Source organism: Prinia subflava, chromosome 11 (genome assembly GCF_021018805.1).
Source record: "Prinia subflava isolate CZ2003 ecotype Zambia chromosome 11, Cam_Psub_1.2, whole genome shotgun sequence".
NCBI classification, from domain to species: domain Eukaryota; kingdom Metazoa; phylum Chordata; class Aves; order Passeriformes; family Cisticolidae; genus Prinia; species Prinia subflava.
In genome coordinates, this window is record NC_086257.1 from 1,409,941 (window position 1) to 1,531,836 (window position 121,896).

The following is a 121,896-nucleotide window of genomic DNA, read 5'->3' on the forward strand; positions in this document are numbered from 1 at the left end:
GCCTGAGAGGTGGAGCTTCCAGCCCTTCTCACACCCGTGCCATCCTCACCTGGCACGCACAATGTTGGTGTTGTCCAGACTTGGCTCCAGAGCAGTCTGGGAAATCTGAAAGGCAGAGTGCATTCTGTGCAATGAAGGTTAAATTGCACATACTCAAAAGCTGGAGGATTGTGAGAGGTTTTGCAACAAGATGAAAGCAAGCCAGGCAAGGCCTGCACTGCCTGGATAGTTATGGTCTGCCCTCCAGGCAGTGGTGGAAGACTCAGGATCTCGTTGGCAAGTGCTTGGATCCCCTTGTCTCCCAGAGGCTGCCGAACCCAGCAGAAATACCTGTGCATCACTGCTGCCTCCTCACTGCTTCATTCTTCTCTTACCTCTTCTCGGTATGGGTGGCTGAGCTTGCCCAGGTGGGTCATGAATGTAGTGGACACTCTTTCTACTAAATCAGCCTGAAAGCTCCAGATGGGAAAAGCAAAAGACAGTGAATAAACAGAACAGTAAAAAACAGTTTTCCAGTTGGGGATCTTGAGGAGGTTTCTCGGTCCTTGTGCCCCAAATTTCAGTCCCGGCACTCTTGAATCCCTGACTGCCCTGCCTGAATGGTGAAGAACAGAAATTTCAGAGGCTCTGCTGTGGGGTTTCTGTGGGGAGGAAGCTTGGCTGCCTCAGGCCAGGCATTCATGGTGTGTCTGGGCGAATGGCTGCTGGAGGAAGGGGCGTTACTAGAACTTAGGGGGTTAGCAGAGTGTGATCGGAAATGCTTTGTTTACCGGCTGCTTTGCATCTCCCCCACCCTTTTATTAGCGGTTAGTGGAGTAGAAGTGTATTTTTTCTTGCCCATCTTAAACAGCAGTTTGGTTTGTGCAGAGCTTTCACCTCTGAGGAGCTCGCATCCATGCTGGCAAGACTGGAGGTAATAGAAAAAACACACTGGCAATCAGGTAACCCCTCCAATCACTGTGCTCTCAGCCACAGACCCTGCACTGGGGAGAGAATGTTACAGATCTCTTGAGCTTTACCAGGAACAATCCATCAGGTCACAGAGGTGCAGATGTTATTCAGGAGAGCCAGCAACAGAAGGGCTGGGGAAGCAGGGTGTGACCCTTAGGCTGAGCCCGCAGCGGATAATCCATCTCTGCCTGCACAGCACCCTTCATCGCTGCTTTCAAAGAAAATGCAAGTGCAGAGAAGGGGAGATGAACCAACCTCCTTAAGAGGTCTTTGCAGCCAGAGCCTCTCCTCCTGTCCCTCCCCATTGTGTAGTAGGCAAAGGAAAGACCCTGGTTTCAAATTTTGGTGGTTACAGAGCAGATGACCCCATTTCCATCTGAGTCTCTGCAAGCATGCTGAGAAGCCTGCATCCCCTCGGGAAGCTGGCAGGGTTTTGCTGCTGTCCTGTGCAGCAGAACAGCAAATGATCAGGTGGATGGAGGGCTCTGCTCAACCATTGTCTGCAGCAAGGGGTTCTTTTTTTTTGGCATTGCCTTGAAAAGTAAGAAACACAAAGACAGGGCTGGGTGTGGGACCGGCAAGGATGTTTTTGTGGCAGCAGGGTCGGGCCTAGCACGTGCAGGTGGCTGGCAGCTGTCCTAGAGTGGCTGTGTGATGCTTTTATCCCCAATCATCTGTTCTGTTTATGCTGGATATTAAATCCCTCACCTTTAAGGCTGGTTCCAAAAGTGAAATGGAATTTAAAAAGCGTGCAGTTTGTTTGCAGAAACTACACTTGGCCCCCTGCATTCCACCTCACAGGCTGTGTTGCCTGCAGCACAGAGAGCAAGAAAGAACTCTCCTTTGCTTTTTAGTTAGTTTTTTTTTAGCTAACCAAAGCAGAGAGGTTCCCCAGACTGTGACTTCTCTTTTTCTTGAAACAGATCAGCCTTGCTCTGGACTGAAAACCCAAAAAAAACACCAGGAGCTCACCCCTGTGGCCCACCAGGGCCCGGGACGTGGCATTTTCCAGCCCAAGAGAGACATAAAAGACTAAGCTAGCCAAGCTACACCCCACAAAGAAGACTTTCTGAATTTACCATCTCTTCAAAACAGTGAGAAATTTTATTGTTTAATATTATTCATTTTTTTTCATACTTGTGAATACTTTTCTTGTTAAATAAACAGGTTTTTTCCACTTTACTCCAAAGAAATCTTTTCCTGAACCAACTGGGAAAAGGGTCACTTAAATCTGCTTTCTAGAAAAACCCCTTCGGAAGTTTCCTCCCAAATTTGCCCTAAACCAAAACAAATACAGCAGCGCAGCCTGGGGCTGGGAGGTGTGAGAGGAGGTGTGAGCGCAGGTGTGTGTGGTACAGCCCAGCTCAGGCCGTGTGGTCTGAAGCTGCTGAGTGGTTTTACCTTCTTAGGTGTTTGCAGTAAAATCACCGGGGTGGGACGCTCTGCTGTGCCTTAGAAAATCCCAGTCCCAGCTGGAGCTCATACCCAGTGCCCCTGGCTTGCACAACGGGGAGCTGTCCCTCCTGGACACACAGCACAGCAGGCCCTCTCTCACACCATCTCCCAGCTTTTCCATTTAACTCATTTAGAAACTGAATTCTATGCTAGTGACACAACTTTATTTAGATTGATTTCTTTGGAACAGCTTTGCTACCACTTTCTTTAGACAATCCTTTTTATTATAAGGTTGAATAGAGTCCTAATACAAAATCCTTGTTCCCACTACCCTGCACCAACTCTTTTATTTAATTTTAATGCCATTTGACTCAAACTTTTTTGATGTAAAGTTTTTCCCCAGCACCAGCAATTGCAATTTCTTCTGACCTTGTATTGTAATGGTGACCATTCTGTAGCTGTTACTTTGGTGTAAAGTTCTTTAAAGCAAGCTAAATATGCCTGTTATGGGATTGTGCATTATTAGCAACTAAAAACCAGTATGTTTGTGACTTATAGAAACACCACCTTTTCTTTCTCTGCATGGTTTCACTCTGATATTTTTTTAAATTTGTTGATATTTGGAATAGTCTATTTCTTTGTCACAGCTGCACAAACACTGATCCAAGGTGGGGATGAGAGACAAAACCCAATCCTTTACCACTGCCTGTGCTTCTTTTGGTTTTCATGGGAAAATGAAAAACAGGGGATTTTTGGCAGGGGAAATCGATCGTTTTATGCAAATTTGTGTTAACGCAGAAAATTGCCACTGGCAATCTAGATCACTAGATCAGGATCTGGGGTGCTGTGGTTATCTGATTCAGAGCTGAATCATGTATCTGAATGTTTCCATTAGTAGAATGTCCCTCCATCCCACTACTTACAAAAGGCAAGTGGGAACCCCTGCCAGTGTGTCCCAGTTGAACACAGCAAACATAAAATGTGTGCTGTGTGTGTTTGGCATTAATGGGTTACTTGTGGGAGCTGAATTTCAGCTTCTTCGCTGCCCTCAGATTTGGGCTTTGCTAGCTTGGGAGATGCTTCCTTAAATTCCTTGTTGACAAAGTAGTAACAAATGGCATCCAGGCAGCAGTTTGTGTTGGCGAGGATGGAGGCGAAGTGAACGAAGTTGTTAATGCTCTGTATGGCCGAGCAGTCAGCGCTGAGGGAGTCCACGATGAAGCGGAGGAGATGCCCGAGGTAAAGAGGTAAAAAGCATATGATGAACACAGCCATGTTTGCAGACACAATGTAGACAGCTTTCCTGGTCAGCTTTTCACTGTGACAATTCTCGTTCCTCTTTCTCCTGAGCTCTGCAATGGTTTGTATGGAGCAGTAACTCAAGATGAGCAGCGGTGTGAAAAACCCTGTAACTATGGCACACAGCGTGATCACCGAGGGTGTCGCGGAAGACTTTTCAAAGCAAAAATCATCTTCTTTTCGGTCCTCAAATCTTTTAATGAGGGAAGTTTCACAGATGATGAGCATCCAAAGGAATCCAGAGGCAAAAGCTGCCTTCAGTGGCGACCTAAGTGCCTTGGATCTCAAGGGGTACTTGATTGCAAGGTACCTGTCAGCGGCGATGATGGTGATGATACCAATGCTCATGAAGCGGTTTATGAAATAGCCACCTTCCAGAACCAGGCACCAGCCATCCACCTTCAGGTGCTGGAACTGGGACAGAGTTTTAAATGGCAAGGTGAAGAGCAGCAAGCAGTCAGCCACAGCCAGGTTGACCATGTATACTCTGGTTTCTGTCCATTGGCCGAGTTTGCAACAGAACACCCACAGCGCCAACACGTTCAGCACAATGCCCAAAACCAAAACTGGGATGTAAACACACAGCTGGACAAGTGAAAATGGTTCATAGGCTGTGATATTGCAGCTACTGCTGTTCATTTTGGTACTATCAAAATGTACAGTTCCTGCAAAAGCAAATTAAGCCTTTTACAAGGGAGGTTCTGGACTGAATCGGTGATTAATTGTAATTGAGAGAGTTGAGGGCTTTACCAGCCATGAAAACCTGATGCAGGGTACCTATTGGGAAGGAGAGGGACAGGGACACAAGCCTGATCAGTTGCGAAGGAGAGAAAAACTTAGATTCTCCCTGGGTCCTGCGTGGGAAAGACTGCTCCTGGAGGGTGGCAGGGAAAAGGGCTTGGGCCCCTATTTTGGCTCAGACTTGTATCAGGCAGCAGCAGATATCCTGCAGCAAGCAGTTATGTGAGCCATTGCAAACCTTAGATAATGGGAAGAGGATGCCTAAACCCAGCTCTCATCCCTTCCCCTATAGCAGGGCTCAGTGGAAGCCAGCTGGTGTCCTCAAAGCTTAAAATGTTCCAGATGTGCAGAGGAAAACCAGCTGTCCTTTCCCTCAGTCCTGAGATGTCTCTGCATCACTTCTCATTAGTGATACAAGCAATTATTACTGTATCTCTTATTAGCATGTCTCTCACTAGTTTCAGCTGCCATCAAATTCTGTACTCAGAGGGCTGCACTGAGAATCAGAGTTCTGGGTCTGCTCGCTGCCTTTCAATGATTGTCAAAGCTGGTCTTTATCTCAGAAGTGTTACAGCAAACTGCCACAATCCCAGGACAAAAGAAACTCACCGGTGCCGTGGCTGAAATGTGATCAGCAGCCATGTGGAAGAGGTGAGCTGTGTTTCGTCTACCGGGTGGTTTTATCACCTTGGATCTAAGGGCAAAATTGTTGTTTGCCCTCCAGCTTTGGAGGAGTTCATGCAGAAGCGCATTCCTGGTGCAACTGTTCATGCACAGAAAAGACCCAGGATGTCTGACATGTCTTTGGGTTTTCCCTGCACGGGGAACGTGGCTCCATGGGGGAAGGTTCATGGGTCTCAAAAGCATCCCCAGTGAGCAAACCATCCCCAGCGAGCTGCAGCATTTATGTGCATCTGTGGGTCTTGGTAGCTTTGAAAATCATGCAGCAGAGGAATCATGCCAGGAGACCTGAAGGGGTGAGGGAATGTGGTACAGCAGATACCTGCAGCAGTTCTGTCCTCTGGACATGAGAAATGCATTGTGATAAAATAAGATAAAAGGGAAGATCATAACAGGGAGACCTAGAAAAGGTCTAGCAAAGGCTGAGACAGCGCTTAAGCATCCCAAAACATGTCAGATGTGGTCAGTATCAAAATGAACCTTTGAAAATACATTGGCTCCAGCCCCCTCTTTCTCCCTCCCTATTCTGGGGTCCCACTATGGCTGGGGAAAGGCAATGCCTTGCGGAATTCTAGTAACAGTGCCAGTAAACAGCCAGGAGAAATTACCTGTCCTCTTGCTGTCCTTGGAGAGAGTGAGTTCCCCCTGCCCGGCCGTGGAGCGCTGTGCAGGCACGACGAGCAGTGCTCCTTGCACATGACCAGTGAGGTGTCCTCTGATAACCACTTTCTGGTGGCTGAGAGAGCAGCAACGCCGGCCAACAAAGCAGCCGCACTCCTCCTGAACACAGGGCACAGCTTCCTCTGTCATCACCATTGCTGTGGCTTCTACCACCTCCTGTTGACTGAGGAGCCTGCAATAGTCCTGCAGGGAGGTGAAAGCCTTGTCTGCCATGCATCCCTGCAGCAGCTCCTGTGGCGGTGGATTTGGGGTTTTTCCTTTGCTTCACCTTCCATTGCCTGGTGTCTCACTGCGCAATGCCTGCTGACCCCCCTCGCCCAACAGGCTGTGCTTGAAGGGACCTTCCATTGCCCTGGAAGGTCCTGAGGTCTTCTCTGTGCCTTCCAGAGTGCCATCCCTGCTGGGATTAGAGCAGGAGTGGCTTCTGCTGTCAGAAGCCTGAGCCCTGGGACAGAACAGACCTAACAGTCCTGCAGCTGTTGGAGAGGTGAGGGCAGTGGTTTGCAGGCAGCTTTGTGATTATTATAGAGCGTTTCACTCTGAATCACAGTAGTTCTCTTGCCTTCCATAGTTCTTCTCAGCCAGCAATTCCGAGAAAACGTGGCACTGTGACCCTGTGACCTGCTGCCTTTGTGACTGCTCTGTGGTTGCAGGTGCCTGTGTCCCAGGGGCTGCTCTTGGGCTCCCCATGGCAGCCCATTTACCAGAAAAGCTCAGACAAGTTGATCAATGACTTTAAACGTCCTGATATTACTACCTTGAATTGCTGGCTTGGGCAAATGTTTTTCCCCTTTCCACTTCCCAGGTCATCTTAGAGCAGCTTCCAGAGTATTGTCTGTCTGCAGACAGACACAAGCCAGCCCTTCAGAAATACTCCATGCCACTGTAGTCAGAATATATTACATACTTCTGACTTTCCAGGGACTGCCTTTTCTTTCTTGGGACTGCTCCTTGGTGGATGCTTACAAGTAGTTACTCACATATTAGTGTGCCCAGCTCATTGATCCCCAGCCAACACCACTTTTGGTCCTTGTTGGTACTTTAGTTTTCAAAGTCATCCAGCTTCTGGGTTGTGATAGTTTCACCACAGTATAGAAAACTTTGCATCATCCTCAAGCATTGTTCACACCCTCCTCTTGTCTACGTCCAGGCAATCACTAGTGGTATAAACCATGAGCAGTCAGAATTGTGCCGGGGGGGGCTCAGCTCATTGCACCTCTCCAGTCTGATGCTTCCCATCCACAGCTTGGTGCTGTGGTTGCCACATGAGGGTCTCATCAGCCCAGTGAGGTCTCAAGAGGGGGAGAAGCCATGTCACCAGGCACAAAGCAGCTGGCTGTGAGCAGCAGGTTCACCAGGATGTGTCAAAGCAAACTCAACACCAGCTACCAGCAGGCAAAGCTAGGATAAAGTGCTGTCTGTGGAGAACTTAATGTCTCCTGCTGAGGCTCTTGGGTCTGTGCCAATTCCTGGCCACCACAGGAACCCCATCCTTCTCCCCACCTCATCTCCCTGATGCCTTAAGTTTTAGCTTTCATGTTTTCAGATTCTGTGCTGCTTAGGTGCAGTTCTGAGCCTCACATTAAATGCCAGTAAGCTCTCTTCACAGATCAGGGAGACAAAACAAATCCTTCCCTGCTGAGGACCAAGGACAACTTTCAGGCCCAAAAGCACAAACAAGGGTGGGCTGAAGGGAGGAACAAGAAGGATGGGACCTAACAACTGAAGCTGTAATTGGACCATTAAACTCCAATATGCCAAAACTTATAAAAATATAAGGCCTCATGACCAGTCGACCATTTTGTGACCATTCTTAGTCCACCCTGGGTGCAGCCCTGGTCAGGTTCCTGTCCTGCCCAAGGTGGATCCTGGAGGCCTTTCAATAAATACCTGCTTTATTCCCTAGCTCTGTCCAGTCTCTGTTTCAGGTCAGCCTTCCAAGGCATCATCTCCATCAGTCACCCTTGTCTGCAGGTGCCCACAGTCCCCTCCCTCCAGGCAGTCACAGGTTTTATCACTCCTGCCACAGACCAATGACTTGGTATTTCCCCTGCCTCTACAGGTCTCAGCCTGTCTGTCCTGCAAGTGCTGTCACCGTGTGGCACAGTGGAGGTGACACCTGTGCTGCCTTCTCACTTCCCTGCTGGCAGCTCTCGGCAGGGCATTGCAGGGCCCAGCAGCGCTGCAGAGCACTGGTGCCTGTACAGCCTGCAGCCAGCTCCAAGGACCTTGCACTGACAGCAGCATCCACCACATTGTGCCTGGAAAAGTGATTTTCTTAATGAAAGTAGCCAGTGGGACAAAATATTTCTGTAAGGTAAAGAACCACTGGTATGGCCTGCTGACAGACAGATTGATGGGCTCCTGCCTCCTTTCCCTGCCAGGGAAAATCTTCATCTCCCCTGCATCCCTGTGTCCTGCTGGCTGCAGCTGCTGGCACGTCAGAGTGGGGCAGAGCCTCTGGCAAGGTGGGAGGGGTATTGGTACCATCTGCACACAGGGGAGAGGGACACAGGGCAGCACCCAGCCTGCAGTGCCCCTGCCCCAGGGGGTTTGTTTCCTGCCTTTCTCACGGCAAGAAAGGATGAGGCAAGGATGGTGCAACAGCAGATCTTGACCAAAAGAGAACTGTGGGGTTGAGAGCAAAACATGTTTGTTATTTCTAGCATGTCAAATGGCAGTTTGAGGCCAAGTGCAGCAACCCCACACAATGACCGGCCCTGGCTGTTGTTTCCCCTTTCCCCTTCCCCAGCACTGTGGGAATTGCGCGTGACTGAAAACCCTGTCAGGCTCTCTGTGCTGCAGCCCTCCCCAAGCTCCTGCCTTCTGACTGATGCCTTTTGAGGCTACCTAAAAACAGAGGCCAGACAAAATTAAGAGAATTAAAAGCAGTTATATTTATTGAAGGGCCTTCAGGTACATTTAGGGCAGACAAAGCCCACCAGGCCAGGGGCTGCACCCAAAAATGGACTATGGGTCACGCGTTTTCACTTTTTTTTTAATAAGATTGATCCATTTGCATATTGGGGTTAATCTTCCAATTACAGCTTCAGGGAATGAAGTAATTTACCTCAAGTTTGCTCCCCCCAACTCACTTTTGTTTACCCTCCTTGAGGCCTGAGGCAGTGAGATGTCCTTGATTCCCAAGCCTGGAGAGGAACTGCTGTGTCTGACCAAAATGGGGAAGCAGCAGCTAACACACTATATGGAGTTTAGAGTTACACAGTAAAGAATTGCAGGATTACAAATATATGAAAAACATAAAAGCTAAAATCCTAAGGCATCAGCAGCACCAGCTGATGTACACACCCTGGGCAGGGCATGGAAAAGCCATGACTCCCAGCACTGATGCTGCTTCAGTGCCTGTGCAGTTCCCTGGAGGCTGCTGGACAGTGCTCACCACTGGAACAGCTGGGCTGCACCAAGGAAACAAAATCAGAGATGCCTCCAACACCTGAGAGCAGCACCCAGCCCACAGCTCCCCAGTACGTGTCCTTCAGCCCCCTGGAGCTCAAACCTCTGGTAAGAACTCAGGTTTCAGGCCTGCCCAAATGCCACCAAACAGCAAAATACTGTTATGGCAGCCCCTGCCGTCCATGCATAGGAGGGCCAAAAATGCTATATCCAATGGCCACTCACTCACTCACATAAAAGCAAGATTCTGAATTACTTTGAAGGCTTTTCCTTGTGTTTTTTTCTGGTTTTTTTCTTTTCTTTTTTTTTTTTCTCTCTCAAGCCTGAAGTGGAAACCATTATTAGCATTTTTTTCTTTCAAGGGACAGGAAAGTTATATCTTGCAGAAATGTTAGTAAAATGCAGTGGTTCGGCCTTGCTGTTTGGGGCAGCTGATGGACTTTGGCAGCTGTGTCTGGTCCCCACTACCATTTCTCAGACTCTTGCATTAGGAAATGGAAAAGATTTGGGGATAAGCGTGTCGCCATCCTCCTGGATTGTTATTGCAGTGCTAGATGGTGGCCAGTAGTTTGTTGTGGCCCAGGGTCTGATAACTCATCTGTTCCATTTACTGGGAGCACTCAAAAAGCTGAGGCTTTGTTCAGACTGAAGGAGCATGCCAGAAACCCATCCTGAACTTGACATATAAACCAGATAATAGTTTTTCTCCAAGGCAGAACATATATCTTCAGATAATCAGAAAGTTCCTTGCTCATCTTTTGGTTTCACTGTTAAATACCCTGCTGTAAGGCAGATCTTATATCTTGGTAGCAAAGTCTTTTCTCCCAATCTCCAGTATAGGTTTGGCATTAAGAGTAGAGGACTCTGATGTATAATGGTAATAAATGAATATTTATTAATAGATATATTACTATGACACTTTTATTTTCACTTGCAAAAGTATGGATTTGTTTTGTTTTCATAGCATTCAGTGCTATGAAAAATCTTAATGATGACAGGGATTGTGAAATCAACTAATTTCCTCTATACAATGAGAAAAAGGAACGCTTATGAGCCCTATATGTGAGGTCACACATATAAAAGCATTGCTGTTCTATATTCCAGAGCAGATGGCCTATTTGGAGCTCATTGGAAACTGAACAAGTTCTCCATGTTAACTGGGAGAAAACATGAGCATGACTGAGCCTGCAAAAACAAGCAAGTTGTTTGCTTTCTAGGTTAACAGTAGGTTAACAGGTTGATATGAATCTTCACCTCTTTTTTCAAAATTAAAACAAAATCATAATCTTTTTGGAACAGGCTTTCATTATAAGCAATGAGGTGCAAAGTCTCAGAAGGGAATCCTAGGCTCAAAAATGTTTTTGAAGGCCCTCTGTGCTGTTCCTGAAGTAGAAGTGTTTTTCCTTGCTGAACACCACTTGCCCTGGATTGTCAGAGATGTCTGTCAAGAGGTCTCTTGCTTTCTAAGGGTAGCAGCATATTAATTGCAGCATATTTGTCAATGGCTACAGGGGTGACAACACTCACACGTCTCCTAAAGCAATAGATGGATGTTAAGATTGGGCACTATTTGTCTCCCATATCTTTTCCTGTCTTTGAAAAGAGAATTTAGAAGGCAGAACAAGGGCTAAACAGTGTGCAATGGTTAAACTGGTCACATACACACACAGGCTACTTGTTCTGTTTGCAGTGAAATACCAGTAATGCCAGAACATTAGAAAATGCACCAGTGAAGAAAACATGAATTACCAGCTGAAGGACCTGAGTTTCATCTCTTTTTATGTCAGTTGCTCACTGCAGCTTCCACCGTGTTGTCTGCCAAAGAGCTGACACAAAGCAGGTGGATCTAATGTTTGGATATGTGACACTTTCCGTGCTGGGAACAGTCCCTTGCGTGCACATTTGACCCAGGTCTAGTCAGTGGTTTCAGACTGTGGTCTGAGCGCGTGTCACTGCACGGTGACAGACCCGTAGGGGAACCAGATGTCAGTTGTCCTAAGGAAGTTAATTGTCTCTAAATTTACATGAGCAGAATATGAGCTTGCAGTCCCAGGAGGAAATTTTTCAGAGGTTTACAGGTCAGAAGACACTGAAAGTGAAGGGCCGTGAAGCCAAGCAAGACAAGCTGTCACCAGGAGGCGCCTGGAGCTGCGATGCAACCATACAAGACCATAGTCAGAGCTGGAGTCAAGTCACTGAGGACAGCAGGACAGAATTCAAGTTAACATCACACCCTTTGGAGGGGTTTGCCCCTTTTTGTACATATGCCTGTACCTACAATGATTGCAAACACTGTAGGTGGTTCCATTCCCTGTGCCTTAAATCTTGAGCAGCATTGTGGCACTCAACACCTGCCATGCACTGCCCCTTGTTTATGCCATCACTTGATCCGTGGGTGTCTGTGACTCCTCACTTTGGTTCATCTTGGACCTCATGAATAAACACTTGGGGAACATAGAAGAAAACTCTGGAAATTCCTTGGCTGCAAAATAATAGCAAAATGCATCCAGACAGCAGTTACAATTTGCTATGCATGCAGAGATCTTAATACAGGCTGTAACTCCCGGCAGCAGAGAATGAGCTCCAGCAACTTCCACTGCAAACCGCAAGAGCAGTGAGAAGTGGAAAGGTGAGAAACAGACAGCAAACACACACAGATTCACAGAAACAATGTGCACGGCCTTCTGGAATAGTTTTGTCTCATGAGGGCTTGTGGCCATCTTCTTTTTTAGACACTTGATGACTTCTACTGAGCAAAAAGTCACAGTCCCTAAGGGAACAAAATACACACAGATACTGTAGAATAAAGAGAAATACCTAGGTTGAACAGACTGTCTTCGAAAACAACAGCCTTCCCAGCTACTCTCAAGTGTGGGATATATATTGGAATAAATTATCAGTGCTAGCCAAAGAAAGCCACAGGTAGAAGCTGATTTCAGCGGGGATCGAAGAATCTTTGCTTTTAGAGGGAACTTGATTGCAATGTATCGATCAATCGCAATCTGGGTGATGATAAAGATGCTCATAGGCATGTTTATAAAATAGATGTTTTGTATGGCTGAACACAGCTGGTCTATGGGATGCTTGTACTTAGTAAAATATATCAGGAAAGGCAGGGTGAAGAGTAGGAAAGTGTCTGCCACGATGAGGTTGATCATGTACACCTTGGTCTCAGTCCACCTCTTGAGTTTGCAGCAGAAGACCCAGAAGGCAATTGCATTCAGTGGGATCCCCAGAGCGACCACCGGCATGTAGAGAAGCACCTGAAACAGCACAATGCCCTCCTGTGCATCAGTCTCAGTGCAGTTGTCCATGCTGGGCTGTCTCTGCAAGGAAAGAGTGCAGGCATGAGACTGAGCTCAGCGACAGGGTCCTGCGGCTGTGCCCCCCTCTCACAGCCCTGCAGCTCCTCGTGTCCCTGCACTGCTCATGCGGGCAGCCTCTGGAGGGGTTCAGTGGCTCACCAGCACCAGCAGTCCCTCAGCCATCAAAGTTACACTGTCACTCACTGCCACCTACAACAAAACCACCAAGACAGCCCTCTCTTGCTGCTGTTGCAGGGCTAAGCCTGCCTCATCGTCCCTCCAGCCCTGGTATGAACAGTTTGTGTCATAGCAAAGCAGAATGATCATTTCTGTTGTTACTTTTGCCTCTGCTGTAGTTGTCAGAGCCACTGGCTTCAGGGCAGCCCACACCGGAGCTGGGCAGCATTCCCCATTTGCCCTGGGCAGCATTCCCCATTTGTCCTGGACAGCATTCCCTATTTTCCCTCCACAGCCCTTGCTTTGCTACTGAAGCCACCCCATGGGTTTGCTCTGAGTCTTGCCAGACCTGAGAACATCCTCAGGGCTTGAGCCCTTCCAGCCCAGTGGCATTGCTCCCAGGGCAATGGGAATGCTGCCGCAGGCTGCTGGGTGCCTGCTGTGGGCAGAATTTGTGCCCCTAGACACAAATCCATTCCTCTGCTGGGGAGGAACAGCTCCGCAGGGGTACCAGCAGCCCCGGCAGATAACAGGCCTCCAGAGAAAGAAGGCAAAGTGAGTACATGTGTCTGATCTCAGTCTTCAAAGGTGGGAAGCCAAAATTTTGCTGGGACAGAAAACATATCTGAGAACTTAAGACTATCTCCTGCTCTTCCTTTAAATATTTCAGGGCATGTGCCACCAGCAAGGAGGATGAACCAGACTTTGCAGAACCTAACAGAAGTGCTTACAATGAGCCATGGAAAGTGCCCAGATTCCTGCAATCTCTAACCAATACATTGCCTTATAAGTCAGCGGCTTCTAAACATCAACATGGAAATTGTAGTACGAATACACGATTGCATGAACTAAGTGAACTGTTTGTAGTGTTCAAGACTGGGAGACAGATCTGGCAACCCCAGAGGAAAGCACAACAACTGTTCTAGCTCCAGAACTGGCCCGGCAATACTGAACCGCAGGCATATAGTCATTTTTAGGGTGGAATTCATGGAGGAACTAACATGCAGCCTGCATCCCAGTGCTCTCGGGCTTTCAGTCTCGTCGGTTTTGGCCGCTCTGTGGTTTCAGCCCATGCTGCAGCCTGCTGTGGTCACCTTGCAGTGACAAAGGGGCTCTGCCTGCGCATCGCTGGCCCGAGGAGCAGCTGAGCCCACCGCGCTGGGCACCCCGGCCCCCGAGCCCCCCGTGCCGGCAGAGCTGCTGGCACCGCCCAGGCCGTGTGCCCCACACAGGTGTCCCCACACAGGTGTCCCCACACAGGTGTCCCCACAGCTGAGGCAGCGCTGAGGGAACTGCAGCGAGGGGCGAAGACCCCTCATGGAATGGAACTGCAAGAGGGAGGCAGAAGAGCTGCGGAAGCAGGAGGGAGCCAGGGCCCCGAGCGAGCCACGTGTGGGCAAGCAGGGGGTGTGAGAGCACACCGTGAAGGGCCGAGCAGAGCACACCGCCGCGGGACAGTGGCCAGGCTTTACCTGCTCCGTGTGAGGCGGCGGGCGGGCGGGCTCCTCGGAAAGGCTGCAGGGAGCGCAGGGTCCTGGCAGGGCCGGGGATCCGCGGGTGTCAGCGCAGGGCCCGGCCGTGCCCGGCTGTCACAGCCCGGCTGTCACAGCCCGGCCGTGCCCAGCAGTGAACTCCTGCGCCCCGCCAGGCTCCGTTTATTCCCTCATTTCCTTCAGCTGGAGCCTCTGGTGCCCTCTGTTGTCCCACTCCCGGCAGCTCAAAGATGCACCGTCAGATTTTCCACCCTGAGTGCGCTCCCCGCCCTCGCCTCACACAACCCGGCAATTAAAATTTCATCTTTTCAGTCGCGGGAAAACAGTTTCTGCAATGAAACCCGTAATGGTCGCAAATTGCCCTTCTGGCAGCAGCAGGCTCCCCGGGGAGCGGGCAGGGCGCAGCCTGGGGCGGTGCAGAGGGTGCCGGCGGGACAGGCGGTGGGTGCTGTGCACCCGGTGACACCGAGCCCAGGGACCCGGGCGCTGCTGCCATCTGCGAGGGGACAGGCGCCAGGGGCTGGCTCACCCTCTGCACAGCGGCCAGGAGTGTAATTGCTGGTCAGCATCGCTGCGAGGCCAGCTAATGACAGTCACTGTCCACCGGCATGGCAGTGAGGTGCTGGGACCTTTAGGAGCATGGTCAGGAGCGTGCCCCGCTGGTATTTCACAGACATTTGGATGGGGTTTGCTCTCCTCTGGCTACAGCAGTCGCAATCCCATCTCTGTGAGCCAGCTGACAGGAGCCAGACCGACTCCCTCAGGATTTGACCCATTAGTTCTTGTCTTTGGAGCTGTCATGGTTTGACAGTGGCCAAATGCCAGGCACCCACGAGATGCTCACTGGCCCTCTCCCCTGCCACAGCAGGGCAGGGGAGAGGGAAGTTCAACAAAGGGTTCCTAGGTTGAGATAAGGACTGGGAGAAAGCACTCCAAGAGCAAAATGGGATCAAACAGCAAAATGAGTTTGTTACTAGCAAAATCAGATGAGGATAATAAGAAGGAAAGTAAGCCCTTAAAGCACCTATTCTTCTCCCAACCCCTCCCTCCTTCCCACTGACAGTGCAGGCAGACAGGGCATGGAGGTTTGGGTCAGTTCATCACCCAGATTTTCTTCCACTGCCCAGGGAGAGAAGTCCTTCCCCTGTGAGGCCATGGGGTCCCTCCCACAGGACACAGTTCCCTGTGAACTTCTCCAGAGTGAGTCCACTCTCACGAGCAGCAGTCCTCCCAAAATTCCTGCAACGTGAGTGCCTCACACGGGCTCACACTCCTCACAAAACTGCTGCAGAGTGGGTCTCTCTTTCCATAGGTGCAGTCCTGCAAGGACAGGCTGCTCCAGCCTGGGAGCAGGGCCCTTCTCACCACAGGCCTCCCATGGGGTCACAGTCTCCTCCAGGTATCACGTGCTCTGGCATGGGCACCTCTGCCACATGGGCTGTGAGTGGATCTCTGCATCCCCCCTGGATCCCCAGGGGCTGTGAGTGGATCTCTGCATCCCCCCTGGATCCCTAGGGGCTGTGGGTGGATCTCTGCATACCCTGTGGATCCCCAGGGGCTGTGAGTGGATCTCTGCATACCCTGTGGATCCCCAGGGGCTGTGAGTGGATCTCTGCATCCCCCCTGGATCCCCAGGGGCTGTGGGTGGATCTCTGCATACCCCGTGGATCCCCAGGGGCTGTGAGTGGATCTCTGCATCCCCCGTGGATCCCCAGGGGCTGTGGGTGGATCTCTGCATACCCTGTGGATCCCCAGGGGCTGTGAATGGATCTCTGCATCCCCCCTGGATCCCTAGGGGCTGTGGGTGGATCTCTGCATACCCCATGGACCCCCAGGGGCAGTAGGGGCACAGCTGCTTCACCATTGTTGTCACCATGCCTCCAAGGAATCTCGGCTCTGGCACCTGGAGCACCTCCTTCCCTCCTTCTCCACTGATCCTGGTGTCTCCATGTTTTTTCCCTCACATGTTCTCACCTCCTCCTCTTCTCTAGCTAGAAAAAGCTGTGTCCTCCTTTGTTTTGATTTTCTTCTTAAATCTGTTGTCACAGAGGCATTACCAACCTGTCTCATTGTTCCAGCCTTGGCCAGCAGCATGTCCATCCTCAGAGCCATCAGGGATTGGCTCTGCCATACATGGTGGAAGCTTCTGGCAGCTTCTCACAGCAGCCACCTCTGTGGCTCCCTCACCACCAAAACCCAGGCCATGCAAAACCAGCACAGGAGCTCCTGTTGTCAAAGGTGACAGCAGCAGATTGGGCTCACCAAGGACTGGTGCAGATCACAGGGGAAGAGGTGTTTGTGGGCAGGAAAGACTCCCCCACACTGTCTGGGGGAACACTGAGCATTGCTGGGGCAGACTCTGGGCCATTTGGGGGGTTTCTTAGCATTCAGAAAGAGAAAAAGCCCAGTTCTAAGCAGCATTTATCCACTTCCTGTCTCCCCTGACTTTTCTAGGCTGCTGACTCACGGAAAAATACACTTCCCTAATGGAAATGTTAGGGGTGTCAATGTGGGCAGGCTGTGGAAAGCCAGCCCCAGCTGGGTTCAGCTTGGGGGGATACTCTGAGCTTGAGCTGTGCTGACCCTGTGGGTCAGCCTGTGCCACAACACAAACCAGGGCAGAGCAATGTGAGGGTGGCAAATGCTGAGGCAGCAGTGAAATGGCTTTCCTGTGCATGGGAGGTGTTATGTGGGCTCCTTGGCTGGAGACAGAGATGACAAGAACCCACTGAGCATCCTCAGCAGTCAGCAATGAGTTTATTATGGCTGCCCTTTTATAGAAGGTTTGAGTTTCCTGGGTTTAGGTAGCCAGTTGTTGGGATCTCTCTCTGCCCAGACCTCTGGCCAGTGGTGTGTCTGCATCTAGGCTTGAACAGCCTGAGGGTCCCTGTGAGTTCACATCTGTCCTATCATTGTTCACCTAGGGACTTGTTTATCAGACTAGGAGAGCCAAATTGGTTTTTCTATTGTAGCCAGATTTATCTGTCCAGCTACAGGCGAGCAGTACTGTGACTGCAGTGCTGCAGGGAGGAGCAGCCCTGCAGGGATGGCTGCTCTCAGGAGGTGTCTCTGTGCCTGGGCTCAGTAGGGCAGCTGGACTCAGCTCTGAAAGCTGGACTTTGTGCCTTTATGGCATTGGAAAAGTGTTGCATTCATCCCAAAAGTGTTCCTTCACACCTGTCTGACCTGTTGAGTTGAAGGGGAAGGAGGTCAGGACAGCCTAGGCTGTTTTGTAGGGACATGTACTTAATAATAGGCCAGAACCACTGAACAGCCCCCCAACCCAGCCTGCCAAAGGGATGAGATAAATATAAACTGGATTAGTTTAATAATGCAAACAACCTGAAATACACAATAAGGTAAAATGCAATATATACACTTGTACATGTTGGCAAGAAGGATCAATAGATTTTAGCTGCAGAAGGAACTAAAAGAGGTACATGGCTCACCTGTCTTCCTGTAAGAGTAACAAGTAGGTGCTGGAGAGTGGAATGGAGGCACATTAACAAGTTATTACAAACACACTTCTACACATTTCTATGACCTATTTGTTTAATAGAAATATAGAGAATAGATTTCTAAACCTAACAAAAAACTTGCTAGAGAAAAAGAGCAATACTTATCCCAATAGCCCTGAAGCTGTATTTCCTCTTTGTGTTGCAGATGTTGGGGGTGGGATTTGTCCCCCTTTTTCCTTTAGCAAGGCTGTATCTGCAAGGGGTGGGTTGCCTCTGTTTTTTGAGTGCTGGCTTTGGGCTGAAGAAAGGCTTCTTGGAACTCCCTGGTGACAAAATAGTAGCAGACACTGTCGAAGCAGCAGTTGGATGTGGCAATGCACCTCATCACAGAGGAGAGGTTCTTCATGATACAGAGCAGAAAACAGGTAGCTCCAATGCTCTCCATGATGATCCTGACAAGTAGCCCAAGGCAGGCTGGCAGAAAACATACCAGAAATACAATCAGATTTGCATAAATAATGTGTACAGCTTTCTGGATTGATTTATCCTCTGGTGAATTTGTGTTCAGATGTTTCTTGAGGTTCCTGATGACTTCTGTGGAGCAGAAGGTCAAGATTGCTAATGGGAGAGTGAAGACAAAGAAGATGGCCAGCAGGCTGAGAACAGAAGGCATGGGGGTGTGGGTCTGGAGGCAGAGAGGTTTGTGTCTGTGCCAGAGCTGGATGGTGGCACTGGCTATCACCAGGACCCACAGAAGCCCACAGAGGAGGGCAGCCTTTGACGGGGACCTGAAGGTCTTGGCTTTCAAGGGGTGCTTTATGGCAATGTATCGATCAATGGAGATGAATGAAATTATGTAGATGCTCACTAACATGTTGATAAAATACATCATCTCCGTAAATTGGCAGAGCTCCTCTTGGGCTGACTTATTCCAGAGCAAATAAACCATGGAAGGCAAGGTGCAGATGACAGAGAAATCTGCAAAGACTAAATTCATTACATACACCCTGGTTTCTGTCCACTTCTTCATCTTGCAGCAGAACATCCAGAAGGCAAGGATATTAAATAATGCTCCAAAAAAGAAAATGAGGCTGTACAGAGCAAATTCAATGAGGCGAACATGGCGGTGCAGTGCTAGATTTGTGGTGCTGCAGTTGTTGGACACATTCATTGTCCTGAGTTACAGATGTTGTATGATGTCCTGAGACCTGAAATAGGAAAAGACATGGTAAGACCTCTTTGTAGCTGTAAAAAAAGCATATATAAGTACATATGTCCTTTGTTAAAAATGTGAATTTGAGCTTTACAGCGCTGTCTTGCCCAGTCAGCCTGTGTCAAAGTTTGTTTACGTTCCCTCAGTTTATGAGTGTCTCAGGGTACACTTCCAATAGGACATGGCAGACAGCCTTTATTAAATAGGGAGATCTTGAAGTGTGTGAGGGCAGGAGGCAACATGGCACTTAGAAGAGCTCCCATACCTCCTGTGGGCACCTCCTGTGACAATGTGAACACTACTTCCTTAAGCCAGGCTCTGCAGATGATGTAAAATTACCTAGGTTTGGTGTTGAGCTAGGCAGGGACTGTAGCAACTGAAACCAAAGCCTGGCACAACCTATAAGGAAAAGCTCTTCTGTCAGTTCTACTGGTTTTGGATTCAGATCGGGAGTGAGGGGCTGAGAGTGCATAGCAGATGTCACTTGATAGAAATCCTCATGCTCTGGGTCTAACTGAGAAGGTCTCTGAGCCTTTGCACCACCTCGTGAACCTGGAGCTCCTTCTCCAAGCTGAGGAAAACAGCTGAATCTGCATTCCTGCTCCCCAAAGGCATGCTTGAAACCCTAAGGGAGAGAGTGAGGGATGCTGCTCCCCACCTTGCCAGGAGGGGAATGGGGGATGAAAAGATTATGCTCATTTTAAGCCCATTTTTTCCAGGAGAGAGTATGAGTCTGCAGATGCAAAGCAGAAAGCCACACCTGGAAGAGGGAACACCATTGCAGAACAAGGAGCTGGCTGTTAAGGGCTGAATTAGATGGCTCCTGCTCCAGGCAGGCATCCAGCCACCCTCAGAAATCCATGTCATGAGTAGTAGCTGTTGAGCCTCTGCCACACTGGCTGCAAGAGGTTTTGCAGGAGTACTACTTGTGTAAAGAGTGTGAGTTCATGGGTTGATAAGAATCATCTTTCAGCAGAACACATCCTGTACAAAGTGACTTCATGTGACGCACATGGAACAGTTCTCCAAACTGGTGATTCTGAGTATCTGTCACATCTGCTTGCATCTAAATGCACGTCAGAAAAACAAAATAACCTTTCAATATAAAATAAGTGTTTTACCACTCTAACGGGAGAGTGAAGTGGAGAGGGATCTTGTGAAATCCTGTAGCTTTCAGAGACGTGGGAAGGGACACCATGTCTGCCTGGTTAAGCAGTTATTTGTCTCCACAGTAATGCAGACTTTGTGGCCAGTTAGTGAAGGCACTGCCTGCAAAACCAGAATTCAGTTCTGAAGTGACTGAAAAATACAAAAATAACTCCGTTCCTGGGGGGATATGTAAGTGGCACAGACAATAACAGACACTAATGTGTCTGCTGCACAGTTCTTGTGTGCTCAGGACTGGGTTTCCCAACAGAGGCTTGCTGCTCACTGCCAGTACCCAGCGAGGAAGGGGACACTCATCCCCAGAGGAAAACCTCCCTGAACTGTGGAAAGGAGCAGCAGGGAACTGCCACTGGTTATGGGCACTGGCTATGGCACGGGGCAGAAGTCTGACAGCTGCACTGGTGCCCAGTGTTCTTTTCACTGCCCTGCTCTGCACAGCCAGTGGCAATGCTGGACTGCACTGCCTGCGGCAATGCTGGTTGCAGTGCCAGCGGCAATGCTGGTTGCAGTACCTGCAGCAATGCTGGTCTGCACTGCCAGCAGCAATGCTGGTTGCAATGCCAGCAGCAATGCTGGTCTGCACTGCCTGCAGCAATGCTGGTTGCAGTGCCAGCGGCAATGCTGATTGCAGTACCTGCAGCAATGCTGGTCTGTACTGCCAGCAGCAATGCTGGTTGCAATGCCAGCAGCAATGCTGGTTGCAGTGCCAGCGGCAATGCTGGTTGCAGTGCCAGCGGCGATGCTGGACTGCACTGCCAGCGGCGATGCTGGTCTGCACTGCCTGCAGCAATGCTGGTTGCAGTGCCAGCGGCGATGCTGGACTGCACTGCCTGCAGCAATGCTGGATTGCAGTCCCAGCGGCAATGCTGGATTGCAGTGCCAGCGGCAATGCTGGTTGCAGTGCCAGCGGCAATGCTGGTCTGCACTGCCAGCGGCAATGCTGGTCTGCAGTGCCAGCGGCAATGCTGGATTGCAGTGCCAGCGGCAATGCTGGTTGCAGTGCCAGCGGCAATGCTGGTCTGCACTGCCAGCGGCAATGCTGCTCTGCAGTGCCAGCGGCAATGCTGGATTGCAGTGCCAGCGGCAATGCTGGTCTGCAGTGCCAGCGGCAATGCTGGATTGCAGTGCCAGCGGCAATGCTGGTTGCAGTGCCAGCGGCAATGCTGGTCTGCACTGCCAGCGGCAATGCTGGATTGCAGTCCCAGCGGCAATGCTGGTTGCAGTCCCAGCGGCAATGCTGGATTGCAGTGCCAGCGGCAATGCTGGTTGCAGTGCCAGCGGCAATGCTGGATTGCACTGCCTGCAGCAATGCTGGTTGCAGTGCCAGCGGCAATGCTGGTCTGCACTGCCAGCGGCAATGCTGGTCTGCACTGCCAGCGGCAATGCTGGTTGCAGTCTCAGCAGCTCTGCAGAGTTGCAGCACAGGCAAACCACCCTGCTGCGCTCTGCAGCATCAAAGGGCTCTGGCCAATGCTGCCTTTGGAGCTGCAGGCCTGGCCCAGTGCAGTTCCCAGCAGCAGGGCTCACAAGGGCTCCAGGCCACAAGGCAGTCCACAGGCTGGAGGGAGGATGGAGGAAATGAGTAGAGGGTTTAAAGCAGGCCAAAAAGCATTGATAGGGTATGACTGAGAAAAAAAAAAGAAAAAAAAAAGAAAAATCTTTAAAGAGATGCAGCTTGACCAGCTAGCATATCCTGTGGCTGCTGGAAATGCTTCATGTGGGGTACATTAAATGCCTGCAGCATCAGAGGGATAGGCAGCAAGTTACAGCTGTGGCAAAAGGATGGAGACAGCTGTGAAACAGCATCTTGCTGCTGCTCCTGTAAGACCAGGAATGAACTGGGGCTCAACAGACAAGGTCCCCAGTATGTGCAGGGTGTCCTGCTAACCCCACCATAGGCTGGGGAGAACTGTCCAGCAGCTGTCCCCCAGCACAGAAGCTGGTGACCATCTGGGGAGGAAGGCCCAGGCTGGCCTTGTTTCCTCCAGCAGCTCAAGAAGCAGGAGGCTTCTGCCAGACCCTGAACAGAGAGGCTGGAGAAAGATATGCAAGGCAGAGGCTGAGGGCACAGTGGATGTTGCAGCAGCACTGTGGTGACTGCATCCAGTGTTCTTCCAGTGGGAAAGCAGCAGCACTGAAGGGACAGCCTTGCATGGAAAATCCTCCTCCTTCCTTCTGGGGAGAGCTCAAAAGTGAGCAGGCACCAAGGGCTGAAGGGTGAATATGGAGGGTGAAATAAAGGGTGAATATGGAGGGTGAAATGGCTAAGGACAGCATGGGAGCCCTGGTGGGCAAGGGAAGGAACCTGGAACTGAGCAGACGGAGAGCAGGAAGGAAAATGGGGGTGAAGTCAGGTACAGCCCAGCATCTTCTGCATCAGCTGCCCTCAGACCTGCCACCTCCATGGCAACAGCCCTGACTGTCACCAACTCACCTGTAAATGGAATGGGCAACTCTCAGCAAATATTCAATGAAAATGCAGCACAGGTGTGAGAACAGACCTGGGCAGGGCAGTACTTCCCAGAAGTTTTAATGTACCCACAGCACTGCTGGCCTGCCCTGGGTAGGAGCTGGGCTGCGGGGAAGCGTGGCCAGAAAGAGTGAGCAGGCAAACTGTCCCCATGGCAGAGGAGACCCTGGTGAAGGCCCTGCCATGGTAGTGAAGTGAGGAGTTTTTCCTCTCTGTTTCCAAATAGCATAAAGAAATCTGCAAACTGCCTCTCCAACCTTGCTGCTGTTGTTTACACCTCTCTCAAATGCAGGGATCTAAGGTACAGCAGTATTTTCTTTTCTTTTTTGAAACTTGTGTTCTTTGAGCATACCTGGGAGTAAGAACAGAAACAGAAAGGCTCAGAGATCACAACCTACCCCATGGGCTCCTGCCTGGCAGGGGCCTCACTGCCCTGCACAAACCACGCTCAAAGCCTCCTCTGCCTCCCCCCAGGCACTGCAGGACCCTGCTCGGAGCTCCCAGCCAGCAAGAGGGGAGGAAACCAAGCGATGTTACCTGGAATTTACCGTACAAAGTCAGCAGCAGGTGCTCCCCGAGGCAGGGCAGGCAGGGTCTGTGCAGCCTGAGCAGGGAGACCGGGGCTGGAGGACAGGCAGGGGCTGCCTGTGCAGGGCAGTGCCTGGCACCAACAGCTCCCTGCTACTTGAGGGTTTCCATAGCACCTCCTCCTCCTACGTAAGAGCAGACTGCACATCAGTCAGATTTTGAATGCCAACCTTCTGGTCAAATCAATGGTGGCACTACTTTACAGTGAGCTCTGGTGCCTCGCTGCTCTGCAGTTCCTAAAAGCTGTGTTCCATGGCTAACAGAGATGTTCTGCAACTGGGGATTTGAAATGCCGTGCTGAAGTCTAAGCTAAGTAAAGCCCGGAATACCTGGTCTGAATCACCCCACGCAGCTAGAGGTGCCCCTGAGTGTTGAGTTGTGCTTGCACAGCTCTGGGCATGGAGGTGGGCACACGGAGCAGCTTGGCAAGCAGTGTAGGAAAGCCTCCCAGCCCTCCTCAAATGCTCCACTCAGATGGTGCCCTGGGTTGGGTTTGGTGCCTGGGGCATGGATGGAGAGGGTCATGATGGAGCCAGCATTAGGGCTCTGGCCTGCACCCCTGTTTGAGCACAGCTACAGCCAAACCACCAGAGAGCTCCAGATGGCAACTAAAGCAAGGCCTTGGCACCTCACATGGGTGGCAAAGAGCTTCACTGGTCAAACTCTGCATTACAGAAGTGGAGGGGACAGGCAGAGCTGTAGGGCCCAGAGGGCTCAGTAATGGGCTGTTTAATTGGTGTCACTAATCAGCTGCTAGTGGGGCCTTCTTCACTGCACACTGAGCCCTGGTACCTGCCAGCTGTTGCACTGCTTTTTTGCAGTGCTGCATCGGTGGTTGGCTGCTCTTCAGTCAGCACGACGGGTGCCCTCCTGGCCGTGGGAGCTGTGAGAGAACAGAAGAGGCTGCCTGGAGCTCGTGCCCTCAGGCACTGCCGTGGCGAGTGAAGGATGGCAGGATGCCCCATGTCCCTGCCTCAGGAGGCACTGGGTGGCACAGGCAAAGGAAGCGCTGCAGCACAGCTGTCAGACGAGGCTGTGCAGGGGAGAGCACCAGGCACAGGACCCTGGAGATAACATCCACTTGCTCTGCTCCACCACAAGGCTTCTGCAGCTTGCAGCCATCCCATAACCACAGAGATGTGCGTGCTGATCACAGCCCTCAGGAGACAAACAGGCATCCAGAGTCCTGGGCGTGCCTGTCACGGGAGGAACAGCCAGTGTGTAAGGCAGGAGCCAGGGCAGATATCTCTGAACCACAGGCTGATAAGACCCTTGGATAGCATCTGGCATTTGTGAGGTGCTCAGGAGGAAGGGGGCAGGGAAGCATGGTGACATGAAATGCTGCAGTGGCTCTTTGGGTCACAGTGTGAAAGGGGAGGAGGGTCACTGCAGGTGCTCAGGGACAGGAAAGACCTGTGTGAAGAGAGCCACAAAGCAAAGGTGCTGGGAGCTGTTTGTCTGTGGTAGCTGCAGCTGCATTCACCAGAGAGGCTGATGCTGTGAGATATTTTGGAGTTAGAGCCCACGGTGGTGGCCTTGTTCACAATCACTGAGGCTGGAAGGAACCTCCTGAGGCTTTCACCAACCCTTTGCTCAGAGCCATTGTCTGAATCCATGTCCAGTTTGGTTTTGAACAGTTTGAAGGATATTTCCACACATTCTCTGGGCAACCTGTTCCAGTGCTTGATCATTCTGAGATTAAACTTTCTTTATGTTTTAACAGACTTTCCTATATTTCAGTCCATGCCTTTTGCCTCTTGCCCCCTCAGCAGTGTCAGGGAGAGGCCAGGAGGCAAAAGGCACAAACTGAAATATAGGAAAAATCTGTTTAAACATTAAAAAGTTTACTCCCTGCCACTAGGTTTTTATACACATGGATCAGATCCTTGAGAGACTTCTCCAGGCTGAATAGTCCCAGCTGTTTCATACAAGTCTGTCTTGGGTTGAAAAAGGTAACCAAAAATGTGTATTCTATTTTCATCTGTTCAAACAGGTTGGGAGATATTGTTCTTAAGAGGGCGGATGCCTTATGTTAATGGGACACCTGATAACACCAGATAAGGCAGTGCCTTCTTATCTCTTCCTCCACCCATCCTCCTCCGAGGGACATCACCTGTGAATGGGCCATTGAAGGCTCTCACATGACTGATAACATCACCTCATCCCATTGGGAGATGCTCCACCCAGCGGGAGGAGCCAAAGCCTTTCCACTGGGATAAAACAGCAATCCCAAACACCAATTTTAGCCTGTTTTCCACTGAATGCTTGGAGGAAGACCAGATCCATCTTGCCAGCACTGGACCCTTTGTTCTACAGGATCATCTCTACTTCACAGAATAACATCTGTTACTCCAGGAGGATTTATTTGGACTGCTTCCAACACCCAGCGTGTCAGGTCATGTCTGTCAGGGTTTTCAAGGACTTTTGTTTGTTTGCATGTTTGGGTTTGTTTGTACTACTGCATTTGTATTTTTAATATTCCTAGTAAAGAACTGTTATTCCTATTCCCATATTTTTGCCTGAAAGCTCCTAATTGCAAAATTGTAATAACTTGGAGAGAGGGGTTTTTACATTCTCCATTCCAAGGGAATCTCCAGTTTTCCCTGACAGATACCTGTCTTTCCAAACCAAGACAAAGTCCCAGCTCCCTCTCCTCATACAAGAGATATTCCAGTTCCTTAATCATCTTTGTGGCCTTTCCCTAGACCTGCACCAGTAAGTCCAGGTATTTCTTGTACTGGAGGCAGTGGTAGGCTGAGACAGTCTCGCCAGTACTGGGCAGGAGGGCAGGACTCACATCCCCAGAGCTGCTGGTAGTGCTCATCCTCAAGCAGCCCCAGCTGCTGTCACCTCTCTCTTCTGCCGTGGCACACTGCTGGCTCACCATCAGCCTCATTTCCTGCTGGAGCCCAGGTTCTCCTCTGCCAGGCTGCTTTCCTGTGGGCCAGCCCCAGCTCCAGGTGTATGGAGTCATTTTTCAGCTGAAGGAATTGTAGGGACTGTCCTGCAGTTCTCTGGATGCTCTTTCCTGCCTTTCCTGAAGTGTGAGGAGACAGCAGTGTTGAAGGGAGGAGCATACCATGAGTGTCAGCTCAGGTGTAGGCCTGGCTGTAAAAGGTGAGGAGATAGGTGAGCAGCAGTGGAAAATCACCTTGTGCCACCACGATCTGCAGGGGCTGCAGTTGATGGTGGGGACTAAAAAATGCCAGTGTCAGAAGGAGATGGAACTCAGCCTGTGGAGCTCCAGCTGACTTGGAGGTGGTGACCTAGGAAAGGGCCCCAAGAGGGGTGTAAACCAGGGAGGTGAGGTGGCTGGGCAGACAAGACCATGGATGTGGGACAGGGGTGGATACAGGCTGGCCAAACTGTCCAGACTGATGAGCTCCACCTCTGGACCGGGGACACATGGCAGTAGAGGACCTGTGGGATGGTGGCAGCCAAGCAGCACTGGGGGGAGGTCAGGCTGTGACAGTGGCACCTGCCTGCAGCCTGGGCTGCAGAAGGACTCATTCCCCCATGGAAGACAGGAGAAGGCTGCTCATGCTGGCTCTGCCTGAGCACCTGGCATTTTTTACCTGTCTGCTGCCAAATCTCAGTGCTGGGAGATGCTTGACTGGTACAGATTACATCTGTTTGTGTCCTGCTAAAATACAGTATGCTAAGTAAGACTAAACAAAGTGGGCTTGGTTGTGGTGTGGAACAGGGGCAACACCTACAGGGGATGCTGCAAACCTTCACCAGCCAACCTGGGCAACCTTGGAAGGTACCTCCTTTTCCATGATGGCAGGGCAAAAACTCTCTTAAACTTGGTTTGGGTTTTTTTCCCTTTCCCCTCCCTCAATCATGAGCATCTCTTTCCTGTATAATCAGTTTGAAAGGTCACTTTGTGGTCCAATCCTTTGAGTTTGGAAGTTCTTCACCTTCATGAATATTCCAAATTCAAAGCTTAATTTAATTTATACTTCATGTTCATATGTCCAAGAAGGAGGAAAACAAGGATGGGCTAAGGATGGCAGTGTTTGCACAGCCAGCCATGCTTTATTCAGGGTGGGCTGCAGCAATACCCACCTGTACAATGCTGTAAAAATACATCCCACAGGTGCCTCTGTTTTGAATTATTTTATGTATGACTAGTCCCGTACTGGACCAAATCCTCAGTGCTCTTCAGGCTGCACTCCAGCCTATCCAGCCTCATTGTGTTGATGCTGTAGACTCACATCACTGATTTCCCAAGAAGAAAAACTCCCTTTTGCTCTCTCTCTCTCCCTCTCTAAGAATCATTTTGTTTCTGAGTGCCCTGTGTTTGAGTGGAGACATCTAATGCTTCCAGAGCTCCACTAGATATTTTTTCAGCACTCTCCCTCAACCACAATACACTCAGAAAAAATTTGAAAAAAAAAATGGGGTTTGCTAATGGGAATCAACAGAAGAGAGTGGAAGTAGGTCTGGTTAATTGTAACCCACACTCTGACCTTGTCTAGTCCCAGGAGAGCAAATCAATTTATCCTTGGCTTTCCCCATAATTCTGTAATTTGTCTGTAGTTATCCTCCCCATCTCTGCATTTGGACAGGAGCACTTTCAGCCTGGGAGAAGCATCACTCCTGCAATGTAGTACATGAGAGTGTTAGGGGCTTCTGCTGATACTTTTGGTCTTTGCCTATGGAACTGCTCTTTGCTCCCAGTCTTCTAGGCATTACTTGCACAGACTAGGCTGAAATGTGTGTATGCTGAAATAAAAGTGCTCCTAAAACTCACTGGATTCATCACCCTTCTTCCTCCTGCTTATTTTTCCACTTGCCTTCTAAGCCCCATTCCATTTTGTTTTTCATAAATGTGGATGAGAATGAGCAGTTTAGCTCAGAGGTTTTTAAACTGGGAAACTTTTGCTGCAGGAGGCAGGGAAGCCATCAGAGGGTCCACAGAGGTATGGGGAGGGGAAGTGCTCCATAGACACCCACTTTTCAGAAAGAAAATTACCCCAGCATTTAGGACCTAGAAATAACCTAGCAAAGGAGAGGTGATAAATTAGATTCAAGTTGGTCTCACCTCATTTGAAAAGGTGATGATGAGTCTGTACTAAAAATTTGCTCTTACATCAGACCTGTTTCCATTTCCTGAAATGGAAAGCAAATTTAGAAATACAGTTTAATAATAACTTTAATAAATGGAAATTTAGGAATAGTGATTTGAAATCACCCTTTGATTCAGTATTTTCAGAGAGCAAATGAGATAACTGACTAGAAAGGGAGGTTTGGCAGAGAATAATCATGCCAAGGAGTTACGTTTTGATTTCTTCTAATTACTGCATCTCAGAAAGCCACCCTTTTTTTTCTGATGGAGAGATGAGCCATGCAAAGAAAGGCCACAGAACAGCACAAAAGAACGGAAAATTCAGTGTGGTAGCCTGGTTAGTGACACGGTGATGATGGCTGATACAGCATCTGTGTCACAGCATGGCAAGGGGCACACACAGCCACTGCTGCCTGGCAGGGCTGGGGTTGGGCAGCCAAGGGAGGAGGAAACCTGGAGCAGAGCGTTTAGAGGAGGGTCCCTGAAGGACCTGGACACAGGGTTCACCTCTCCTGCATCCTCACCACAGAGCACTGCAAGCACCTGTCCCTGTCCCAGTGAAGATCAGTGTCCCACCAAGGATTAAGTGGCTAAAAACTTGTTCCCTACCAGAGCTACACAGGATCTGTCAATACTTCCAAAAGCACTGGGGACAGAGGGCAACCAGCTAATGATGACAAATGGGTTTTGCCTTCTTTTTTGCCTTCTGCAAGCTACAGAGCATCAGCATAATAACATTGTGCCATTGGAGCAACAGGGCTGAAAGCAATGACACCATCCTGATCCTGCTGGGTGGTGTGATCTGTCTGTGCAGTCGTAGAAAATGTTATATGCCAGTGATGGGATGCAAGGGTAAGCTTTGCAGCGACGCACTGTAGATTTAAACAGTAAGTTGGTCATGTTTGCTTTGCTTTTCAGGCCAGGGAGCAATATAAGCATATCTATAAATGCCTATAAAAAATATCTATTGTAACTTTTCCCCTTTGCAGGGCTGTGCTGACACACTGTGCTCTGAGAAGAAAACAGAAGAGCACAGAACATGAATTTGGCTGAAAAACACATTTGTGACATGTGCATGTTTCTCACTTGCATGGACAGGAAGCAGGGAAAATGTGGTTTGGTTAGGTCAGCTCCAGCCTCTGACACTGGAATTTAATTTTGAGCTTGGAAATCCTGGTTTTCAGCATCTCACAGTTAAAATGTCTGGAGCTGTGTACCCATGGAGAGCCACTTGTTTACACCAAAGCATTTTCACTCTTAGTTTATCACTCTGTTATCCAACCACTCATCAAAGGTAAGAAATCGACTCAGCATGACACTTCCAGCCCCCTGGCCTCCTGGCAGACACACCCTTTAGCCCAGAGCCCTACAACACTGACAGCTCTGCCAGCATACACAGCCTTTCCATGGGCCTCTGACTTCCAGACCTCCCTGTTGTCTAGGAAAATAAAAACCCCACAATTTGGGTGGGAAAATTGTCCCCAAAAGGCCCCCTGTGGTGGTAGTGGTGGCTTCCCCACTGAGCGAGCAGGGGCTGTGCAGAGCAGTGAGCTCAGGGCATCAGGGGCATGGCAGGAGGGGAAAACCAGAACCCCATAAAGTTGTGCTGGGTCCCATTCAGCTGCCAGGTTCACCTGGTGCCAGGGTCTGTGTCTGCTTTGCTCCATGCCTTTTCTCCTTTATCACCACAGCTGCAGCAAGGCAGCAGATTTCCCCACAGCTCCTTTGTGTGAATATCTCAATGCAGGTTCTAGATGCCACTGATACAGCCCCTGAGTCTGCACATAAACAACCCTGCCCCTTCTCGTGCCTATTTAGGGCAGGGCTGCCCTTGGTGCAAGGCAAACCTGCCCAACTTTTGTGGCTGCCATAGTGACAGTAGCCCCTTTACCCTTATTTGGGTCCTTGCCCTTCACCTCAGTGGCTGAAATACTTTCAGTGCTTTAAAATACTCGTTTATCACAGTATTGGTTGTTTTGGAGAAGAAAACACCTCCTGTGGGAGGCTGGTCCTTACGAAGCAGCACAGGTATCTCCTGACCTGCCTGTCCAGCAGAACACTGAAGCAGGGATGTGACCAGCCTGCCCAGTTGCTTCCAGAGCCCTGGGGTGGGTTAAAGCCCTGAGCCTTCCCCAGCACACCAGGGCTCCCCATCTGAGAGAACCCATCTGGGGTTCTGTGCTGGGAGTTTCCATCTGCTGTGCATGTCACCACTGCTGCACACAGAGCAGGCCCTGAGAAAGCCCCCCCTGAAACCTGAGAGAATCTGCTGCTGGTGCTGCCTGAAATGCCCTGCCCCAAGTCACGCTCTAATGCAATACCTACAGAGAGCAGCCCTTGGGGCATGCTGAGCAGGGATCTCTGTTCACACATGTGCTGCTCTAAGCTGCTTATTGTGACTTCAGGCTATTGCTTCATCCAACTGCCCCTAAAATGTGCATTATTTCCTTCACTGCATCTGTATCTTTCTGGCATTTCAGCTGAGGTGTCGGTCATACTCACCTTGAGCACAGGACAGTGTGTCCCTCACACAGATGAAACCTCTCATCTGGTAGTTCTCCTTCCCTCCCTGAGGTAAAAGGTCAGGGAAAAATCAGCCTCTTCTGCTGGTATTACCAGACACAGATGTGATGTTTATTTTTTGCCTCCTAGACCTCTAGGTTTAAAAACTCGCAGGCATAGAAGTAACCTTCCATGACTTGCATTAAATCTCAAAGCAATTTCCCAGTTTGCTACAGAGTGACAGAGTTGTCTATTGGTTTGTTGAAGTCCTGGGTGCCTGAATCTTGGGTTGGTATTCCCAAGATACGTTGGTTAAGAGTCTTTTTTCCTTGAAAGTCCGAGCCAGAAGCAGAAGAACAAGTCTGAGTTCACCAGCTCAGGTTTCTCAAAGTTGTTTATTATTACTTATCCCTCAGTTCTTTCAGCACCCTGCCAAGGTCTTTGCTGCAGCAAGGGCATGAGGCAACTGCCCCCCGGTCGGGAGGGCCCAGACCTTTTGTACCTTTTCTCTGACCCAAACATCGTCCACAACATATTTTTTATTTACAATTAATCACCAATACCTACTACCTATGTTAGACATGTCACTTCTACCCTAAACCAATCCCCTGTGACTCACCACTGTGGAAGATGGGGGACAAGGACAAGAAGAAAGAAGGACAGGGCCACACCCTGATTCCTCCATCCTGCCTTCCCTGAGTCCATTCTAAGAACTCCAAATTCTACATTTGCACCCTGTGACAAACTAACTACTACTTATATCATATCAAACTCTTGTGGCTTGTAATTCTTCGTACAAGGTTGGCAGTTTCTCCCATGGGCTGAGATCAAAGACAGTGTCACTTTGGGCCCTGTGCCAGGGTCCCAGTCCCCCCTGCCAGGGTCTCAGACCATCCAGGGCAGCCAGAGGGATGCCCTGGACTCTGACACCTAAACACCTTTCCCATCAAAGTGCCCCAAATCCTTCCTTGCCCCAGGAAGGAGGATGCTGATCCTGCCTGGCTGTGAGCAAACACCTGCCACCTCAGCCCTGTGTGTGTTCAGGAGCCCCCCAGCAGCCTCACAGGAGGAATTTCCCTCCTGTCCCTGTGCTGAGGGGCTGGAGCAGGGAAGGAACCAGGGTGAGGATAGAGGGGGCTCTGGGCACAGCAGGATGGGGAGCTGGGCCAGGCACCTCCAGCACCCAGCCTGCCCCAAGCCCTCCTGCCCTCTGTGAGCTGCCGCTCCACTGCTGTGTTCTGGTCCCTCTCACACCAACATAAACACACAGTGACAATTTATCAGCCAGACAGATATATATCCTCAAACAGAAATACCCAGGACCAGTGAATCCAAGAAAAACCACATCCTCTCAGGGAAAGAAACAGGGAGCAAGGAAGAAATTATTTGCTCAACTTGCTTATATGTTTAATGAAACCAGTCATGGTTCCTCCTTTCTCTTCCATTCAGTTACATTAATTTCAGTGTAAGCCTTTTATCTCAGGAAGTCTCTGCTTGATTTGCTTTCCTGATTGCAGATCAGTGTTGCTTTTCCTCTAAACACTGATCAATCTCCATTTTGCTCACAGCCAATTTGCAGTGGCTCTGCCAGGATTTAATACTATTTTTCTTATCACCCTCCCAGATGCTATAATACCCGAGGTGACCAGAAGGTTATAGTCAGAGGGAAAGGGTGTCTGAACTAGGTGTCTAAAGGTAATTTTTTAACTTTGTATCATCATTTTCAGATAAGACAGTTGGTAAGTGCAAGAGTTTACACCCCCAAATTCAGATTAGCCCCCCACTGTGTGGGCAGATCTTGTGACAGTGATATTTCCTCTTGACATTTCAGCACTTGCAGCTCCCACAGCCTCAAGCCTCTCTGTGGGGAAAGATCCCATCCCTGGGAGGGAGGCAGGCCCCCTGCTTCGTGCAGGAGCACCTCAAGTCCCAAACATGGTCCAGGCTGCTTTTAGGTGCTCCACCTTCATAGAAAAACTAATTCCCACCTGAAACAACTTGGGGTTTGAAATTGCCAGTTCTGAAGAAACCGGCATCACCCTGGTGAGTCAAAACACAGCCTGGGCAGCCCTCCCTGTGAGCAGTGCTGTGTCTGCTGGGCTGTGTCCCTGCTGAACTCAGCTTTGGTACCTTCAGTTAAAGGGCTTTGCTGACAGTGTTAGATTTGGCTGGGAAAACTGATGCTGAAATTATTTTTAATGCAGCCAAAGAGAGGAAACAGGTTCATCTGTGGCGTTAAGGTCTGTCTGGAAGGTGGCCCCTCAATACCACAAGAATCAGGTGTGAATAACACCAAGCTGTGGGGTAATTCAGGGATTCTATTCTGACTGTTTGAGCTGGTTATTTGTAAGAGCAGCGAGGGTGACATCTCAAATCCAGGTTGCTCTGGTGACAGCAGGACCCACGGCGCAGCAGGGACTTGGGACTGGGACATCGTTTGCACAGAGCTGCTGGAGGACCTTTTAAATGCTTGCAGCAGGACAAGACCAAGTTAAACAGTAGGTCCAGAATTGTTCTTGGGTCTGGCTGTGTGCAGCTGAGTCCCCCAGGACACCCTGGTTGTTCACCCCCTACCCCACAGCCTGTGCTGTGCACCCTTCAGAGGGGACAGGGGCAGCTGGCACAGGCTCAGCTGCTTCACCTGGCTTTTGGAGCCAGGAGTGCAGAGGGGTGAGTGGGTGGTCTGGTAACCTACTAAATGCCCTTGTGGGGCTGGCAGCAGGGAGGGTTTTCAGGAGTCACTGCACAGGCAGTGCCCCCCCGCTCCAAGCCCTCTCCTGCCACACTCTCCAGCTGTGCTGTCTCAGGGCACCAGGGCACCCACAGCTGTGGCAGCAGGGCAGCTTCTGATGGCTCAGAGACTCCCCCTGCATTTGCCCTTGCCCTCTTATGAAAAAAAAAAAAAAAAAAAAAGGAATTCTGGAAATGTCTGTAACGTGCAGAGCACAGGGACCTCTCTGGCTTTTAGCACATCCCAGGAGCCTTAATAGGCCTTGAAAAAAAAGATCAAGAAAAAGTCATTAAGCTTTTTCCTTGTTTCCACAGCTTATTATCTACCTTCTTCTTTGACAGGCTCTTCTGGATTCAGCATAGGGCAAATAGTGCTTATGCCTCCCAGCTCCTCTGTCTTGCCGTGATATGAAAGGGATCCCGAGGATGCCCTGCTGTGAGAAATGTATCCTAGGATACCAGTCACTGACACATCTGTTCAGAAGTGTTGTTGTCTCAAAGGCTGAAAGAGTTAAATCCTATTTTCTCTTGGTTTTTTCTTTTTTTGTGTGTGTGTGTTTTGGGTTGGGGGTTTTTTGTTGTTGTTATTTTTGTTTTCTTTTCTTGTTTTTCTTCTCTGTTGTGAGCAGAGGCTCTGCTTCATACCCCCTCTGTAGCCTTCGAGCTCTGCTCCAGGAACTTTCCCTGCCGTGCACCCACTGCCTGGGCCCCAGGGAGAGGGAAGAGGCCAGGGAGGACTCCAACTAGCCAAAGCCCTTCCCTTATTGCTCTTTTGCACAGGGAACACACATTTTCTGTACCAGACTGTCTTTGACACAGATATTACTGACGTTAACATCCCAAAAAATATATTGATTTTGCTTTTTCTTCACCTTTTTGGCATCTATTTACCCCCAGTGCTAATCTTTTTAATGGTTTGATCTTTTTTATGGTTTAAAATATTTTTTATGGTTTGATGTACATTATATTTAATTTCCAGGTTCTCTGAGACACACATTCCACCCCAGATCCCTTCCCTGGCATGGAGGGCCATGGTACCACTCAGGTCTGCTGTCTCCACAAGGACCACAGTGCTGTGCTCACCTGTTCCACCACACCCCGTCTTCTGGGGAAGCTGAAAGGCTGGAGAGGAGTACAGACCACAGGTCTGCACTAACAGACACCACGAGAACAGTGTTTTGCAGAGATCTGACACCCTGTGTCAGCAGCCTGATCCAGGCTGGAAGGACATCTCTGAGACACTCTGGGGCTTACAGCCCTACAAGGATGTGATGATTTATAAAGATCTTTGTTTTTTAAAAAAAGAGTCTTTAAGAAATAAAAAACACAACCCCAAAACTTGAAACAAGAATTACACTCATTTCTGAGAGCAGCAAGAGGAGCTGGCAGTGGGAAGTAGAGCTGTCACATCCTTTGTGACAGGTAACCCAAGTTTATTTTATGTCAAAACCAACCAGAGTTTTGCTTCTACTGAATTTTCCTGTCTTTGTCCTGCAACATTTAATCCTCTGTGATTCATTACATCCTGATTTACTGAGATCAGAATAGATAGGACCAGAGAGAGCCGTGTACAACATAATAATCATGATTCACATAAGCCTCTTAGTTCATGTAAATTGTAACTTTTCAAATGCTAGCAAAGGGAGTTCTTTTCATTATCACAATTTCTCTGGCTGTAATTAGTCCTGTAGGAGGATTATTACTTCTCTTATCATTAGAAGGAGAGAAAAGATAATTTGCCACAAACCTGTTGACTTCAGCGCTGTTGGTGGCTGTGGCTGGTGGGATTTCCACGTCAGGACAGGGGATTAACAGCACAGCACAACCCATGGAGTGGTGCGAACCAGAGGGAATCACCTGTGTCTCTTTCCTGCCCCTTTCCAGCCATTACCACGGTATTTGCGTGGGAGATGTGTTTGGATGCTGGCTGGACACTCGGTAACCGGCAGAGGGGCACAGCAGCAAAGCTGCGGCACCGGCTCCACCTGCGGACAGCGCGTCCAGCGCTGCCACTCCCGCGGCCAACAACGGGAACGCCACCTCCCCTGGGCATCGTCCCCTGGGCATCCTGCCCTGGGCGTCCTCCCCTGGGCATCGTCCCCTGGGCATCCTGCCCTGGGAGTCCTCCCCTGGGCATCGTCCCCTAGGCATCCTGCCCTGGGCATCCTCCCCTGGGCATCGTCCCCTGGGCGTCCTCCCCTGGGCATCGTCCCCTGGGCATCCTGCCCTCGGATCGTCCCCAGCCCTGCCCTCGGCCCCAGCCCAGCCCCCGGCCCGCGGGCCCGGCCTCCCCGCGCTGCGCTCAGCGCTGCCAGGGCAGCAGGCGCCGGGCAGAGCAGCGGGCGCTGCCACAGCCCGCACACGGGCAGAGCACCGGGCAGGGGACGCACCCAGCCCTGCGGGAGAGGGGCCGCCAGCAGAGAGCCTCCTGCAAGGCGTCCGTGTGGAGATGAGTTCCTCCCAGAGCCCCGGCACAGCGCCGCTCTGGCAGTGCCCAGGGGACACGGGTCGCCCTGTGTCTGGCTGTCCCACACTCAGGCCGCGTCTCACGGGCATCCTGTGCTGATTTCCAGCCACTCGGCCAACCCATTGCTCCAGGCAACCTGGAAAACCCTTTTCCGCAGGGATCCAGTGCCCATCCGACTCGGAGCGGCCCTGTGCCATCTTGTGGCCGTTGCTAAAATTGAGGGAAACGTAACTAAATCGCTTCAGATGCCACATTTGGGTTAGGCAATTCCTATCCTTTTTACAGAGGAGAAACCAGTTTCACCAGCAGCTGTGAATTCCAGCCAAGTTCCCAGATGATCAAGGAGACAGACGTGCTGCACTGTAGCACCTTTTCCCCAAACGAGTTGGCAAGTCCTTTTGCCACAACATATAGTCAGTGATACGATTTTCCCGGTGAAATGAAATAGTCAGATCAAACCCATTTTGCATCATCAAAACGACTTTTTGACCATATTTTCAGTAAATAGTCTGAAACCTCCCACAGCATTTTCTTGGAAAAATGGACAGCCCACAGCTTGGACAGGCACAACCTTCATTGCATTAAAAACAACCTCAAATCCTGCTGCAGTTCTGGACCCCTCACTCCATAAGACTTTGAAGGGCTTGTCCAGAGGAGGGCAGAGTTAGTGAAGGGTCTGCTCCCCATCCTCATTTTTTATCTAAATGCAGAGTTTCAGGTGACTGACCTCTTGTGCTACTTACACAGTTACATTTATGATCTTCAGAAATGCTGATAAATAAAAGCATCACGCTGGACCCTGTCCATCCCCTTAGCAGCCCTGAGGAAAGGTGAGAAGCAGCCAGCTTTCCCAAAACGCAGGGGTCTGGTTTAAAAAAACAACAACTTGAAGGTTATTACAAGTAGAAATACTCTGAACTGCCTTCTCCCTGTAATATACAACCAATTAAAAAGGGGGGAAAAAGAAAAAAAAGAAAAAAAAAAAAAAAAAAAAGAAGAAGAAAAAAAAGAGGAGTTATCAGGCTTCACGTTCTGCTGTTCAGTACTAATTGCTCATAGCAACCAAGCTGCAGGAAATTGGACAAATTCACTTTATATTTGCAAACACAGAGAAAAATTCCATTTTGAGTAGAACAATGGGGGTGTTTTTTTTCCCTCTAGGTCAGCATATCAAAACATTAAAATGTTTGAGAGTGCTCTCCTTACTGAAGGGTAGGATGTGACCAGAACTTAGATTTTACAGAACTTTAACTGATCAGAAATACCTTGCTCTGTAGCAGGTTGGCAGTTCAAGCTTCACCTTTCCTGCCCTCTAGCAAAGTCTGGCTCAGCCCGTGCTCCTCACAGCTTTACTCTGGCAGTTCTGCCGGCCGAGCTGAGACTCACACATCGCTCAGGCGGTGCCTGCACGCAGCCAGCGCTGCGCTTCTGCTTCACCGACACGCTCGGCTTTGCCGCTGCGCCCCTCGCTCCGCAGCCCGGCCCGAGCCCGGGGGGTGTCCAGAGCCCCCCGGGGGTGCCGGGCCCGGCGCTGCCGCTCCCCCGCGCTCAGGTGCGGCGCCGCCGGCCCGGGCGGGGCAGCGGAGCGCGGAGCCCGCTCCTCTCTGCCCGCGCTGGGAGCGTGGGGATGGCGGCCCCCGGCGCTGCCGCCGCCTGCGGGGCTGGCCGGGACGAGGCCGGGCGCTGCCTGAGCCCCGCGGGGAGGCTGGCGGCCACCGTGTGCCTGGGCGCCGTGGGCAGCCTGGGCTTCTGCAGCAACCTGCTGGTGCTGCTGCTCTTCTGGCGCTTTCCGGCGCTGCGCTCCCCCATCAACCTGCTGCTGCTCAACATCGCGCTCAGCGACCTGCTGGGCTGCGCCCTGGGCACCCCGCTCGGGCTGGCCGCGGGCGCCGCCGCCGCCCCGGGACCCGCCTGCGCCTGGCACGGCTTCGCCACCGCCCTCTGCGGTGAGTGGGGCCCGGACACCGCGGGACGCGGGGCCGGCACCCCGGGGAGGGGGCACGGCTGTGCCCGCGGGGAGGGCACGGGACGGGACAGCGCGGGGACGGGAGGGGACAGCCCGGCGAGGGGACGGGTAGGGGACGGGGGGGGACAGCCCGGGGACGGGAGGGGACGGGACAGCGCGGGGAGGGGACGGGACAGCCTCGACAGCTCCGGAGAGGAAATGGGACGGGACACCCTGGGGAGAGGACGGGACAGCCCGGGGAGCTCCCAGAAGAAAGGATGGGATAACACCGGCAGCTCTGGGGATGGGACGGGATAACCCCAGCAGCCCCGGTGAGAGGACAGGATAACCCAGCAGCCGGAGGCGCAGGCGGAGAGCGGCGGGCGCGCCGCAGCTCGGGCCGTGCGTGGGGACACTCGGCCCGCCAAGAGCACAGGGCTGGGGGAACCTTCCCGGCTTCTGTGGTTGCTGTGCTGGAAAAAGCCCAGAAGCCCCCGGGCAGCGTTAAGTGTGAGTCCTCATTCAGGCTCCACAGCGTGTTTCCAGAGGCTGCAGAAGAGCTCTACAAACTTTACCAGCAGAGCATCCCTCTGCCCATCAGTACAGACCTGAACAAGCCCAGGAACAAAGTTCAGCCTGGCATGCAGGCTTCACACAGCCCCTTGGGAGACACTGACACTGCTTATGCACATTCTGAAGAGATATTTGCAGCAGCTGCAGTTTGGATGTTTGCTGCCATCTCTTTCCCTCATGAAGTTATTCAGGGTAACAAGCCAAAATTGTGCATGTAAAACCTTGGCAAGGAAGGTTCAGCAGGAGTGTGTCAGCAGCCAGCAACATCCCCTTGTACCTGCCGGCATTGCTTCCACAGTGCAGCTGGGAGGTGTGTGTGGAGGGAAATTGCAAACTCTGACATCAGCTTTAGAAATTACCTCCCCTCCAGCATTTCTGCATGCAAAAGAAGCCTTTGATTTGCTTCTGGTGGTTTTGTTGCCCCATTGGTGTCTGCTGGCAGTATCCCAGTTGCAGGAGACCCATAACTGTCTCTGCAAAGGCTCAGGAGCTGCCTGCCCCCCGAGGGGGCACAGGGGGCTTCAGGGCATGGGTTTAATCTACAGCTCTTCACTATGCAGAGCATGAAATCTTTATGAAGACCCTGTGGGGCTGCACTTCCCCAAGAAGGGTTCAGAAGGCTGCACTTCGGAGCTGGCAGAGGAGCACCAGATCAGCTCCACACTTTGGGCAAATCCAGATATTAATCTCGAATTTTACATGTGCAGCTAGAACCAAATCTGATGGAGAAGCCAGGATTTTGCTGCAGGTCACACACAAACACACACATATCCATTCAGACAGATGTGCCTAATTACTTATGAACATTTATAACTGACTGGCTTTGGTTGGACACATGTTTAAACACCCCCAGCTTTTGGTGAGTGGGGTCAGGTCTCAGCACCTCTTGCTCTTAGGGGGACACTGCCAGTCCCAGTCCTTGCCCACCTTGTTTCCAAAGTCAGTGCCATCAGTCTCATCCATAGCTTGAAATATTTTTGGGGGAGACACAGCAAAGCCTTAATCCATTAATTTTTTGCTGATCCAAGTGTCTGGTTTGGTGCAGGCATCATCTCGCTCGTCTCCCTGGCTGTGCTTTCGTATGAGCGTTACTGCACCATGAGCAGAACAGCAGAGCCTGACACCACGAGCTACAGGAAAACGTGGACAGGCATCATCCTGTCCTGGACATACTCCTTGCTCTGGACTGCTCCCCCGCTTTTTGGCTGGAGCAGCTACGGGCCAGAAGGACCAGGGATAACCTGCTCTGTGAACTGGCATGCCAAGGATGCCAACAATGCATCCTACATCATCTGCCTTTTCATCTTCTGCCTTGTAATCCCTTTTGCCATCATTGTCTATTCCTATGGCAAACTGCTCTGTGCTGTCAGACAGGTGAGTTGATTCCTCAGCTACTGTTTGATTGTGACCCCAAACCAGGCAGAAGCTGAGGATCCCCATTTCCCACCTTTAGAACTCCTCTGCTGTCAGATGTGCTGCCACCCCTGTGACTGCCCTGGTGACAGGCTCCAGTCTACCAGGGCTTTAGTCATACTCAGATGTGTTTGTACAGCTGGAGGTGATGCCTTGGGGCGGCTCCCTAGAACAGGGGCTGGACAAGATTCAGAGAATAAAGTGGGTGTTTATTAAAGGCCTCCAACAGATGCACCTTGGGCACTCAGAGCCTCCCAGAGGCTGCACCCAAGGTGGACGTTGGTCACGAGTTTTTCAGACAATTCTAAGTTTGGTCCATTTGCATATCAGGGGTTAATGCTCCAATTAAAGATTCGGGTAATGAAGTAATTTACCCCCAGTTTGCTTCCCCTCAAATCACTTTTGTTTATACTTTTGTCTGTACTTTCCAGTGCCTGAGACAGTGAGGAGTCCTTGGATTTCAGGCCCAGAGCGATTATTTTGTCTGAATAAAACAGAAGAGTAGTTGACAGCCTATGGAGCTTTAGAGTAATACCCTAAAGCAGTACAGGATTTGAAAAATATAAAAGTTGAAATCCTAAGGCATCAGAGGTACCTATGACAGCATCACAGATGAGGGAAGTTCGCCAGAGCATTCTAGATACTTTAAATTACCCCTGCTTAAAACCGGGAAAGATGTACCTACCTTGATGAGATTGGTCCTAGGATTTAAATCTGCAGGAATGCAATGGAGAGGTGAGCATCATCAGCAGGTCCAGCTGCTGCATGGTCAGTGGAGAGTGTGGGAGCTGTGATTTCTGACTTCTGAAAGCAGAAAAGTGAACATTGCAAAAAAAGGCTGCTAAGAAAATATTCACATATAACCAAGGTGCTGGTGGGATCAGTCAAAGAAGGAAGATGTAACTTTACAAATACAAACTGTGAGACATACCCTGGACATGAAGCAGATAACCCTGGACACAAAGCAAAGCCAGTCCATAAATGACCATGAGCTTTTTTTTGCCAAGATAAGGAATGTTAGGTTTAAATATTGCTACCCCAGTGGAACATTTGGTACCAAACACCACCAGGGCAGCACTGTCAGGCAGCAGGAAATGTCCGTGCAGAGGTTTTTCCTGCTTTGTGAAGAACACCTGCCCTAAGCCACGAGTCCCAGGGAGTGATGGACCAGCACTGGCTGCTCATGGCACAGAGATACTGGGAGCATGGCAGCCCCTCCTTGGGGACCAGTCTGTGGACAGGCAGGGCCTCTCCCAGCACAAAGGGATCATTCACCCCCTAAACACCTCCACACTGGGTCCCTGCACCCTGGGAGCCCACCCTAGGCTGGGCTCCAGCTCCATCAGCGTTACCAGACCTGGCTTGGGCTCACCTCGAGCAGCGAGCACCTGAAGGGTGAGAGGGAATCAGATACAGATCACTGTGTGAGCCACATTTGCAGATGTAAACGTTTAATTTAAGCTTATTATTGCTTAGGGACTTCAGGCAAAAACAAATTAAATCAGTGGAGATGTTTAAATTAATCCTCATACACCCCCCAGCCCATTGTCTTGTTACAAATACCTTTCATTCCCCAGAAAAGCCAGCTCAGTCCTCTCTGGTCACCCTTTGCTGTGAACAGCTGCTTCTCCTGCACCACCATGGACCAGTCTCCTGAGTGCAGGCAAGAGCTGGATTTCATAGGTCTTCAGTGTTTTCCATCTTTTAAAGCTAAAAATACTGTTTTAGAGGTGCTGCTTATTGCAGGGTACTCACAGCAGCTGGGGCTGGAGCAGAGAGGCTCTTCCTCTCCAAAGTTCCTCAAAGGGGCAAGAAGCAGCAAGCAGACCTGCTTTCCTGTCGAGGGCTGTGCTGCTGTGTCACAGTGATCCCCACAGCTCAGACAGACTCTCCTGGCTCTGCCCTCTCCAGTGCCAGCAGAACATTCATTTCTGCTCGAGCTGCACCCGTGCATTTTACATCAAATGCTCTTCCCACTGATGCAGCCATCACACAAAATGTTACATTTGGGCTCAGGAGAGTCGTCTGTCTTCAGGACAGCTGCAGACATTAACCAGGGTGAGTTACAGCTGCAGAGCTCAGCAGCTTTAGCAGAGCCCTCTGTGAATGCAGTGAGCAATGGGTGAACTGCTCCACCAGGGACCACAGTGATGGCAGGGGCTGTTACCCTCCTTGTCAGATGGATGACAACTCTAAAGGTCAGGAGCTGTCTTTCCTATGCTCTCTGGTCCTGCAGAAACCCCAAAACATGGGAAAATAATATGAAAATTGTTCTGTCTGGCTCTAAGTTATCCTTTCAGGAATGGGGGATTTTCCACAAAGAGGGGAAGTCAGGACTGGATGGTCCTGTGGATGCACCTGGGCTCATTTGGGAAGCCAGGAGAGAGGGGAGGTGCAGAGCAGAAGCCTCAGAGCCTCTCCCATCCCCAGTGCTGTGCCTGTTCCTGACCCAGGCTGCTCCCAGCTGCTTGTGCTGCTGCTCAGGATCTCCCAGGGCAGCAAGGTGCAGAAGCAGCAAAATCCCTGGTGTGTGTAAGAGAGAGAGAAAAAATGAACAAAATAAGCTCCACATGCCAGCTTAATATTTAAGGAATTGAACAACATGCATTTGTGCTTTTAGTGGATCCTAAATTATAGGGAACACTCTGTAAGCCTTTAATGGTGCTCTCAGCTCCTGCCTGTAACTGAGATTATCTGCACCACTTACAGGAGTAAAACTGTGCTGGGAGATCAGGGTGTTTGGTTTCAGCCAGGCATGAAAAATTGTATCCTTTCGCTTGACATTTGTGTTTTCATGCTCTGCTTTCCGACCTGATTGTCATCATGGGAGATACACAGGGGTGCTTAAACTCTTGGAAATCGGTCCAGGCTCCCATTCCCACTGCATTGCTTCAAGGTTACAGTTTCCTTAAACTTGAAGAAAATTTTCACCACTAAGAGCAGATCTGTTTGTCCTCTCATGTCTTGTTTGAGGCTGGCAGGCAGTGGCCAGAGGGCAGGGTTTGCTCTGAGCCATTTAAAATGAGTACCATGGGAGCTGGGGTTGCAGTATTACAGCACACTGTTGACAGTAAATCTGAATTCTGAAAACCACCACTAGAAAATGAGGGCTGTCTAGGACTCCAATCACACTGAGTTTAATTATCTTGTTTCTGAGAAGGCTTTCTGCTTTGGTACAGGTTTCACAGCCCTGAAGGACTGTGCAGGGCCCAGGCAGAAGCAAAAAGAAGGCTGCTGCTGTCCTGGGGAAGCGAGAGCACAATGCAGGTGTGCCCTGGCAGACAGCTGGGTGAGGGTGCATCTCTGCTTCCTTGGCTTCACCACGGTGCCCAGGGCATGGCAGGAGGTGGCTGTGCCCCCACGTCCAGTCCCGTTCCTGAAAGGCAGGAATCTGCCAGCTGGGGCTTGCTGCAGAGCAGGGATGCTTTAGGATGGCCTTGGGTTTGTGTGCAGCCCCCACACTGAGTGTGCAGCCCCAGAGGAGTCACAGGATCCATGCTGCATGCCACAGCAGAGAAGCTGCAATCCCTCAGCTTAATCACTCTGGGAGAATTACAGAATTTGTGAGGGTTTGGAAATGACAGAAATGCAGCAGAGCCTGGGAGGCAGCCGGCAGCCAGGCTGAGCCAGCTGTGAGAGGCAGAACAGCAGAGCTGCTTCTTCCTCTGCAGAGCTCGGTGCCTGGGAGGGCCTGGCAGGCAGGCAGGGCCAGGGGCTGTCGGGGTAACCTGTTCCAGTGCTGCCTGCAGCAGGGCAAAGCCTTGGGACGTGCATCTGGGCAGGGCAGGGAGGCTGGATTCATCCTCATCCAATGCCTGGTTTGAAAAGTCGTGTCTGTAACTTCTGCAAAACCCCTCCAGCCAGCAAAAACAGTGCATGGGGACTCTGAAAGACACCTTTGGCCATGCAAACAATTAATGGGCTGCCAAGAAACAGTAGTTTAGAATTTCGTCTAGTCTAGAATTCTTCTAGTACCTGTACTTGGTGGCCAGCTCTGGGCTTACCCTGAGGTCAGGAATGTCCTGAAGAATGAGGGGCTCTCCCTGGCCCTTCCTGTGTTTCTGCACCTTGCACAGCCCCAGGTGTGGTGTGTAGAGGTGCCCAGTAAAGGCCTGCCTGAGCAATCCACCTGGTCAAACATGATCTGCATGCCAGATTCTGGCTGGAAATAGCCAGCTCTGAAAGCAACGCACAGGCAAAAGTCATGAATCCTGCAGGAGACAACCGTTCTGCTACCAGGTTTTGGAATAGCTGTAGTTAGCACACGCAACCTTAAAAATGCTTGCTGGAAACAGATAAATCATTTTGTGAGCACAGGGGTTAGAAAGTCATTAGTTAGAGTCATTGACAAGCTTGGCTGAGTCCTCTCACATGACTTGTCACAATGCAAATATAATCAATTCCAGCCTTTGTGTCACTGTATTACAGTGTGGTTGGGTTTTTTCCCCTTTAATTCACAGACCACCTACTCTTCCATTGTCTCCTTGACAAATGAATCTGAGGGCCTGCCTTCAAATTACTGACCAGTGTCCATCCAAGCAGATCAGTGCACGGCTCAGTATTCTGCTTTTCTGCACAGCCTCCTGCCCTGGGTTGAGTCACATCAGGGTAAATCTACCTCGAGCAGTAACTACAGGCCAGGCAGGAAAGGCCAGCACCTTGGCATGGTTTCCACCAGCCCTTGCCCCCTCGGGTGTTACAGAAAAGAAAAAGGTGCAGCGAGGAGGCATTTGATGTGTTACACGTTAATTTCATTAGGTCAATTAGCAACTGCAGCAGTTTCTAGTGCTGGGGTAAGCGCTTTGAACCGCATGGGCAGGAGGAGCTGGGGGAGAACAGCGGTGTTTGCCAGCAATTCCCTTCCACTGGCAGGGAGGGGAAGGGTGGTCACACTGCTCCTTCAGCACGGGACAGCGGGAATTGCCACCATGAACTGAAGCTGAGCTGGGCAGGTGACACTGACACATCCCAAGGGCAGGAATCAGGACAGCTCAGGCACGGGAACACCTCAGACACCGGGGAAGAGAAAATCAGCCGGAGACAGCTGAGCCCAGAGGAGCTGCAGGAACGCGCAGGTCAGGAGGGGAGAGGGAAATCACCTTGGATCAATCCACACGCGCAGGATAACCAGGAATTGGCTTTCCTGGCTTCTGTTGAGGTCAGTCCCAGGGAAGGCGCGGCGGGGCTGTTCCTGCATTCCCCCGCTCGGTCGGCAGCAGGAGCTCTGCCATTGCAGACGATCGTGGCTGGCCCTGCTGCGGGAGGGATTCCTTCTGTGGAAGGTCTGACACCTCCGTGCGATGCCTTTTGGGCTGCCTGAAAACAGAGGACTGACACAATCAAGGGAATAAAAAGCAGTGATATTTATTGAAGGGCCTCCAGGTACATTCAGGGCAGACAAAGCTCCCCAGGGGCTACACCCAAAAATGGACCAGGGGTCAGAGGTTTTCACACTTTTATAAGTTTGGTCCATTTGCATATCAGGGGTTAATGCTCCAATTACAGCTTCAGGTAATGAAGTAATTTACCCCAAGTTTGCTCCCCCCAACTCACTTTTGTTTACATCTCTTAGGCCTGAGGCAGTGAGGTGTCCTTGATTCCCAGGCCTGGAGAGGAATTGTCATGTCTGACCAAAATGTGAGGACAGTAGCTCACACTGTGTGTGGCGTTTAGAGTTACACAGTAAAGAATTGCAGGATTACAAATACATGAAAAGCATAAAAGCTAAGATCCTAAGGCCCCACGTGAGTACACAGCACATATGCAAGGAGGGCCAGGGCCCCAGTGCTGGCTCTGGAGCAAGGGGCAGCCCTTGCCCCTCTCTGGGATATGTGATTCCCTGCAGGATTTCCCTCAGGAGGGGCAGTGCCTGAACTCAGCGGCTCCCGGGAGCTCAGGGGAGATGCCCCGTGCTGGGTGTGCCACAGCGTTTGTCCAACAGCAGTCACCTACCTGAGGAACACGTGGAGGATTTCTCCAGGTGAAAACACAGCAGCTCCTGTAGCACAAATATTTTTCCGCAGGTGCTCCCAGACGCCGGCAGTGTCGGAGCACAGGCAGTGAGGGCAGCGAGTCTGGCAGAGTTCTCCCACAGGACAGCAGGGAGCAGCCGAGTCCTGCAGGCCCAGCTCCCCTGCCCTCCTCCCCTGGCTGCTCCTGGCGCTGTCACAGATAACCCTGAGGAGGCTTCCACTCCAGGGGGAAGAGCAGCCTCTCACCACAGCCATGGCTGATCAAAGAGTCAGTGCAAGGTGCAGAAGGAGGGGAACCAAGCCAGAGTGAACATCAGCGGTGCTGAGGTGTTTTATTAACCATTCTCACAGGCTCTGCAGATCCCTGGCTCCAAAGGACACCCCTGCACAGGAAGCCCCAGGCCTGGAGGTGCCCAGGCTGTGTCTCAGGGCGCTGTCCTCAGAGGCTGAGGAGTGAGGCCACCCTTACAGCCCAGCCAGCCCCAGCAGCGCTGCATCGTGCCCAACTCACTGCCCCAACCTTTGCAAACAACCAGGATGGATTATTTGAATATTCTGGTGCTTGAAATTAAAAATCAACCCCCTTCAGTGATTACAGGACCTCTCCTTACAGCCCTCTATGTTTATAACAGCAAGTGAGGGACAGAATTGAGATTTATATTTTGATCTTAAATCAAGTGCTTCACCCTTGAGAGGACAGAGGTGGGTGTGAGAGGATGCTGCGAGCACTTCAAAGGGTATCTGAGCCAGAGAGCTCCTCCCTACACACCACAGGGCCCTCACTGACCCCTCTAGCACCTTCCAAGCCCTCTCAGAAATGAGAAAAATTGCTGCTGCAGAGGTGAAAGCCATCAGCACAGCAGAGGTGAAAGACCTCAGCACAGCAGATGGAAATGGATTTCTTCTCTCTCACCTCCCTATAAGCTTTGGCAGAGGTGTGTGTTAATACTGGAAACAGCAGCTTCCAGGGAGCCATCAGCAGTGGATGGTCCCTGCACGGGCTGTGTGATCCCCTGCCAGCCTGAGACTACCTCCCTTTGCTTATAGCCAGCTTTGAGTACTTTTGGCCAAATTTCCGCAGTACCATTCTTGTTAATTCACTTACCACAGGAGATTTTCCACAGGCTTCATTTACAGGAAAAGAAAAGATGATTTGCAGAAGCAAAATCTTCACCCCACTCTCAGAGCTGGGCAGCACCAGGAGCACAGCCCGAGGGGCAGAAGTTTTGTTTGAACCCACCAAACCAGTGGGTGTCCTCTCTGTATGGACAGGCAAACTTGGGATGTTTTGGTGCAAACCAAACTCATCTAGGTACATGAACATGCCCTGTATTTAGGTTTGAAGCTGAGGCATGAGCATCAGTGGGATTTGGAGCACATTTTGCACTCAGGAATGGTCACATTTGTCATCTGGTTCCCTTTCCCTAGCACAGCCAGGTGAGGGGGAGGTCTCCACAGCGTTCCAAAAGCAAGGAGATGCTCAGGGCAACCCAAACTCTGTGTCAATAACTGAGGCAGAAAAAGGTAGAACAGCACAAGGAAAAGGCAGGGGGAAATAAAATGTTTGACTAGAAAAAATGATAATTTATGTGGACTGTTGTCAAGCTTGAGTGATACAAATGTACTGATGTGGCTGAGGATCTCTCTGCCTTCCCCATGCCCTCAGAAGAGAGGGGGCAGCTCTCAGCAGGTCACAGACATCTCTGCTCTTGTGTCTCTGCTTGGGCAAGGAGTAGGCAGGGGCAGTGCAGGGGAGCCCAGACACCTCCAGCAGGGAGAGCAGAGCACCTCCAGACTCGAGGCTCAGCTCCCTCAGCCCAGCACCTCTTCTGCAAAAGAAGGATGGAATTCTGGTTGAAATTATTCAGCAGTTGGAGGCAAAAGCAATTTTTAACAGATGTTTTATTCCTTCCCATGCATAAGGTGTTCCATTATCCATAAAAATACACATAGTCCCAGGCAAGAAACCAAGAGTCAGGAATGCTGTGGTTGTGGAAGGAAGGTGCAAGGCTCTCCACAGCCCGCAGACAGGCTTGGAAATCCTGAGGAAAGGTTCCCAGCCTTGAGAATAACTGTGGGGGCTTGCCCTTGAAACCAATGCCCACTATTTGAAATCAGTTTCCGTCTCCACTCTCTCCTGCCAGCTCAGCTTTGCTGGGTGTGCAGCTGGGGCTGGCAGAGCCCCCAGCGCCAGCCAAGGCAGAGCAGGAAGCTCTGCTGCCCCTGCAGAAAAGGTGCTGCATTTTCTGTGACTTTCAGAGGACTGAGAAACCCTTTTCATTTCACATCTTCTACAAAACATCACCCCCACCTCACGTTCCCCCATCCCCCCCAAAGCATGCAGAAATATACATAAATACATAAATACATATACATACACATACACATACACATACACATACACAAATAGACACACATATATAAATAGACACACACACACATAAATATATATATATGTATATAAGTCAGAGGGGCTTCTAATTGTCTGCCTTCGTGTAGGAAAAACCTGGGCCCCAACCAGTGGGGACAGGGCTTAGTTGGTGTTGCACAAAGGGCAGCACAAAAGGTTTGTCTTTCACTCAAACAAAGGAATTTAAGATTTTGTCATCACTGATAAAGCTAAGCCTCATGGTATGCCAGTTTACGAGATCTAGTGCAGGTGTTCAGCACGCTGGGAATGTGGGAAGCAGAAATTTCCAAGTGACAAATCAGCAGTGCAGCTGCTTTTTGCCTCATGTCATTTTGAGTCTCCAGCTTTGCTCTTCCCCATCTGCCCCTGTGCTGTCCTGCAGACTGATCTGCTGAGCCCAAGGCTGTTTCATCACTGCTTTGTGGGGTAAAAGCCCCGGGTCTGTCAGGAGCAGAGCTCTCCTCTCACAGACAAGCATTAAAACAGGCATGGAACAGAGCTGGCAGCTTGCTTTCCCACTCTCCTTTTCATGGCAAGGCACTGAATGGATGGGACTTCTGGGAAAGGCAGTGCTTCACTGTGAATGCAGGTAACCAGTTTCTGGCTTTTGTGGTTTTACTTAGAGGCTTTTAAGCATAACTCAAGGATTTGAATGTTAGGAGGGATAGAAAAAACTTCCTTAAAAATAAAATCTAGCTTGTTCTTGCAACAGTTCTGTATTGGGAGCGTCAGCCATTTATTTCCTCTCCAAGAAAAATTGTTTTTAATTAGTATTAGGACAGATCATGAAACTGTTAAACCAGCACTGAATGACTGCCCACTGTTTCAGAACTTCAAGGAAATTCTCAATAATCATGGAATCATAGAATGGATTGTGTTGGGTTTGAAGGGACCTTAATGATCACCTAATTCCAACCCCAAAGGGTTGAGGATTTCCCCTGAAGCTACCTATGTTTATCCATACCTATCCAATTTAGCTACCTATGTTTATCAATTCTTAGAAGCAGGGCATATGCTGATGGGCAGGGACACCAGGAATTCTCACATCCTCTTCAGAAGAAATCAGATTGACCTTCACTGCACAGGCTATGCACTTTAATTGCATCTCCATTAGGGTACAGCCTGGTTCCTCAGTACACATTCAAACAACCCCAGCCATGAATTCTCCAGGACATAGCAGAAGGGAGTATATATGATTTCACAGCTCTGGGCTCGTTCTGATGGCCAGGCAGTGATGCCTGAAGGGGCCCAGCTGCTGCACAGCCCAGGAGTGCCTGTGCTGCCCCTTTTGTCTCTGCTTTGCTCAGAGGGCTCAGCTGGCATGCTCAGGCAGCACACACACAGTTTGGTTGAGGGTTTTTTCACTTTATCTCCCTTATCCCATCGTTTCTCAAGGACCATCCTCTCAGCCCCATGAGTGTTGCTGTCAATTCTCCAAGGTCTAAATAGTGTGGTGGTTTCACAAACAGACAGGAGCAAACACAGTCACTCACTCAGCTGAGATTCTCATAAAACCCTGGAGACTGAGGAGTTCTTCACAGTGGGAGCTTCAAGGCTAAACCTCCCAGGTGGCTCAGCTGTGCTCTGGATGTGACTGAGCATTTTCCACACCCAGTGCTGAAAACATGTGTTTTACTTTCCTAGTAAAGTGATGACCCTGTTCTTTCTGCACAGTGTCAGCAATATCTGCCAGGGATTTGCTGTGTCCACAGTGACCTCTCTTCAGACCTGTCTTTATTGTCTGGTGCATTAGTCACTCATCCACATCCTCCTGCCTGTGCCTTCCTGTGCCACACCACACAAACACTATTTGTGAGCATTGCTGCTCCTGCACTGGGAGGATGGCTGTGTACAATGCCAATTATGGTCAGGAAAATTTTAAACAAGGCAAATTAATCACTTCTGCAGGCTGAATCACCACCTTGAGGTGCTTCTCTGCAGGAGAAATCACCAAGAAACTTAGCCAATAAAAAATCAACACCCATGGGAAGTAAGATAATAAAACATTGTAAGAGCAAGATGGGACCAGGGCTTCCTGTTCCTCAGTCCTGCTAACTCAGTATACTGGGCCACTCATCCAACATATAGAAGGTGTGATACAGAGGCAAAATAAATTCTAGGAAACTGAAAAGGTCATTTTAGAAGAAACAGAGACTCGATTTCCAGTGAAGAAAATACAAAGTTTATAAAAGCACATTTTTTATGGCTGTTTTCTGTACAAAAACCTACAGAAATAGTGAGTTTTTAAAACAAATTTCTTGCACAGCAGAATTGAAGTTTGGGGTTTTGACCAAAGCAGAAGCAAAGGACAGTGTACAGCAGTCAGGGCACAGCCAGGGAACCCCTGTGCCAAACTCTGCAGTGGCACTGCTGCTGTTACCCTGAGCCAGAACAGCCTGAAGTGACTTTCCAGTCTCCATGGGCCAGCAACCAAAGGCATGGGCCAGACTTGTGCTCTTAGCTGGAAGTTATCAAGACAAAACTAAACTAAAAGCCCACAGCTTTCATCAGCATCATTTTTACACAGCTCTTTGCTTTGTCCATCTCCAAAGGGGAATCTGATGCCAGGCACAGCCCACAGTTACATGGCATGGCCAAGCCACCATCTGCTGGTGGGGAGCAGCAACAGTTCAAGGTTGCTGGGTTTGGTGGGTTTTGCAGAAGTTTTCTGCATGTGTGCCAAATATGAATATCTAAGGTTTCCTTACTGACCAGGGGAGCCTTGCGGTTGAAAGCAAAAATACTTCAAGGAGAGGAACAGAAGTGGGAGGATATTCAAACTTTCTTGCCCCATAGGATGAAAATAATAATTTCCTCCTGCTGGCAAGGAAATTGAAACCTTTCTTTGCTTACTTGTGAAGCCATTCCCTGGCATCAGCAGCCTGAAAGCTGCAAGCTTTTCTCATTTTTTTTAGGAAAGGATAAAACACTTCAGAAGTCGAGAGTGATACTGGTAGAGTTTACCTGCGAAGGGAGCATTGCCCAGGTGGAAGATGCAGCAGCAGAAGTCCCTGCTGGCTTTAAGCTGCCCCAGTGGCCAAAAGCAGCTGTTCCTCCCTTGCCGCTCCGTGCCCCACTGCAGCAGGGGGAGCAGAGATGTGCAGAGCAGGTATTACACAGCTCCCTGTGACCCCAGCCCTGCTCAAGGTTACTAAATGGGAAATCCCTCCAGAGTCCTCCTCCCAGGCCTCACACCAGCCTGGTTTCCATCTAGAAGGCATCAGTAAAACTTTTGTCCCCTCTGACCCCACCTGAAGGAAGAGGTTGTTGCATTTCTTTTTCTGAAATGGACAGAAATCAATAGAACCAAAAAGAGCTTTTTGTTTTCCTTGAGGTGCTCCACATGCAAGCCATCAGCCACCACCTGCCCCAGGTGCTCCCTGGCACAAGGGGTTGGACAGCAGGACCTCAGGAAGGCACAAAGAAACAGGGATTTGTGTGGGGATGCAGAACCCTGGCAGCTGGTGCTGATGCCTTTCAGTGCCTCTCATCAGGAGCCCCAGCAACCAAGAGCACGTGATGCAAAATGCAGCCCCTCTCTTGTCTCCATCCCTGTTTCCACCCCAGCCCAGCTGTTTGGATTTCATCACACAGCCTAAGTGAAGTTTTATACCAAGGTGTGCCAGACTAAAAAACTCCACACACAGGGAATGTGCCCCACAAAATCCTTATCAGCTCCCTGAGATACAGTGTAAGAAAGAAGATAAATGTGAGCTTTCTGTTTGAGATGTCTGTGAATAAAGCTGAGCTACTGGTGCCTGTGGGTGGCTCTGAGTGAAATATTCACTTTTCACTAATGGAAATATTTTGATTAACAACTTTATTTTCCTAGTGGCAAATACCATTTTTTTTTCCTTTTAAATCACAGACAAGTGTCATAAAAGACTTCATTTGCACATTAACAAGATACTTAAAAAGTACTTGGTATTTGAGTTCCCTCAGCAGATATGTTCTATTTTTTGAACAGTTTTGGTTAGGGTTTTTAATTAGTCTCAAGGTGACTTCTAACACTCAAACACATCCCAACGGATTCGCCATAAAACTGCTTGTAATCAGTTCCTCGTGCTTCCTGCAGCACTGCTCAGTGCAGGCATTACAAGCAGTCCCTGGAAGGCCTGGCTTTCAAACCCCTGAAAACCAGGAAACAAGGGTGAGGCACAGGCCAGCAGTGGATATATGCAGAGGGATTTACTTTCAAGCATGTTTGAGCCCAAAGTCCAGAGGGGGAGCCTGTTGTAAATCACTTTAATTCAAATGCTGCCTCTTTCCATGGATTCAGGGAAGGAAGTTCTCTCAGCCCCCTGTGGTTATTGCCCCAGTGCCTGTGGGTACAGAGCACTTCATCCCTGCTGGGGGATCTCTCCTGCCAGGGCTGGGATTTGGAGTAAGCTGAAAAAGGCTGTTGTAGATTAAGAGCACTTTTGCTGGTCCTGCTGATGCCTTATGATTTCAACTTTTATGTTTTTCATATATTTGTAATCCTGCAATTCTTTACTGTGTAACTCTAAACTCCATACACAGTGTGAGCTGTTGTCCTCACATTTTGGTCAGACACAGCAATTCCTCTCCAGGCCTGGGAATCAAGGACACCTCACTGCCTCAGGCCCCGAGAGATGTAAAACAAAAGTGAGTTGGGGGAGTAAACTTGGGGTAAATGACTTCATTACCTGAAGCTGTAATTGGAGCATTAACCCCTGATATGCAAATGGACCAAACTTATAAAAGTGTGAAAACCCCTGACCCCTGGTCCATTTTTGGACCTGGAGGTCCAAAAGCCACAGGCCCTGGAGGGCTTTGTCTGCCCTAAAGGTATCTGAGGGCCCTTCAATAACTAGAACTGCTTTTTATTCCCTTCATTGTGTCTGTTCGCTGTTTTTAGGCAGCCCAAAAGCCATCCCTGCCTGGCTGCTCTGAGCAGCGGCCGCCACCCCAGAGCTGCCGGGCTGTCCCCGCTCCGAGCCGTGCTGTGCCTCCCCTGTGCCTCCCCTGTGCCTCACCTGTGCCTCACCTATGCCTCTGTCCCCGCTCTGAGCCGTGCTGTGCCTCCCCTGTGCCTCCCCTGTGCCTCACCTGTGCCTCACCTGTGCCTCTGTCCCCCAGGTGCGCAGCAGCATCCGCAGGGGCCCGGGCCGGGGCCGGGAGCAGCGCGCCCTGGTGATGGTGATGGTGATGGTGCTGTGCTTCCTCCTCTGCTGGCTGCCCTACGCCGCTGTGGCACTCACGGCCACCTTCGGGCAGCCCGGGCTCATCCCCCCCGCGGCCAGCATCGTCCCGGCCATCCTCGCCAAGAGCAGCGCCGTCTACAACCCCATCATCTACGTATTTCTGAACAAACAGGTCAGTGGAATGCTCTCCTTCACACGTTTGGATTCAATGTATGCAAGGAGTGAAAAGGTACCGAGGGAAGATAAAGAGAGCATCACGGACATCACTCAAATCCACGAGAGGGAAGCTCTGGGAAAGGGCTCCAAGGAGCAAATCTATTCAACAAACCTGGGCCTTTGGAAGCCGGATGGCCAACTCCCCACATGTGCACATGGCACATGATAGGTCCTTCCTTTCCATTGCACAGTGTGACAGAAAGAGAAGAAATCTGTGTTCTGGCACGAGTGAGAGCACCAGAAATTTTCTGAGGTGACTCAGATCCGTGAAGCCTTGCAAGGATGTGAGCTGTGGCTGCCCTAGCACAGCACACTGCCCACAGTAACTCCTCCTCTTCACACCACCAGCTCTCCCCTCCCTGATGTATTCTTTTAACCCCCCTCAAATCCTTCAGGCACTCTTCGGTCCTGCTGCCCCCTCCTAAGAGCTGGTGGGAGCCATGAGCAGTGAGGATCTGCCTGAAAGCACTGCCAGAGGAGCTGGAGCAGGGACAGCACACAGCAGGCAGGAGCTGGGGCAGACCATTGCACAGGGACAGAGAGTAAAAGTGAAGATCAGCAGAGATCTACAGAGAAAAACAGAGAGCATCAGAGCTCTTCCAGTCCTCAGCCAGGTCCAGCTCCCCCAGCCCACGTGCTCAGGCACTTTCCATCGATCTTTGCACTGCTGGGACTATAGCAGGTGGATCATTTGTTTCTCCGAGTCCAGCAAATCTTCCACTTGAAATGAGTTTTGGAGGCTGTTAGGAAGCACAGACAGTGAATTTCTCACTCTCTCTTGAAAACAAATGATGATGGTAAAAGATTGATTTAAGTCTGGCTTAAATTAGCTGTGGGTGTTTTTACTGGGACATGAGAAATTCCCAGGGAGTGAAAGTTTCCCTGACACCATCCATCATCTCCACTGCATCCATCAGCTCCACTCACTGCCACAAACAGCTCAGGGCAGTGCAGCCCCTTTCTGCAGAATTCCCTGACATCTTCCCTGGGATAAAGCACTTCTTTCCCTTCTCCTTTATTATTAACTTTTGAATAAACTCTCTCATGAAGCCACCTGGAACACTGGAGAGCTGATGCCTTCCCCTAGCAGGGGAAAAGCCCCAAGCACACCAGCACACAAAGGGTAACTCTGACCCACTTCAAACACATCCAGCCCTGGTTAAATCCAGGGAGGCAATTCAGAAATCACAGGCTGATCTTAACGTCTGCATGGGCTGGAAAGAGCACTCCAGAACAACACAGACTGTGCAGAGGAGTTTTCTACAGACAATTCTAAATTAATCTTTTTACTAAATAGCTTGCTGAGAGGCAGCAGCTAGACACAAATTAAACTGGGTTTGTCCATGTCAGACTCCTGAAGTTCGCCATAAACTTTTACTACTAGTGCTCCATATATGCTTCATTCTGTTTGCAGAGGTCTTTTGTGGTGTTTTTGGTTTGGGATTTTTCTTAAATTCCACTTGGTTTCCATTGCTCAGTTAGTATTCTAGCAGCAGTCGTGCTCAGGGTTCCATTCTCAGTGCAGAGTAAGAGGTCAGTAGTCTGGGTCTCTCTGCACTCAGGAGAGAACCTCAGAGCAGAGGAAGCTGCAGCCCCCAGAAGTGCCCAGCAGGTGAAAGCAGGAGGTGTTGGTCATCAGAAAACCACATTCAACACCAGAGCATTCCTGAGGCTGTGGAAATCCATAGGAGATGCCTTGACAACTCCCACAGCTGACACTGCCCTCGAATTCTGTGCTATTCTGAAAACAATTCCATGTCCAGGCTCCCCCCCTACTTTGGTAAATGCTCAGGAATCTCCAATCAGGCTGGGTAAAATCCAAGAACAGGCCAGACAAAATAAGATTCACAGGGAGGAAATGCATCCAGGCAAGGACTAGGTGAAGGTTGAACAGACTGAAGAGACCCTCAAGCTGTTACAGAAATTTACTGGGGATTAAACAGCTGCAGAAAGGTACCTGGGAAGAGCCATGTGAGCTTGACCAGGAGGGGAGGGCGTAAAGCAAAAACTAGAAAATTTGACAGTACTCCCCAGAGTTTTGAAGCTGCTTAATATTTCAGTGCTCAGTGGTGAGACGCTGATGAAAACTTAATGATTATTACAAAGTAAGTGTTTAATCCTGAGAAAATGCAGTGCCTCACTGAAAAAAATAGAACCTTAGCTGATGAAAAATTCGTGTAAAACTTCTAAAAAGCCATTTTCTACAGCAAGCAAGGCTGCTGATGAAAAACCAGGAAGATTTTTCACTTGGCTGTTGATAACAAGAGTTGTCAGAGCTTGTTGCTAGCAGCTGTGTTGCACAAAGAATTACCAGTGAAGTTGTTTTGGACTGTTTAGTGTAGAGGGATCAGTTATAAGAGTTTGACCCTGCAGCTTTAAGGAGGCCATGGACACAGTCCACACCACCTAAAATACCCACTTTTTCAGCTGCAGGCAGTTTTCTTACCTTCATGCTTAGCACATTCCCTCTGCTCTCACATACACAGAATGTTTTGCAATGCAACTGAAATATCCCTCCATTTACGGATATGGAACCAACCCCTTCTGAGAGCTTAAACCAAGTTTTCACCTTTTCCCTGGTCCAACACAAACCAAAGCAGCCAGCAGCAGTTTCACTGGTACTCAGTTCAATCCACACCACACCTTTAGCAGTGGGACATCTCCATCACCTGATGCAGGCCAGCACCAGGGACTGCCAGCTCACAGAGCCTCGGTGCCACAGCAGAGCTTTCGTCAGCTCAGGAGGTGAAAGGACCCTGCAGACCCTAAAGCAGGCTGCAGAGCATTTAGTCCCTTCTATTCTCTGCATTGCCACAAAGCCAGGCATGTTTGTAATCAATAAAAACAGGACAACTGTTTCAGGTCTGTAACCTGCCCCACAATTTTGCTTATGGCTCTCTCCCCTCTGTACTACTTGTGCTGAGGTCAAAGTCTCTTGGCACAAGGACATATTTTTTTCTACAAAACATTTCAACCTCCAATACAAAATACTATCACACCCATGTTGTTCCAGAGCTATCCCAGGAACTTAATTAATACAAAGATCATGAGATAAAGCCTGTCTTATAAAACCTAAGATGAATGAAGCTCCTGCTAACCTACTGTTCTCTTTGTGTGACAGTTTTACAGGTGCTTTGTGGCTCTCCTGAGATGCAACAAACCCACTGTGAGCTCCTTGCCCAGGTTAAAAAAGCAACAACAAAACCCAGGTTCTGAGGACCTCCTGCCAAAGCCCAGCCAAGCCCACCCACCCCAAAACAGAGATCCAGAGCGTGGTGCTGTAGGACAGCTCCAAGAAACAACCTGCCCGTGAAGAGAGGAGGCAGACAGGCTCTCCAGGAGGGAAGGAGCAGCTTGCAGAGGGTCCTGCTCTCCCTGGTTTGGATTATGCTCCTCCAAAAAGTCTCACATTGCTTTGCCATACCAACCTGAATAGATTATGACAAGCTATGCAGTTACAAAGTAAAGCTCTACTAAAATTTAAGTATTGGTTATGTTTCAAACAAATTGTAGCTGAATTTTAGGAAAATAAGTATTTTAGGGACTTTTCTTTTTCATTATCAGCTTACAAAGTTACTGCACCAAAAAATAACTTCCTCCCCAACACTCAGTGAGGAAGCAACTCTGAATGCACAGCACTCATCTGGGTAAAGTCCTTGTCTCTGGAAATCTGCCAGTCAGTGAGCATCGGGAGAACACAAGAGTGATTCCAGCCCTTCCTAGCACTGTGGGTCTGAGGGCATCCTGGAGCCACAAGGGCCAGGGCAGGCAGTGAAGGGATCAGTGAACCCTGCAGCCCTGTCAGCAGTGGGACAGGGTGGTGTTACCCACAGCTGTCCCCGTGACCCCAGCAGGGAAGCTTGGTGGGGACCTTCCACAGGATCTTTCCCCTGGAGCATCTTGGGGAAGGAAGGGACAGCTGGTGTCTCCTCCAAACAGAAAAGCCTTGGAAAGCCCCAGAAGTGCAGCTGGAGGAAGAATTATGAACAAACAAACAGGGAACAACCTTCTCCCTCATTAACTTGGAGCAAAATCTCAATATTTAGACAACATTTTCATCCTAGATTGGAAGAAAAACATGAAATAGCACCATTTTGTGAAGAATTACTTTTCAAATCCCAAACTACGTGGAAAGGCCTTCTTTCAGAGGAGTTTCACACAGAAGCAAATCCACAGCCCTGCCAGCCCAGCTGTCAAAAACTTGTAGCCAACACAGGGGTCTGTGTGAGTGAACACTCTGTGCATATCACTACCTGTTCCAAAAGGATATTTTTGATTTTTCAGATGATCAAAGCCGTCTTTTTCTTGCAGGGATGTGGGTTTACTTTTTCTTTGCAATATTAACAAAAGCTTCCTTGTAGTCACAACATTATTTCACAACGTTATTTCTTTTTTTTATCCCTAAACCATGATTGTACGAATAACCTAAACAACACCAAATGTTTGAAAATACAGAAGCAGAAGCCATGAATTGAGGCTTTTACTGAGGTTGTATTAGTGGATGAAATCAAAGCAATAGATGCACTTACTGCTAAGCAATAACAATCAATTATTTAGTCCCAAGCACATATTTTTAAAGAGTAGTTTGTTATTTTCAGATCAGAAAGTATGCCAGGAAATTTTCAGTTCATCTTTTCCCTTGGTATTGTCTCTAGGTGGATTGTTAAATTCCAGTATGAATTTCTACATTAATAATAACATTGCAGCTCTGTGACTGGTGGTTTTTGTATATGCAAGGATCTGTTCTGTCTTAGAGCATACAAAATCTGGCGTTGGTAGATGTCTCTGAGGTGTTAAATAGTTCATGGTTTGTGATAAAAATGTATGTTTTCAACACAAATTGTTGGTTTCTGTTCCATTAAACCTGTAACCTGCTGCAAACAGCACCTGAGAGCAGCTTGTAACTGCCCTGCTTGGAAACATGCAGGATGTTGTAGCTGTAAATAAAATTATTCTCCTGTGGTACCTCACCAGCCTTATCTCCTGAACAACTCACTACCCAAGCCCTCACACAATTCTCAAATTTGGCACCAAAGGGACAACAACTGCACTTGACTCGTGGTGCCCAACAGCTCCTTTGGGATACTCTGGCCAATTTGCTGGATAATACGATCTAGGTGATACCAGTTGTGAGAAACATCCAGAAAAGGCCATACACACACACCAGCACAAGCAAAACAACACAAATATCCCCAGATTTCAATTTACACTTCCAAAGGGAGAGCAAAATTCTCCTCCTGTATTTTTTGATGAGTGTACAGCTCTGTACTTTCTGAGATTTGTGAGCAGCTTGTAATTCCATTTCAGCAGGTAGATTTGCTGCCTGCAATGCTGTCATTAAAAGAGATGATCATTTCATAACCATTTACCTGGATTTTTTAAATCAAAGCACTGTAGCTGTGTAACCACCAGTATCAGCTGTTCAACAAGCAGTCATGTCTTTCCTTACCTGTTTTTCAACACCTTCAATATACAAAAAGTTAGCTAAATGACTGAAATTCACCCCTAGCACTACTTTGCATCCTTTTTTTTTGTGATAAGGAAAAGCTGTTTGGCTTTGAATGCAGGCATTTCACTGCATGCAGACTCAGTCCCTAGGATATCCCAAGAAAGACTTTGTAGAGTTTTCAGATGTAAATCCAAGAACTGGGTTTAGACTCAAGCAAAACTGATACCAGGAAGGAAATGAACATTAAACAGTTCCAAGCAGCCCCGTTTCCTTTCGAGCTCTCCCTTCTTAGCACCGCCAGGAGTAACAGAGGATGATTTCAGCACAGCCACCCCTCACAGGGAGGAGGGAGCCTTGCAGTGTCCCTTGGGACACGTCAGATGTCACCTCCCAGAGGCACAGACCCCCTGTACTGATTAGAGAAAAAGCTTTCAGGAACTCTTTCCTTTTATATCTGGATTGTGTTGGCCCTGTCTCAGGAGTAAACAGTGCCCAAGGAAAAGTCTCTTCAGGCAATGGGAGTTTTCTCACCACTGCAAGAGAGCTTCAGGCCCACTGTCTGAAACTTAATTTTATGCAAATCAGTTCTCAGTCACCCCCTTACTCCCCTTGAATGGAACATAAATACCAGCTTAGCCTTAAAAGCAGAACAAGCACAAGTCCTACAGGAGAAGGAGGAACACCTGCTGGAGCTGCAGGGAGCAAAACCCCAAGGAAATTTGGGGTTACTGGCCACCTGCAAGAGGGGACAGCCAGCACTCATTCTGGGATTGCTCTGCGGAGTTTCTGTCAGGTTTTTGGGCAGGACAACACCCAGAAAGGTGGGAAGCTGACACACACATGTTATTTTTACATAGCACAGTACCAGGGGAGAACTAAACTTAGTGTGATTAACATTCACTGCAGTTGCTATAGTGACTGATTTTGTCTTCTGCATGGCTTTTTTCTCCCCCAAGCCTTAGAGAATATTGCCCAAAAAAGTGGTGCTCTTGGGTCACACCGCTGACAACTGGAATAACATCCAGCCCCCAGAAAATGTTCTCATGTTTACTGGGTTTTCCCATCAAACTATGAGCAAGTTCAATAACAGATGAACAAATCACAGCAGAATGACACCACTACTTTAAGCAGCCCATAAAGGATCGTGCAACACTTTCATGATGTTTTGGCAACCCAAGTGGAGAGAACACACCAGGCAGTCCCTTTCCTTTTCCTGATTCCTTGATTTTCTTGTTTTCACTGAACACCAGCAAGTCCTGCTGGTGGGGCCAGCTGAACTTGCAGTCTGTGAACAGCTTTTACAGAGCACCTTTCAACCCTCCCATAGGTTTTCTTGCAGAAGGCCTTTCAGCACCTTTTCTTAGCAGGAGAGAGGAGGCAGCATCAGATTCTCCAGCTCTAGATCATCATACATGTGCTTGCATGTAGTTTTACTTTAAAATGTTCCTGGTTTTCCTTTGCAGGATGCTGGAAGACAGCACTCAGCTACGTGTGAACCCCATCCCTTGCAAAAAGTGTAAGCTATCAGCTGTGATTTAAATACAAAAGGACTGTTTGAGGAGCAGTGTTGGGACTGCCAGTGCAATCTGTCAGATGATAGAGACTGAGAGCTTTTCCAGGCCCTTCCACGAGATTTTCCAACTAAAAGGGGAGCAGAGAGTGTCTTCCAGGCAGCTCTTAATTACAGTGGTGGCATTAATTGTAATGTTACAATGTTTGCTCCTCAGCAGAGGGAGAGGCTGTTCCCAACCAGGGAAAGAGGAATGATGAGGCAATGTTAGGCCGTCAAATTTCTTTACTTAAAAGCTGCTTCTGCCTGGGAGAGAAGAACCACCCTGGAGAGCACCAGGGCCCTGGAGCTGCCTGCACAGGGACACGGGGGGAAATCCACTGGAGTTAACTTAGGGTTGTGGGTTTAAAGTTGACTGGTTGATCTGCATTAAGTTGCTTTGATTCTGAGTTAGTGGTGGTTACTCTACTCTCAGATACAATTAATCTGAAGTACCTGATAGTAAAGCAACACTATTTGAAGTCCAAGTTCACAGAAGGGTTTAACTAATATAAGTGATCTGGTGTTTTTAAAATGTTAATTCAGGTCAACTTTCCACATCCTCACGTAGCCAGAAGTCCTCCAAAGGGCAAACACTGGGTTGTCAGCACAGTCAGTCCCTGCTAATGCCACAACCTGGCCTTGATCATCCACCCGTTAATCTGCAAGATGCACCACAGCTCCAGACATGTGGAAGGCTGTCCAAGGGCACAAAAAGCCCCTGCCAATCTCTGTCCTGTGCTCCCCATGAGGTGAGCACCACTGCAATGACTTGGTGCAGTCACTCAGCAGAGGCAGGGCTGCAGCAGCAGTCTGGAGGCAGGATTGGAAGGATCTGGAAGCAGAAGGAAGGATCTCTGTGAGCACAGAGCTCCTTCCCACAGCTCTGCCCTGGCCTGGCACAGCACATCCCACCCTGACACTTCCTGGGGTGGGAAGGAGCCTCCTGCCACAGGGCTGCCCTGGACACTGGAGACACCCCAGCCCACAGGAGTTTTTATGAGGCACTGATACCTTAGGATTTTAGCTTTTATATTTTTCAAATCCTGTCCTGCATTAGTGCATAACTCTAAACTCCATATAGAGTGTTAGCTACTGTCTTCACATTTTGGTCAGACAAAAAAAATCCCTCTGGGCCTGGAACTCAGGGACACCTCACAGCCTCACCCTACACCCTATACTCCAAAAGTACAAACAAAAAGTGATTTGGGGAGAGCAAACTGGGGGTAAATTACTTCATTACCCGAATCTTTAATTGGAGCATTAACCCCTGATATGCAAATGGACCAAACTCAGAATTGTCTGAAAAACTCGTGACCATCGTCCACCTTGGGTGCAGCCTCTGGGAGACTCTGAGTGCCCAAGGTGCATCTATTGAAGGCCTTTAATAAACACCCACTTTATTCTCTGAATCTTGTCCAGCCCCTGCTCTAGGGAGCAACTCCAGGGCATCAGCACCACCACTCATTTGCTGATGGCCACAAGACAGCGTGATCTGGCTGCACATCTGCAGCACTCTGAGCCACAGCTGTAAGCAAAGATGGAAACAAAGCCAAAGATGGAAACAAAGACCCTAACAAGGCCACAGAAGGCCTTTTGCCACATCCCAGTGGCAGCACGCTCACCATGCCACCTTTGGTGCTGCTTAACAGAACACATTTCTGTGCCTGCACTCCCACAGCCAGCCTCACACACCACAGACATGTTTTCATCAAATAACTCAAAGCTTGCTGCTCACACCTAATGAACCCTTTGCACAGCACCTCCCACAGATGAGATTTAAAAGCCTGGAGTGCTTTTTGAAGGCAAAGATGCTGCAAAAAGCTCCACTGATGAGGGTTCATGCAAGTGTCACCCTTATGATCTAAATGTAGTAAAAATGCATTAAGTGCCAGCCACAAATACTTCCAGCAGAAGTTGCTGTGATCCAAGAAGAAAAACATCCTTTCAGAGGAGACACGGGAGGAATGAACAGAGAGGATCCTATCCCACTTGCTCTAAATTAGACTGACACAGTTACACAGCCCCAACTGATGAACAATGAGAAGGAATTTCAGCATCTATTTAAAGGAAGATGGATAATAGAGGACAATTAAAGTCAAAGTGCACACAACCCTGTTCCATCACAAGAAAACAGATTTATACAAACATTTATGTGGCCAATTACCTGGCTTTGCTTTATTGAACTGCCTGGGTTTAACAATTCATTCCCATCAAATTGGAATTTGAGGAAACCCAGGGAAAAGATGCTGTCTTGTCCATCTATATAACCCAAATGCAGTCAATAATTTGAGGCATTATTGCCCAGTGCCTTCTGTAACAACCTCAGAGAGGACTGTTTGTTTCTTTCTCTTTATTTCTGCCCATTGATCCTCACTACAGAGGGGTTTGCTTTCAGGAAGAAACCCCTACATGTGCACTACTGAGCAGAAAAGGGATTCAGCTCTCCCCTTAAGCTCCAAAACAATGAATCCAGTCAGGCTGTGAGTTTTTCAGCATAACAGAAACCAGGTGGGAAACTACTACACACTGAGTCAGTCAGGTGTGAAAACTGCCTTCTCCAAAATAAAGTGTCCTTGGTGGGGATGTATGTGGTCTTCTCCTAACTTTTTAGGAGCATGGCAGCTGGAGAAGGTCTTTCAGCAGCCTAGTTTTCAAAAGGTACAAATTTTTGGGGTACTGGAATGTCTTTGACCCCAGCCCCACACACATCCATACAGATACAAGCTTTTATTTGAAACCTTCTGAGCAGTTCCCTCAGCGTCAGTGTGGTCAGCCCAAGCTGAGAAGCTGCATTAAGTCTGCAGGTTCCACCCTCTTTAGTGAGCTGTGCATTTGATATAATCAATGAAAGACTTGGGCTCCTGCCGAGTCTCCCTGAGCAAAGTTCTCAGGCTTGCTCTACAGAAAGAGTCCCTCTGGGCCTTTGAGGAGCCAACCAGTCCACAAACAGCCCATGAGAAACATCTCACAAGTTTAAAATTAGCATGAAAAACACCCAGAACTCAAGTATCTGGGCAGAAATAACAAAAGCTCTTTGCATGGAGGCCCTAGAGTGACCTCTGTGCATGAACTCCACGGAGAGCCTTCCCCAGCAGGGCTCAGCTCCCCCAGCAGGGCTCAGGCTCAGCTCCCCCAGCAGGGCTCAGCTCCCCCAGCAGGGCTCAGCTCCCCAGCAGACCCTGTCAGGGCACCACAATCACCAGCACATCCTGCCCAACTCAGGAGGTGCCAAGGACCCCTCGGATCCAGGGAGCAGCGGGCACTCTCCGGGCACAGCAGGGTTTTCCACCCCAACATCAGTGATGATTTTCATCTTGCAACATGGAACCATATCTTCCAACTGAGATACAAATAAGGGAGAGGAAAACAAATGAAAAAAACGAGATGACTGACTTATAAATATGGTAAATAACAAAAATGTTCCCTTCATTCCAAAATGATGATAGGATAAAAATATGTTTATGGATTAAAGGAAGATTGGTTAGCAACAGAAAGAGCTTCATTCAATCTTAATTCTACATGTTGGAGGTTTTAATATAATTTGCCCTACCCCCCCCCCTTTGCATTAAAACCCACACAATGACACAGTGGTAAATCAGTGAGAATAAGATTCATCAGACAGGCTTTTCAGTGCTAAAACATCTTCAGCTGAGCCTGAAACCGCTGATGGAACCAGGAGCCCTGGCCCCTGGCTTGGTCTGATGTGAGCTGTCAGGAAGCAGCTCAGTGACACTGACAACTCCCTGCTCCTGGAGAGGGGCACTTGTTTCACACAGCTGCCCCGTGCTCAGCACTGCACATTTCCAAGGCCCACTCAGCAGGAAATGCCTCCCCCTCCTGAATTTTCCATCTGACACCAAACCGGAGGAGAGCTTCACCCCCACGCTGCGTCGGAAAGTTGCTCAATTAACCTGGGAGGCCAAAGGCATGTCTAACAAACAGGGATCTGCGTTTCCAAGAAAAGATAGGGCATGTTTATTTCAGTTGCACTTCTCTGAATTTGCTTTCAGATAAGAATTAAATAATTAAGACAAGGGGGACAGAGGAAATCCATCTAGACCTGCTGGAAGTGACCAGGCAAGTGAGGGGGTTACAGAAATGAATGTGCTTGGCCAGGCTGTGCTTCTCTTGAGTGCAACCCAAGGCTGGAACCCAAACCCCCAACTCAGAGTTCTGAGCTGCCCCATCTGTCAAGGCAGAGGTTTATTTACAGAATAACTGCCAGATCCAGGCAGATGTCCCTGCAGCTTCCCAAACAGCTGCCTTTTAATGAGCAGGTCTCATTAGTGACTCCCAGGTCAGGGGTCAGTTCTGCCTTTGGGTGATGTGTAGCCATGCAAAGGGGTGACCTCGATGCAGTTCAGGTGACCTAAAAGGGATTTTAGCTCTTGCCTGTTCACTGGTGACCCAAATGCATCACAGCTCCTCATGCTGATGCCCTCCAGATACCGACTGATCATGACAGTTCTCTGTCTTGGCAGACAATTCCAAAGCAAATGCCCTTTCCCACATTTCAGGCAGATGATTTCTCTGCAGGCTTGCTCAGGATAACTGGCTCTGAATCCCCTCTATTCCAAAAGGGATTCTCACCAGTCAGTCCCATGGTCCCATGTTTGGGCTACAGACACTGCAGATTTCATTGTGTTGGAAACATAAAAAAAAAAAAAAAAAAAAAAAAAAAAAAAAAAAAAAAAAAAAAAGGCTAAAAGCTTTTTAGTAATTTTTCACCACCTAAATCTTTTAAGAATCCTTTAAACAGCTTTTTCTATTTTGAATAACAAACAGCCAAGTGTGTGCATTTCTTCCAAAACCAGGGAAGAGTGATCTTAAGCTACCCAGTTAAACACACACTTCTTCTGCAAGTTGCTGTTGGTCTGCAAATTGGAGCACTAGGATGCCTTCAGCAGTCCACCTCCTGTCCTGAACAGTGCAGCAGGGAGAAAGGCAAGGCTATTTAAAAGCTGGTGCCCCAAGGGTCATGGAGGGAAGGTGAGGGGGAGAAGCCCCAGGGAGCTCCCCTGCACTGGGGGCTTTTCCCACTTGCACACTGTAAAACTCCTGGGAGTAAATCAGTCATCACACTCCCCCTACTGCCTTCCCAAACATTCAGCCTGTTTCAATGCACCTCTCCCGAAGCTGAGCCCCAGAGATACACCTCAGATATGTTACTTCTTCCCTTCAGCAAATTTCAGTCTAAGACTGGTGCATGGCTCATTGCTGCTCATCCCAGCAAAGAGCAACACTGGATAAATTAATTTGTAATTGGAAGGGTGACTCAGAGCTGAACAGAGGCATTCAGTCCTGGGAGGATAAATATTAATAACTTTGGCTTCCAGGAAGTATGTCAGAAAATTATAATTAGAAAAAAAACATGCAAGAGGGGAAAAGCCACATGCACATACTTACATGATTGAGACAGAAGGGTATAGATTTTTTCCCAATTTATTGAAGACAGGGACATGAGTCTTCTGACCCTGTACAACAGAGTATCTCCTATGGAGGAGAGAACTCTCCAGCCCTGAGAGCCCCAGCAGCTGCTCTGTCCCCCTGCCCAGGGGCAGCAGAGAAGGGCTGGGGGGGCACGAGGCAGCACATTCCCAGCTGAACTCCCTTCCCCTCTGCAAGCCCCCAAGAGAACAAGGAAGAATCCATCACTTGTTATTTTTCCCCACCTTCCATGGTCCAGGCACACCCACCAGAGCCATCCCATCCCTTGGCTGACTCCATGAACCTCAAGGAATTCAGGGACAGAAGCACTTCAGAATTTGAACAGAAACTAACAAAGTGGGGATAGGAAACTTCCCAAACATGGACAATTGCTGTTCTGAGGTGATGATAAATTACTTCAGATGAGAAAACTGTGAGGCTCCTAGTATTTTTCCTCAAACAATTCAAGTGACTGTTCATTTTAAATACAAAATTCTTTAGCTTTGTCATGAGCCAGTTGCAGTTGTGAGAGTTTTTGTAACACATGCCAAGGGCTGTTTAAGTGTGTACTTTGCTGTGAGTTGGAAGGAGGAGGTTGTGATTTTTATCCCATTTGATATATTCAGGCCTTTTTTTTTTTTTTTCTGAGTTCTTTCCTTCCAGCCAGGTATCTAAAAGAATCAGATTACCAGTCTTGAGAGATAAACTGAGGAATAGCTGTGGCAGCAGACATTAGAAAGCTGTGTTTACTGGCTGTAACCACCTCAAATACTACAAAACTGAACAGCCTAAGAGTGGCAGTGAGGGCACTGACCAACCTGAGACAACCTGAATGGACAGGGAGCATCGACCTTGGGAACTCAGTTAAGGCAGGCAAAATTCATTAAACAGCAGCTGAATGAAAGAAACTCATTTTCATTTATACATGGCCTTTAGCTGAAGTGTGAAGATCCCCACTGGTTACACCTGCTCACATCTTGAAGCAGGTGCAAATGTCTCCACTACCCGCATTCCAAGCTGTGCCCCGTCCCCAAAACTCTTAGGAATCCTGAATACTGGGTTCAGTAGAAAAGCCAGGAAAGCCCCTCGCTGCCATTCTTGCTCCAAACACCCTGGCTTCCCTCTGCAGTTTTGTGCTTCTTCCCAATGCCTGTACACACACAGCCCTCACAGGGCCATAAAAGCCAGCAGAGTCCCAAGATGCACAAAGAAATGACACTGAGCAGCACAGCTCTGCAAAGTGACAGGAACCCAGCACAGAGCCCTCCCTGCAGTCTCCTCACGGAGTTCTGGCTCCTCACATCAGCCACCCCAGTGGAGATGCTCCAGGTTCTGCTCCAGGTTCTGCTCCATGCAAGGACTTGTTCACGTTTGCAATGCAAAGCTGCTGTAGCACTGCAGGATTTCTTAAAGGTGCCTGTGAATTTGCCTCAGTAAAGGAGCTTAAAATATTAATAATGCGGCAGGATCACATTGACTCGGACACTCCTGACTGCCAAGTGTGAAGGTGCATGTCAAGTACTTTGCCCATTAGATATGTGCTGATAAGGTCGGTTTGGGGCTTTTGTTTTGTTTATTAAATAGAATTTCCTGACACTGATTGCACAACTCTTCCCATTCTCACCCAACATGTCATTTCCTGGTTACTTTCCCTGATCATTACTAAGTTTCTGTTATTGTTTAAGTGAACAAGTGCCAAGTGCTGCTCTTGGTAGAATAATCACCTTCTGACTTCAAATGAAGAGCTGTTTTTAAGTGCTGTGTTCTTGGAAATACTCAGTTTTGCCAGATCACTATCTTTATGAAGCAAAGCAAAAGGTACATTAGCAAATAAATAGAGAGCAAATTTTTAACTTGACCAGGTCAGACAGATGTCACTGACTCGATGTGTTTTCATAAGCATTGCAATTCTCAGGCTTGCACTGAGCAGTCACTGGAGGCTCAGCCCTGCTTGAAAGGAAAATGTAAAGTGTTTCTGGCATTTGTTGATCCACAGAAGAGCTTTGAAGTGCAACTTCATCATAACTGAAAACCTCAAGCAGGATACCCAGGTGTTCCCAAGGGCTTTGGGGAGTTTGGAGGGATTAAGCTAAGCTTTGCAGTACAGGGATTTTGTAACAAAACACTTGGCACAAAAGCAGCTGTATCCACCTCCATATGGTTTGTACCAGAGATGCAAAAAATCTGCCCTTCCAGTGTCCTTGTGCTGAAAGCAGCGTGGTGCTCAGCTCCCACACACGCTGTACAACACTGGTATCTCCTCCTTGCTACTGTAAAATTCCTTCATGGTTGCATCCCTCTGCTTGCTGCATTACACCCTCAGCTTCAGCTGCTTCAGCAAACCACAGAGCTGAACATTTCTGTATTTATTGTTTTTCCTCTACAGCTCCCCTGTAAGAACCTCCCCCCCCAACACACACACAGTGACAGCTGGGCACAGAGGGGAATTGAAGTGTGCTGACAAATTTCACTTTGCAATAAACAAAGCGTGACTTCAGGTGATGTGGTAGCTCAGCTGCTTTTAATCTGTGTATCAGCTTTTCCAGAGACGCTTTAGTGCTTACACTGGCAGATCAGTGAATGAAAGCATCCATGTAATGCTGAGGCCATGGAAATACCACATACAGCTCTACAGAAACCATCTGCTCCCAAGAATGGGTGGACAGGGAACAGGGGTGGGATGAGACCACAGGTACACACAGGGCTTTCAGAAAGGAGAAGTACACACCCATCTCTGTCCCTTCCCAGCCCCTTGGGGACATTCTGGGGTGCACTGGGGGGGCACAGCTCCTCCCTGGAGCAGGAATCCCCTGTGGCCACACCTGGGGTGACAGGGCTGACAGAAAGGGGGGGGCAGGGGGCAACACAAGCTTTGTTTTAGTATTAATAGCTAATCAAGAGATCTGAAAATTAACTGAGCTTGAAACTATTTCCTGCACTGTTCATTTTATGGCAAACAGTGATAAAAATAGCTGATTTCTTGACACACCACTTCCTTGTTCACACATACCACCAGGGCTACTCATTTGCTATTTTTTCCATTCTTTGCCATATATGACAATGCTGCATTAGAGCACCATCATTGTATTTCTTTATTAACTACAAGTGTAAAGTTAAACCAGAGTAAGTCAGAATTCCCTCAGGGCACAGGTCAGGGTGTCTACAGGCAGGAAGATGTCAGGAGGCCAGGGCCAGGCGTGCAGGGCTGGATGAAACTTTCACATGAAACCTGGAACAGCACAGCCCCACCAAAGCCCAGCTTCCAGCCCCAGGTGTCCCTACACACCCCAGACCCCCTCACACTCACTCATTCTGCCCCTGTTTGCTTTACACTAATAAAGAACTGAGATCTGGAGAGACCTCCTTCCCGCCTTGTAGGACACAGCCAGGGAGAGATGGTTTTATTGTCACACAGGGAAAGTGTTTGAGTTCCATACTCATGAGAAACACAGAGGCTGGCATTGCTGCAGTGCAGGTTTAACCACAGCACCCCCAGCCATCCCCCATGTCACCTCAGTGTCCCAGCAGTGAAAAGTCAATCCAACAACGACTGTGTGGGCTCAGTTTATGAAAACACACCCATTTTAAGGCTCCTTTTTTGCATCCCTCACCAGTATGGGCAGTCAGATGGTGAAAGGCAAAGCAGCCACTGCCAGCTCCAGCTGTGTCACCTCCATCTGGTGGTAGAATGACCCAGAGCAGGAGGCACTGTGTCCACCCCAGGGCACAGGGACACCTCAGACCTCCACATGAGCTCAGAGGCAACAGCTCAAAGACAGCTCAAGCTCTCTCAGAGAGCTCAACCTTCAAAGCTGATTGAGCAAGGCTGCAATGACTGAAATGATGGAATAACTTCCAGCACTCCCCACACCTGGCACCTCCAGAGCCCAGCTGGGCACAGGGAGCTCAGGCTGCTGCCAGGGTACACAGCTTACCCACACAATTACCTCCTGCCAAAGCCAAATCTCCAGCCCATTGTCCCAGTCACTCACCAATCTCCCTACACAAACAAGGTCTACAACTGGAAGCAGGAAAGAAAAACAAATATCTGAGATAAATATGCAAGAGACTGCATATCTTATTTATGCAAATTAGAACTCTTATTAAAAAAAAGAAAAGAGTTTATCTAACCTATGGGTCACAATTAGCCTGGTCAGACTTAAATTATCTGCCACAACAGTTCAACAAGTTTAAGTTGCTTCTTGTCAAAACTGCTTTGAGCATCTCAGTTCTATCAAAACAGTTTTTCTTTGTTGTTTCCCTTAAATTCTTTGCCTTCAGTCTGGGTTCACACATCTTGTATGAACAGCCTTAAACTGGCACCTGGGACAAGACAGCACCTTCCAAATTCCCTATAAAACTCTTCTCCTAGCAAGAAACTGCTCTGCACTTTGTCCCAGGCACTGGAGCTCCAGCCTTAACCTTTTGCTCAGCCTTCTTCCTAAATTCCAGTGCAAATGCCCCCTCCCACACATTTACTTAAGAAATGTGTGCCTTTAATGTATCTTTGGTAAACCAACAAAGAATCAAGTAAGATAATATCTGTGAAGATACCCAAGGGAAAAACAGGCAACTGAGAGGGGAGACAGATTCTCAGTTCATGAAATGATTTATGGCTTCTTTGATGGTAGGATACTTCAGTGACTTATCCCAGTTAAAGATCAGCTTCCGTTTTTTGGAAGTATGTTACGTGGTAACGCAGCTATTTGGCATTTCTGAATGGGTGTGAATACTCAGCCGAGCAGGAGAAAACTGAGGAAGTTCCCCCTCCGTATATTTGTTAAAATTGGTGTTTATGTAACACTTCAGGAACCATAAATAACAGTGATTTGTAATATATAAGCTACACATTGAGCATGCAGTTCGGTTTTCCTATTTTTATGCTGCTGGATATACCTGAAACTGGTTTTTAATGAAATACAGCCTACTTTCGCACATACTAGTGATTTTTATTTTCTTTTGGGAAATGAAATGACTGCTACAAATGCTGGTACCACTTCCACCATCCAGAGCCCTGCATTTCATTTGTCTTTACCTATCAGAGAAAGCCTCAGCTATTCCCCATTTTGACAAGCTGTGTTTGGAGACCTGAAATGGCCCAGGGCGTTTCAGCATCACCAGAGTGGTGTGAGGTGAGCACCTGTGGAGGGCTCTGTGTGAACTGCTAGGGGCTGCAATAGGCAATAACACAGCAGAGCTGGCCTGGAGCAGGGTCAGCAAAGGTTGGGTTGATTTAGCCCCCTTGTCACCAGGACCTGTTTGTCACAGGTTAGAACCAGTGCTGGCCCATGGAAGAACCTCGCTGTTGCTTTTGTAAAGGATGCCAGGGCCAGGCAGGAAAAACACTGCAAGGTATTTGCAGGAATGGAAATAAAGACATTCCAAGCTGGTTTTGTTCCCATAGGCACAGCTTTCCCTGCACACTGACATCCAAAACCAGCAGCACACTCAGACCTGGATGGAAAGAGCAAGCCAAGCTCACTGGGGTTTGGGAAGCGTCTGTTTCTGCTCCAAGAGATCCAACTTCTGCCAGAAGTCACTCACTCCAAACCAAACCACTTTCAGTCCACTCCCTCTGCTCTTGCCCTTCTCTGGCTTTAAGAGACTTATTTGGAACAAACTGCACTTAACAAACACTTTTTCTAACCATCTCTCATGCCTGATTTTCCCTGCTCATCTTCCATTTTGCTTTTGCAAATGGACACATGTGTCTTCCTAAAATGTATCTTGAACTGAGTTGTTTTTTATTTTTTCAAATATTCATTGCTTAAATTTTCTCCCTAAATTAGTCTTCTTCATTGTACACTGAACACAAGTTAGTGGTAGAGCACTAAGCTTCATGTCCACCTGGCTGTCAAAAGATGCAACTTAAATTAACTTCTCCTTTTATCACACATGAAGCTACAAGCTAACTGTAACCAAATGAACATTGAGATGCAAACTCTTACAAAATCTGGAGACACAAACCGCTGCAGAGGTTACACCCAGGAGGATAAGGAGCAGCAGGAGCCACCTACCTACGGAGGGAAGCATTGCATAGGACTTGGGTGAAAGATGAGAGGTGCCAGGGCTGCCGCTAGAAGGGCTCCTTCCCCTCAGTGAGGGTGCTGTGCTTGCAACCCTCGAGAACAATGCCCTGGAAGAGGCCTTGCACACCACTGCCAAAACAGCACAGAAGCTGTGCATGACATGATCTGAGCATTCTCAATCCCAAGAGACACCAGACCCCCCTCCAATGTTCCTGATGAAGCCGTTTTCCATACCTTTCACAAGACAAGGCTGTCAAGCAGCTCACTGAGTTTAGGTCAAAAAGAGAAGAAGCTTTTTGTGAGCGCTGAGAGAGATTTCACCTTCATCTCCACTTCCAAAACCAAGCTAGAAATAAGCACATCCTCTTCCTTGCTAGTTCTGTCTTCAAAAAGGAGTCCTGATCTGCAGCTTCTTTTGGAGTGAGGCACAAAGCCAGCTGGGTGTCAGCTTGCTCCCAGCACTTCCCAGGAAGCTGCAGGTGATGCCTTGCTGAACACACTGACACCAGGTAACCCCACAAACTGCAACTTTCACCTCTCCTATGAATGCACAGGGATAGGAACTAAGGTGTGTATAGCCATGCACACCAATTAGCTGCTCCAAAATGAAGCCTGATGCTTCCATACTGTGCCTTGTATCAGCACCTGCTGCAAGTGCTGAGGTTTCCCTGCTAGGCTGATACAATTCACAAATGAAATCAAACACCCACAGCTCTGGGCAAGAGCGTCAGACTTCACAGAGCAGAGGAGGATGAGATCCTGCCTGTACCCACACCTTCAGCTGTGTGTAGGCACAGAAACAAAGGCTGGGGTAGCTTGTGTTTCTTTTCAGGGAGTGCCAGCACGTATCTCTTTAACCACCACTATGGGTTTACTGGTGTGTTGTCAGATCTAGTTCCACTCCATTCTTCTTAGGGCACCTAGGACAGGTGCATTGACTCAGGTGCATACAGTTTGAATTTCTGGGACTTTTCCCCCTTTTCTTTAGTGAAAGCAAACCACAAAACCCCGCTGGCAGCTTTGTCAGCCTGGACAATGGAAAACCTTTAATGACAACAAAGTCTGTTCCCCTGCCAGTAACATCCTGTCATTCCTTCTACATCCCCCAAATACTTCCTTGTCCAGCCATGAACTGCTGACAGTGGCACTTCCCTCCTCTGGGCTCTGGTCTGACCAGATAACCTCTTTCCACCCATGTCCATGGCTCTCTAAAAATGCAAAGCCAAAGAGGGGTAAAAACAGGTTCCGGCTGGAAATATTTCCCATGTCATTACAGAGCATCCCTCCCAGAACTCAGTCCTTCAGTGGCTAACTGGGAAGGGCAGTGCTGCCCCTTTCCCCCTTTCCACATGGACAGGAAGCTGATCACCCTGGAAGTGGTAAAGACTGCAGGAGGATGAGACTTTTGTTACAGTCTAGCTATTACTGCCCACTTACACCTGGCTCTTCTAAATACCACATTTGTCATCACTTGCATTTTATATTAGATTTCTATCTAGGCAGAGAAAAAAAGGAAAAAAAAAAAAAAAGAGAGTTACCACTGTCTTATTTTAAGCTCTGTCATAATTCCTATGAAAGTCTGTTTAGCCTGTGAATGAATCACAAGTTGGACGTAGCTAAAACTGTTAGCATAACATTTGAAATTCCATGTTCAGTGCAAGACTATTGCCCCTAAGTAACCGAGGGTTCTGAGAGATCTGGGGAAGCTGTTTGGCATTTTGTCTCCTTGCAGGAGCCCTGCAGGGGAGCAGGTGGGTTTGGAAGCCCAGGTGAGCAGCAGGCAGGCTGTGCTGGCTTCCCAGAAGCCACATCCCATCCATCCATCACACAGCCCCAGCCAGGGAGGGTGGCTGGGCTGGCCTGCACAGTGGGGAGCTGGTGGAAAAGAGTGTTGTGAGAATTCACAGATAAACAGCCTAGGAAAAAAGTCAGAGGCTATTTGAATCTCAACTGAAAACATAATAAGAAGGCAAATTGCTGTGGCAGATACCTCCTTGATCCAAGGAACAGAGAGGTAAAGGCTGTCAAAACCCAAGAGTGGAGATGGGGAGAGGATCACTGTGGCTCTCCCAAGCACCCTCTCATGGCTTTTCCTCTGGAAGCTCCCTCCTGCCCTGGCAGTGAAAAGGAATGCTTTCCAAGCTGCCTCCACTGCATCCGTGTCCTAGTGGTACCTGGTGCTCCTGAGCAGTGGTGCAAGGACCTGGACCCTTCTACCTGTATGTGATTTGTAAAAAACACTGACAGATCCAATCCATCCCAAGAGATGGGTGTGCAGAAAGGCAGCCCCCGAGCTGCAGGAGCAGCAGGGAGCAGCTGAGGGCTCCCTAGAACGAGCAGGGAGCAGCTGGGCCTGCAGTGCTGCAAGGCTGGTACAGATCCCCAGAGCCATGGAGACAAGACATTTATTTACCATTCACCAAAACCAGGCCAATGACTTCACAGGATTTATTCAAAACAGGAGAAAGCTTTCTTTACAGACCTGATGAAATACGTGAGTACAGAAGACAGGGAAGGTGTTCTCACCAACACACTGAGACTGAGAGCTACCACTTCCACCATGCTGCCCAGGAAGAAGCTGCCCTTCTCAGCTCTGCCTGTGTTTCAGCATGAGGAGCAGAGCACGCTCTCCCTCCTCACCACTCATGAAACATGGAAGTGGCAAACCTGCTCCCCACCACTGCAGAAAAGGACATAGCAGTCAAGAGATCCCCCCGTCTGCTTGCAGAGGGCTGGAACTCATCTAGCAGCAGCTCTGTGGTGTTTGTGTTAATGGGTACAGCAAGTAATTAATCAAAAACTGCAAAGGTAGAGCAGCAGAGAGCTGGAAAAAGGCACCAACTTCCAGTGAGTTCTCCCATCTGAGCCATGGAGTATCTTCCCAAAACCTTTCTGATAATGAGGGTTCTTCTATACCAAGCCCAGCACTGTACTGGAGAAGTAAATGATTATTAAAATTTATTTTAAGTTATTAAAAAAAAGGAAAAATATTAAAAAGTCTTCCAAGATTCACTGAATTATGAATTGCTTTCCTCTTCCTTTGCCAAAAGTGTCACCTGAGTGGTTTCAGAAGTCTTAAAATTTGGAAGGAAGTTCACAGACTGTTTGTAAAATCAAGTATTTTGGACTAGAAGTTAAGCTTATCATTACACAGCTTGACAGCATTTCCGTAAATCAGCCCTACTCTGAAGAGCTCCTGACTACAGGAACAAATTTTAAATGATTTTTCATGTTTCCCAGTGGCCCAGGTCTTTGGCTGTCGCAACCCCTCTGAAGCAAACTGAACTATGTTCATTGTATGATCCTGACTTGTGCAATCTCTGCTCAGAAAGCCTCTCCTGTGCCTCCCCTACGCCGTCATCGGCTGAGATGAAGCCAGAGGTATCCACGAGCTGCAAGAGCCTGGCTCCACTGGAGTCCATTTATTGCAGTGACTCATGCAGGTCAGTGGCTGTACCACAGTGAGCCCTACAGCTCAGAGTTGGTCAACAAAGTCCTAAGAGCAAGCCTTGCTACATGGAAGAGCTGTCAAAACACACCAGTGCTCAGACCTAACAAATCTGACAACCCTGATTTAAAAAGTGCTTTGAAAGTCAAGGAAAACTCAACACAGTCAAACCAATCCATTAGCAATGCACTTTTCTGAAGCCAGGCAGGGTGACCTTCCCGTGAGTGTAGATGTCCTCATCCGTGCCCTGGTTCATGTGCTTCACCAAGTTCTTCTCAAACAGGAGGGGGTGGTAAGCTCCCATGGTGCAGGCGTGGTCGTGAAACTTCTGGTAATAGTGGCAAATGTCCGTCTGCCGCTTGGAGGGGAGAAATTCGTACACGTCCACTTGGTCACACAGCGTCATCATGAGCACGATGCCTGCACGGGGACAGAGAGCAGACACCCCCACGTCACACCAGAGACAGGAACAGACATCCCAGAGGGACAGGCAGCCAGCAAGGAGTAGGCAGCTCCAAGGGGAAGGGCTGTCTTTATTAACATTCAGAGCAGAGAGGCAGAAAACAAGTCTGGCCAGACGGGGCTCTTTTCTGAAGCCCTCCCTTGTAAAGTGTATGATCAATGTGATTTCAGCAGGTTGTTTACACTGACAGCCATGCCAAAAGGACAATTTTTAAGAGAACTACCATTATCTGTGACCTTCGTGGAAACTTGGGTGTCTGCCAAGCAAGCTCTGCAATTAGCTGCTCCGAACAGCCCACCTCAAACCTGCCTGGATAAGCAGAGAGGAGACCTTTGCATTTGTCCCAGCTGCCTCTAGTGAGTGCAGGGAACGTGAATGGGCCTGTGCTGGGAGATGCTCAGGGAGACAGAGCAGCCTCTGCTCTTCAGGCTCCCCGGAGCAGAGCAGTGCTGCCCTCCTGTGTCTTCCCCTACCGAGGACATCACCAGTGCTGGGCACAGCCACAGCAGAGGGAAGCCACAGTTACAGGCTACTTTTCTTCCAAGTGCAAGAAGTAGCAAGAATATACCAGAGAAACTGATTCAAAGTGTAACATCACAGAAAATTCATGCAGGATCTGAGACATCAGGGACCATGCACAACCTGAGGAACTGTAAGACATTAAAAAAACCTAAAGTATATTTTAAATATGTTTTCATCCATGTTTTCAAATGAAAATTTTCAATCACACTCCGGCATTCCAGGGAACACAGAGCTGGAAACTAGAACTCATCCATGCCCTTGTATTTGGCAAGGTGACTTGTTTGATAAAGCAGAAAGCAAGGTGACTTGGCCCAAAGTTAAGCCCTGGAGGAATGACGATCTGACGTGCGTGTCCTCGAGCCTGTAACTCCAGTTAACAATTCTGCTGCTGGAGCCATTGACTGTGCTGTCACACGGCTGCACTGCACATGGAATGATTTAACAGGTGCTGTGCCTGGCAAAAACATGAAGCAACTCTGTTTACACAGAGACAGAAAGTGCCTCTGCCCCAGCAGGGATGGAACAGAGGAGGAAGCAGACAAAGGGAGGAAGCACAGCAGTTGGACAGTCCAGGGCAAACAAGGCTCTGCATCTATGGTGTGATTTTAAATACATGGCAGCTTCCCCAGAGGTTCACTCCTTTTCATTCAGCTGGTCATGAGAGCTGCTCTCCACTAAGCAGGAAAACTTTTGCAACAGCAGAATGTAAAGAGGAGTTCTTTTGCTGAAGAGGCATTATCACTGACCTTTTCAGGGCAGCTATTCAGTCTGACCTTCAGCAGTCTTTATATATATACACATACATATATTTATATATAAATAACATATGGAAAAGAAACAGGCACACCCTCAGAATTCATTTACAGTAATCAGATTTATTTGCCTGACCAGATCTGAGCCTGCAGGAGACACATCCTTCCTCTTGCACCCTGTGGGAACTGCTCTGGCACCAGAAGCTACAAAGCCTAGAGACCCTCCCAGTGTTGCAGTCTGTTCTCCTGTTTCCACCTGGAACTGGGCCACGTTTGAAACTGCTGTTTCAGAGGGGTGCTGCAAAACACTTAATTTAATACAACTGAGCTGCTGCTCTGAAGACAGGAAGCTTACATTTTGGCACAAGACAAACGTTGTAAAAACAACTCTGATAAGCACCATAAATTTAGAGTTGTCTTTGAAAAAAGACATCTTGGAGAATTCCTGCCTGCAAACTGAACCAGAAGTTTAGAGAGCAATTATCTTACCTAGCATTCCTGATGATGGTGGATTAGGCTGAATATGCTCCAGGGAATTCTCCTGCAGAATATCCCAGAGTTGCCACTGCATTTTGGGATTCAGGATATAGAAGGGCTGCTCTGGATGTGTTCTACGATACGCCTTATAGCTTTCAAAAAAGTTGTAATCTGGTTTCCTGTACCACTGCAAAACAGAAACAGGAGGTCAGATTCTTTATTTCTGGCACACTTTACTGTAACCAACAGGAAATAAGGATGAGTGAACCTGCTGCTGCTGGAGAAGAAGATCCTGCTACACACCCTCACTCACTCCTCATTCACCCAAACATCCTCATTAACTGTCCCCTTGGGTCACTGTGGTGTCCTGACTCATTAAACAGGGCAGGGAACCCCCAAATCTCAATGAAGGACCACTGAATGGATCAGCATCTTTTTTGATTTCATTATGCATTCCCCAAGAGGAGATGATGTTGAGAATTCTGCCTTACATATTCCAGACCCAGACTCTTCTCCAAATTGCTATACCAAGCATCCTATTCTGCAGGCAACTGCTCCCAGCTCAGCCTCCTGAACCAGGCTGAGCTGATTTGCATCTTTAAATTTCCCCTTCCAGTAAAAACATAGGAATGGCTTACATTTTACTAAAGCAATTTTGAGATTTTTTTTTCTTCCCTATGCTATAAATATCCATCCTGGTTTTACTGACTCTTAAACATGCTGTCCATAGCCCCTTATGCCTCCTGGAGCTGTGGGACCAAACACAGAAATAAACATCAGGGAGAAAACAGGAAATGCAGGCCAAAGAAACAAACGAAAAGACCTCTCAGTTACAGCCAGAGCTTAAAATAAAAGTAACGAATGGACTATTCACTCCTACCTGCTTTCACTGTGAGCCTCCAGAGCTCATCACACATCAAACAACACTCTTTTGTACTCAAAATCCAAAGTGAATTGCTAGAGGGATTGCATGCCCACACATGAAACCTGACACAGATCTTCAGAGGGCTTCCCAATCCATTCATAATGCATCAAGTATATCCCATGGCTGACTGGTGCTTGAAATATCCAAGCATCAACCCTCAGCAATCTTAGATTAACTGCCAGAGAAAGGAAATCATCCCATAATGAGACCACTGCTGCAGCCAGCAGTGACCTCCTCCCTGTGCCATCAGCCCATGGGAAAGTAAAGGTGGTGACCAATTGTCCTTGGCCTGAGGCCCTTCACAGGGATCAGAAGCAGGCAAGTGTTTTCTTAGGAGCATTCATGCATGGGATACTCCCAGAAGTACACACAGATATATCCATAATAACAAAAAAGCGAACAAGAATGGCCTCAGAATGAGTGACTGCCCATATTAGGAGGAAGTGGTTTAACAGAAGCACTTCAAAGCATGTGAATCTGATTTTATTTACAAAAAACTCAGCCTTACCTCACTAATTTCTGCGTGATATGGTGCTGGATCCCAGACAATTAAGATTCCAGTGTTATATAGTGGTTCCCTCAGGAACTGCTGCTCTTCAACAGTTACAAGCTTGGAAAACAACAACAGACACAATGATATGCAGTATGCTATCAGAATTAGCAGGCAACCAAGCAATAAAACCTGAGAACAGCCAGAGCCACCCCAGTGCTGGTTACTGAGCATGGCCCACTGTGTGCAGCAAGGACACAGCCCCAGCAATGCCCTTCCAGTGCCCAAGCCAGTCCTACCTAGCAGCAAAGGACTTTGTGGAGAGTCACAAGAAAAGCTGCCAGAATGCTTTACAAGGCTTTCTGTCCTTCTCCAGTGACACAGTAAGGACAGGACTGCAGAGTGAGCCAGCCTGTGTGAGGAACCCATCACTATGATACCAGAAGCAGCAGGGAACACCAGTTGCTGCCAGCGGTCACCAGGACAGTCCAGGCAGAGCCTAATGCAAATACACTGTTGGCTTTATCAAGAACTCTCATTTAACCCTCCCAAAAAAGGCCTGCAGGTGGGTGGTTCTCCTCAGCAACAGGAACCCTGGCAGTCAGTGCTCAGCCTACTGTGTGACCATCAGTGAAAGAGATGAGAGACTACAGCATCTCCAGCCAATCCTGCCTCATACCAAGCCCCCCATCGCCCCTGCAGAGCAGGGAGGGGACAGCTCAGGCACGGGAGGTTTGAATCTCCTGAGAGCAGCAATGAGAAGAAAAGCTTCAGAGTTTGCTCTATACTCTGGACATAACCACAACTGCTTGGGACACCCAAGGGTAATCCAGATCTGCAGCAGAAAGAAAACAATCCTAATCAAACAATTCATCTCCTGTCCTCCCCACCCAAAGCCATAATCTGTACAGGCACAACTTGTAAACACTGCAATCATAAATCATAAAAATCAGCTTCCATTTGTCCTGATTTTCTCCACAGATCTAATTATGAGCTAGCCAATTAGTGCTTGAGCATCCTGGCTGCCTCAGCAGCGGGCTGCCTGCATGGCTGTTCCCATAACCAGAGCACAAGGACACTGCAGCCAGCCCAGATAGGAATTATTCCAAAAGCAAAAAGTTTCCTCACATCTGTTTTTAACTCTATGGGATTAGGCCTTGGCCTTGTGCACTGCCTGGTTTCATTTCCTTACAGCAGCTAAAATATCTAGGCCACTGACAGCTGGAGTGTGCAGTGCTGCGGGTGTGGACACCAGGGGCAAAGAGGGGCACAGCAGCTGCACCAGCCACCCCTCAGCTGGGCACAAGTGGGATGGAGCACTGCAAACGGGCAGGGATACGGCAAGGAGCACAGGCACTTTACTTCCAGTGTTTCTGTAGCCATGGGAGTTGGCAGAAGCACACAAACCCCGAGAGAGCTGTGACAGGCACATAAGCAAAGGGACAAGAAACCAAGTGGGAAGCACCTCCACAGCCACTGTTTGCTGTGTCCTCCCACACACTGGAGCTGGCTCTTGGCATTGCCTGCTAGCTGTCAGTCATTTAACCTGTGTGCTGAAGGAATCTGGTTCCCCATTTACCTTCAGTGTCCATTTGTTAATAGCGACTGATTCTTTCTAAGTAGTAAAATTCATTTAAATTACTACATGACTGACTTGTCTTGCCCAGATTTTTGATCCTAATTAGTTAACTGATCGATTAGTTTTCTGCTTTCTTCTTTAGCCAGTTCACTATGTAACAATATCTTGTTAATACAACCCCTACCCTCTTAGTACATTTATTGGCCATATCACAGTGACTTCTTTCTTTCCTGCTACCAGCAGTCAACGTCCTGTAATCCAAACATGCTCTCCTTTCCCACCACAGCCTTCCTCCATTCCACTGATCTGCTATCTCCTTTCTTTTCCTCCCTGAAGACTGTAAGTGCCAATAACAGCACAGGCAGCCAAAGCAGAGAGTGCTCCGAGTGACAGCAAGAAGCCAGCCCAGGAGAACTGGGAACAAGGGCTGAGAGGAATGAGGTACTCTGGCCCTTGGTCAGCTCTGCAGAAAGGAGCTGTGTCCTCCAGCATGACACTGGCACTCCCCTCACACGTACTTCAGCTCTTGTGTTCACAAGATGTGACTGCTTTCCCAGGGCAAATCAATGCCTTGTGTCAGAGTGCAGGAAAACATGCCATTAAAAAAGCAGCAGTACTGATGAACCAGTCAAGGCCTGAGAAAATAAATGACGCAACATTAAATAAATTCTTTATTTAGAACAGTTACCAAGCTTGTGGACCTACAAGCATACCCTCAGATTTGCAGGTCCTAAATTTCTTGCCTTCCTGTCAGTACCAATCCATTCTCTGTGCACGCAGGTATACAAGACACTCCACTCTAGTGTTAAAACCATCTGTCCCCATGTATGTCCTAGAGACTGGCCAGCAAATTACAGAAAAGTATCTTAAAATAATTATTAAGAAACTCAGAACAACTTGCCATGTGTGCCAAAGAGACATTACTTAATACAGGCAATCTTTTACAGATCAGAATCAGGAGATCCCATTTCCTTCACTTTGGCAGTGGACTGAGGATGAATCAGAAGTAAGAGCAAAAATAAAAGCAGCCAAGCCCCAAACTCATTCCTTTTCCCAGTTATAACATAAGAAAAGCCAGCCCAGAACAAGAACAAATCACAGCTTTGTCCAGTACCTGATGCCTGTAAGAGCTCTGGGCAAGGCAAGATAAGGCAGCGAGCTAAAAAGAGAGTGTGATCAGGTCACCCCACTAACACGAAGGTTTAAATGATGTCACCAAGACTAGAACAGCACTGAACCATTCAAAGTGTGAATAGAACCATGTAAGAAGACCAGGCTTCCAATCCAATGGTCTCTAAAGTTAACAGGGACTGCAGTCAGAGCTGCTCAGTTTAGAAACTCCCGATGAGAGACTCCTGCTCTACACACATTGAAAGCATCCTTTTTCCTGGTCAGCAGCCAGATCAACACTGCCTTTTGAATTCACTTGAGCCTCTAAAAACTGCAGCAACATTGTTCTCCCTGTAGCTGAAGTTTTCTAAGCTGTTGTCTCCATTCAGAGGGAACATTACCCATGACTGCAGGCTGATCTGCATGGAGAACAGAAGCACTAAAATGACAAGGCTGTAACTACACTTGGTCCAAAGCAGGAGAATCCCCATGGAGAGTCGTACACAGCTGTACAACCACGCAGCTGCCCTCCTCCCTGTGCAGATAACACTGATAGCACACAGGTCATGCACATATTTTCTCTTCATATCACTGTAACCTTGGCCATGAGCACATCCTCCAAAGAAAGTTTGCTTAAGTGATAACACCTATCTGACATCAGAAAAATACAGAGACAGGAAAGATGAAAAAAAAAGATGTCAAACAGGGCATAGAAGTCAGCAGTCACGTCTGTCTGCTCAAACCAGACTGGTTCAGAAAGGACAAACTGTCACCCTTCTGACTGGGTGTTTAATGCAGGGGGATCAAGATGCAGCAAGCAACAGCAAACAGCATGGCAGCAAGTGAAGAGTGACCCAAGAGCAGGAAGAGGTAGCAACAGCATTCACACAACAAGCAAGAATATCCTTTAAAAGACACACAAAATGAACTAGGCAAACTGGTTACACATTTGCTCTGTGTCTTCTTGCCTTTGAAGAGGATGGTCAAGCTCCCCTGGCTGTCTTGAGAATCTTCAGACCTCATTACACAGCAGCAGCATCCATGCACTCCTCACACAGGGACAGGTGAGAAAACTCCAGGCCTACAAATCTTAGCTTTGATGTAAGGAAAAGAAACTGCCTTTTTGGTTCATTAAAAAAGCTACACTTCAGCCACTCACCTCTCTCTCACTCAGTTCCTCTGCCTTCATGTGCCTACAACCTCCTCCTCCTCTTGTGGGGTAAGGAGATGCTTGTACTCAGTGCTGCAATGCTGTACCAGGTCTTTTAACCAAATGACTCCTGGCCTGTTCAGTACTTTACTGTCCTCCTCCATTCTCTCACCAGCATATCCTACTGTGATCTACCCTTTTCTCTGCATGTCTACACTTGAAGATTTCTTTCCCCAAAAAGGACAACCATGAAAGGTAATAGGTCTGTGCAGGAAAGGTACAAACACTCTGAGATGTGCCTACAAGAGCAAGGGCCTCTATTGTTGGACAAGTGTCAGACTGTCCAACAGTCTGCTAATGCACTGTGACGCATGGTTCTAACCCTGAAGAGTTTGCTTCACAGCCTACTGCTGGCCAAAGGGAATCAGCAAAGGGACACCTTGACACTTACAAAGAGCCCTCAGGCAGGGGAGATTCAACTCTGTAACCAAGGCCTTGCAGTCAAGGCACTTTTGCCATGCTTTGCTATAAGGTCCTGGACCCACCAGAGCCCATCCCTCTCCTGGCTGTGCACAGGCTACAGCTTTAAAGGTGAGTCTTGTCAAGTGTCTTCAGCCATGTAGCAGCCTTGGTTAATGTGTTATCTACAGTCTGCAGCATTGATGGGCAGTGAAGAAACACTGTTTTTTATTAAAAGCCAAATAAACATGCTTCACTCTTCATACCCATCTCTGGGGCAGGCACAGCTCATTCTTGGCACACCCTGCTAACCTGCACTGGCTGAGCTGTGATGCTGTTCCTGCCTCTCACTCCAAAGGCACAGCAGCAGCATAGAGCTGGCCCTCCTGTGCCTACACAGAGCCTTTGAGCAAAGACAAAACACACCTTACCTTGTGCCTCCTGTAAATCACAAGCAGGCTACTGCAAGTCTGCAGGTGAATGCCAGTGTCACTGCAGTCACCTCAGATTTACCAACTGTCCCCATTCCAAGGAGAGACACCCTACATGCTAGGGACTGGAGAAATCAGATGGACAGCCCTGTTCTTGGCAGCTCCGGGACAGTGCAGTTACACAGCTCTGCCATGCTCGGCCTGCTTGGTGCACATTCCTCACACCTACCTGGGAATTCACAAGACGAATTGTTGTCTTCTGCCCCACATCATCTTGAAAGCCCCTGACAGGAGCCCCATTGAATCGCAAGACGGCATCATGGCTGTCTGAAAGCCAAACAGAGGGAAAACCTGTGAGCCAACAACCCAGCTGGGGTGATACCAGAAACAAGTGACATTGTTCACCTGCACTTCTAACACAACCTCCCTAATCCCTGGCTTTCAACCTTACACCTAGAAGTAGCAAGTCAGATTCTTTGGAGGAAGGTGTGGCTCAAACTTCATGATCAATACCCTTTTTAAAATCTACTCTTTAAAACTACAACCCACTGCCAGATCGAGAGCACACTATCATTTGCTCTCCCTTTTCCTCCTTTCAAACACTTTACCAGGAGATAGACCAATACACAATTAATTTACCATATGGCTGGCTGCAAACTTAGATATTAGGAAGTAGCAGCAAGCCAGCATCCTCTCTTCCAGCCTGGAGGTTGACCAGCCCCAGAAACATGTACACCAACCACAGAGGAAAGCCAAGCTGACCTCAGCCTGCCAGCATGCCTCCCACAGAAATACACCCACTGCTGTGCCTTCAACAGACACAGCTTCTTTCATGCCTGGGGTTTCACTGCATTTTCCTCTGCTGGCATCATCTCTTCAGATAGCACAGCACTCCTCCAGTACCCTCCTCTGCCTTGGCACAGCCAGCCAGGCCACTGTAACATCCTGGAGTCAGGCTGCTGCTGTGACACAGAGGGTGGTTGTGCTTGTTACCCTGGCTTCTCCCTGTCTTGTGGCTGCACTTGGATAAGAAACCTTCCCTGTGATCAGAGAGGCTGAGTTAGAGAAGCAGGGCCACTTCTCCTGCATTCACCCTGAGGCCACATGACTGCAACACACAGCACCTGCAGTCAGGGTCCGTGGGGATTGCCAAGTTCCGGGGAAGACAACACACCTAGTCCAGAACTGGGTTTTTTTGAGATAATTTTCTTGAAAATGGGAGTGTTCTAACAAGCAGTGCTGGAGGATCAGTAGTCCCTGGCAGTGAAGTCTGATTTCTCAGCTATTTTATTCTCCTAGACAAATGGGGCTTCTTAAGAGCCCCTCCAAAGCACCATCCAAATCCAAGGAAGATGATGTATCTGGAAAAAGTGTCTCCATGCTGAGAAGTGGCTCTGCAGTTACCACCGCAGACCCTTAGCTCCACATCCTACCTTGCACTAATGCAATACAGGGTTATGATTTCCCCATATATAAGTTCAACCAGACACCAAGCATTAATATGCCCCAAGTTTGCACATTAAAAGGGTGTTTAGTGACTGCTCAGGCAGAGTAGCTGGCTCTCTGTCTCCGGGTGGTTGTGCTACACTCACTATCTCTCACATCAGATTCTTCAGTGGCAGTTTATAACTTTCAGTAAATACCATGAGCCCAGTAAAAGATGGTTGTTAACAACCCTGTGCTGCTCTGCAGCCTCCCTTACTTTACCTAATTGCTCATTTGATATCTTAACATGATTACACAGAACAAGTATTTCATGGGATAATAACTCAGCAATCCATTGTGCTCATTTACATAAACACTTCATTTTAAGCTTGTAAGATTTAGTATCTTTTTGACAACTTCCTCCAACAACACCACAACATTTCCTACATGGAAAAAAGTGGGGAAAACCATACAGAAATACACTGAATGCTCCTGAATCCATAATACTCACCCTGCCCAGCTCAAGGCTGCAAGTGCTCAAACTCTGCAGAAGCACCAGCAGAGTTAACTGCTTGAGCAGAAAGGTGGAAGTTCTCCTGGCACGAGAAACACAGGGCAGGGAGACCGACCAGCAGGGGTTAATGGCATTTGCCTCGGGCACACTACACAGTGACCTCCCCGGCATCCCTCCCCTGTGATCTGGAACAAACCAGTGCTTCAGAGTGGGGAGGGCTCAGAGAGTGGCTGTGGGAACAATGAAAGGCTTTGCCTGTCTGACCTCTATGCCAAAGCCAAAGCACAGCCCAGCCCACTTGGCTGCTCCCATGCCCAATCCAGAGGTGCAGGGACTGCATTCCAATACTGCAGAACATCACCTCCCACTGCTGTGAAGGTCTCCTTCCAGAGAAACAAGCACTGGCAGTAATGGTGGAGCCTAACACAGACACCCCTGGGTACAAGCCAGCTGGGCAGGGGAGGCTGTTCAACAGAAGGTCACTTCTGTGCAAACCTTTAGCTCTGAACTCCAAGAGGCAGCCAAACAACCAGAGAGAGGTACTTGAAGGAAAAGTAAGAACTGGCTTCCCAAGTCTTAACCTGGCTCGCTTCAAACACTCCTAAGAGGCAGAAACATCAACCAACTCCCATCTGCAATTTACATCAGGAGGCAAGGCTGTTCTTCATTGCATTCTAACACACTTCCAACTGCTCAACCTCACTCTAGCTCCTGCTCACCTGCTGTGTGGACACAGAGGAGTCTGGGGGAGAACTTCTGAGCAAGTATGAGAACTAAACACTGTCTCCCATGAGGGCCTATGATTCTGAAGGCTCTGCCAAAGCTGTCTATGACTGATGGATTAAAATCTATCCATCTACCTGGTTTCAGAAGAAGGCTGCTTGCAGCTTAGTGCAGGCCAAAGGGACCTGATCCAACAGACATCTTATGAATACACCACACCAAAGCCTGCAAACAATTTCCACTTAAGAGAAACCTCCTAGACTTCAAAACTTCTCCTTCAGTGAAGCTACACTTCAGCAAAGCATGAACCTTAACTCAGCTCCAAACACCAAATAATGAAGCAAGCTGAGGGAGCTGCAGGCTCTGGAGAATTTTCTGCCTGGTACAAAATCCTGAGTTGAAGACTGGAGAGGTGGTTTCCCCAGCATGCTGCTTTTGTAAAGACACAACACATTTTGGCATCAAAATATGCTTCTTTATAATCCACAGTAAAAGACCAAAGCTTCAGCATTTATTAATTAGTGCAATAACTTCAGGTGAATATAGTCAGCTGAGACTGCAAAGCACCACCTAACTTTGTCCAAAGGGATGAATACCTGTGAAGTCTTCTGATGGTCTTCTGGGCCACTCCAATTCAGCCAGCTGCCTTAATGGCCCAGAATGAAGCAGTGCCCCTTTTGGAAAGCCCTGAGCAAGAATTACAGAATCACTGAGGCCCGAAGGACCTCTGAACACTGTCTGTGCCCAGCCCTCTGCTCAACACAGACTGCTCAGGGCCATGTCCAGGGAGCGGTTTTCCCCTTTAGCATTCTCCTTAATTTCTTCTCTGAAAATGTCTTCCTGTATGAATTTTTTTTCTGACTGTGCAGTAAGCATTACACAACCCACCCCAAGCCCCCTCAAGAAACAAACACTTGAGGAACCAAGACTGCTGTCTGGTATCCAGTATTTGTGTGACTCTCTAGCAGTGCCAATGCGATCATGAAAATCAGGAGGACTTGCTAGAATACAGATACCTATTATTCCCATCTCCAGCCAGGCTGAAATATTTACTGACTTCAGAAGTTTAACATTTCAACTTGTTTTAAACACCTTTTGACCACAAGAGACTTATCATTAAGAGCATGACAGCAGATTAGTTCTACTCAGCCCAAGTTATAAAACAATGGTATTTGACTTCATGCTGACAGAAAGATACCAACCTATCTCCTGTCCCAAGCGAGATGATTTCAGAGATCCTGCTGAGGACACGACAGCACAGCGACCCAGGTGTCCCACTGCTTCACTGAGGCTTTCCCCTGGCAGGTATTGCTGCCATTCAGAGGTACCAAAAGGACCATCCGACCTCTGTATCATGGTCACATTGACCCTGTCCCGCAGCTGGCAGAGCAACTTCTCTGGGCTGAGCTTAGCATTCCTCTTCCCGTTGTAAGTCACATTGTACTTGTTCATGGCCAGGTAGTTTTTCCTGACCTTCTGCAGCCTGGGTATGAGATTTCTGGATGAGCTGTCCTTATCCCATACCTTCCCAAAGGTTGCTTTCTTGGACTTTTCAGCTGTTCCAGAGGTGCTGTCCTTTACTTTGTTTTGGGTACTAAGCCACATTTTGGGTATCTGCCCCAGTTCACCAGCTGCTTCATGGAAAAGGCCTTGTGATTTAACCGGGTTCCATTTCTCCGAACTCCTGTGCCCCTGCAAGTCCTCATTCCTGGTCTTCAAAGGATCATAGTAGCTTCTTCGTGTTTCTCTCCAAAGGCAAACTGTCAGTGCTACCAGTATCACCACAAGAACACACATTAACTTTTTGAACACATTGATGTGAACCATAGTGCCCAGTGCATCCAGATGGGACACTGGAAGCTGGCCCTGGGGAAAGGAAACAGCTCAGTCAGGGCTGCAGGCACAGGCACAGGTAAAGTCATGGAGATCTGTGTGCAGTGGGAGGGGAGAGAGACAACATCGGGGAATTCTAATATTTCAGGCTGTTTAAAGGTCTCATTTCAAAGTCTATCACCTCAAACATTGAACAGAAAGATCTGAGCTGGCCATCAGCCATCATATGCTATCCAATGGTGACCTGAGGCCACTGCCACTCAAACCTTTTTTCTGCTCCCTTCCACAAATGACAGCCAAATTTAACACTGCCACTACCATGCCAGCAAGCAGGGTAAGCCTCCACATCGCTTTGCTTCATCTCCCACCCCTGATAGTCAAAATGCAAATGCCAACAAATGCACTTCCAGAAATGAGTTTGTACTTGACCACAGGCTTTAACACTAATGAAGGACATTATAAAGCACAGAACTGGAAAGGAAAAAAAAAAAAAGCTCTGAGTTCATGAGTACCAGGAGCTTCACCAGCCTGGTACTTGCTGACTTTCCAGGGAGGGAACTGCTGCAAGTCTGCAGTGGGCACTCTCAACATCAAACCTCACTGAACACCTGCTGGAAGCCAGTTAAGCCCCAGTAAGGCTTTGGGGAATGTTTAGGCTCACAAATGCACTTGGATGAACATTACTCCAGGTAAGTTACCTCTGGAGAAAGCAAAGCCAGATGCTGTTGTACAGCACTGCTTGTCCTTGTTTGCACGGCCTCACACTATCAGATACCTCCACCTCCCATCATGTCGTTAAAGGGGGAATCCAATAGGAGAACTGCCCAAAAAGCAGCTCAAACAAGGCTGATTTACAGGGGCTGGTGTATAAAACATACACTGATGCAGAAACACCTCACAAGCAGCATACAGGACCATAGAAGACAGGACAGCAGCTGCTCATTTCCCTCCATGGCTGCTCCAGATGTGTGCAAAAGCATGGGGACAGTATGGAGACTCCAAGTGTCCTCAGGAGACAAACACATGCAGATCACTGCCATTCCCAGAGAGGCACAAGTAGCAACTTCCTCACTGAGTAACCTGCTGAAAGCAAACACTGCAATGCTGGGCTGCTGCAAGGTTACTGAGCTACAAACACTACCTGTGTTAAGCAGCAGCTCTCCAACTCAAGTCATTTTTGTCCGTTGGCAGATTTTCCTCCGAGGGCTTAAGCAGGATCTCCCAAAACACAACAGTTCTGTGATGTGCTAAAGAGTCCAAGAAATACCTGGGGAAAAAAAAAAGAGGGAGAGAGGAAAAAAGGGAACCTGTTAAGGAAAAGCCTCAAGTTCCAGGGATGAGCAAGTATTGCCTCAGATAAGCCCCGTGGTCCCAAATAAGCTGTTACCAAGGCCCGGAAGGACAGGAGCAAAATTATTAACATCACATAAGCATTTTAAATCCCTAAATACCCACTCAAAATGGGCATCTTCCTTCCTTCTTTCTTTGAAATCTGCTCTCTACTAGCGCTGCTCTCTATTCTCTACTCTCTACTCTGCTCTCTACTAGGCAGCTCACAGGCTGCCTGCTCTCTGGTCCCACCAGAGCAACCAGATTCACCCTGAGCACGGGATGCACCCATAATACAGTGAGGGAAATAACCTGATGCTGGTGCTTAACACAATGAACAGGGGAAAAGAAAAGAAAAAGCTGACTTTTCCTAGGGAAATATCTTACTGCTAATCCTTGAGTAACTCAGGCACTCTTGCAGAGAACACTCCCTGCTTTTTTGGAACAAGATGCATAGAAAGCTGCTTCACAAAACATATCTTAATCCATAAGTCTTCACGAAATAGATAAATGTGTTTTAGACTTTACAGTTTCACTCTGCCAAGGAAATATAGCACAAGAAAGGGAGATTTGACAATATTAGCTGAGAAATCACGTAGCTTGCTTTTACAGGAAGTCTGAGTCAATATAATGCCACATGACTTAAACTACCAGGCTATCCTTTACAGGACTAAATACTAAATTATTAAAGCATCCTAATGCTGACAACTTATATTTTAACTTTATTAAGGAACAAAGTTATTATTTATAGAGCGCTCCACAATAAAAAAGCAAATATTGCTGTACCTCCAGTTCCTAAACAACAACAACAAAAAGATTCAAGAAACAGAAGTAATTCCAGCTTTTACTGAAATTATTTGCCCTGCCTTGACAGACTGTATAAATTTCCACTTCCTTAAGTACAGATGTACTAGAAGAGCACACTGAAGTCTTTTCGAACCAGAAGGGGTACAGCAGTCTGGAGAGGTGGGCACCGGGAGGGGATGCAGGAGAGGGGGACACCAGGAGGGGATGCACAACAGCCCTGTGCTCTGTTTTGTGAGGAGTAAGGTTCTCTACACCGTTTATGATCCCTCTCCTGGGGTCTCCCAGATGCTCCCTGCTGCCTCCTGCCACCCTCTGCAGCTGGGACAGGGACAACTCCCTGGGGGCCTGCCTGGTGCCACAGAGAACAAAAAGCACCGCGTGAAGGCAGCCGACCGCAAAGCTGTTCCCTGAAGGGGATAGCAGTCCTGAGTCAGCCTCCACGCTGTCAGGGCTGTGCTGGCAAACCACACACACAGCAACACCTCCCAGATCCACAGGAACACCGAAACAGCTGTCCAGTGTCAGCTCAGTACCGACCTCTGACACCTCCCTCTGCCCACGCCCCATGCACACCCCAGCCTGACTTCATTCACGCTGTACCCTTCACAAGAGGCAAGGACCTGGCTTCCAGAAAACTCCACTAAGACCTTCTGTGCAGGGAGGACAGAGCCTCAGCGCTGCCAGAGTGCCCAGAGCCCACCACCCCACAGAGCAGAGCTCTGCTCCAGGCCCTGCAGGACTCTGCCCTGCTTTTGACTTCAGAAACGTCTCCTGTGGGGTTTCTGGGTGGAGGCACAGGCACAGGTGGATAGCAAGCACATCTCAGTAACCACCAGCTTTTGCTTCTCACACTTGAATCATCTAGAAAGGTGGCAGGCTCACAGTGAAACAACTTCACAGCTCTCTGCAAGTTCCTGCTGGGACACTTCTTGTGGTGGTGCACAGCACAGGATGCCCAGCAAGTCACAACAACCCCTCTCCTTTGCAGGCCACTCAAAGGCACCTGGAAAAATCACCTTCTGCACAAATTATCCCCACCTTTGACTGCACATGCTGCTGTAATGTGAACAGCTAGTCTGCTTTGATTTTAAAGCTGGCAAAGTAGGCTCGGCAAACACGTTTTAGCAGAGCCACAACAGTTCAAGATACCTTCTGTTCCCCATGGATACTTTGCAATTCAGTTTAATTATTACTGCTATTTCACATTATAAGATTTTATTTTATTTGCATAAGCAGTGCCCTAAGATGGAGTCCCTCTCAAACACCAAACCTCTGTTGTGGAGAAGGAATGCATCTGCTCTTCCTGGCAAAGTAGGATAGCCCACAAATGGCCACTTGTGTGCACTTGTGTCTGGCAGTGGTCAGTACAAAGGTATTTTTCCAAAGGTGTTGGAAGCTTGCCACATACACAAAACACAAGTTGTCAGCTATGAGTATGAGGAAAGAAAGGACAAAAAAAAAATCTTACAAACCTAGAAAAATACTTAAACAAATAGCTGTCTCCCTGAAACCCAGAACCTGACACAGCTGTAGGGTACAGCACTGGCTGGCAGGTTAAGTCCACACATCAAGTTCTCTGAGGGTAAATTAATCCTCTTCAGAGAACAAGTGAGGGATGTGATATCTTCAAAGCAGTCAGGGAATTACATTCTGTCCACACACTCTTATATTAAAACTTTATTGTCCAATTATCTCACTGGTTTCAGGTCTTAACCAGCAAAGTACACAAGAGTGTGAAAATCCTGCTCCTCTGGTGTCCCGGAGGCTGTTGCCTGCCCAGGGCGCTGCAGCTAGCAATGCCACAGAGAACACCCAGCAATCCTGATTTCCACATCCCACAACAGAAGTGCCCTCAAAATGCTAACAAGTACCCTCATCTCAAACAGCCCTTACCTGTCTCCTACAGTGCCTGACAGTCGAACACAGACAGACCACACAAATATGGACAAAGGTATAAATATGCTTCTTCCAGGAAATGCACACAGCTTCCCAAAAGTTGTGTCATCAGCTGCACCAATGCCCATCCTCTGCACATTTGTTTAATTGGTACTTGAAACCACTCACATTTCCCAAACAGCCCGAGGCAATGAACTCTGCAGTTGCAGGCAGTGCACAGATAACCCCTCCTCTCTCTGCTTCTCCAGCCTCTGTCCGACTTGTTCCAACTCCTCCCTGCACAGCACCTTTTCCACCCTTCAGATGCTCTTGGTCAACCTCCCAGCACCGTCAGCAGGGCGTGACCATCCGTCGAGGCAGGCACATCATCCACCCGCTGAACACGCGCACGCCGCATGGCCCGCCACCAGCACAACAATGGGGCGGATTTGTTCTCCTTGTGAAACTTCCTCCCTTTATTTCCCTTCCTGACCACTTCTGACCTCTACACGGTCTGCAATGACGACAGGTTATTTTGCAAGCTGCCCCTGGTGCAGAGCAGCCATAAATACATCTGAAAGAGCATTATCTTACCCCTGCTAGCAGATGCTTCCTTTGCACCCGCGCTGCCCAGGCACCCAGGATCACTAGACCTCTCTGCAGCTGCTCAGGGTTTCCCCTGGTTCCAGCAGGCCCTGTGGTGACAAACACAGCCAGGCTCAGAACTCAGCCCTTCCTCCTCTCCTCTGCAGATCCCTTATCAGTATTCAAGAGTGGGGATCCCAGAAAATCCCGGGGCGACTTCTGTGATGTTGTGAAACCTGACCCCTGCTTTCCTACCAGCTAGGAAGCCACCAATCCACCCATCTCATCCCACGACAGCTCAGGGTGGTTTTTTCTGGGGCTCCTGGTGAGCAATCTCACCAAAACCCTCAAAATTCAAGGTCTCCCTCTCTCCATGTTCACAATCTTCTGAAAATGAGAGAAGAGGAAATACACAGATAGATTTGAAATGTGACCCTTCTGCAAACGCATGATGAGACTTCTTCATTAGTTCTTACATATTCCACAGGTGTTATTTTTATTATGTTTACTGGTCTGAAGCAATGGATCCTACCAGAGTCCCTCTGAAACATAACCATGTCAAGTAACACCTTTAATTTAATTTAAATGATGACTTGAGAGCTGTAACCCCTGGGGATTACAGGATATGCAGGAATCACATCCACCTGGTCTACCACGCCTTTCCTTGGTCCTGCCATTCATACATCAGCATCATTCAGCTGCAGTTTTCTTCCCTCTGACGGATGCACCAAAGCTTTTTACTTTAGCAAGTTGTTTCTCAATCTTTTTTTTTTAGATAATGTGATAGCTACTTCATATTTAAACTCAGAGAATTTACATTTCATTCCAGATTTCCTGCATTTATGCATTTCCATCTGCACCCACAATTATGCCATGCCTATCACAAATTAGGAAAGCTTTGTTCCCAACTTTTGGTGGTGTATTTTTGAATGTTTTTATGCTGTCCTGTATGAACAATTTATACTTAACTACACCTTTCTATTCCTTTTTTGGTACATTCTCAATGCTAACCCTTTCCTCCACCAACACCTCTGTAAAGCATCTCTGAAAAGAGCAGTGGCTGGTACCAGAGGGTAAATGAGTTTCCATGTATGTGGAAAAGAGCAAAGACATGGAAATGTAGGGCAGGAATTCTTCTGTTCAAAATAACATACTCAAGGACACCTGAGAAAAAATTGGATTCAAAAAGTAACCTCAAAACTGTATCTGCTCTTAAAATCACCTATTCCTGTCCTGAGGAAAAAAATATTTGTCAAGACCCTTCATAGTAACAAACAAACTATGCTCATGTCATTTTGCAAATTAAGAAGCTACACCTTCCTCATGCTGGATACACCAGATGAAAGGTGATAAAATATTTTCCAGGGTAAAGGTCTGCCCCTGGAGCCAAGTTTCAGATCAGATATCTTATTTAGCCCAGACTGTTAATTCAACTCTGTGTATCATGACTTTGTAAATATATAAGCAGGGAAGGCTTGCTTCTAGCAATTCTTGGTTTCTTTCCAAAATATCACTGTGCTGTGAAAATAAAACATCTGTTGAGCCATACATTTAGATGTTTTCAATGTTCAAACAGAACAAAACAGAAAGGGGATAATGAGGAAACTTTACATAGAGATTTGAAGGGGAAAAAAGCACTTTGCATGAGAAACATGGTTAAATTTCAGTTGGCACATTGAGGAGCTATACAGGTCACTTGTAATGAAATGAATCATCTGTTAGTCCTACTTGCATTAAAAAAATCTCTGCATGTGCCAGTGAAAATATGCTGCTGTCATGGCTGAAAAAAAATATTCCCAGGAGAACAGGAGAGGCAGATTCTGGGGGAGGCACAGGGGAAAGTTTAAGCATGTGTTTCATTTTGGTTTTACATGTCAACAAATATTGGGATTTAATATAAGTCAGAAGCCTTTATTTCTGCTGTGTCAGCCCTTTATTCCTGTTCTTTTCTACATGCCATGTTGGTTTTGGAGGGTGGCTGTGCCTAGCAGCACTCTGCCTACCCTTCACCCCTCATTAAAAGGCAGCAGATTTTAAATATAACAATTATATAGCAAGTAGTTATATGCATCTAGTACCTTAACCATGGTATATATGTATTCAAGTTTTACCATGAAAGTATTCCAAATAATAATAATAATATTTATAAGTTAAAACTGCTTTCTGAGTCCCAGGATGCCACATAAATCCAGGATATCAGATTTATCAGCACTTCATCCAATTAAAGGTCTACATTTTAGTCTTGCTGTAGAGGGTGCTTTTAGTGGCTTATAATATGGATTCCAGTTATGAAATATATTGAGCCAAATAAAGAGTGAACATGGTGGACCACACTTAGCATGCTCTTTGGTGGGTTACTTGCCCAGAGGGACAGCATGTTTATGAACTCCGTAACACAACCAAGTCCTCAGCGGGTGGGATCAGCACTTCTCCCTTACAAAACCCCCCTTCCTACCCCACAGACAGACACCTGCTGAATATGCCTTGCTAACAGCAATGGACAGGAAAAAGACTCCCATCTGCATGAGGTGTCTGCATGGCCCAGGCCAGCTCTGCTCTCCTGCAGCACACTCCCACTCGGATGCAATCCCACCGCGCCAGCTCTCAGTGCAGCTAAACACAGAAACCGCTTCCTGTGGGGTCTCACTCGGCAAGATACCTGGAGACCTCTTTTAGTAACAAACCTTTTCCATTTCTAAAACTGCCAGTTTCACCTTCAGTTGGAGAAAAGTACATGCATGAACAGCACCAACTCCTGAACATGCTGCTTTTTCTTTCACACCCAGAGGCCCAGAGGCCAGGCTTTACAATTGAGGATTTCATCATTAGTCAGCTTTACCACAGCCATTCCCACACTGAATACAACAGCCAAAATCCCCCTACCCTGCCCAGCTTCAAAGACCAGGATGCAATCGCTCACTTGTGACTATTTACTTTACATGGAACATTACACCTTCCAATCATTCTCCCCCAGGTGTCTGTTCCTCTATGACATCCTTCAGAATGAACGGGGGATGCTTCTTTATTTTAAATTAACAGCATGTGGCAGGTCAACGCTCTAAGGCCTCTGCAAACATCGCTGCGTGCCAAGACATGTAATTGCTGCTCCCTGGCCCCAGGAGAATCAAATTCCCTGTGTGCCAGCTGCAGAGGCACAGCCCTTCAGGATAATATGTCTGATGCCAGCCCTTTGCAGGTGGGGACAATGTCTTTCTGTCTCACGGACAATGCAGTAACTCTTTACAACTTGCTCAAAGAAGACTCTAATTTAATTTAACCTAGGACCTAGTCTGTCACTAAGTGAAATAAACTTGCACCAGTCTGGCTCTACCAATGATGGTTTTCAGTCCAATAGTGCTACCAAAATTATTTATTTTTCTCTACATACCCAGAGTTCATCCCTGTTGGGGATGACAGGGCTGGCACTCAAACTGCAGTGTTCTACCACACCAACTTCACTAGAAGAAAGAAGCAAAGTATCAGTTCTGGCCATTTTCTTTCAGAAAGCCCTACTCAAACTACTCTGTTAAGCAAAACACTTCCTGTGTTACATTTAAAATAAATTGATTTTCACTAAGAAATCTGTATTTTATAATGCAAAGATACATACAGCTGTGAAGACTTTATCAAAAAGTATCAGGTGCTGAAAAAAAGGCAGGTCCTGATGGCAACTAAGAGTGTATTAGAAAGGACACCACTAGAACACAGCAAAGGAAATAACTACCAGAGGAATTGTAAAAATAATCACATAACAAGCAGTCTGACTATTTATCCAGCAAAAAAATCAAAGTAGTTCCTTTCTACGCAAGGAACTTGAGGTATGGAGGACAAGTGGAAGCTTCAAAATTAGAGTTAATTATTTTGTCTCTGTAAGAAAGGAAGCAGGAAAAAAAACTGTGTTACAATAATCAGATGTTTTTCCACAAATCAAAATCACTTGGCTTTCATCTCCATAACACCAGCAATTGGAAAGTTTAACTGACACCACTTCCAGCACACATCACCATTTCCTCCGAGAGAAATGACCAGAGGAAAACCAGGTATAACTCAACACAAGTTGTTGAGAAAGCCCAGGTCCAAGCTCAGTGGCAGTGGCAGCAGAGCAGCCAAGGCAGCAGATACACAGGAATTAATGTACCCCAAGATCCTGGATATCCTTCACTGTAGAAGCAGCAGCCAGGTTCTCAAAAGTCAGAATATCTGCAGTAGCAGATGTCAAATATATTTTGCCAAAGCACATCAAGTCACATACTCACACAGGGAGCTCTTGGCGTGGCTGAACTTCAGTATTAACAGCAAGTACTGCCCTGTTCTACAAACACGTTTATCTGGGAACACTGTGCCCCTGTATCAGCATTTCAAATATATCCACTGTCAATAAGCCCACAAAAATATTGCCAGGGAAGTAACCTTGCCTAAATATAATTCAATTTTATAAATCATAGGCAATGTAAATGTATAGCACAAAACTAGGTGCCTAGACATATTCAATGACATTTAAAGAATTTTAGAAACTCCTCCACCCTGAAAGTTTCACATATGTATTTAGAAGAACAGCAAACACTAATGCAACCTTCCTGAGAAAGCCTGTGTTTGGAACCTCCTTGCTGTTTTCTTCCCTCACTGGCCTCCCAGATGCTTAGAAGGAGAAGCAGGTTCAGCAGTGCCTCCTACCCAAACCCAAGATTATGCCCTCTGCTTAAGGATCCAGCATGAAGAACACTTTGCAGGAACAAACAGGTGTCTCTCTGACGTGTGATGCCCGTACTTTGGTGGGATGGAGGACTGGCCAAGCCCAGCACCACCTCCAGCTGTAAGCTCCACCACCCATCTGGCAGCTCCATGGTGCCACGTACACTACAGCCAAAGAATTCCCTTTTTCTTCCCACTTATACGCCCTGACAGCATCCCAGTGATGGAGCAGGGTTGCTAGGGGCATGGCACAAATGGATGTGAAACACAACAAATCTACACAGCTGCTGAAGGGAGGAAAACACCATGCTTGAAGCACATGTAAAGCTTACTGGAGTTCTGAGAGGCCAAGAAGGCAATAAAGGCCTCTTTAATGTCTTTTATCACATCCTCCTAGTGTTTTTAGCCTGCTTTCTTCACCATCAGAAAACCAGGTGTAAAGCCTGGAAAGCACTACCCAGTTCCTGCCCCTAAACATATCACTCACTTCCTACAGTCAGCACTTCAGAATCAAGTCTGGCAGCAGAGCTTGCAGATGACAAGTGGATGGATCCATCATGGATCAGGACCACAGCCCCACTCCTTGAAGCAGGCAGCTTTCTGCCCTCTGGTATTTAAGATATTTCATGTACATGGGACTTTGAGAGATCTAGACAGATAATTCCAACAAAAACAAAGAAGTTACTCCCTAAAGCAGTAGGGGAGGCATCAGAGGCTTTTTGTATTTACTCCATTAAATACTGCCTCTCATACTGCCTTTAGTACCACACGTTTCTGCAGTCTTGGAAGGAAACTAAGACTTAAAAAAGCTCTTTGAGCCTCCCAGAGTAATGAAAGGTCCTCATCTTCTCCTACAGCCAGCCAGCCCTTTGCTGGAAGGATGGATGTGATATGAGAGGAAGGAGGATATATGGAGGACTGGGAGAAGGATGTTACTGCCAAGGGGTGGAGACCTGCTCACAAGCACACACAGCTCCTTCTGGCCACAAAGACACCAGACTTCCTCCTTCATAAAGGGAACTCTCCCCAGACACAGAAGTCAGGCATCTGTCATGCCTGGAATGGATGCACCCCTGTGCAGACAAGGAGCCTGCGGAAATCCAGCAGAGGTGTTCCATGTGCTGGTGGTAGCTGCCAGCCGCTGGGGTGACTCCCAGGACACCCTGGGGGTACACCATGCCTAACTGCTTTACAGCAAGAGCTGTTGGGTGTTTCCAACAGCAGTGATCTCACTCAGTGCCACAACATCCCATGGTGTTCCAGACTGGGAGAAGATCTGGTGCCACCTCTAGCACAAGGCCATATTTTCTTGCTGCTCAACATCCAATCCAAGCTCAAAGTGGAAAAGCACTGGGCCTAAAGTTCACTGAACATTACACAAAGCTGACTTCTGATCTGGCTCAGACCAAGTTTTAGGTTAAAAGTTACTAATTCATTTTATTTAAACAAATCTGCCTACCATGCCATCATAGTCTCACAGGAACTGATCTTAGGTGACCCTTTGCTTTCCCTGTCCTTCCTTTTCCTGCCAAAAGGATCCTTAACAGCAATGTACTTCACTCTCCTTTCCACAAACTCCCCTCCAGGTTAATAGGATGGGAACTTGGCTGCTACCATACTGTGTTTTAAGCTTGCACAGGCATCTGAAGATAAAAAGTCCTGGATATCTCCTGACAAGAGGCACACGATTTTTCTTCCCTCCTCATGCTGTCATACCAGTATCCCCTGAGGCTAAACCAACAGAGAATCCTCAAGCCCTGGGTATGCTAGTCAGAATAACTCCTCTCATGAAGGAAGAACCACAGAACTTGAATATTAAAGCAAAGAAAAACAGCAGAGCAGCCTAGCAAAGTTGTCTTAAACTAATACAGGATTTTTACTTTGCATTTCACTAGTCTTTTTGTTTGTGCTTTTTTTGGGTTTGGGGCTTTTTTCTAATTATTTTTGAAGAATCAGGCCAATTCAGCTTAAGTGGTTCTGTTCCACTGAAATATGTACTCTCTTGGTCTTGTAACAAATACATGTACTTATATATTTACATACATAGCCTCGTCTATTTTTGAGTTAAGAAATTATCCATTCATAATACAGTGACATTTCAGAAATAAAACCTTTTTTCCTAAGTCCAACATGCATATAGAACAGAGTTGTATGTTGTGAAAGGAAATTACTTTCACTTGGTGCTAGCTCTGAATTTTTCTTCCTCACTCCAAAGTAACAAATATAGAAATCACTAGTTAAAATGCATCAACCTGATGAATATTTTCTGAAGTCTGCTAGAACAGCAATTTAAGGATATTCTCCCCAAAGTAAAAGGCTAAAAATTGTGAGCTAGCCCCAGTCCACAGCTTCTTGATCATGTCTAGATCTCTGTACAGCATTATCTGGAGGCATCTCAAACAGGGGAAGTGCCATTGCTTCAGAAACTTGCAGCAAACCTCCCATGCCATTTTTAAAAGGTCTTTAAAAGCTGACTGAACATCAGAGCTCTTTCAGAGATCTCGGCAGATTATGGCCCAAAGAGGTGAAAAATCATTTGCATGAGAGCAGGCGAGCAGAGCAGAATTTCCCCACACTCTCGTCTGGAGGCACCGGCTCCCCCAAGGCCTTGGACGTGGCCACGGCGCTGCTGCTGCCAGGGCAGCTGAAAGCCCTGGGCTTTGCCCTGCTCTGCCCGACCCCAGCGAGCAGCAGCCCCCGGCTCTGCTCTGCTCTGCCCGACCCCAGCGAGCAGCAGCCCCCGGCTCTGCTCTGCTCTGCCCGACCCCAGCGAGCAGCAGCCCTGGGCTTTGCTCTGCTCTGCCCGACCCCAGCGAGCAGCAGCCCCGGGCTCTGCCCGACCCCAGCGAGCAGCAGCCCCGGGCTCTGCCCGACCCCAGCGAGCAGCAGCCCCGGGCCCTGCCCGACCCCAGCGAGCAGCAGCCCCGGGCTCTGCCCGACCCCAGCGAGCAGCAGCCCCGGGCTCTGCCCGACCCCAGCGAGCAGCAGCCCCGGGCTCTGCCCGACCCCAGCGAGCAGCAGCCCCGGGCTCTGCCCGACCCCAGCGAGCAGCAGCCCCGGGCAGCGCAGGTGCTGAGCGCCCATCACCAACCACGGTGGTTCGTGCAAGAGCTGTGTTCAGAGCCCAGGGACACACAGCACTGGGGAAGGACGCTGGCAGTCCTACTCACGAGGAATTGGGTGCTTTCCTACTGTGTCTGCAACTCCAGGAGTCTCATCTTCCCCCTAGGAAATCCTCCCCTAAGGCCCCTCACATCCCTTCCAGCATCCACACAGCACAAGGAGATCCCTAATTTCTGTGGCCTTTCCCCACAGTGCAGCAGCAAGCTGCCTTCCTACCCTGGGGAGATCCTACCACCAGCTCTCCTTCCACACTCCACTAACCTTCCTTCCTGGAAGTGCTTCCCTTATCCTCAGTTTTGGTCAGTTCTTCCCCCCATCTCTCCCAGATCCACTGCATGCAGTGCCTGTTCTGGGCTCAGACTCTGCTCACCCAGGCATTTCAGAAGCTTGTGCACAAGCCCCACAAAACGCCTCAAGTGCAAAGCAGTGTCTGAGTGTCACCTGACACAGCACAGACCTCAGAGAGAGGAGAAGCCACAGAAACAGTGGCCACCAGCATGGAGAGAGGTCACAGAACCACATACACCAACACCCAGCCCCTGATAGAGCTGATAGCACTGGTGGGACTCTCTCTAAAGTACACACAAAACTGCAGCCCAAACAAGCAGATGGGTTCACTGCACTTCAGCACAAGTAGAATGAATTGCTAGTAATCTTACACAATACCATTCTATGTGCATCATCCCATTATCCTGAAGGGAAACTACTTCGGTACACGGTTGAAGGCTTTGCTGTTGGTGTCCACTTGCCCGGACACTCACCTTGGAAAACAACTCCTAAAGCTGGACATAACACACTGAAGCACATCCCTATCCTCTCCTCTGCCTATCTGTGCCCAACACACAACAAACCCTCTGCTCCAACAGGCAGGCTCTGCCCCTTTCTAAAGCAGGAAGGGGTCAGAGGCCCCACAAAGCCACAGGGAGCGCTGGGGTATGAAGTGTGCCTATTTTTGGTTTTACTTCCTTATTTCAGAGCAAAGTCCCTTTTCCACTTCGGACATTAACACATAAAACAATGTAACTGCTGAGAAGAGGGTGGGCAGAGATACCCATATTACACACCAAATCTATCACTTTGTTGGTTTCCAACTATCCATCTCCTGCAGCAGCCTTGCCATCTTGCATACCAGGCCTACCTAAGTCTGAAAGCAGACTTAGCGGGCTGGGTTTGACTGTTCGGCAAGGAAGACTTGTGAGCATTTCAAAAGGGACTCAAGATTTTGTTCTGGCACAAACAGAAGATGACTCTTCAGTGCTACCAATGCTCATTAAGAGAAGGAATATCTCCACACAAAAAGCCTAACTGAGCTTGAAAGGTCAGCTTGGCCTTGGGTTTCAGCAGTCCCAAGGCAGGCACCCAGTCAAGGGCAGTGGTCCCAGCCCCTGCTGCCTATCTGTGCCTCACACATGCTCGTGGATGTGCCCTCCTCAGAGGGGATGGCTCCCATGCCCATGAGATCCAGCCACCTCCCCAGCTCACCCAGCATCACACCCCACGTCACATCTTTGTCCAGCAAGCAGAGGACTTCCCCAGAGGAACAGGGAAGAAAAACAGAACTAAGAAACATTTTGTTTCTGTACAACAACCAAAGCAAGAAGTTTTGCAGTGGCGGATTGGCTGATCTGCTTCTTTAATCCTTTATTCTCCACCCCAATCCCACCTAACTAGGAATCAAGCTGTCTCCAGCTGGTTTTCTTCTTTCCCCATAAAAAGAGCATCTGCCAGAGATGCCCAAGGCAATGGGCTATGCTTTTTCTTTTCCACTCGCCTACCTCCAGCAGAGCATTCCCGCTCCTGCCAATGCTCCCCAGTCTCCACACTGCTCTGCCTTGACTTCTGTGCAGATTTTGGTTGCTCTTGGCCCTCTTTGGGGTTAGAAGTCCAGCAGGCCCTAGGCAAGCAGGCTGCTGGAACTCCCCCACCCTTGCCCAAGTGTCACAGTTTGCAATGCTAAAGGTAACACAACACTGGGAGAGAGAAGTGTTGTTCAGCCAGAAAGTAAGAAAGGGTGGTGCATTTTCCATATTAAAGATCAGGCTTTAAGTGGAGGAGAGGACATTAGCATGTTTCCAGCAGAAGAGGAAGTAAGGAGCAACAGCTAGCACTCCTGATGCCAGCAAGTTAAATATTTAGGGAAGCAGCAACACAATGAGGTCCTCCCAAACCTCCTCCACACGTGAAAAGAGGCACAAACCCAATATTTACATTTGCAGTTGCCTCTGAAAGTGCTTCCTAGCAAGTTAGCTTTTCCATGCACGAGAGAAAAAGGGAGGTCCCAGCATCAGCAATAGTCACTGCAACAGCTCACATGATGCTCCTCCTCCTTGAGGGCAACAGCCCAAGGACTGCAGTGCTGTGATAAGGGCAGGATGCCAGTGGGGAACAGTGATAGAAGAGTAGTGGCACCACCAACAGAAGCACTTCAGGCACAATCAGCAGAGGTCAGCTGTGTAAGTAGGCAGCTAATTACTCTAACCTAGAGCCAAAGGCAATGTCCCCAAAGGGTTTCTGTGGAAAGCTTTAACAAAATGAGCCCCAGTATACATCTCATATTCATTTTATGCGAGTCAGAATAAACACTGGATATCAGATCTTATCTATGGCGCACAATTAATACATGTCAGCTTCTGCAAGGGCTCCCACAAAAAGCAGAATAAATGTTTTATTTTGCTTTAAAAGAGAAATATAGGGTAGTTGCTAAGGGAGTATCAGGGAACCCTCCTCATTTTCTTTACTATCCTCCCAACTCTGCGTGTAACATGAGACAGCCTCAGTGCAAACAGCAGTGCCTCAATGTATGTGGCCTTGTTACACTGACAGCAGCCCTGCTCTTGCTGCAGACATGTGGAAGTGAAAAAAGGGGCAGGGGAAAAAAGAGGAAGAGCCATGGTCATCACCTTCATCTCCAGGTTCCTTTGCTGTCCACAGAGGTTCCTGTCAATCCCTTCCAGGCAGCAGCAGATTTCCAGGTAAGAGCCACCACAGGCAGCACATCCGTGCTCTCCATGCAATTCTTCATGCTCCCATGTCCTTTTTAATTGAGTCCTCTAGCCTAAGAAAGAAATTAGGTTGAAGATGTTAGACAGACACATCAAACTGATCAGAAACCACTGGACAGGAGACTACAACCACCAGCCAAGACCACACAGCAAATCAGCAGTGGCACAGAAACACCCAGAGCATATGCAGATAGCGCCGTGTCCCCACCGTGTGTCCTGGATATGGCCAACAATTGAGCTGGTGATACCTTGAAACATTACTTGAGTAAAACACCACACAGAGCCTTGTTCTGAAGGCAAAATCTACTGGTGAACCCCTGCTGGCTGCAGAACTCACCAGAGTCTAATGCCAGGAGCCAGGGGCTAGCTGGTAATGCCAACATCAGGGCAGAAGAGCTCGCCTTTAGTGCTGGAGCTATGGATCCCTAAGGAGATCGTAATTCAGCCTGTACCAAAACATGAGCAAAGCCCTTCAAGGATCCCTCTCTCACTGAACCATCCATAGCAAAACTACCCCTACTCTGACACAGCAGAGCAGTGATGCAGTGCAATTACCTGATGACCCTTGCTGGAAACACAAGAGCCTTTAGAGAGTTTATATTTCTAACCTCTCCCCTACTTCTAAAAGAAACTCAATGTAACTGCAGCACATGTCCTAAAATCCTCTTAAATAAGATATTAATCACAAGACTGTTTAGCAAGCAAGAGCACATGGTCTGCTTGAGGAAACACTGCCTCCCATAATTATCCTGCCCTGGGCAAGTTTCCAGTGTATGTGCATGGCCTGGCATATGCTACCCCTCGAGTCCAGCAGCTCAGCTTTCTGCACTCAGTAAGGAGCCCAAGCACTCACAGCTTAGCAAGAGGTCCCAATATGTCCATATCCCAAATTACTGCCAGCCTGAACCATCCAAGGGACCCTAACCCACAGCAGCACAACACAGCAGGGGAGGCAAAGCAGTGGGAAAAAGATAAGCTTAGGCTTTATACATTTTGTGTGATGAAGAAAAATAGGAAGATGGGGAAAAAGAGAGTTAAAAAGCAGGACAGGAGGAAGATATTAAAAAGAGGAGTGCTGCCCATGCAAAGAGACATTGGGACACAATGCCCTACCTCAAGCACTGAGGCCCCACCAGCACAGACTGGTGAAGTTTTCTGCCAGGTAAGAGAAACTAGAATGATACTCGAGGGTTAGGTCAAAAGGGAAAAACCAGCAACAGCTACCTGCTGGACTCAAAAATAACATTCTTGGTGTCTGCCAGCCTGCAGCAGTATCTCAGCATAGCTGCATCTTTGAGAAGCGCCTCACTGAGCAAGAGGTCAGCCATCACAGCAAGGGAGGGAATTTGCACAGGCAGACCCCCAGGACAGCTGTAAGGCAGTGCAGGAAGGCTGCATGAGCAATGGTGAGCCAGAGCCCCAGCACTTTCACAGGCCAGGCTAGGAAATGCCCAGCCTGCCAGCTCAGCAGGATCCCCTTGCTGCAGGCTGTGTTCACACCAGCCTTTGTGGCCTGCAGAAAGGGTGCATTTAAGTGAGAAAAATGATGCAAAGAGGAGACAAAGGGGATGCAGAGAAGTACAGACAATTAAACAAGGCCAGCACACTGGCTGTCCAGCCAGGCACCACTTCTTCATGGGCAGCAGTTTTAAAAACACACAACAATCCACCCCAGCTACCTGCTCCCTGCTGAAGTCTGACTTTATACAGGTCTGGAAAGTGAGCCCAGAGATGCCACCAGAGGCAGTGGAACTTCTGCTATGGCAGAGCCTGGGCAGCCACAGAGGAGTATGAGGAAGCACAGGAGCCAGGCTGGAGCCATGGGAGCTTCCCAGCCATCCACCCACTCCTTCCTGCCAGCAGGGCAAAATGCTCAAAAATACTGACCAGCATGTCTGGGAGGCAAAAGGATCAAGGGGACACGTGCCCCTCAGCAAAGCAGGACAGCAAGAGTGCCTCTCAGGAACATCTCTGACAGCCCAGCACCTTCCAGATGTGCACACAGCCAACACTGGGTGCTGAGAGCCTCCAGCTGCAGCATGGGCAGTATCCCTTGGCAGAGCTGAACCCTCAGCACTTGTTCTGAAAGCTGTGAGCATGAGAGTGAGCAGGCCTCCTTGCCTTCTGGCCAAACCAGAGTATAAGGAATTCATCAACATAACATTTCTACATGGCAGGTTTCCCCATCAGGAATACAAGCAGATAATTACTAAAAGAGACAATAGCTTCAAAGATATCAAGGTTATGTAGGGGCCAAAAATTACACCCTAATTCTGAACATTATAAAAGTCTTCATTAATTTATCATTAATTCTTCTCCCCTCCTAAGAAGATCTAAATGGGAAGATCCTGGAGAGTGCTGTAAATTAAGTACCAGCCCAGGTGAGTTTGTCTGCCTGAAGGGATTTAATACACTCTAGCAACATCCAGGCTCCAGTGTGACAGGTCTGTGCACTAACAGACAGTAATCACCAGACTGTGAAACCAGGAGGAGGAGGAGGCAACAGCCTCCTCTGTCATTCAGCATCCCTCCTACTGGCAGTTGATGGAGACTTATGACTTATCTTTTTTCTGTGAGTGAGGAATTATTTCTCCTTCCCACCTTACCAGCCACAGCTGAACCAATAGCCTGATGGATGCTTTGGCAGAGGAAAACATCCTGCTGTCACCGTGTAAAAGAAATAGTATTTGTTAATTGCTTAATTGTTAATGCTGATTCATCCCAAAGTTAGAAATCTTACCACCACAACTCTTCCAGAATGCAGTGAGCAAAGCCCTGCCTGTCAGGTTAATCACAGTTAAATGGAAAATCATTACAGCCTCTGCAGAGCAGAGCACCAACTAGGAATGCCTCCAAGCCCCACAGCACAGAGGCTCAGACAGGGGCCAGCACGGCTCGGAGGGCACAGACACTGGCTGGGCTGCAGGGACACGAACAGTGCCACCACTGGCAGGGACGGCAGTACACTCTGGTCACATCAGCCAGATGAGAAGATGTGAGGAATAAAGAAGCCAGGATGGAGCAGGTCTACCAGACACAGGGGAGCAGGATGTGAAACCCAGACAACACTGCAGACAAGTAGAATGAGATGCTGAAGAGCTTCAGAGCAGGAGTGGTCCATGAAGACCACTAAGGCAAGGACTGGAAGGTAGGCTGGGAACAAGCCTGAAGAGAAGCAATGACTGGAGCAAATACCTGCTCTCAGGTCACTGGCAGAGCCCATGGTTCCCCTGGTCACTGGTGTCAACCAGCCAACAAATCCTGTCTGCCCAGCCTATCCTCCCCACCAAGGCTCCATAGGGAGGGCAGTGTTTCATTTGCACTGCGTTGTGATGATTCAAGCAGGACAAGCCTGTGTGGTGGACAGCCTAGCCCTCTCCTCTATCCATAAAACACACACAAAAAAGACCTAATCCTACCCCTCATTTTGGCACAGCATACTCCTTTCACACAGCAGAAGTGCTCACTGAATGACAGTGCTGAAATAAAGTTCTACCTGGGTGGTTTTCTTTCCAGCAGAATTTTTTTTAAGGTGTAGTAAATAAGGCACAAAACCCAGGTGAAGTCTTGGTAGAGACAAACCAAAGTTGACAAAAAAGTGATTCCTGTCTTGCTTCTTTTACAGCTGCTAAGAAATCAAACAAACCCCAAAATAAACTTCTCACATCCCTTGTTGCCAGACTCTTACAGAAGGACAGAGCCATGATAAGGTCTGCACATGGGCTGACTTCTCAGCCACACAATTCCATTTCATGGACATCAGAAATTAAGAGGAGAGAATTCCTAGCAGCTTCCCAGAAGAGCACCCAGCATTGGCTGAGTACCTTGTGCGTGGCTCTGCTCCCTGTTTTACAGAGCTGCTTTCCCACAAACACACCATGAACTGCAGCTGCACCACAGAGGAGCCTACTGGACAACCTGTGTTTCTGTCCTTGGGGCAGGCCTTAAGTACACAAGTAAAGCACTGCCTCAAGGCTGCAAAAAGGAAAATGAAAACCTGACCAAACAACCACAAATACAGATCAATTATGCACAATGAGTAAGGCAGCATCAAGACCAGCAGCAGCTGTGGACCCACGCAGTCAGAACATGCAGCATACACAGAGGTCAGATTTGGGTTGTATAACTTAAAAGCTGTCCTGCCTTCTGAGAGCCTGGCTTTGCAACCCCTTCTGTATTTCCAGAGGAAATACATGAGTCCTTCCACTTTTATTAAAGATCTATTCTCTCTTATTAAAGCAAATTCTAGGAAAAGTCAAGGGCTACTGCAGACCACTGGCAATTAATTCTGTAAGTTGGCAGCTTGTGCTTAAACAGAAGAATGATCATCATCTCAGAGGAATTGGCTCTGTGCAAATACTGTAACTTCAGCAGCACCACAGAAGAGTAAGAAACCCCAAATCATCCCTTCTGCAGAAGAGAGGCTTGGGAACCAGGAACACAGAGAGCAGCAAAGGCACTGGGGCAGTGCCTTAGCCAGGGATCTGAGATTCATGTGATCACTGCTGCCAGACCTCAACCTCTGCTACCCAGAACAGGGGAACAAATTGAAAATCCAGTTACTGATTGCTAGGCTGGCCACAGGCCTGGGGAAACAGAGACACAATTATCAGGACATTATCAGAATACCCTAGAGAGGAAATCCCTGCTATTTGACTTCCTTCCCAGGAACAGAGAAACTCACCTGTTGCAAGGCCAGCTGAAGCACGGCTTTGTCTCCCACACATCTCCTGGATACGATGCAGCAACAGGGACACAGCCAACCCCCAGAGCCACAGCTCAAGCAGGAGCTGCGCCACAGCCATGGAGAAAGGTGACCTGTGCAAGTCATGGCTGACCCAACCTCTCACCCAGCCACAGCCTCGTCCCAGCAATGCCCCAGCAGGATCCTTTTCCCACAGCTACCAACTTTCTCACTGCTTCCCCCAGATACTGCAAAGACCAATATTTCCATTTCAAACCCATCTTGCTCAAGATGAACTGAACTTCCTTGATCCTCCTCCCCAAACCAGAGATAAAGAATCTCCAGTAAGCAACACCAAATTAGCTTCTCCACAGGCCTTTTTAAGGGGGTAGTTTTTGCATCTCATCTGCTCTGAACCATTACACCTACTTTTTGACACAAACACACAGCTAATAGTCTCCTGGTAACTGGCTATAAAAAATTTCATTAGAACTACTGGTAACACCAACAGCTAAATTCAGTTTTGTGAAAAATAATACGTGCAACTACTGAGAAAAGAGGCAGAATGTATTTGGACATTTGGAGAGTGGGTAGGGGTTTTCGCGGCGGTATTTTTGGTTTTAGATTTTTTTTCAAACAAGCGTTTGTTTTCATGAAACCTAAGAGAAAGAAAGCCAAGGATGTGGGAGGGCTAAAAGATGCTCAAGGACCAGAGAGACCAAAAGCTGTCTAAGAGATGGCTGCTTAGGAATCTGGCAGGAGCTGAAAGGGGCTAAAAGAAGCGGTACTGGAAGGATGAGAAGGTTTCTTGGAGTTTATGGCTAGCTAGGAATTTGGCCAAAGGAAATGCTCTAAAACAACTGTAAGGCATTAAAACAGGCCTGTGGGGCAATCTCAGATGAGGAGAAGCAGGGTATGATCACCCTCTCACCCAGCTTGAGTTTTCACCTCAGAAGAACAGCCAATGACTGAAAAAAGCAAGCCACAAACACAGCCTGTGGTTACTGAAACCCTGGCAGGTGAGCTCGGGGCAGCCATGGTGGCCCACGCTCTTCAAAAGTCACCACCACCCTGCAGTCTCCAGCAGCAGCTGGCCAGGAACAGCACAGGCACTCAGGGGAACGTGGGGTGCTGGCAACGAGCTCACAGCTGCTCCCCCTCCTCCTTACCGGGAGCCCTGCGTAGCGTCTAACCACACTCCACGTCTGTTTTCCTCCAGACTAGGAAGTTACAGCAACCAGAGGAAATCCACGTGGGCAGAATGTGGGAAGGAAGAGCAGAGATCTTCTGACAGCGACGACTGGTTCTGTGAGCTCAGCCCCCGATCAGCTCCGGCAGAGGGGATGAGACGGGCTCGGACACACGGGCGGTCCGAGGCTCGGCGGTGCAGGGCTGAGCAGGACGGGCGGCCGCGACGGGGCGGCCGCGACGGGGCGGCCGCGACGGGGCGGCCGCGACGGGGCGGCCGCGACGGGGCGGCCGCGACGGGGCGGCCGCGACGGGGCGGCCGCGACGGGGCGGCCGCGAGTGACAGACCCGCCCCGTTCCCGCCCCGCAGCCTCGGAGGCAGCCGCCCCGCTGAGGCAGGGAGTTTCTGCCCGTGGTTCCCACCCCACGCGGAGCAGGACACGACCCTCACGCCTGAGAACACCTCACAGATGTGAAGCGCTGGCAGCAGCAAGACAATGTTTAGGTGCACAATGAAGCGCCTCAAACATCACCTGCAGGGTTTGACTTGCTGTCCTCACCAGCATGAAATCTCAGCTCAGAGGCTGCAAAGGAATCGCGTGGGGGAAAAGGCATTTCTGTGATACCTCACATAAGTGAGGCTTCCAGAGTGTTGACTGCATGCAGACAGATGGGAAAAAATCAGGCAAATTAATGCCAGAAATTAATTTGAAAAGTATGAGTTAATATGCATTACCGACCTTGGTACACTCCCACATCTGTAGCCATGGTAAGCTTAAATTTCCTTAATTTCCATTCACTTCCAGCATGAACTTATCTAATTTTAATTAAGAGGGTCCAGGCTGAAACTTAACACCATTTCTGACATCAAATTTTCTAACCATTCCTTAATTAACCTTTCTGAATTTTTCTCCTTAGATTGCAAGCATATGATTATCTGTCTAATTAAACAATTCATCCATGAATATTTAATAAATAGTTACCCAACTGCACTCCCCTAATAACTAGGCAAAATTCTTAACCTTAGAATATATAGTTCATCTGAAAGAGATGGGTGTTTTACAAAGTGATTTACAAAGTGGTAAGACGTTTCCAAAATTTAGAGCGGAAAGGGAGAGGGGAGCTATATCACACTTGAAAATTCATTTGACTGTTACCCCAGGTGCAGACTTTAAGAAGTCCAACTCAGTTTTTAAAAACTCACTTCTAACCATATTTGCAATTGCTGAGCCACACCGACAGAACCTAAAATAATTGCCACTCCACACCCACACTATGTTATAAAAGAATAAAACAGAAGACACAAGTAACAACTGCTCTGAAAATCAGCAGATAAATCTACAGAAAATGACATTGCATCCACACAGTTCCCCACCTTTCTGCTCAGTTCAGCCCCCTCTGGTAAAGCAGGCAACCAGGCAGTGGTCCATGCACACAGCAAATGGAACCACTGCCCAACTCCAAGGCTCCATCACCTTTTCATACTGTTCAATCCACAGGGAGCTCCTCAGTCCGCAGGATTCAACCCAGCTGTTCTTTAAACAAACAAATTAAATCTGAGGAACCTTAAAATGCCAGTGATCTCTCACTTTGTTCCATTAGCAGAAAGCTTGACTGACCCACACACAAGGCATTCTCACCATTGCTCTTCCTTCCTCTCCAGCTGGGGACTCCCATATCTCTAAAAATACCCTTGCATGTCACAGGCACAAGCAACAATTATTTCTACCAACTCCATTTTTGCCTTTGGGAATCCCCCTGCCTCCAATACTGAAACACATCCTTGGGACTATTTAATCTCTGTTCCCAATTCCTTTACCCTGAATGCCATCCCTGTCCAGCTGAAACCTGCCCCTGCAGCATTCACTGGAGGCAAGTCATAACAGATCCCTTTCTGGGGAGGAGGTTTCCCTCCACAAGGGGTTCTGTTCCCAGGGGTGCATGGCAGCCCCCCAGGCAGCTACAGACTTCACACAATAAAGGTTATCAAGCGCTGGAAGGAATTTGTTAAGACACAACCGGTCACTATTTGATGGTCTTCCCAAGAAAGCATGGACATAAGCATTTGTGAAAAGTGTATTTCAAGATTGCAAGAACAGCTGTTAATAAGAAACAAGCTTCATATTCACAGACACCATCATCTGGATGAGAGCAAAATCCATCCCGCACCTTCCAGACTCTCACAAAATATATAAAGTATTCATCAGACCTGCCTGTGAAACACCAGCCCAGAGGAACCAGAACACAACTTTTCCATCTTTGCTACATTTCTGCTAATGGACCTGACTTAAAAAGTGCCCAACTCCCTGACAATTACTTACACTGAAGCTCTGCTGGATAAGTAAGAGCTGGAGAAGTACAAATATAAATTTATATAAAAATATAAGCAACCCCAAAAATATAAAGTATCATAGAATCAACATAGAAGGATTTGGCTTGGAAGAGACCTTAAAGATCATCTTGTTGCAAGCCCAGCCACGGGCAGAGACACCTTGCACTTTTCCAGGCTGCTCCGAGCCTCATCCAAGCCTGGCCTGGGACATTTCCAGGGATGGGACATCCAGAGCTTCACTGGGCAATCTGTGCAGGGCCTCACCACCCTGGCAGGGAAGAAATTTTCCTAACACCTAATCTAAACTTACTCTCTGTCAGTTTGAAGCCATTTCTCTTTGTCCTGTCCCTCTGGGCTCTTGTAAAAAGTCCCTCTCCACTTTTCCTGTAGCTCACTTCAGGCACTGGAAAACCACAATGAGGTCACCCTGAAGCCTTCTCCAGGGAACAATCCCAATTCTCTCAGCCTCTCCTCACAGGAGAGGTGCTCCATCCCTCTAATAATCCTGCTGGCCTCTTCCGGACTTGCTCCAAGAGGTCGGTGTCCTTCCTGTGCTGGGCACCCCAGACCAGGTGGGTGCAGCCCTCCAGGCGGGGTCTCATGAGACCAACAGGGACATTTTAGCCCAGCAATTACAGTACTGTACATCTAAATTTCTAATTTCTTTTAGACCCTTTGCAAGCACAAAGAATGGCAGGACCACAGTCAGGTCACAGGGACAACCAAGAATTAACACAGTGATCATTCATCCATCCCTGGACTGAAGTAAAATCTTGAATTTAGGAAGAACCAAATGGTGAGGAAAGGAGATAAAAACAAAAAACAACCAAATAAATAAACATTAAACCAACTTAGTTAACAAAGGATCACACTCAAATTTTCAGTCTTGCTAGGCAATGCAGCTCACAGCACGAAGACATCTTCTCTGAGAAGTTTATTATTAATTCATTAATTTAAGATATAAACTAATTGCTTTTGGGATGCTCTGTGCCTTTGGAAGAGAGCAGCTCAGGCAACAGAGCTCTGTGTGCAGCCTTTCCTAAGGATTCTGCCTTGCAAACAAATTTAGAACAAAGAAGTTGTTACTCTGATGTTGTACATTAAATGTTATTTCAAGGTAAAAGCAAGTCCTTGAGATTAGCAGGGGGAAACCAGGACCACAGATGTCTTTTAGTCCCCAGGAGGTCCATTTTAGAAAGCTGTCATTGCTGCACAACTGCAGTGGCATTTTCTATTGTCATTCCATCCCACTGAGGGTCATCACACTCTCCCCACACACTTGGGACTCTGCTGGCACACACAGGGTATTTGCAAAAAAATCCAGCAAACACAGTCAGGTTGATTGGAACTCCTCTGATTTCCTAATCAGCAAGTGCTGTGCCACAAAGACACAAAGGGCAAGCTGTAATGCATATTAAAAATTAATCACTGCTGTCAACAACTTTATTTTTCTGCAAAATTTTACAGCTGAAAAGCCAAACTGCTGCAGCCAGTGTAAGCAGAATGGATGCAATATTTAAGAAGGGAGCATTAGCTTGTTTCCAGTTTCCTCCAGCCCCAGGAGTCCCAGGCACAAGCTGGGCTCTGTGACAAGCATGCCCAGGGATCAGTGTGGGATGTACAGCAGACAGACTGGCATCCTGGGCTGGGTGCATTCGGGTTCTCCACTTCCTCAGCAGCACTGAGGTACCAGGAGCAGCTTTGCTCCGCTCATTTTCACTAGCTGCCAGTTCCCAGAGCTAACACACATCAGGAGCACAGAGAAATGTTAGCACAGTCTGGCACAGAGCTCCCTTCTGCCTGTACAGATAAACCATTCCCAGGCAAAGGAGTCTGGGGCACGGGAGACAAGGCAGAAAAGCAGAGGCCTCCCTGCACTTCAGCATCCTGTAGTTAGAAGGTGAGATATTATGTGCAATGTTTCCAATCTCGCAAACAGATCTTTTTATTTTGGCTATTTATAGAAAAAGAAACTGCAAGATGCTGTGCTGCAGATTTCTACACCAACCTCTGTTTGAGAATGGATGTTGTGGGAACTTGTAAGCAACACACCACAAGCAAACGTTGAAGACTGTCAGGTGACTTGGTTGCAGTGCTCTTAATTTCAGAGACACCCCAAGCCAAGCACTCCAGGCAGCTTCCAAATGCTGCAGAGGGACCAGCAAACCCAAACTAGGCAAAGGCACCCCTTGGAACCTGCTGAGACAAAAAACTACAGGGCAGAATTCCTCCGTTCTGCTTTCACAGAAAAGCTCCCAGACACCCACAGAACCAAATTATGTTCCATACCCAAGATCTGCGTGAACATGCTGCTGTACACACACTCCACCTGGAAGGACCTTTACCGTGGCCCATGCTATTGGTACGTGCTGGCAAGCACATGCACCAGTACATGCATTTCTCATTGCTTCCCAGCCTCCTTCAACCCAAAAAAATCTATCTTGCAGAGCTGGAATCATAATGACAGAAATAGGCTTAAATGCTGCCTTTAATCAACCAAGGCACTGCTTTGCAGACAGGGTTCTGGACTCTCCTTTTTATCATGGTTCACCTCGTCGCTCTGGGAATCAGCAGGAAAACTCATCTGCAAGTGGAACAAGCAGATGTGCATTCACATTCAGTGCCATCACTGACCCACGGGGAGGGATTTTACAGAAGCTTTGGGTTCACAGCTCACCAAAGGCTGAGCTGCAGCACACATTCAGAAAGGCAGTAAACCTTCATTTTTACCTACAAGCAAGTGGCTCAAACATGTAAGTTTTTTGCAAGGTTTTTAATTACACAAGTGATTAGAGGCTCTGATAACAACGATCCCTGCTGGCTCGACATCTAAGAGCACTTTATACAGAAAGCATCGCTCATCAGCACAATTATAATTAAAAGAACATTCAAAGGAACCACTTGTATTTCACACTTCATTGACAAGTTATCCAGTCAAGCAGCACAGACATCAAGCACATCCGAAGCCACCAGGAACGTTCTTCAAACACAAACATGTCCAGCCACCGGGCCACCTCACACTCGGAAGCAAAGCCTGTCCTTGGTGAAGCAGACACAGTGAAAGCTGTAATATGTAGGTCAGCGTTCTAAGAAGGGCTATGGCTAAGACAAAGTATCAGACTGATTCATAATGCTCTCCGATTGCTAATCCTGTGCAGAATTGTGATTTACATCACTCTTCCAAAATCTGAAGGCTATGAAAAAGGTCTGGATACTTTGTAGAAGATCATCAAAACAATTCTGTCAGTGCTTTTACAGTGATCTTTATGAATGTTGAGTAGAGAACAGGAAAATGACATTTTCATTGGTGGCTGTGCACACCACTGAACCTCTCCTGCGGAAAGGGACAAGGACCACGACTGCAGCATCATTTCTGCCCTTCCAAAAACTGCCAATGCAACAGAGAAAGGGTGTGAGGAGAAGCACTGGCAGTCAAAGAACTTGAGTTCAATCATCTCCTCCACTTCAGCCTGAGAGCAAAGTGCAACACAACGTGATCCATAACCATGCCCTGGTTCCTCCAGCCCGGAGCAGGACAGGAGCTGGGGGACAACTGTGCTGCCCAGGTGCTGTGGTTGAGATGCCTGTGTGGGTGTTGAGGACACACCCCTGTGCCCAGGGCTGCCCTTCAGCACCCGCCTGTCCTCCAGCAGAGCTGCAGGCATAAACCTCTGAACGCACAGTGATCTGTTCCTGCAGCAGCTTCTCTTGCACCACTGTCTCAAGGACAGCTAAGATACAGAACATTACTGGCTGCATCTGCTCTGTCCTTCCCCTGCCCACCTCATACTGGGAATTCTAATTCCTCTGATGTAGTCCCAGCTTCTGCAGGAGATGACTCTGCCAGCAGTCACTGCAAAACAAGGTTTAAGTACTCACCTATATTGTCCCTAGAAAACTAGGTCTCCGTGAACAGTGACACACCTGCATTCCCATTCTTTGGTTTTAACCAAGTTACAGAGCACACAAACAGCAGCCACCAGAGTGGGCAGCCTGATCAAAGCCGCTTCAGAAACTATTTTTGTGTCCAGGAATTAAATAGATATGATCAGATATTCCCTTTTCTGAAACCTATCCTCACATTTGCTGCCAGCAGGAGACACATACGCACCCAGCTGAGCACTGCAGCTCCAGTGATAATGATAATCCATTTTCAGCCCACACATCACTTTTGCCAGAGGTACCATTTTGGCAGAGGACCCCACAATGTTCCCACTAAACTCACAAAACACAGCTCCTTCCACTGTGTTTAGCTTACCAAAGAGAAACAACCATTAAATGAGAAAAGCAGTGGATAGATTTATCTGGAGCCAAGCTGCAGCCTTGCATGGCTGTCCTGTCCTCAACACCAACAGAGCACGCACCTTGGCACTACAGAGCTGCTCATCCCCACAGCACCATCGGCTGAGCCAGAAGAAAACAGATGATTTGCCTTGACTCAGCAGCTGCATCACCCCCAGGGCAGTGGTTTATGCCCAGGTGAGGCAATAGCTGCCCAGACGTGGTGATGGGCTGCCTGGCCTCCGAGATCCCCACACTGGCTCACTCCAAGCCCCCAGGCCCTCACCCTCCCACATCAAGAGCTGCAGCTAACAGGAAAAGTCTGCCTCATTAGACACTCTTGGCCTCTGTCCCAGGGGCCTTTTGGGGAAGATTTTTCCTGCTAATATTCTTCCTCCTGGGGAAGGTTTAGCATCACTCATATCTATATGAGCTACTCAGGCATTTGGAGCTCCACCTAAACCTTCCCTGACACAGTGACCCAAGGCACTGTGATGAAACACAAGGGATGAGTGTTTGTATTTTGTCCTCAATGCCAGGAGTTGAGGAGAACTTTCCAAGATGCACAGCCAAGGTCAGTACAACACTCAGTTTTTGCAGTAAAAGCTGACGACAGAAAGCTGTCCCTTTCCCCATCAGTAACATACTTTATGTATACTTACCCCATTCTGCTAGGGTCTCCTTCCACTGACTCCCCTCTTGAGAGCAGCAGGATGATGCAGCCTCTCAGCACTCCCCTCTATTTAAAATTATCCCAGCTCAGAAAAAGTATTCCAGGTTAGCTACCATTCTTTAGGCAAGTGTAGTCCTGTGAGTGTGCCACTAAAGGACGCGTCACGCAGAGAGAGTTAGACTCATTCCTCACACATTAATAGGCAGCTCTGGTTTCTCACTCCCTCACAGCCAAGAAAATCTCCTGCTATATCCAGCTGCTCTGCCATGGCACCTTTCCCCTTGCAGATATTTCTGTTTTCACACTGTCAGTGATTAGATCCAGTTGCAGCAAGCAGATATGGAAACACCATAAAGCAGCAGCAGTTCCCACTCCTTCAGCCCCTGTTCCCCGTCCACTGCCATAATTTACCGGGGGCTCATATACAGGAACAGAGTTTTGCCCTGAAAGACTAGTACACGGCAGCACAAAAAAACCACGCTACACATTATTTATTCTCTCTGCAGCCTGACCTGCTGTGCGCTAGAAGAGATGAATGCAGCTACTTCTGAAATTGCTCGGAGTAAATCCCTGGCTGCGAGTCGCGGGTCCCTGCGGGCTGACCAGGCCAGCAGGGATCTGTCAAATTCAGGTGAGGGTGAGCACACACCGGAGGCAGGCAGGGGCCGGGATCTGCCTCATCCCCCGCCCAGCCTCTCTCCCTCGCTGCCGCTGCCGGGCGGGCTCCGCAGCCACCACGGACTTCAGTGCTGCCAAAGCCCGGGGAGCGGGGAGAGCAGCAGGAGCAGGGGGGGACAGGCAGCCCGGGCAGCCGCCGCCACCGCCATACACATCTGCCGCTCTTAGAAATTTACACTGATGAGGTTATTAAACCTACACAATAAGAATTAACAAAAGTTACGCAGCAGCGGAGCTGGCGCTCGTCCGCCCCACGCTGCCCGCCGGAGCCCGTTCACCCCCGGGGCCGCCCCACGCCAGAGCCGAGGCTGCCGAGGGCGGCGGGACCGGGCCGGGCGGGGCACGGCCCTTCCCGTCCCGCCGCGGCACCTGCGATCCCCGCGGCCCCTCAGTCCTCGCCCACCGCCCCTCGGTGGCTCATTCACCGCCGGCCCGGCCCCGCTGCCCTCAGCCCCCCACTCACCGCCGACCCCCAGGCACTCACCGCCAGCCCCGCCTCGCCGACCCTCAGCCGGCCCCTTACTCACAGCCGCCGCCCGCCTTTGTTGCCGCCGCGGCCGAGGCATTTAAAGCGCTGAGGCGGGGGGGAGGCGGGGGCCGCCGCTCGGGGGAGGCGCCGCCGCCAGCCCGGCTGCCTCGGCGGGCACGGGGCATCCTCCTCGCCCTCCTCATCCTCCGCCCCTCACGGCACAGCTCCGGGGAGGAGGAGCGGCTGCCCTGGAGCTGTGCCGCCCCCGAGCCGCCCCCCAGCCCAGCGCGGGAGCCCCTTGGGCCGGCGGAGCGCAGCCCCAGCCCGGAGGGCTCGCTCGGTGCCGTACCCGGCCGGGACAGAGTACCCCACACCCTGCAGCGCCAGCGGCGGCCCTGCCCGCCTGCCTCGGGGAGCTCTGCGTGGAAAGGCACAAAAAACGATCGTAGCCCGTTCCGGACACGGGCAGAGCCCCGCGCTGGCAGAGCTGCCATCTAACTCCATCAGTATGGGCTCATTTCGAATGTACACTGCAATAGTTCATTAGCCAGCCGCAGGCAGCTTCCCCCAGCACCTATTGCAGTGCTGCCCGGGGAGCGCCCTCCGGGCCATGGCTCCTTCAGGGCACCCCGGGCTGCCACAGCGTGGGAAACGGGGCACATGGCCACTGCCTGCCTGCAGCTGGCTACAGCTACTTCTGGCCTCTTCTCTGTCAGACAAAAGCACAAGCAGGGGTCGGTGCATGCAATACATTTTGCCAAGCTATGTACTAATCAGGGTCCGGGCAAGGCAACCTGATTATTGTGATCATAAAAGCTCAGACTCTGAGGCCTGGCCGTGCAAGCTAGAACAAATGCCCTGCTGAAATCAGCGCCAGTCCCCATTGGGGCTGCAGGTACCACTGTGCCTATCTCGGCTGCTCTGCTTCCGATGTTTAAATGGAAAGAGCAAGCAAACAGTTTCTGGGGTTCATCCATGTTTTTCCAACTTGAAAGGAGTCAGCATCTGGAGTAGGGCTATATCCTACAACTTTGTGTCCAAAATCAGCATCTCGCTGTGCATTACTCCCCCCTTGGCTGCAGATGATGTTCCCTCGCACAATGTACCTCTCCGCTCCAGCTGGATGGAGCAAGGTCTTCACAAGGGATTTCCAACATCAGAGAGCATGAAACACCTGCAAGGATACATAAAGTATTACAAAATAAACCCTTCAAAAATAAATAGCCCACAGAGCTGTTGCAGCTTCCAGGTTCACATTGCAACCCCGTGCACTCCCCACGTACTCCCATGTTATGGCTGGTACCAGTCTGAGCAAGGTGCTGGAGGCAGAGCTGATGGGAGAATTGTGGCCTTCTTGTCTCCTGGTGCCTCTCCCCAGCTGCAGAGGGGCTGGATGGGATGTTCCCTGCAAGCAGTTTGATGCAGTGCCCAGGAGAATCTGGGAGGCAGAGCCTGCTTGCCTGGACAAGGTGCAGGACTTGGGTCTTGGGTGGGTTTACACACCCCATGCCCTTCAAAACCCTTGGCTGAGAGAGCTGCTCTTGGAGCATGAGCACTGAAGCTGGAGGTTCACAGCGGGCAGATACTTTCCTGGACAGGCAAAGTGGTTTAGGGCACTTCCTGGCCTTTACAAGCTGGTTAAGCCTTACATATGTGCTGAACCCCAAGGCAGATGAGTTCCTGCAGCTCTCTGGAGTAGGGACTTAAGTGAGATGGGCAGTTGGCCAGCCCACAGTTACCACTAATTGGGGTATGTTTATGTGGGTGTTTGCTCAGGAAGGTCTTAGCCTGGGCTGAGATCCTTCACTCAGCATCTTCTCAGTTCTTTTGTACTTAGACCCTGTGGAGGTAGGTACCTGCTGTCAGTGCAAGGAGCTGCACGAAAGCCCCCTGCCCTCCCCTTCAGGGCTTCAGATGAGGAACACACAGGGCTTACTCTCTGCCTCTTCCTTCTACCCACTCCCCTCTTGCAGAAGTCCCCTTTTCACCACTCCTTGGCTCCATCTCAGATTTCCCTTGTGCTGTGCTGCTTGCAGAAAGAAGCATAATTTAACACACACACACACACACACACACACACACAAACTACTCATCCCTCCCTTCTTGCTGTAATGAGGTTTCAGACCATGAGGGTACCTGAACAGGGACCACCCATGGTGGAGAAAACCCTTCCCCTACCTTTGGGAACTCTTACAAAATCTGCAGATAACCAAAAGCAGTGTGCTGGAGCCCAGGAGCCTCTGTGGGGTGAACTTCACCCACTCACCTTGCCATGCCCCCAGGCAAGCAGCAACAGGAGACCACAGGGGGAGAGAGGGAGAACACCCAAATTCCAGAGGGCTGTGCTGAGCTGTGCTGGCTTTTCCAGGCTCATGACTCGTACCTTCCAGCAGAGCTTCTTTCTGGAGAACAAAGCTGGCATCAGCATCTTCGTCCAAGTAATTTTTTCCTATGCTGCAGAACAAGCAGTTGAGGGAAAAGTGCTGGGAATCACAGTCACCCCTCACCTCGATTTGTCACTCTAAGGAGATGGGCAGAGTCAGAAGAACAGCATATAAAGGTGGCTCTTGTCCAAGCGTACTCTTGTCCTGTCCCAGCCACATCCCACTCTGGTTCAGGGATTCCTGTAGCACCCCCAGCACTGGCAGCTGCTGCTGTCTCAGCACTCCTGATTTTCTGGGTTATATGTGTGTGACTTCCAGTCATGACTGAATCAGTGCAGAAGGGACACCCTTACCTGTGCAGTGCTAGAAACATCACAGAACAGCACTCAGCTGCTCAATGAAGTGATTAATATTTATGATCTGTTGCCTGCTAATATTAGAAGTTCAAGAACAATAGATAATGTTTTTATGGGGCTTTTAAACAGAATCTTCCTCAAAGACTCTTCATTTACTGAAAGGCCTGTAAGGGTGGGTTTGAGTGGCTTTTACATGAAAAAAATATTTTGCCACATCTTCAATTTCTTACCTCTTTGCTTAAAGCTCTAATAGCTTTATCATAAAAAGTTGCCAGCTCCTCAGTTGCCCGACCTGACTGTCCTTGAACTGCAGGGAAACCAAACATGCTGGTCAGAGCAGTTGCAGGAAAGTCCCACCATGCTCGGGATGTGCATGCATACCTTCACCCTGTGCAATGGCAGAAACTTTCTCCAGAAGCTTCTGGCTCCTGCACAGTGAAACCAGCTAACAAAAAAATACTGAAATTAATCTGTACATCCATTGTCGTTTCTTGCTGCCAAAACCTGCATTCTTGACAGAGGTTTGTCTAACCTGGTCTTAAAAACATCTGTTGGTGGAGATATGCCAACCTGTATCTTTTCCAGTCCTTATTTATCCTGCAGTTGGAAAGTTTCTCATTGTCTTTGCAAAAATATTATTGTAATTTTCCCCTATCCCAATGGGAGACTGATTCACTGCCTTACTCTGTGGTAGTCTTTTATACACTTAAGAGTTTAACTCGTCTCCCTAGTCCTTCTTCCTCTGAATTAACCAGTGCCAGTTCATTCCTCGTCCTCACAGGTCATGTTTCCAAGGCCTCCACTCATCCTTGCTGCCCATCTCTGGTTCTTCCCCAGTCAGGCTTTATCTTTTGATGTTTGTCCTGAAGCCTTCCCTGCCCTGAGCAGAGGGAAAGGGTTGCACAGTGTGCACAAGAGCACTTCTGTCTGTATTTTTCATTTCATTTATTCCTCTCATAGTGGCAGTGTTGTTAGAGGCTCATGTTCAGCCTGACCAAGGATTTTTTTGTAAGATCAGTGCCCTCCAGCCCCTGGCCAGGCTCCCCAGGCAGCAGCAGCAGCCAGACCCCTCCTCAGAGAGATGTTAAACAGAGAGGGGCACCATGCCACTTGGCCCTCTTTCCCCCTGCACGTGCTTTTCCTCCTGGCCTGTTTGGGATCCTTGGATTCTTGCACAGGCAGG

General features: G+C 48.6%; 5 protein-coding genes across 14 annotated transcripts; 1 reads left to right on the top strand and 4 right to left on the bottom strand.

Annotated features, from left to right (window-relative positions):
• Positions 1 to 2,187: 2,187 nt before the first annotated feature.
• LOC134556283 (G-protein coupled receptor 35-like) lies at positions 2,188 to 5,843 on the bottom strand. Its single transcript, XM_063408677.1, has 2 exons — positions 5,676 to 5,843; positions 2,188 to 4,310 (listed from the first exon to the last, which is right to left on the bottom strand). Exon 2 carries the CDS (start codon positions 4,282 to 4,284, stop codon positions 3,349 to 3,351), a length of 936 nt encoding a protein of 311 aa, XP_063264747.1. The 5' UTR covers positions 4,285 to 4,310; positions 5,676 to 5,843; the 3' UTR covers positions 2,188 to 3,348.
• A 4,270-nt stretch (positions 5,844 to 10,113) lies between these two features.
• Positions 10,114 to 15,586, bottom strand: LOC134556089 (G-protein coupled receptor 35-like). The gene is made up of 2 exons (XM_063408307.1): positions 14,117 to 15,586; positions 10,114 to 12,488 (listed from the first exon to the last, which is right to left on the bottom strand). Exon 2 carries the CDS (start codon positions 12,474 to 12,476, stop codon positions 11,535 to 11,537), a length of 942 nt encoding a protein of 313 aa, XP_063264377.1. The 5' UTR covers positions 12,477 to 12,488; positions 14,117 to 15,586; the 3' UTR covers positions 10,114 to 11,534.
• A 1,653-nt stretch (positions 15,587 to 17,239) lies between these two features.
• LOC134556297 (G-protein coupled receptor 35-like) lies at positions 17,240 to 25,539 on the bottom strand. Its single transcript, XM_063408689.1, has 2 exons — positions 22,983 to 25,539; positions 17,240 to 18,803 (listed from the first exon to the last, which is right to left on the bottom strand). Exon 2 carries the CDS (start codon positions 18,764 to 18,766, stop codon positions 17,834 to 17,836), a length of 933 nt encoding a protein of 310 aa, XP_063264759.1. The 5' UTR covers positions 18,767 to 18,803; positions 22,983 to 25,539; the 3' UTR covers positions 17,240 to 17,833.
• Positions 25,540 to 35,109: 9,570 nt separating this feature from the next.
• Positions 35,110 to 58,451, top strand: LOC134556291 (pinopsin-like). Its single transcript, XM_063408686.1, has 4 exons — positions 35,110 to 37,749; positions 39,367 to 39,695; positions 53,217 to 53,453; positions 56,619 to 58,451. The coding sequence occupies exons 1-4, from the start codon at positions 37,431 to 37,433 to the stop codon at positions 56,808 to 56,810; spliced, it is 1,077 nt and encodes a 358-aa protein (XP_063264756.1). The 5' UTR covers positions 35,110 to 37,430; the 3' UTR covers positions 56,811 to 58,451.
• Positions 58,452 to 74,388: 15,937 nt separating this feature from the next.
• On the bottom strand, positions 74,389 to 120,624 carry ST6GAL1 (ST6 beta-galactoside alpha-2,6-sialyltransferase 1). 10 transcript variants are annotated; one of them, XM_063408215.1, is made up of 10 exons: positions 120,481 to 120,624; positions 120,240 to 120,375; positions 119,080 to 119,147; positions 103,567 to 103,721; positions 89,397 to 89,522; positions 87,625 to 88,288; positions 83,990 to 84,087; positions 79,050 to 79,151; positions 77,629 to 77,803; positions 74,389 to 75,822 (listed from the first exon to the last, which is right to left on the bottom strand). In XM_063408215.1, the coding sequence occupies exons 6-10, from the start codon at positions 88,247 to 88,249 to the stop codon at positions 75,581 to 75,583; spliced, it is 1,242 nt and encodes a 413-aa protein (XP_063264285.1). In that variant the 5' UTR covers positions 88,250 to 88,288; positions 89,397 to 89,522; positions 103,567 to 103,721; positions 119,080 to 119,147; positions 120,240 to 120,375; positions 120,481 to 120,624; the 3' UTR covers positions 74,389 to 75,580. The 10 variants fall into 10 exon arrangements, with proteins under 10 accessions (XP_063264285.1, XP_063264286.1, XP_063264283.1 ...); XM_063408216.1 differs by lacking the exon at positions 120,481 to 120,624 and having other exon boundaries at positions 120,240 to 120,381; XM_063408213.1 differs by lacking the exons at positions 119,080 to 119,147; positions 120,240 to 120,375; positions 120,481 to 120,624 and adding exons at positions 92,861 to 92,961; positions 117,989 to 118,247.
• Positions 120,625 to 121,896: the final 1,272 nt, after the last annotated feature.

Bases quoted from the DNA above. Each gene is read 5' to 3' on its own strand.
- LOC134556283 (XM_063408677.1), bottom strand. From the start codon at position 4,284: ATGAACAGCAGTAGCTGCAATATCACAGCCTATGAACCATTTTCACTT.
- LOC134556089 (XM_063408307.1), bottom strand. From the start codon at position 12,476: ATGGACAACTGCACTGAGACTGATGCACAGGAGGGCATTGTGCTGTTT.
- LOC134556297 (XM_063408689.1), bottom strand. From the start codon at position 18,766: ATGAATGTGTCCAACAACTGCAGCACCACAAATCTAGCACTGCACCGC.
- LOC134556291 (XM_063408686.1), top strand. From the start codon at position 37,431: ATGGCGGCCCCCGGCGCTGCCGCCGCCTGCGGGGCTGGCCGGGACGAG. The intron at 37,750-39,366 runs GTGAGTGGGGCC...GGTTTGGTGCAG, and splicing joins CTTCGCCACCGCCCTCTGCG to GCATCATCTCGCTCGTCTCC. The intron at 53,454-56,618 runs GTCAGTGGAATG...TTTGTGTGACAG, and splicing joins ACGTATTTCTGAACAAACAG to TTTTACAGGTGCTTTGTGGC.
- ST6GAL1 (XM_063408215.1), bottom strand. From the start codon at position 88,249: ATGGTTCACATCAATGTGTTCAAAAAGTTAATGTGTGTTCTTGTGGTG. The intron at 84,088-87,624 runs GTTGGTATCTTT...TTTGGCTTTCAG, and splicing joins TCGCTTGGGACAGGAGATAG to ACAGCCATGATGCCGTCTTG. The intron at 79,152-83,989 runs GTAGGTGTGAGG...TTGTTTTCCAAG, and splicing joins TTCGTCTTGTGAATTCCCAG to CTTGTAACTGTTGAAGAGCA.